The sequence below is a fragment of the Malaya genurostris genome, chromosome 2 (genome assembly GCF_030247185.1).
Source record: "Malaya genurostris strain Urasoe2022 chromosome 2, Malgen_1.1, whole genome shotgun sequence".
Classification (NCBI taxonomy): domain Eukaryota; kingdom Metazoa; phylum Arthropoda; class Insecta; order Diptera; family Culicidae; genus Malaya; species Malaya genurostris.
The window spans coordinates 309,380,970-309,499,578 of record NC_080571.1 but is presented as its reverse complement, the minus strand read 5'-3'; the positions used below and the strand labels follow the sequence as shown (position 1 = coordinate 309,499,578).

The following is a 118,609-nucleotide window of genomic DNA, read 5'->3' as shown; positions in this document are numbered from 1 at the left end:
AATTGCTCTCAGGGCGCAGGATGAAAGTAAAATATCCTTCTAAGGGGGCGCATCATTATTTATTTCCAATTTAAATAAATAACATCTTGTATAGATAATTTGGAAGAGCGCCTTGGAAATGATTCCAGGGCGCAGACTCATGGTAGGAGAATTGAAAAAGGCGCCCACATAATTGCTCTCAGGGCGCAGGATGAAAGTAATCTTGATTAAAGTAAAATATCCTTCTGAGGGCGCAAATCATTATTTATTTCCAATCTAAATAAATAACATCTTGTATAGATAATTTGGAAGGGTGCCTTGGAAATGATTCCAGGGCGCAAACTCATGGTAGGAGAATTGAAAAAGGCGCCCACATAATTTCTCTCAGGGCGCAGGATGAAAGTAATCTTGATTAAAGTAAAATATCCTTTTGAAAGCGCAAATCATTATTTATTTTCAATCTAAATAAATAACATCTTGTATAGATAATTTGGAAGGGTGCCTTGGAAATGATTCCAGGGCGCAAACTCATGGTAGGAGAATTGAAAAAGGCGCCCACATAATTTCTCTCAGGGCGCAGGATGAAAGTAATCTTGATTAAAGTAAAATATCCTTTTGAAAGCGCAAATCATTATTTATTTTCAATCTAAATAAATAACATCTTGTATGGATAATTTGGAAGGGCGCCTTGGAAATGATTCCAGGGCGCAGACTCATGGTAGGAGAATTGAAAAAGGCGCCCACATGTTCCAGGGCGCAGGATGAAAGTAATCTTGATTATATTAAAATATCTTTCTAAGAGGGCGCAGCATTATTTATTTTCAATCTAACTAAATAAAATCTTGTATGGATAATTTGGAAGGGCGCTTTGGAAATGATTCAAGGACGCAGTCTCACGGTAGGAGAATTGAAAAAGGCGCCCACATAATTGCTCTCAGGGCGCAGGATGAAAGTAATCTTGATTAAAGTAAAATATCCTTCTAAGGGGCGCATCATTATTTATTTGCAATCTAACTAAATAACATCTTGTATGGATAATTTGGAAGAACACTTTGGAAATAATTCCAGGGCGCAGACTCACGGTAGGAGAATTAAAAAAGGCGCCCACATAATTGCTCTCAGGGCGCAGGATGAAAGTAATCTTGATTAAAGTAAAATATCCTTCTGAGGGCGCAAATCATTATTTATTTCCAATCCTAATAAATAACATCTTGTATAGATAATTTGGATGCGCGCCTTGGAAATGATTCCAGGGCGCAGACTCATGGTAGGAGAATTGAAAAAGGCGCCCACATAATTTCTCTCAGGGCGCAGGATGAAAGTAATCTTGATTAAAGTAAAATATCCTTTTGAGGGCGCAAATCATTATTTATTTTCAATTTAAATCAATAACATCTTGTAAGGATAATTTGGAAGGGCGCACAAGGAATGATTTTTGGACGCAGAATCACGGTTAGAGAATTGAAAAGGGCGCCCATATAATTAATTCCCGGGCGCAGGATGAAAGTATTTTAAATACATTAAATAATCGTAAGAAGAGGGCACAAATTATTATTTATTTTCAAGCAAAAACATAACATATTGTAAGGATAATTCGGAAGGTTGCCTTAGTAATAGTTCCAGGGCGCAGGAAAATGGAAAAGGGCGACCCATACAATAGATTTCAGGGCGCAGAATGAAAGTATTTTTGAAAACAATAATTGATCCAACTGAGGGCGCAACTTATTTTCAAGCTTAATACATAACATCTTGTAAAGATAATTTGGAAGGGCACCTCAGGAATTATTCTAAGGCGCAGAATCACGATAGGGAAATGAAGGAGTGAAGGATGAAAGTATTTATAAATATATAACATAATCTTAGTGAGGGCGCAAGTGTTTATATGTTTTCACGCTAAATAAATAACATCTTGTAAAGATAATTTAGAAGGACGCTTTAGAAATGATTCCAGGGCGCAGGGTAAAAGTATTTTAAAATACATCAAATGATCCAACTGAGGGCGCAAATCACTATCTATTTTCAAGCAAAAAAAATCTTGTACGCCTAATTTGGAAGGATGCCTTAGGAATGTTTTAAGGGCGCAGAATCACGGTAGGAGAATTGAAAAGGGTGCTCTTAAAACTTATTCCGGGCGTATGGTGGAAATCTTTTTAAATACTGTATATAATTCTACTGAGGTGCAAATCATTGTTTATTTTCAAGCTAAATAAATAGCATAAGTAAGGAGTGCCTCAGGATTGACATCAGGGTGCAGAACGAATTTTTTTACCTAATACTACAAAGCTTTTGAAAGCATAAATGAAGCGCAAATTATTTCTTTGTTTGTGAGTTCTATAAATAGAATCTCGGGAGGAAGCAATGCACAAGTCAGCTTTGAGCAGTGCTGCCTTAACAACAATTTTTCTAACAGTTATTATATTCAAACATAAAATATACTAGCATTTATAACTGTTTGTAATCTTCATTAACAGCATTTAATAGTTTTAAGTTGTCTTTATTGAAAAATTGGACAATAATGAGGTTTTGAATAAGAAATGATGAATTTCAATAATTTTGTACGAGATGAATTATTATAAATACTGGCATCTTTTCTTCAAACTCGGCCTTGTATAGTGGAAGGTCGGTATAGTAGAATTAATTACCACATGAATTCAACTGATGGTACTTTTTCATTGGTATTTTCCAATTTCTTATATGCTTCTGAGATGAGACTTTATGCAATTTTATCATTTTGATTAAATACCTACTCAATACATAGTGAGGTAGTTCACCATTCGATAACATGAACAAAAGCATTAAATTCACTTGTGAAGAAGCAAATAACAGCAGACTTCTTAGACATTTTCATCACGAGGAAGACGGAAAACTTATCCTTTTTGATATATAGAAAGCTAACTAATACGGAAAGTATTATATGTTATACTTCTAATTATTCTCATCAGCATAAAATTGCAGCTTTTCAGCATATGATTTATTGAATGCATAACCTAGACCATGGAGAAAATGCGGTAAGAAACGAGAAAAAAAAACATTCTCGATATTGAAAAGCTCAATTAATATTCGGAGCAATTAATTCAAACAATTTTTAATAAAAAGAAAAACTGTTGAAAAACAAGCACTTACTACTTCAACCCAACCATCAGAAAAAATAAAAATAATTTTAATAGATTTCAGCCATGCCATGCCCAAAACAAAACTAAAAAGTTTTGATCTAGATTTGGTATTCCGTAAGAATAATACTAGGATCTACATAAGATCATAGAGATACTTTGAAAAAATCCGGATCATATAAACAAAGTGCACTTCGGAGAAATTAGATAAGGTTATCATTCCAAGTCAAAAATAGCTGAACATGCTTAGAAAATTATGAGCTTACAACGAATCACATTACAATTTTATGTTAAACATCTAACCGATGGAAACTATACGTAGCTGAAAGTTTAGGAATATATGTAAATATAAACATTCCAATCTACCATTTATTTAAATGTAACTTAGCTAAATGAGTTATCTGTAAGATGTAAAATGATTCACCTGTACTTGTACAACAGAGATAGCACCGCACTTTCCTCCCACTATTAGTATCTGTGTCTGTTACTATTTCGTGACATTAGTGGGGAATAGTTAGGAAATTTGTGATATTGTGGAAATAAATGGAATTTATTTTCTTAAAAAGCTATCCACTAAGCGCTAAAATAAACATTTTCTTCCGAATTTGATGTGATATTCGTATTTATCGGTTACTCAATTTGCTTAGTATTGGTCGCATTAAAAGTTAAAAAATCAAAATCGGAAGCAGATAAATAGTACTATAATATCGAAAAACATACTGAAATCGAAGAGAGATATGGAATTTCTCTAGTTGATAACAAAACTTATTCTCAGTTTAATTTTACTGCCAAATAATGAAAACAAAATTGAAAAGCATAATCAGTTACTGATCTGCTCTGACATTACTGAAAACACCGCGAGCAAAGGCTAAAAATAGAAAGGGTAAAATATCATCGGGAATTTACATTTTAGTGATTTTATTGACAACAACATAAAAAAATTCTATGATGGTTTTTTTATTCATGACCGGATTCGAGCTTCGATCTCCTGATTTCAGAATATCTAACACACTTTTAACGCTATAGACTATGATAGCCACTTGAAGACAATATGATTTTTTTCAATGATATGACAAGCTGTATTAATTCGAAAAGCTGTTTGCTGGTATTTTCTGTCAATGTATACTCGTTTGGGTACAAGACGCGTAGTACGAAATTGCACACATTTAGGCAATTTGACTAAAATGGAAAATAATCAATCGCCAAAATATTGATAATGAACTAGGATAGACTGGATTATAACATTGTGCCGCGTATACGTTAGCTGTACCCAGCATGTATTAAATGACATTTTTATGCATAAAGTTGTCTGTAGAAAGATTCTACCGGCATGAGCTCCATTTGTCGTTGCCATTAGGGTATGAATAGATACTGTATTTCATGGATAGTGAGACGTGCTTTTTGTTTTTCTCATTTTGAAAAGTATGCAATAATTGCATCAACCATCTTTTAAAACGAGGTTGAGTTTCATAGGGTATCTGTACCCTAGATCATCTCAGGTTTACCACTAATTTTGACATTTTAGGATCATTACTAATAATGATATCTGCCGTCTTTGATTAATACATTGCACTGTGGGGAAAAGGGATGAAGAACGCGACTTTACTCAATAATTTCATAAAAATCTTTGAAAATATTTTCAAAGTAGGTTTATCTTATGTAGAATTGACCGTAGAATCGATTGATGATAATTAGAATAGCCGCAAAATTCACTATCATGGCCGCTTTGCCCCAAATTTTCCTTTTTTCCTACCTCACTAACTGTAAAACCCTGAAAAATCAATTATGTTAAACCAAGATAGTTCGATGTTACGCACATAGCCCTACAAACTAATTAACAGGTAGTTTCCATGATCCCATGAATCGTGCAACATCGTTCTACCCCAATTTTCCTTCAAACTTAATTTTAAGTTCAATTCTGATTTACGATCCTGAAGCAGAATCAATCCGACCTTGCCATAGTGGTCCATATTACTTAGAAAACTTCAGTGATCCAAGTACAGGGTGATTTTTTAAGAGCTTGAGAACTTTTTTAAACAATAAAACGCATAAAATTTGCAAAATCTCATCGGTTCTTTATTTTAAACGTTAGATTGGTACATGACATTTACTTTTTGAAGATAATTTCATTTAAATGTTGACCGCGGCTGCGTCTTAGGTGGTCCATTCGGAAAGTCCGCTTTTTTATCGACAAATTTTGTTCAGCGATGAGGCTCATTTCTGGTTGAATGGCTACGTAAATAAGCAAAATTGCCGCATTTGGAGTGAAGAGCAACCAGAAGCCGTTCAAGAACTGCCCATGCATCCCGAAAAATGCACTGTTTGGTGTGGTTTGTACGCTGGTGGAATCATTGGACCGTATTTTTTCAAAGATGCTGTTGGACGCAACGTTACAGTGAATGGCGATCGCTATCGTTCGATGCTAACAAACTTTTTGTTGCCAAAAATGGAAGAACTGAACTTGGTTGACATGTGGTTTCAACAAGATGGCGCTACATGCCACACAGCTCGCGATTCTATGGCCATTTTGAGGGAAAACTTCGGAGAACAATTCATCTCAAGAAATGGACCGGTAAGTTGGCCACCAAGATCATGCGATTTGACGCCTTTAGACTATTTTTTGTGGGGCTACGTCAAGTCTAAAGTCTACAGAAATAAGCCAGTAACTATTCCAGCTTTGGAAGACAACATTTCCGAAGAAATTCGGGCTATTCCGGCCGAAATGCTCGAAAAAGTTCCCCAAAATTGGACTTTCCGAATGGACCACCTAAGACGCAGCCGCGGTCAACATTTAAATGAAATTATCTTCAAAAAGTAAATGTCATGTACCAATCTAACGTTTAAAATAAAGAACCGATGAGATTTTGCAAATTTTATGCGTTTTATTGTTTAAAAAAGTTCTCAAGCTCTTAAAAAATCACCCTATACATACAATGGGAATAACAATACTAGCTCGTTTAACCCGTTTCACTCCAATTAATTCCATAAATCGTACCATTAATTAAACTTTCTTTCGCATTTCAAAAGAAGGCTTACTGCGGTTGATCAAAATCGACTGATATTGTGTAGAATACCATAAAAAGTAGATAACAAATAGATTCAATGACCGCACGAATCATGTTATACCGTGTTACCACAGACTAACAGACATGACAGTATGAGTAAATTCATATAAAAATAATTTTTCGTGATGCACTAGTTCCACCTATATTGCACTGCGCGAACTATTTACTATCTGTACACCCCTTGTGTTATGTACAAGTTTTACTACTAGTTGGTTTTCCCTCGTTTGTCAACATCGATCAGCTGCTTGCAGGGATGCCTGATTTCATCAAAATATTAGAAAATGAATCGTCACAATAAATTACGTTGATAATATATTCAACTTTTTCGCGATGTTGGAAGGTAACCATTTATTTGACTCAACGTTGTTCATCTAGACTATTTTTTATTGTGTTGGTAGTTTTCACCCGAAATTAAGTGGCGGCAGACCAGAATCAAGTAAATATTGTAACAAAACGGGTTCGATTTTGTATTGCGTTGGAGGATAGGCAGAAGTAGGCACAATTATGTATATAGTTTTGGCAATATGTATTAAATCTGTATCCTGCATGAAATTCGCATGGACGTACCAATACATTACAGGTAATTCTGTATAAATGGCAACTCTGTTGGTAAATGAAAAAAATAAACACAGTCTAGATGACAGACAGGATGTTTTTGATAGGGTAACGTGGCGCCATCATGACACATGTGAGTACTGTCCCAAATAAAGAAATATTCAAAATGACCGTTAAAATGATTGAAGAATCTAATTTGAGTGTCCTGTCTGTTAGTCTGTGGTGTTACTCTAATTTATCCTATCAATATTGGTGTGAAACGGTATAACATGATTCATGCGGTCACTAAAGTTATTTGTAGTTTAATTTTTAGTTTTTTTTAGATCATCTTTTTTTTATTGATATAATTTTAATCAACCGCAATAAGCCTCCTTTCGGAATGCGATAGAAATTTTAACCAATGATACGATTTATGAAATAAATTGGTGTAAAACGGATTAAAAGGGCTAGTACTACCAATCCTATTGTATGTACTTGGATTTCTGCAGTTTCCTACGTAATGTGAACCAATATTAATAGATCGTATTGGATCTGCTTCTGGATTGTAGATTAAAAACGGTACAACGAGTTTCCTGCTGTCATTAAAACTATATGCCAATGATTTGTCAGACCTTTTTACATCAGAAACATTCTATTCGGTCTTCTGAAACTTCTTCTGTGATATGTTATATAGTTAAACTTTATTACAATCCAGTACAAAAAGGGTGGGTAATGTCAGAGACATAACTAGATGACTTGAATAGGAATTAAACTGGTACACTTCTGAATATCAGTTAGTGAATCGATTATGTGAATTGTGCAAGCTTTCCCCTTCTTTACTAGAGTTTGAAACAATGCACTGCACTCAAGTACGGATTAGTTACATCAAACGTTCTGACATACAGTTCAATATTATGAAATAATTTATATAGTTCTTCATGATAAAAAAGGATGACGTATACGTTCAACTTTTTTATTCAATACGAAAAATTTTGAAATTTATTTTAATGCAAATATAATGAACATTAAAACATCTGACACTACCAAAATCCAATTAAAAAAGCCGGGAAAAAATGCGAAAACTTTTCAATTAGAATCAATTAAACTGTAAACCTTCACTAAACTGGTTATATTCACTTCTGATTTGCATAGCTATTTCACCAGATAAGTATTTCTAATAGTTCTTTAGATAATATTTAAATCCATTAGAAGGTTTGATTTTGCGTAATGTTCCCCATCGTGTTCCACTTATTTTGTTAGAATACGAACGATAAGCAGCAGGATGACGCAATCGATCTTCTTTAATCGATTAAATACCGAACTGAATTCTTGATACCTGAAACTGAGCTGAACGAAATATATCAAGTGTTAACGTTTTATATCTACCCAGGTACGAGAAAGACGTCATGACTTTTCTTCTTTGATACCAGTTTATACCAAAAATTTCAGAACACTTTAATTTTGAATTATTTGTGATTATGTCATACAACTGAAAATGTTATCATAAATTGATGATGATATTTCTGATGGCATGTAGCAAAAATTATGTTGATACGTTAGATACAATAAGAGATATTCACGATCAAAAACTTATTACTCTCACAGAGGGGAAATTTGTAAAAGGTGCCTCATAGTAAAGTAAATCGTATTCACGGCAAAAGGGACCTTGAGGTAAAATGAACATGATAGCATTTTACACCAAAAAATGCTTTGTGGTCAGCAGTAACATGCCTCCAAAAAGTCGTAGTGTTTTTGATCCATTTTTCCCTACTGTGCATGGGTTCAAAGAATAAGAAGAAAATATATGCATTCTGCTCCGATTTTCACGTTTTCATAACAGAAGTATAGTTCGTTTTCACACTAATTTTGATTGTTAGGGCTGCATTGGCGCAGATATTGGCTCCGAATGCATCATATGTGTGCCAAAGACCGAGTAATCGGATAAATACTGTGATGTCCTGACTAATGAGACGACTATTGGTTTAACTGTCCCACATCATTTGAATTAGTCTAGATGGCAAAATGTTCATGTAGGTGTGTGTCAAAATATTTGACAAATTTTTCACAATAATTGCTTGGCTAATTTGCATAAATTTCAATTCAAACGAAAAGTATTACCAAAGTTTAACTGAAATTTCAATTGAATTTTATTTGAATCTAACGACGTATTTCGGGATAATAGAATGATAAGTGTTATATATTTCAATTTCCATGAATATTTTATTTGAAAGTGACAGTGCAAAGATACGCAAAATCAATTTGCAGGTCTTGTTAGGTCATGGCTAAATACAATTCGTTGGAACAGTTGTTGTTTTCTTTATTCTTTGGTTTCTGATAAATTGCCTTACCAAGAAGACTTCCGGATCCGGAAATATATGGTAAAGTGTGTTAAAAATTTTATACCATCACTGAAAAAGGGCCCGTAAAAAAATTTCTAAATCGACCTTAAATTTTCTCCAGTTGATAGTTTTATCAGTAGACGGTCAAACAAACCGTTTTTGGTTATTCTTTCAAGAATCGAAGAAAATTATTTTGAAGAATACTGCAGTATTATATATGATAGTATGATTGGTATGAGACAGGCATCATTACACCACTAGGTGGATTAAAACAGGTTTGATTTTATGGTTCCATAGCTTGTTATTGAATTTCATCAGGAACCGAATTTCGGAGTTACAAGGTAATATGTGAAAATTAAAGAAAAAACTAGTGGTGTAATGATGCCTTTTTAATATTACTTATATTTTCAAAAACATGACTAGAAGATTCTGTCAAGTTTCTTTTTTTCAAACTTGAATAAAATCAAAAACTTTCTTCGGTATAAACTACCATCACCTTTTCAATTTGTAAGATGCACATAAATGGAACGTCGTATTTCACACACATTTTTATTCAAAAACATGTAAAATTGTGTGATTCGGAAATTACATGACTTGAAACGAACGAAATAAAAAACAAAAGATTGTTAGCAGCAGCGCGACTTGAACAGAGAAACATAAGATCACAAGCACATCGGTTACTCGACTGAACCACAGAGCTCATATCTGTTCATTGAATAATTGATAAAATTCTATGCGAGTGGAACATTGCGTCATTTGAAAGATTAAGTATACACTTAAAATTTTTACATCTTATTAGATGCACATAAATGGAGCGTCGCAGTTCACGCAAATTTGCGTCGAAGAACATTTAATATTGTGTCTAAAACTCCATGACATGAATTCGTTGAAATAAAAAAAATAGCAACGCCGCGACTTGAACCGAGAATCATTATTGGATCGCAAGTACGTCTGTTAATCGACTGAGCCACAGAAGCATGCATCTGCTATGCTGGTAAAAGCTGCATTTAAATGCATACAGTCACACCTGCTAGTAGAATGCAAGTTACAGTCGAAACCAGTAAAATTCAAGCCAATCTAACATTATCTCATTACAAATGAAATATTCCGTCGTTTGACAGATTAAGTCTTTATGAATTAGATCTTATGAGGGATTAAGTCACCTGTAAAATTCAAATTTTTTAAGAGTGTAGTACTATATAACTTTTGTATACATAAATACGAAGATGAAGAAACAACAAACCTCGTCAAAAAAATCTAACTTCAGTCAATTGCAATGCGCCCCTGTACCACGGAAATCAAGGCGCCCTATCAACAAAGTCAACGACTAACCAATGAAACTTGAACAACTACGGCACTGATTGCACGTCTGCCTAGCGGTTTATGTTGAGCCACCAGGTCGCGGTAGCAGTTCAACACAAACTTCTATTTGTCGGGTGCCGGTTTTTTTTCATATTCAACGGTTACGGGTCGGGTTCGGAATAAAAAAATTGATTGGTTTTAGAGGTTTCGGATTTCATTTCAGGTTCGCGTCAAGTACGGGTAAATATTTTTATTATTTTATCGGGTACGAGTCAAGTTCGGGTTTGGAAAAAAATTGATCTCGGGTTCGAGTCGGGTATGGGTATAAGATTTTCTTATTTCCATCAGATACTGGTCGGGTTCGGGTTTAAGAAAATGCTTACCCGACCATCTCTAGTTTGTAGATACTTCAACTTTTGCTGGTAATACAATCAAAAGTTTTTGGGTTGACGCGATTGATGCAAATGGTGCAGAATTGTCTAACGACTGTCCGATGACAGCGCTACCAAAGATAAACTCAAGATTACAATGTCCCATACATCAAAAAATTTTGGATCAGTACCCGTGAACCAGTGAACTTGCAATGCAATTTTGTTGGCCCTTCGTTAATAAGCGTCGATAAACATTGGTAAACGACAATAAAATTCCATTCATTTTTTTAAATTATTTCCATTCATGTCTCTTAGGATAAGAATATAAAAAATTAAATAGATTTTTAGGGTGAAACCAGAGAGAAAGCGAACTCGACGCTAAGCGAAGCGATGCGAAACTTGACAGATCGCACGGAGTCGCGCGGCTTAAACTTTTCATTTTTCAGCTGAACTTGAGTGGACGGAGCTCTGCCGTGCGACCCATTTGTCAAGTTTCGCATCGCTTCGCTTCTTGTCGCTTGTCGCTTTCTCTCTGGCTTCACCCTTAGTAATAATTCTAATTGATTCTTGCTTTCCTGTTCCAAGATCCACTCGATATGCAGCAAAATACCACGATTTCTTCCATATTGCAACATTTGATTAATTCCACATAAACAAACATTGTCATAGTTACGACGCATGTAGCAACGCTTGTTGTTTTGTTTCTAATAATAATTGAACTGCAACTGACGGTGAATCGATTTCATCGAGGGGTCCTTTTTAAATGGTATATGAAAAATCATAGTCTATTCCATCTTGTTTGGCACTACCAAATTGTGCACATTCGGTCCGATAATCGAATGATGCAGCCCGACAAGATTTACTGGGAATGTTTTGGACCATGGTACTGATTCACTGGGAATGTTTGGATACTGCAGTACATTTGACATCGTGCGGTGCAACAGTGTATCCCTCTTTTTTATAGCACATGATTCTGATTTGCTCTAATGATGCTATAAAATCGATTAACATATCTGTCACTATTTTCCTTCGTCGGGTCATATGACATCAATGATCAAGTGACTGTGTAGTGGCGAGGAAAAAATCAAATATTCGCATTAAACTGTGAGTTCTCCGTCTCAATTCAACATTTAGGTGTACAGTGTTCTTTAAATATTATTAAATAAATGATTATTTGTTGGTAGATAAACAAAATGATGCGGCACACACTTGGTTACACCTTCGCAGGATCATTGGTCTCTGTGTCAACAGTGCTGATCCTGTACCATGTCCTTACGGGCAAGGGTGAGCGAGTTAGCGTTGGATGGTTCCTCGAGGAAACATCTCCATACATGTGGGCAACTCTAGGTATTGCATTTGCAGTAGCCCTATCAGTCGTGGGTGCTGCCATGGGAATTCACACGACCGGTGTCAGCATCGTTGGTGGAGGCGTCAAGGCTCCGCGAATCAAGACCAAAAATTTGATCTCGGTGATTTTCTGCGAAGCTGTTGCTATCTATGGCTTGATTACGGCAATCGTTTTGTCTGGTATGTTGGAGAGCTTTTCTTGGTCAACGATAGTTGCCAATGAAAATATCCGTAACAACAACTGGTTCTCCGGTTATGTAATGTTCGGAGCGGGATTAGCCGTTGGACTAGTTAATCTGTTTTGCGGCATTGCTGTTGGTATTGTTGGATCTGGTGCTGCTCTCGCTGACGCCGCTAACTCAACCCTGTTCGTGAAGATTTTGATTGTGGAAATTTTCGGATCCGCCATTGGCTTATTCGGCCTTATTGTGGGTATTTACATGACTTCCAAAGTTAAAATGGGAGACAAAGATTAAAGTGGTTTTAGGAAATAGGTAGGTATTTCATTCGTGTTTCTCGGTAAATATTTAAACATTTTCTTTTCAGGAAGTATTATTTGCTAGCCCAGAGTCATAATTGATACGCAAGCAAAAGTGTTGCTATATTAACTAGAGAGTGCACTAAGTGGCCATTCCAATTTCTAATGATCATAAAGGCTTTGACATCCTATGCTGCACCACGTCACCACAAACATTTTTCAGTTCTATGTAAATTTCCTTTGACTCAAACTTATAAACTAACATGTGACCTCCTTGGTCCGATTTATGTTTTCTTTTTTGTTAAAAATGATGTACAATAGCAAGGAGTATCGGTTCATTTAAAAATATGCTTTAGGTAAATCTAGACGTAAACAGTAACTTGGATTCGTGTGTAACGAACGCAAAATCATCTTATGTAAATGTAAAATACCAGAAAATGTGTATCACAATAAACGTTCCAAATATCAAATCGAAGTTCTTAGTAACATCACCATGTATGTGCGAAATGCCCTCAGTTTTGACTTGAGACATTGGAGCGTTTTGAGCATTGATGTGAATAGCGTGGGAACAATGTTGAACAAATTTCAATTTTTGGCAGAGTAACGGTTAATCAAAAGTAATATGAAGATCAAATCCTATCCACCCTTAAAATTCCATCTGGAAGATGAAATGTTTCTATTAAAGTTTGCGTTTCAGTGCGACGATGATTTTACGGGTATCATGTTTTCTGCTGGTTTACTAACAGAAGCTTTAAATTTTATCAGTAACCTAACATCTCTATAGCGGCCCTTACACGAGCATTATTTTTGTCATTTTTAATGATGACTAAGTAATGATGTATTTCAAATTTGATAGAAATCTTGTCATTGCTGACCATTACACGTTCATTAAAATAATATTATTTTTTAGTAATGACACTTTTAATGATCGTGTAAGGTCCGCTATTCGTATTCATGCCGTGCAGTTATGTCTCTGACGTTATCAACCCGCCTATTTTAATATGTCTTCAATTTCTCACATACTCCGCAACACTGCCTACGAACTTAGCAGTAACTTCTATTCTACTTACAGCCCGGACAAAGTTATCAATATAGCTGCCCTTACACGTGACAATATTATTGTCAATCCAAAGTATTGTCAATACCATCAATCCAATTGGTTTGATAACTAGAGTCCGAGTTTTTCGAGAAATTCAAGTGTTTGGTGCTTTAAATATTGCAAATGAATATTTAAATATTGAGAAAAGAGGCCATTGCACATATTTAACAGTTTCTCTCTGGAGAGAAAGTATTGTCGGATTGATGGGCAGTTTTGATTTTTTGACAATATTTTCGTCAATCCAATGAAGTTTCCATTACACGATCAAAAGTATTGTCAATACTCCTTGTATTGACAATAATATTGTCTCGTGTAAGGGCCGCTTATCAGCCAATCAGGAACTAGGACATATTTACATAAAATTGGATCAAAGGAAGCCTTCCCAGTTGTCAAGTTTTGTCTTAATACTGTCGTGCTTTTGGTCTCGAAATTAACAGCTGTATTGTCGGCTGCACTCTTATGAGTACGTGTAAGTTCTTTGGTAAGTCCCAGCCCACCTGGGTGCGATTCCGAATCTCGCACATAGGGACAGAATGTTTTTCGATAGGCCAACAAGGAGAAACCGTCACTTGCACTATGGACTATTTCGAATGTTCGTCTTCATTAGACGTAATATGTTAGAAGTAATACCGAATAATGAAAGAAGTAATTTTGTTACTGGCGTTATGAGGCGAGCTCCTCGGGCCAAACCCAAAAAAATACTACTACAACAACAAAGAAGACTTTTCTATGACCTTTCAGAAATTGTTTAAGATAAGTTTTAATCGATCTGGCATATGTTGAATATTTATATTAGAATGTTGACTAGTTTTTGTTGAAAAAACTACAAGGATCAGCCCATAGGGTTGTTCGAGCCATTGATGTGGAACAAGGCAACCAACATTTCTAATGATCTACAATCAAACAGTTAAATCAATCGTCACACTTTTGAATCCGCAATTGCACGAGAGTCTGCTTAGATAGATCTTGATTAGGAACCAACACCGAACATTGTTTGTCTTGATTTGTTTTATAGCCGACAAAATTACACTAATATCCCAAATGTATGCAATTACATCTTTGTACATACTTGCGATAGGGATTATGATATTTCTCGGTTGATTTTTCATTAGGGCGTTTAAGCAAGTGACAGTTTCTCTTTGTTTACTTTCTCTTCTATCAATTACCAAGCGGTTTCCACGTTTATCACTCAACTCTTTGCATGAAATGATACCCGAAACTTTCGACTTTCAAACAGAATAGTGATATCAAAGAAAATATTTTTAATCACATCACAATAACCGAAAGAGAGAGTGATTAAAGAGCAACTGTCACTTGCTTCTCTTCGCCAAGACTGTGTTCAAATTTTGTATGCGAGCAGTTATTTTTATAGCGTTAAGTTTCTCTACCATTCTGCGATTTCGGTTTAAGCGATAAACTTTTTCTCATTATCAATCGAGTTCATCTTATATAAATTAATCTTAAGCACTCAAAATTTACCCTAGGGTAGTTGTCAATTTCTCAGGCGAAACGACATAACATGGAATTTCATCCGAGCTTGCATGACACAAGTAAATACCAATTAAAGCTTCAAATTGTTTTATGGTGCTTTTTGTCTTGCTGTCTAGCAATAACCAACCTCTAGCATGCTACGCGTAGGACTGAAACGTTAGCTATAATTTCGCTTCTATTTATAGATTCGCGTTCTTCCAACAGTTTCACTTTTGCATCGATTGACCAATCAGAGCGATGCTTTCCCTTTGTTATATCGCTTACTCCTTCAAAACCGTCGTCTATGGCAGGGAAATCCGATATGCCGGAGATTTTTAGCAAACAAAATAGGACACTGCTCGCTACTAAACAAAATTTCAATAATTTATAATTGAAAATACGTGGCTTGATACCAGAGATGGCATTCCACTAGAGTGCTGCACCAGGGCGTAGGTTTCAATTATACACTGCGGATACATTTGCTCCGCTCCACACAAAGAAGAAAGCGCACTTCTTCTCAGTGTCCAGACAGACAGACTTTGAGTGCGTGCTTGTGTTGAAAGAAGCTGGTGCGAGAGAATAACATTCTCTTCGTGCGAATCGCTCTCACGTGCTCTAGCCTAAATACACCCAAGTGATCACTGGCGCGTGATGGTGAGCGAACACTTCTGTGAACTCCAATTAATAGAGAGTAGATCTGGCCTTGCTATGAAAAATTTGCAATGAAAACCGAAAATTTAACGATAAATTGTTTTATTTTGCTGATTTTGCGTGGCCACGCTTCTTCTAGGCAAACCATACACCAGAGTGCTCACCGGCGTGTACACCTCTGTGAAAGTATCTGCATTCACCTCAGAGAATTTATTAGCTAATGCTCTAGCACTTTGGTGCGATTCAGTGGAGGAGGTAAAAGGAAATAAACAAACGCACTGATGATGCGTGCACACTTTATACAACAGTGGTGTATATATGTGAAAGAAAAGAGCTCTCGTTGAAGTTGTCAGTGCGAGGGGAGAATTTTTTTTGCTCTTCGTCACACAGAGGAGATGGACATCTCTGCTTAATACATTCCAATCGAAACTTAAATATTTCCAATGAAATTATGAAATAATGTTGATTAATGGTTTTCTTTCTGGACCCAACTGATTTAATACAACAAAAGCAAAAGTTTCAATTTGAATTTTTGAAGCCCGTAAAAAAACCATTGATTTTACAGCATAAACAATTGATTCACAGTTAGATATATGGGTTACAATACATTTTATTGTATCTTGACAAGTTTTTTTTTCATTTCCAACGATTCAATATATAGTTCCCACGATTCTACAATTGAATTTATTGTACACGTGGTGTATCAAACAATATACAAACTGTACATTTTATTGTTTTCCAAGAAAACATGTATGAGAAAACTTTATGATTAAAATTGTTATGATACTTAACAACCTATACATTCTATTGTAAAAAGCATTTTTATAATTGATTGAATAGTGTATAACAATACATTAAAATCTTTTTCAATGGTCAAAGCAAAATTGTGGCAGGTTTTGTAACAGCAAATCGTATTGTTTTTCAACAATGTTTTTTATTCGGGTGATGAGCCGATGACGAAACATGATGAAAATGAAAATAAATGTGTGTTTTTTGACAAACCAGCCCCGAATGAATCGGAACCATACCTTTACGTTCAGAGGATTGGTATTCCGAGGATAAATTATTGTTCCGTTCCCTTTTCTCTTATTGTTTAGAAAACGATAAATCGACGATTCGGGTAATCATATTGACTATTTTCCTTGTGGTCAGGCCCGATTTTAAAATATACCGAATAGGCAGTTAAGTAACGTTACCATACAAAAATGGCAATTTTCTCGAACAATTTTTAGCAAAAACGATAATAGAAATCGTTTGTTTATAATCCATTTTAGCATAACTCTCGCTCAGTGAAACATCCCCACAGTTTCAATACCACTATATATATATATATATATATATATATATATATATATATATATATATATATATATATATATATATATATATATATATATATATATATATATATATATATATATATATATATATATATATATATATATATATATATATATATATATATATATATATATATATATATATATATATATATATATATATATATATATATATATATATATATATATATATATATATATATATATATATATATATATATATATATATATATATGAAAAATGAACGGCGGCCCTACTGAAAAATGGGTGGCCAACACGTTTCCTGATGAAAACAAAACAATATGTAAAAGCGATTCACACGCACCATCAAGCGACTATCGCCTGCATGCAACGATCACGGAACAACAACATATATATATATATATATATATATATATATATATATATATATATATATATATATATATATATATATATATATATATATATATATATATATATATATAACTAAAAAACACTTAAAATTTGCAAAATACTGAATTTATTCTTTACATTATTTATCAATCAAAAAGCACCTACCTACAACAAAAAAATGTCATTTAGTCTGAATAGATAATAATTTCCTATTTCGTGGATAGCAAATGATGAATTACTACATATTGGGATTTCTTAGAAATCTTTCAAAGTATATAGAGACTTACATTTCTTTTCCTCCAATCCGCAATCCAATTCCAAACAATTGTTTTCATCTCCACACTCTATCAATTGAAATTTCGAATTATGAAAAAGTGTTTTGCACGCTTCAGATAGTGCGCTTTGCACAAAGTTTTGAAGCAAAACAACGGTGTCTTCGTTTTCCATTTGTATGGTTTGATTGTTCTTATAAAGAATCAAGGGTAATTTTTGCTGAACTCGACGGATTGTGCAGTGCTTTGGAAGGCGCTCATAATTCCGGTCAGTCGGAACACTTTTTAAATTTCGCGTGAAATTTTCTCCCTTCGTTTTTGTGAATATGTGTTGTTTTTTTAAATCCGAAAATCCAGAATTTTAAATTAGAGTGCCTATAACCAGAGTGACGACATCTCATCCGTAATGTTGGCAACAATTCAAAACATTCCATTAGCTTTACATTGAATTGACAGGTCGTTTGCTCGTTTGGAACTGGTAGTTGTCATTCCAAACGAACAGCTGTCGCCACTCTGATTACAGTCACTCTACCCTAAATGGCAAAAAGGAACAGATTCAAACAAATATTTCCCTGTGTGCATTATGATGTGTTCGGTATTAGGCTCTCTGACAGCTCACTTACAACCACAAATGCAAATGAGATTGGTTTGTTTTCATCAGGAAACGCATGCATTAAACGCGATTCAGACGATCAATCAACTTCCGTCGACGACCAGATTATTTTTATTAATTTTTTCAGCCGAATATTGCTCACGTATCCGACGTTAAAATTTTCCGTGAACTTGACGTAGTGTCCTTTCATATGAATTGCTTACAATTATTGTTGTTGTTCCGTGATCGTTGCATGCAGGCGATAGTCGCTTGATGGTGCGTGTGAATCGCTTTTACATATTGTTTTGTTTTCATCAGGAAACGTGTTGGCCACCCATTTTTCAGTAGGGCCGCCGTTCATTTTTCACCGGGCCTAGAAACCTCAATAGCGGTACTAACATGTGATTAGGGCATATCGTGCGATGTGCCCTTTAAAAAGTTACGAAAAATAATGCTCATTACTCAAGTTTTAAACATGAAATTCAAGCATGTTGCGCACAATATCGTAGATTGGGCTTCTATCTACGAGATTATATCGATGATTGTGTAAATGAAGGTTGTAGAGCCGAGTAATGAGCATTACATTTTGTAACATTCGCAAGGGCCTATCGCGCGATATGCCCTTATCACATGTTACTACCGATATTTTAAAAGATATATGGCAGCAACGTTCCCAGGTATACCGATTTATCGCTATTTATACAGATATTGGATCTCTATCAGCGCTGCCAACTATACCGATTTTTTGACTCGGTACAGGAATACAGATATGCTCTCTCAAAATACCGATATTTCAATTTTCATACAGATAAATACCGATTTTCAGTTTTTGTGTTGGATTCCATAGGGATAAGCCAGGTCGAGCGAGTTTCCGTACTAAATCGATGTTGGATTTTTCGAGAAAGATATTGTACAGATAAATTTTTCCGCCAAATACCGATTTTTGGGAAAAACAGTTGACACCACTGATCTCTATGCCGTAATATGTAACTCCCGAAATATTGATAATTCATGGATAGATGGATAGTAGAGATAAATACCGATTTTCGTTGATAGCATGGATAGACAGGAGAAAAGGTTGCTACGAGACCTTTTTTGACGAGATTCTGATACCGATATGGTACAGATAGATTTTTGCGCCGAATACAGATTTTTGGAAAAATGACCTGGCAATGCTGGTGAATATAAAAGCTTACAAAAAGCTTTCCCTATTACTATTAACTTTAGCTTCGGCTGCTCATTTCTTCAGTCATCGACTAACCGCCAGAGTGTAAAGTAGTGAAAAATTGTAAGCGATTTTGGAAACAAACTCTAAAGAAGTGCTAAAGTGAAGCGAAGAAGACATTTAAAATTGAAAGTGAATAATCAAAATTGGAGAGAAGAGAAAATTGTCAGAACATTACGTTTGTGTTGGGTGAATATAAATTACGACGATAATCAAGGACTTGGTCTTAGTTCTCCCAGGAATTGAAAAGCAGCCAGAGCTTAACCTTACATTTACGGAACACTAGCAGAAGAGCCAAGGGTTCCGGTTCGCGGAATTGATCCTAGTTGAATGTTTTTATACTCGATTTGCTAGGTAAAACAGAACCAGGCAAAATTCAGGGAACCGGTTTAAGAATCAACGATAGTCACTCTTCTGTGATTACATCACAGCTCTAGAAAGCTGATCGTGTAGCCAGTAGCGCTAGCACTAGTGATTTGGCCCCATCGTTCATAGGGTCGACACTGCTGAACGCTTGCTTGTGAAATTGTGTGCATTATGAAATGTGACTTTCAAAATTGAACATTCAGCGGTAGAGAAAATACGAATACGCAAATAATAGACGTAAAACGGAAGGACGTACGGCCGGAAAGGATTCTGTGAAGGAAAGAACGGCCTGTAATAAAGTGGAGAGGTATATTGTGACGATAGAAAATTGTACGATAAAGTAACTTTAGTGTGTGTGTGGGCAAGTGTACTTCAACTTGACGATACACGGTAAAAAATTAGAAGCCTAATCTGACTCAGGATAAATTATGACACAGCGAGAACGAGACACATTCATTCATCTGTTCGCTGGAGGGTAAGTTGAAATACTTTTGTACCAACTGCTTTTATAACGTAAATCAGAGGGACGATTTGTAATGTTTTCAGCAAAATAGATCCTTAATTGCTCCTTAAATACATAATTTTTTTCCTGTTATATTTCTACTAACTTCATTATAATTGAATCCTCTTTTAGAATGTATTACTGAAAAGAAAACGAAACAAAACGAGATTGATTGTGCACTATTTTAATTATATTAATAATTCGCGTTTTTTACGGCTAATAAGCAACATGCGAACATTAACATTGATGACGAAAGAGAGAACTTTTCTTTTTCATTTTCTGTATAGGCTAATTCTTAACGAGTAGCCTATTCTTCAAAGTAAATGTAGACAGGTTTCCGAATACCATAAACTAGCTACATTAAATATCGTCAGACGATCAAGAGTACGGTTTGGATTATACTTGGAGTAGTTTATTGAGCTGATGGTACTTTTACATGCGGGTTGTTTATAAATCGTTATCAGAAAAACGCGATAATATCGTCTTAGATTTTCACAGTGTAAAAGTATTTTCCAACCGCAAATGAAGTGTACACATGCACGCCAAGAAACTCTGCTTCTGGTACTCACTAACACGTTTGAAGAAATACCATACCGCCCTACAGTGCTTACGTGTCGTACCTCACGTATGCCACCATCTCCCTGTTTCAGCTTCCAGTTGCAACAATCCCTAACGAAAAAAGGTATCAGTCTCGGAAGCCTTCTATTGGATCTACTTTTCTTGAACTATTTATGTACCTCCATGAGGTGCCATACCGTTATCTGAAAGCCTATTTTGTTTCTGCTCCATTCTTTGTCGTCGTGGTAAAACCTTAATGCAACAAGGATCCTGTGCAGTACTTTGTCCCGTTCACAACCGAGACTCGTCCGATTCGCTCGAAATGATACCAGCAAGCAGCTATTACTCAAAAACTGAGCTTGTCGTACGATTGTTCTCCTCGGTCAGATACCTCCATGTCGTGCGTGTGCTCGAAGGCAGTGCTATTTATAGTAACTTGTTTTGCATTTTTCAGTCATAAAGCAATGAATTTCATATTTGCTGCTGTTCAATAATCGTAACTACAGTTTGCCTATGTAATTGTATTGTGCTCTACGTTGATAGCTATGAATGTGTTCATAATTCTGCAGCGGATCCCCCAGAATCGCCTTTATTAATAACTAATTGTTTATACTTAAAAAATTTATCGCTGAGTATTTAAAGAGAAATGATTAAATTGAACCCGTCGACAAACGTTTGTTTTCTTACATCGTTTGCTACGATTTTGTTAGAACATTCCAGTCGGGACTGAGTAGAGTTCCTATTTGGATCATTATATCCAGCACAGGTAGAAAGTGATGAAGGGAGGCAACGAATAAGCAAAGTTGCGTCGCAATTTTTTGTGAGTCTAACTGACCTTGATCTTGATTTGTTTTGCCCTTGCAAAAATGTATTGGTGCCTAATTTTGTCGCAAGTTTTCCTATAGTGTTACACAAGAATTATTCTTCGTATTGATGTTGTATGAATATTCAAGGCTCAAGTTCAATAACGAGTTTAGTATCTGGGTTTGATTCAAAGAGTTCAGATTTTTCCTTATAATTGCATGTTCAACTCAAATACTTGCAACACATGCCTTGGATTATCACACGACTGTGCTAATTATTGATTAGAATTGATATTCCTGTCGCTTATTTATACTACTCTTGTCCTAGCAGTTTGCTAGAATTATGAGTACAAATCTGTAATATTTTGTCCTAATGTCAATAAATATCGGATGTGTCACATGGCATCCATCGCTCCGCGACCACATTAGATGGTTAATCAAGGTAATTAAAACTGATTCTAACCGACACGATCCGGTTGTGCTTCTGATTCTGTACAGTTATTGTCGGTAGAGATAACAACAGTGTCTATTTAAATTTTGCGTTTCTAAATAAACAATCTGAAAACATATACTACTACGAATCACTATCAATAGTAGCTTATAACTGGTGGAACGGTAGTTCTAATTGAAGTGCGATTAAGTTATAACACGTTTCCAGCGTTCAAATCTTTAAAAAGAATGCATATTTTATAAGATTGGCATCTATCATGCAGTAAGTCGTGGGTTGATATAACCTAAATCCAAGGTATAGATCCCTATATCTATATGAAGTATTCAGTCCTAAAACTTATAACTATAGTTTATACAAACCCATCGTTCGCGATTTCCTACCTGGTTCTACTGTAGTCCGCTAGTTGCTGTTGCATATCCGATACCCACAAGCCGTAAGGTTTCTTTCTGTCGGTCGATTGATAGTTGCACAGACAAGCATGATTGCGTATTTTCGCATGTCCTAAAAACTCGACATACTGCTTATCGCGACGTCCAAACGGCCTTAAGTGAAGTGATGCGTGGAATTTTCCATTCGGTTCTGATGATCGATGTACGGTTCATTGTGTTGGTGGCTTTCGTTGCATTATCAAATGTAAAGGTAACTTTCTTTTCTGCTGGGCTGTGTAAGCGTCGAGCCACAAAGGGTTGCCCAATCATCACCTCGCACTAGTCAGGCTTTGAGAACTGGCACCTAGGCGGAACAAACAAGTTTCAACGAATGGATAAATCAAAACACGCTGTTCGGTTGAGTCGAGTGGTCGTTTGCAGTGGCAGTAAGTTTAGAAAAAAAACTTGATTTGTTTAGGCTATATGGAATAAAAATGCAATCAACTTTCAAGCCGACAGGTTCTCGATAGCACTAAAAGTGAACTGCTTATAGTTAAAGCAAAAAAATGAAATTTAATGATTTATATCATTTCGCTAAATGGTTTTTCTTATCTTATTTTTTAACTTTGGAAAGGATTACTGTACAGCTAGCCCGAATGTGATCGCGTTTAGTATTGCTAACGTGACTACGTGACATTCCTCAATTAGAAATATATCGGAATGTAACGGGGTTGTTTTGATTTACTCCCGACTTCTGAGTAAGACGTAATTTTTTGTAACGTTCAGTGCATTGCCAGAGTTTCGATTTCTGAGAAAATTCTAGTAAATCAAGAAATTTCATCAACCCTGAGAAACAGAAATTTTCAGAAAGATGTTTCTTCACTCTAGCTTCCTTTTTAGCGAAAGCGAATAGCCGAGCTTCTCGTTAGACTCGTTCCAATCAGTTTTGTACAGCCTCCTTGGTCACTTTCTTCTCCGCAGTATGGCCATTTGTTTTGAACTGCTTCACACGGATAAAGCCGCTCTATTAGAGCGTGGTCACTGTTGTGAGAAAATGAAAAGACTCTGAAAATATTTTTTTATTAGATCAAACACTTGCATGCAAATACATTAATAGCAAGACCAATCCCCTTCAGCGTTAATAATGGCTTGACAACTTTGAGGCATACTTTGAGCGAGATTTTGCGCATATTCTTCTGAAAACGACCTCCAAATTTGTGAATTCGACGAACAAGCTGTTTCAAATTGTGTGGTCGGTTTTTCCCAAGCTTCATCTTCATGCAAGCCCAAACGTTCTCAATTGGATTGGCATCAGGCGACTGAGAGAGCCAATCCAAGGTCACTACACCATTTTGCTCCATTGCCCATTCAAGACGTTTTGCACATGTTTTTCACTCAACATCGGATGTTGCAAAGTACTTCGAAATTTCAAATTATTTGCTATCAAATGTCTGCGAACAGCTCCGTACGATATATTTAATCTTTTTTAATTAATTTTGAGGCACCTTCGCGTAAAGGTAATGTCGGATTCTTCAAAAAGTCTCCAATCACATTTTCGTCTTTTTCCGACAATACACCGACAGAGCCGCGATTTGGAAAGTCGTCGACATTTTTCACCTCTTTAAAATGATTCACTCACTTACTCACAACCTGTTTAGATTTTTTCGTGTATTTCGCCGCGGCAACTTGGGTCATTTTGGGACCTTTCGGATGCGAGCAAAAAAAACTGCTTCGAAGCGCGAAGCGTACGCGGTACTCATTTTGGAAAAATGCTGAAATGGAATTGTAAACAATAGTCAGCTGATTTATTCTCGCATTGCATCAAGGACATTACTGCCCTCTGTGTTAAAAAAATATCACACCATTCTACTTTACCGATCGCGAGTAATCGTGACCACGCTCTTATGTAACACACTGTACGGTTTTTATGGCTTCTGAACACACCTCTTTGAAATGAGAAGTGTGTAGGTGAACGATGAAAAAATGCGTCAATTTGAAGTTGACTAATTTTTCACGGAACCACCCGCGATCCCATTTCAACCAGAATATTAGTTGATTTTCTGAATTCGATTGGTTAAAATTTGGTACAACTAATCGATTGTTGTTTTAACTAAACTGTCATTTTTGTTTTTCGATTAGCAGAAACGATGGTTGAAACAACTAATTCAACTGTTTGAAAAAAAAAATGCTGTCAATTAGTGAGGACACATACCTTTCAATTTCAACAAATATTTTAGTTGAAATAACTGGTGTTGTTATTGAAACAAAATTCTGTTAGTTGAAAAATAAATCGGTTTTATTTGTTTGTTTGTTTTGAGATCAGTAAAGATCTAAATTCTAAAAAAATACCTAAAATGATGCCTTCAAACGGTTGAACTAAAGTTATGCACTGATAATTTTAGTCAATTTATATGAGCATGAGGTGCATCAACGGCTGGGAATTGGAATTTTGCGACGGCAATTCAAACGCGCCATTCAATCGCAGCGCGTTATGTGTGGTTGAAACCCTTCGCTCCTGTTACTTTTATAAATTAAATTCATGTCAAGAAGCGTTTTATTGCTAATGCATGAACATCATCATCGGTATCAAACAGCTGGAAGTAAAACAGTCTGCTGGAAGTAAATAATGATCGAATTTGAAGCATAAAATTTTTGCGCATACCTGAAAGATTACGAGATGATCATTCATTAACATTTTCTAATTTGTCACCAAATCTTTTTCATCTCAAACGAGGTTAACTTTATCACAACACCGCTGTTAGATAAACACTTGTTATCATAAAATTCTCAAATCGAATGAACACAATTTCACCAAATGCTTTAACCATCGATGTTGTTTTCATTGACATTTCGAAGCGACGCGAACAGATTTCAACTAAAAATGTTGTTGATTTTGCATTGCGATTATTGTTTTGCTTTCAACTGTCTCCGGCATTTGACAGCATTCAAAACAACATATTTTTCAACTACTTGAATATATGCAAATCAAAAACCATTTTGGTTAAATCAAAAAGAAATTAGTTAAATCAACTATCGCAAAAATCAAAAACTGCGAAATCGCAATTTTATGATCGAAGGGTTCTCCGTGTTGATTGTAACACACTTAAGTGAAGTTCCCGTGATTGATAAAAACTAGTTGAAACGCATCTTGAACCGAATGTACGATCATATATATCGTATAGCATACCATGCGTACAAGTTTAACTGGCTTAGTACATCAAATAGTCAATAACGTAGATGATCACGCTCATGCAGGTCTCCGTGGAAAGGAAAGGTATATTAGTTCAACCTTTCTTGCTATTAGTGACCGATGATTTCTCAGCATCACCACAACTATCACAAGACAGGATTGTGGTGGTAGAAGAATGGGAAAAACATCCGGATTCAACTTTGCGAATAATATAATCATTTTCAATAAAAACTCGCGTACGATATTCGTTAGTTGTGTTAATCTTATGTAACCGGCTATCATAAATAAATAAATGTATAAGTTAATGATACAATTTTATGAGTAGTAGTCAAATAAGATTTGAAACCAATCGAAACCTAGTGTGGCGACTGTTTTCTAATCTTTTTCTTGGACTCAAGAAATCATTGAAACTAAATAAAGGGGCTGGGGTCCACTAGGAGATTGATAGTACCTATTAGCTCTCTCCGGACAGTATCAGCTTAGATGCCGTGTGGAATCCGGCGGAAAAAAACTGAACCAAGAATAGATCCACTGGGTTCCTGCTTCCATGTCGTAAAAGGCGATAATTGCAGGAGTTTCTTTTTCCTTTCAGTTATCAGATATTTTCAATGTTTTACTTCTGATTACTCTATTTTACTAAATTATCTCTTCATTCAACCTATCAATTTCCGTCTAACTTCGAAAAAAAGTTTGGAATTTGGAATGTTTTCTTCTTCCATGTTATTGATTGTCTGTCAGGATTATAAATTGAATGATAAATAAATAAATAATCTATAACTATTGCGCAAATCCGTTGATATTACAAAGTTAATAACAGAGATAATATTGAACACGTAGTAAAAAACACTTGATATTAATATTTCAAAAAATAAATTAATATTTTTCTTGGTAGCCGGCTGCCCAGATCAACCAATATAACGAATTAATAGTTTTAATAAGTAATTAAAATAAGAAAGCGGAAATAATAAAGAATAATAAATAATCAATAAAGACGCGCGTGAAATCTGTTGACCTTTATTTGGTGATTTAAAATTATTTTATAACAACTGTTTAGAATATGTCAATGCAATGAATCAACTATTTTGTCTAAATCCTATTCACTCGTTTATTTTGTATCGCGTAATTTCTTATATAAAAATAGGGAAGTTTTCATTCTTTACGCGATAGTATTGCAATTTTTTCTTCAGTTTTCTCAAATAAGAGCTGTGAATCAAGACATGCCGGGACTTCAATATAGGATATTGTTGAAACGTTCACTCGGGAAGTCAATGAGTTTAGTGTTACATCCGAGCATCTTGAAACCGGAACACACTAAGTCGCCCGCGAATAATACCAATACTGAAATTTTTACTAACAAATATCCTTCTCCCGTGACACTTGTGGAGTGCGCAGTAGTATATACGGCCTCTAGTAAAAACACAACAAGTGTTGGACTAACATCCCTTCCCATTCCTTAGACGATCTACGTTCTGGCCTGGCCGGCGCCGGTACTGATCAATGAATTCTGGGATTACCAGAAGATGTACATTGAAGGATGATTTACCAGTCCCAGGATGGATCATCTAGAAACTCCCTGTACAATTTCAGCTAATCCCGATCAGTAACGGAGTAGCAACCAGGGGTGGTCGCTCAAGCTCAAGCTCAAGAAATCATTGAAACTAAATAAAGTTCATTGCGATCAACAGGGACAGTTTAAAAACAAGGTGCTCCATTGCTGCTATGATTCAGTTTGTTCTGATCAGAGCTTAAAATTGTCACACATTTTCAATAAATGAATGCATTCCAACAGCCTCATATTCAATATCATTTGTAAATGATCGCATTCAAAACAAACGAAGAGAGACGAAGCATTCTCATCTCTCACAACAACAAAAGAGAGTATCAATGCCAACGTTACTCATTCCCCTTCGTCAAGATGAAACCCAAATAACGTCTGCAGAGAGAATCGGTCGAATTTATTCGGTATAATAAAAATCTGCGAAGCTTGGCTATAAAGAATATCAAGAATACGATAAATCAAGGTAATTACACCCCAGAATCACTTTGGAAATCAAATCTACTATAGATACGAGCTCCCACAGGTAAAAATCGGTAAATTCTGTATAAAATGTTCAAAACGACGTATGTAACATTGAGAGATTCTCTTTGTTTACTTTCTCTTTCGATTGTTGCGAAATATTCGGTAATTTCTCCAGAGCAGATTAAAAGATGATAGCTTTAGTTATAACTATCGGTAAATAATTGGACAGAAGGATTGCTAAGAGTGCCGTAATAATCAAAAGAGAAAGTAAACAAAGAGAATCTCTCATTGTTACATACGTCGTTTTGAACATTTTATACAGAATTGTTTTCCGTTATTATCGATTCTCGGCGGATAGGTTGAATATCGATACGTTACAGTATATGGTCTTTACTGAAAAACCGAAAATGACTGAAAGGGTAAATGGAGGAAATAACACAACTTTTAAACTGCTGCTCAGCTTATATCGTTGACTGGACATCTCGTTCTCATAATTTGCAAGTGGAGTTGAGAGTGACATTGCGATAATATAGTTTTCTGATAGTTGTTCAAATTGATTTTGGCCCCTCGTTGGAGAGAATGTTTTATTCGATGGATATTTAATTTTATATGTTTGATTGTACTAGTTAATAACTAGTAGTTATGCCATTACACGCAACGAACTCTCGAATGTGAGTTTTGCCTTTCTCATATAGAAAGGTTAAGCAATCCCTTTAAAACCGACTTTTAAAACGAGGCCCGGAGGGCCTAGTGTCATATACCATTCGACTCAGTTCGTCGAGTACGCAAAATGTCTGTGTGTATGTGCGTATGTGTGTATGTAACGTTTTTTTGCACTAACTTTACTCGGAGATGGCTGAACCGATTTTCTCAAACTTAGATTCGAATGAAAGGTCTTGTGGTCCCATACAAAATTCCTGAATATTATTTGGATCCGACTTCCGGTTCCGGAATTATGGGGTAAAATGTGCAAAAAAATGTCAAAATAAGTGCACTAGGTTTTCTCAGAGATGGCTGAACCGATTTTCACAAACTTAGATTCAAATGAAAGGTCTTGAGGTCCCATATTATTTGGATCCGATTTCCGGTTCGGAAGTTATGGCATAAAATGTGAAAAAAAAGGAAAATATGTGTTCTAACTTTTCTCATAGATGGCGCGACCGATTTTCACAAACTTAGGTTCAAATGAAAGGTCTTGTGGTCCCATGCGTAATTCCTGAATTTCATGCGGATCCGACTTTCGCATCCGGAAATATAGGGTAAAGTGGGTTAAAAATTGTATACCATCAATGAAAATGGGGAAAAACCTTAAAAAAAACTAAGATTCAAATGAAAGGTCTTGTGGTCCCATACAAAATTCTTAAATGTTATTTGGATCTGACTTACGGTTCCGGAATTATATAGTAAAATGTGAACAAAATTGTGAAAATAAGTGCACTAACTTTTCTCAGAGATGGCTGATCCGATTCTCACCGATTCAAATGAAAGGTCTTGTGGTCCCATACAAAATTCCTGAATATCATTTGGATCCGACTTCCGGTTCCGGAGTTATGGGGTAAAATGTTCTAACTTTTCTCATAGATGGCGCGACCGATTTTCACAAACTTAGGTTCAAATGAAAGGTTCTGTGGTCCCATACGTAATTCCTGAATTTCATCCGGATTCTACTTCCGGATCCGGAATATAGGGTAAAATGTGTTAAAAATTTTATACCATCACTGAAAAGGGCGAAAAACCGTAAAAAGTTTTATAAATCGACCTTAAATCTTCTCCAATTGATAGTTTTTATCAGTAGACGGTCAAACAAACCGATTTCGGTTATTCTTTTAAGAATCTATGAAAATTATTTTGAATAATACCACAGTATTACATATGATAGTATGATTGATATGAGAAAGGCATCATTACAACACTAGGTGGATTAAAACAGGTTTTTTTTCTGTTGTTTTTATCAAAAGAAAATAAAGGAGAGCATGTAGCATATATCTGACGTTCGGTCTAGACTGATAACACAGCTTACATTTTATCATCCGCAAAGACTACGGCGTAAGACGGACTTCGAATATTGCCTGGTTGTGTCAATCACAACACATTTCATTCCATATCTCATCAGCGATAGAATTTAATTGTATTTACATTTGAAACGGTAAGCTCAAATCAAAAGTCCAGCAAGATAACACGCACTCCGTTATCTGCTAGACCATAAGTCACTTTTTTCCCGGACCCCCGAAAACCAACCAGTCACACAACGCGTGATAGGTGAGAAGTTTAAAAATAGAATCTACGAGATGCATTCATTTGGCCAGACACTGGACTGATCATGCTGTCACGTAACCAGATTGCAGATGTGAAAGGTCCTGCTTTATTAGAGATTCTACTGGTTACTTGATAAGACCATCAAACCAACCGGTTTACTGCTCTGTAATCCAACAGTCAGACGTTCAGAACTAGTAAGGAATAACCGAGTACAATTGAAAGGCATCACTGGCGGGCTGATTTGCGATGACCTTCGCTTTATCAGCTAATTTGATGGGTGCATTTTATTTTCTATTTCTGCATCGAATTACAGTACTAATGTTGGCAGATAGGCAATTCGAGTTTGTATTGTCAACATGTTTTTGTATGGGAGAAATGAGGCGCAGTGACATATTTATATCGGTTGGGTTTCTTTTTTTTTCTTCTGAATTATAAACCAACAACAGGCTTTAAAACGTAAACAAGAATTGCCCAATGAAAAATGCCTTCGAATGACATTCCAAATGTGGAAGGAACATGCAAGGACAAATATTTGTGTGTGTTGACAGTAAAATAATATCGACAAAACATTTCTGATGATGCAATTTCGTGTTTTTCGCGAAATAAACACGACAACGCTCGAGGGGTTCTCCGGTGAGTTCTGATGATGCTTCAAACTAGTAAAATTTTGATCGGGAAACTACATGCATTAGAACAAGTCTTAAATAACTGTCAAATCGTGATGGACTCGTTTGTCTCGTTTCGTAAGAAAAGATGAATATTCATAGATCATTGACCAGCTTTCCGTGGGTACCTTGGCCATCCTTGGGTACAATAACAATAGCCATCCGGGCGCTTTATTGCTATTTGTATCGATCAAATAGTGAGATGAACCAAATGAAATTTCTCTAGCGCTTTTGTACTTGTGTGCGTGTGTATGTAAGAGAAAAACAGTGTGCATCGATGAAATTTTCTATAAATTTTGCTCAATCACCCGAGACCGGTGGTGCTAACTTGATGATCTCATGATTTGTCTTTTTTTTGTAAATAATGTAGGTTTTTTTTACCATGCAACCTTCAAGATTAGAGTGAAATGTGATAAAAAGCACTCCTCGAGTGCATGGCTATACTGCGCATTAAGTGGCAGCAATCTCGCTGCTGTCACTCAAGAAACCGCATGGGACAAATTTATTATGGCGTAAGTTTTGATAAGATATCAATCGCCAAAAGGTTAGTTTTTTTTTTGTCAACCTACCAGGAAGTTTCTTATCTTGAGCATTGTTCGTTCAAATCTCCTTTAATTAAACCACGATTAGTCGCCGCCGTAGAAATCCGGTTTGATCCAACACTTTTAATTGACACACCGGTGAGAGATGAGTCAAGCTATTTACGGCACCTCAATTTTCGGTGGTTGTTTTTAGCAACGATCACGATGATGGACTTTGTATCTGGGAGAAAATTGAAAACCGTTGCACTGTGATTTTTTTGTTTTGACGGAAACCAGGTAAGCGGAAAGGCGCCTCGATTCATTTATTTGTGCAGTGCGTCACACACCAGAAGGTTGTTGTTTTATAATTGGATTTATCACTCATCATTCACGCCTGTCTCATTTGTGCCAAGAATGTTTCCGGTCAAGGAATAGTCAACTAGACAGTAGACAGTGCATTAAAATATTTCGTTTTATGCTTTTAGAATTGGCGAGGTTAGGGAGAAGGTGCTGTATTATAGTTTTTTTTTAAAGATTCTTTCAATTATTTGGCTCAGCGAATGGCGCGAGCTGTACAGAGTTGGCATATAATTAAATAAAGTATGATATTTTCAAGAAAAAAGAGACTAAAAATTTGTAAAACCTTTTCTTTTAATTGGGGATTTTCGGATCTTGGCTCACGAAACGTATTCAACTAGGGCACGTAAACAAATAAATAACTCAAAAATGTTCAACAGAAAAAGTCGACTCAGTTGAACCGAGATAAGATACTGGTTTCTTAATTGAATTGTGTTGTTCACATGTCGCACAGAGACGAACAAATCCCTTTAGAAGTTGTTTGCATCGGAATGAGCAAAACACGTGCGAAATTCTCAGGTTAATGCAAATTAAAACTGCTTCTAATACACAGTTATGGAAATTTTTACGAGCAGTGCTACTTGTGACACAAGATAGCGGTCGAGGTAGATGTAATCGTTATAAAAATATACAACCAATTAGAACGTTTTCACTACTATGTGGCGTCTTGGTCGAATTGGTCCAACCAATAATAGATCACATGAATTTGTCAGCTTAGGATTCCGAGCAGGTTTGTAGTCGTATAGAATGGCAATGCAATCACTGTGCAAACCTCAGTACGTTGTTGTGTGTTTGAGTGACAAATCATGTGATATCATTTTCCCGAAGATGCTTGAATCGGTTTCAACAAAATTAGATTAAAGTGAATGGTTAAACCGACTCATAAAAAGCTCTGAAATATCATCCGGAACCTACTTCCACTTTTTCGGAATGACAGTAATTGCTTCTTCTTATTTTTCAGGACTTGAAAATTGATATAATAGTTTTCTATTTCCGATTCTGGAGGCACCAGCAGCAGTGATCAAAAAATATGTTCGGAATGGAACTCACATCGATTTCTCAAAGATGGCTGATCCGATTTCGACATATGCCGATTCAAATTAAAAACTCCTTTTGTGGAATTTGACTTTCTGCTTCAAAAGAATTCGGTGCTGACTATCGACGTACAGAAATCGTTGCATTACTAACTAGTTCTTGGAACTTACTGACACTAAGAATCCTTCCAGACTGAGGATTGCTCATACGACAACTGGCTTGTAAGATCATCACTTTATGGTTTGTACCGCTAATAGCTCTGCTGACTGCTATGGAATTTCATCTGGATCCGATTTCGGAAATAATTGATTCAAACCACCATATAACACGAAAACAGAGGCCCAACCAACTCACTTCGGTTATGTCGGTCCTCCGTTTCCGGCTCCGGAAGTAGTAGTAAAAAACTCCAAAATAGCAAATACATCGATTTATCATAGAAATGTCAATGTGAAAAGCATCGCTACAGCACTAGATGGATTGAAACAGTTGTTTTTATTCTGTTCAACTCAACGAATTATAAAAAGTTTCCGTGCGCTCGTGACAATTTGTGAATGGTTTAGGCAAACAAACAGAAAATATCGTTTCCATCACTACGAATTATAAAAAGTTTCCGTGCGCTCGTGACAATTTGTGAATGGTTAAGGCAAACAAACGTTTCCATCACTACGATATAGCAAACGGCTTTTTCGAATTTTCAATCTACGATCGTTTCAATACAAAGATGCTAATGAAATACCCAGCGAGATAGAAGTGGCGCACTTAAACACGTACCGGACCGGCCCGAACCGGATTAGTCACTCCACGGGGCTGACCCATGGATTGCGCGGTTGCTCGAGCGCGTTGATAACGGGGTAGGCTTGGTACGCGGGAACCACCGAGGAGGCTTGTTTTTCTGGCGTGATCCAATGAACCTCTCATTGCGCGATAGTACGACGGTTTCGAAATCATTCATACTTGTATGGGGGGGCATAACAGAACGTTTAATCTAGGGGCGGGGGTCAAAGTGTGGAGACCCGTAATTTTCCGAAAATCACTTCCAATTCGCTACGGCGTAAAATCAGAGTTGGCTACGTTCGAATATGCATGCGTTATCAAATCGAAGAAGACGGCAGAAATCAATCAATTAGACCCCTGCAAATTGAAGATACAATTTATCCACTCATCCCGCAGAACCGGTTAAATGGTGAACTTTCAGTGCGGCGTGAAATTTCACATGATGTTGGCAATGTAACGAACAAACAAGCCTTATCCGTTACTGCATGAACCTTGCTAATTGGCCGTAACGTTGACAAAGTACAAAAAAAAGTTGAGCACGAGTTTGCAAACATTTCTTACATGATCGATCGAAGTCACAAAGAAAAAAGTCTTTCCGCCGATACGCAAAAGATAAACGAATGAACTACACCTGCATAGTTCAATTGAAAGTTCCAGAATCGCTCAAGCGAACATCGTAATCACTGAAACCCAGATCTGGTGTAGCTATTTTTACAGTACAGTTATCGCAATGTTGTCCATTAAAAGACTGAAACAACGCAAAAAGACGAAACCCATCAATTATTCCGGTACGAACTGAGCGTATCGCCAGGGCCCTGGTGACCCATGACTGTACGGTTGATTTCTGTAAACCCTTGATAAGACTCCTAAACTGAACAAACAACCATGGCTCCTATTTGCTACAACAACAACGGATAATGATGGCACTCGTGGAGGCTTGATTTTTTGGCCGCCAGTTTTTTTGTTTTAATTCCTCGAATCGGCCGAGATAGTGTGATTGTGTGAAGTATTCACGGGATCACACGACTTTAATGAGCCAAATACAACATGGTTGTAATCTGCGGGTGTTTTTCGGATCAAACCAGACGACCCATGCGAATGGATGTGTCTTCCTTATCGTATTTACAACAGTTGAACGATGGAGTATCACCGATCCATTGACGTCATGGCTGTTATGAAATCATTTCGCTATGGAAAGTTACCGATTGATTTTCATGTGTCTGAAGGGAAACAAAATGAGATCGTAATTTCCGGTATGTTAGAATTAGATTATTGAACCGCAGAATTTTGAAACTGCGCATTTGGAGGAGCTGACCCTACACATTGTAGTGTAATCCTAATAGATGATAAGATGTTCGAAGTTCTAGAATGTTTCTAGTTGGTCTCACAAGTTGGTAACAAATGTGACATTTAGTAGTGCAGTTCAAACATTCGTCTTATCGTGTTGGTTAAGCCTTTGGGTTCATATCGAAGTGACTTGCAGCCATGATCATATCATATCATCTGTGTGACTGATAAATTAGATGTAATACACATAGGTACGGTTATGATTTTACAAGTGGATAAAATGACTCATAATTTTGAAATTATTGTGTAATTGAAATCCATGAACAAAGGTCATGATATCATGAACTATTGCGTTATTCTTTGTATTAATCTATAAGTAACGCATCTTAAACTAATATGTTCAATGTAAGGTAATTTCCGTCGTGTTTCGAGAATGGTTAACGATGTTCTCTGTATTTTGATATTTCGTTTGTTTGATCCCGGTTTTAACCTCAATTCAAACGCTATTCAAGGCGCATATGCGGTATTGGTTCTAATATTAATGCGTAAAATGTAAATTTCTGATGAATATATATCGTTTGACTGTTTCATGGGTTCTTGGCACGGATGACAGTGGTTCGCCAGCAAGGATTTGAACGAGAATCAGTAACATCGTGCAAAAAAAGCGCTGATGCTTCATTTCAAGTGGAATTTGAACACATCGATGCCGTGAATCACAATGTTTCGTACGGAGGACCATGAAATCATCCAAGGTACAAGGTTCTGGATTTTCTAAAGCGAACACCCACAGAGTGTGTTTTAAAACTAACACTCAGAAAATCATACGAAGCTGGTACCGAAATATTGGTGTAAAGGTATTGATGAAGAGACCTACATTGAAGCGGATTTTAAGCAGTTGCCAGGTGTGAGAACGAATTTACTGGAGATAATCATTCTTTCACACGGTAGATGCTGTCGAAATTTTTTTCGGAGTACCTGATTTGGCAGGGTCATGACAACCGCCCAACGGTAAACGGTGAGATTTCCTAAACTGAGTACCTGCAAAGACGGCATTTGTCGTTTTTATGACAGTCCGATTTGGATGCATGTCGCAATTTCAAACCAATGCCAAAGTGATTTGTGGCTAATGCTGTGAATTTTGTGCCGAAAAATTTGATCTTATTGAATTGTTCTGAATTTGTTCTGATTGAAAATTATTGTACCACGTTTGCAAACTGCGGAAGACAAACGAACTGGTGAAGGACGAAAAAAAGAAACGATGTGGAAGTATGAAAACATTGAGAAAAACTCATTCTGAAATTTGACTAATATTTGTAATCTGAAATGAATGCCAATACTGACTCGCCCTTTCGGGGCCAAAAAACCAGAGTATATCAGGACAAAACAAATTATTTTGTGATAGTATTTCAATGGTCTTTATGCTTAATCATTCGAGCTCGAATTATAGATTTTGCATGTCGTCACTCAATTCGGAAGATTCAGAGAAATATCCGTAACGTAACGGTTTTTCTGGTTGAAACACTAACGTAACATTCCACCGTGAAACTTGACCTTCTGTTTTAAGGAGCAAGCCTCTTTGCAAGCGTATGAGTAATGTCAACAATGTGTGCGTAAAAACAAAATCCGACGCTTCTTTTCCTGATTTTAATCAATAAATCATCCATATGGTTGAAAAACAAACCAGTCAGTTCATTCTGCTTAAAATTGCAATTCAAGAAAAGTGAAAATTGTAGTCTAAAACTTCCGTTCTCCTTAAAACTGCTCGAGAAAAACTATTTCAGTTTCAGCTTACCTCCACAGATACATTTATTTAGCAACAAACACATTCCTATATGGATTTCCTCTTGCAGACATTATTGTGATATAAAGATTTACGTACCTTCTATAAGTAAATCCGCAAAATAGAAACCTTAATTTTAACACGCGTAAGACAATGTATATGGAATGTTGTCATAAAACTATTTATTTTTCCGGAAAACTGTTTTTGTAACAGAAAATATTTAGTTTTGTTTATTTTGTGAAGCGCAATCTAATGCAAATGCATTGAAGCAGTGTTGCTATCTTTTTTATTAGGGAATTAAAATCTACATTCATAAAATGTAAGCAATTTTCCATCAAACGTTGGTGAAAATGGATCAAAACTGGTATTTCATCCGAAAAGTCAGGCTTAACATTAATTTGAGAATAAATTATTGTTGAAAAAGATTGTTTGAAACTCAATCGTGCAAGTCACTTTGATAAACTCGTTGCATTGCATATATGAATACATAGATCTATGACATACGTAGTAAATAAACCGCAACTGACTTGTAAGTGTACATGGCTATTGTATACCCAGTGCTACAGCCTTACTGACACTAAGAATCCTTCCAAATCTGGTCTCGAACATACGGCATCTGGTTTGTTAGATTAGTGCCTTATACTCTGAACCGGGCTCGGACTCATTAACCAAATACAGTGTTATGACTAATACTCATGTCAGTCATTTTGTTACTGAAAAGAAAAACCATAGACATGTTTTCGTAAAACGACAAAATAATTAGTTTCTTTCCTTTAAAATAACGATAACAAGAAAAAAAGTTTTGATCAGAAGTAGATTAAACCCTTCGAATGAATTATGAAGCATTTTTCCTGAGATATAAATTTATTTTTGGTGTAGAAATATTTGTATCTCTCCATCGATGGAGTTCCATTGTATGGAATTATTTTACAATTGGTGATTCATCACACTGCGGTTTGTTTTGAAATGAAATATATAGGTCGTAGAACAAATATCACTAAAGGCCAAAGAAAAAAATAATTGTATATTTCTCACATCTTTGCTCACTTAAATCGTTAAAAATGTCATATCAAAACGGAACTGCGTTGCAGACAGAGTAATGTCATTTCTCCTAAATTAGACGGGGTCTGCCCACTTCTTCTGAGTGTAGATTGATAAATGGTTTATCAAAAGCGCAATATATTAACATGAGCTCTGCTCGTGCATTTTCGAACGTTCCCAAAAAAAAAGATAAAAAATGTACCAGTTTTCATGACAACACACAACAAAAAATTCTTAAAATAACTTAAAATCACAAATTTTACTTGGCCTATGAGGAAATAAACAAACATTAATAGAGAATACAATGTCTTTGTGATTTTGCGAAATTCCGAATTCTTTCGCAGACCTTCTGAAGCGTGGCGATAAAAACACGCAAATGCTACCATAATTTAAAGCTGCACACACGCACCGAACACAAAAAAAAGAACGATGATCTAACGTTACCTCATTACTAGATAAAATTCAACAATTTATTTCGCTTTGCTTTCAAAGCAAGTGTACAGTTCGGATTCCGGCTTTAATGCAGAAACATTTTCGGCTGCTGAAAAATGGCAAACCTTTCACTATTGGAGCACCGTCGTTGGCTCTTCGCTCGGACGGGGCGCGATGTTTATTCGCGATATCTGTGAGATGTGGCTGGGCAAAGTCCGTAGATCTCGATCGCAAAAACTTAAAACGTCCTGCATGTGATCGAAGCGTGATCGGCACACTCAGTGTCGATCGCGAGTCTCTTGATATCGCGAAGAAAAAGAAATACTGAAACAAACACTAAAAGATGCATCACGACGGTTCGTGTGCGTGTTTACATTGAACTCGGATCGTCACACACGGGTTGCTGTCCCTGATGTATCGGTGAAGTAGTTGCAGATCCGCTGTTTTTAATAAATGAAACAATAACGGGTAGTAGAGATTTAACACATTTTAGGTGTCATTTGAGTTTGACTGTCATATCTTCGCTATCTGCCTATATTTTGACAAACGAACGAGCATTTTACTGGCGTCATGATACAGAAGTTTGCAATGATAACGTGAAAACGTAAATAAAAATGAATTTATTCATTTGCTGCAGAACCACACACTGAAGGTATAAAAGCGAATGATTCTAGCATCTGCGTTGTGTGATGGTCAGAACTTGATTGATTGAGCAGGTCCATTTTTGCCAACCCACCGAAATAGAATCTTAAAGCATACAGTTTCTAATTGCTCCTAATTCCTAATGACTTAATAATTTGAATACGATTTTTTACGTTTCCTTTTCGATTTACTAGTGTTATAGCATTTCATATTGAATTGCTGGTGTCCTTAACAGTCCTTCACTTTGATTGTCGCAATTTCAACTCAGTGCACGACTTCAAGCAGGTGTCACGCAGAATTCGAGACATTTGGCGGCTTCTGTCCATCGAATATACGCAAAAATATGGTTTAAAGTATGGCCTGATGGTGGGACTATTGTCAAAAATTGTGGCGAGATATACGAAGATAAGTCTATATTTGCGCCGTAGCCCTCCGTCGGTTTATGTAACGAAGATAAGGGAAGATTTGATGGACCGAAGATATCTTAGACTGTAAAAAAAAATTGCGCACACTACATCTTGACACACAATGCAATGAGCGTTTATTAGTCTTAGGTAACTAAATGTTCAGAATGCAATGGTCACAATTTTATCTGTAACAAGTGCTGTAAAGTCCTGGATAAGGAATTTTTTCCTTGATAAATTTCTTATCACGAAAATGTCTCGATAGCTTTTTTGAAAAAAAAAACTAAACTCCCGTCATCGGTTCAAGGCTCTAGTTATGTGAAGTTCTTGCGATAAAGTTGACAATAATATGGAATCTCACTCTGCATTTCAGCTAAACCGATAAGAACTAGCTGGAATTGAATCTGAATCTGGATACTTCTGGTTCGAGTTACTGGGAATTGTATCGTACTCGTGCGGTTATTTATAGTTCATATTTTGTTCCTGACGCACACGGTCATTTCGATACGCTTACTGACAGTCTGTCGACCTAATGACGGCATGTGGCAGACACTTTCACTTGCGTTTATTTTTGTTATAATATCAGGATAACAGCAGCAGCTGGTTCCCATATTTTATCTTTTTCAGCGATATTGAGCACCGCATTCAAACATACATTTGAAATTTTTCTTGCGTAATATGTCATGTTCTTTGTTAATATTCTTTAACTACATTTTTAGTGACCTGCTAGGAGTAAGAATACAAAAAGATCTTGGCTTTTGCACGCTTAGAGAAGCAATACCTTCCCAAATCTAATCCAGCTCTTTTCGGTTCTCCATTTCAGTATCGCAGGTACTGCCGGCGCCGTTGTAACATGTCCACTGGAAGTGGTCAAGACACGTCTGCAAAGCTCGTCCGCCTCGTTCATCCATAGTATACCGAGCCGCATCACGGTGGAATCCGGTAAACTGACCTCTGGGAACGAGCACCATTCCCGACGACGAGTATGTGCCAGCACGATTCTTAACAGGCGGCGTCCATCGGTGAGTACTCGCGATCAGGACATCTACCGGCATCATCCGTCTGTGCTTCACGCTTTAGTCTCATGCATTCCAGTAGCACGTAATCATCGTGGTTAGGTGTTTGTTTTAGTAATAGATTTAATTTCGGTAGGTTGATAAGCACCTCGGACGTCAATTGTTTCGGTAAACATTGGATGCTCGGGAACCGGTAGAGAGTCAATTCAAATTAATGCATTATTTGCTAGTTCAGTCGAGAACCGGATGAATCTCTGTTTGTGAGTTTGATGCTTAATCAGCTCTCTGGAAACGTTTCTTCATTTAAATGAGAATAATCGATGTGCGCATCATATAATCCCGCATAAGTCATACTGTTTACCGGACTCGATGCGGCCTTTTGCTTGATAAGGAACGGATTTTTCAAATAGAATATTACTGTTGTACCTAACGACAATAGCCTAGGCTTATACTGCACGCGTTGCTGTCTATATGTTGAAACGGTGATAACCTTTCTGTGCCTGACTGTTCTCGATCTGTCCACGAGAACCGGTTCAATCATGGATCGAACTGGATCGAGAGATGGTCTGTTTTGTTTCTTGGCAACGTCCAGCGCCAGTAAGGTTGTAGCGTTGTAAATTGGACTAATTACAAAACTGATAGCAGTATGTGCGTCAATCCGGTTTTTTTTGTACGTAATGTCAAATCTGATGACCTGTGAAAATGCAAGTCAGCCACAGAAGGTTTGAGAGATTACCAAAAGGGCAGTCAGCAGTTGAAATTGTTATTGTGCTAGACAAATTTCTCAAGCTTAATTTTATTAGAAACATTATTCTTTCATTTGCTTATTCGGCTGTTTTCTGTACATTGTTATTTTGTTTGTTTGTTTAATTAGCGGTTTTAGCCATTTATTGTCATTCTGATACCATTTCATGCCTCGTGTACATATTCAACTTCACAATAGACTGATTAGTTTTCTTTTCCCACTTTTGGACTTCTTTCTCTGAAATGTCAGGTCCTTGCTATCCCACAGTGCGGTATCTCAACGTCGGTCCAGTCGATCTCAATCTGGCAATGCCTGAAGCACATTGTTCAAACCGAAGGATCACGGGCTCTATTCAAGGGGCTCGGACCGAACATCGTCGGTGTCGCTCCATCGCGTGCGATCTACTTCTGTGCATACTCGAAAGCCAAAAACGCTCTGAATGCTCATGGGTAAGTTATCGACCGGCTGTCTGCAGTGTCCGAGCTGGACAAAACCTGATCATCACTGATGTGTTTGTTCTTTGAATTGTTCAACAGCATCATACCAGCGAATTCGCCATTGGTGCACATTATGAGTGCCTCATGTGCCGGTTTTGTGTCTGCCTCCCTCACCAATCCCATCTGGTTTGTCAAAACGCGTCTGCAGCTGGACTACAACGCCGACGGCAAAATGACCGTGTCGGACTGTGTGAAGCGAATTTATGCCACTCAGGGACTACGAGGTTTCTACAAAGGCATCACCGCAAGCTACTTCGGAATCTCGGAAACGGTGATCCATTTCGTCATATACGAGGCGTTGAAAAAGAAACTGGTATGTATCCTCTGAGCACTTCTGCATATTTTAACCGATATCTTTTATTTATAGTTGTATGTGTTCGCTCCTTTGCTAATCCTAACATTATGCATTGTGTGCGTCTGTGTTGTCACAATCACATTCACATACAAATATGATCATCTCATCTTGAATAAACGGGTGCTTGATGAGAGATCTGGGTTTTGACCGAAAAAGCAATTTCTGAACGAGCTCTGTGCCGTGGAACTGTTTTTTCCTTGAAAATTGGTTTCCTGTGCCGACAAACGTGCCACCGTGCGATTGGTCGTAAAGGAATCAGTCGTAAGAGAGGATGGTAATTTGCTCAACATAAGATTTCGTATACAGTCATAGTTTTGTAGGTCTCATGCATGCCCCCCTGCCGTCTGCCCGCCGATTAGCTTCGCGAGTGGAGTGTGGAGCAACTGAACCATGGGAGACACTGAGGAAGCAGCTGTACACCGTGGGTGTGTGTCCGTGTCTAGCCGAACTTGCGTACCCTGTCTATGTGTGTATATGTTGGGTCTGTCGGAATCCTGTTGGAATCCCGCAAGTCGTCTAACTCAATAGCGCCAAACGAACTAAAAAGAACATGACATGTGGCTCGAGCTTGGGCAGGCGAACTCTGCTAAGTGAGACATTCGACCTGGTTGGAGGTAACGTGCGCGTGTTCAAATTGATCCTTTTCCTTTGAGATTGTTAGCTTACATAACCTTGTATGGGAAAAGTGATCCCATAGTATTCAAAATTGCATATCACTTGAGTTAAGGTAGTTGTTCATTGAAGTATCGTTTTTCAAAGGAAAAAGGTCAAACACACACACGTTACAGTACCCTCTGATAACCCAACTCGCAATAGCACATGTCCAATTTGTACCGCTAAATTTCTCGTCTGTGTATTTTTTCGTATTTTTTAGTCCGTTAACACACGTATATTCACGAAACCGTCATCGCTCGCTACTCGACCTTCATCTGTGTGTCGGGAGAGTTGTGTGAAAACCCAAACGAATCCGAATCTAGTATGAGTTTACATTTATCTATGTTTACTAAAACCATTCACCAAATCAGGCATTCGTGGTTACCGTAGGCCTTCTCGCAAGGAACAAACGTTTCGGTCGTTTGTTCCTTCCAGTTGCCGCTTACTTTCGAAGGTTTCGCCAAGATCGTTGGAACGTACTAATCCACCACCTTTGGTTTTCCTCGCTTTCTGCGCCTGCTCTTTAGACCGAACTGCGCCACTCACGTCCTGGCGATGATAAAACCTCCAGAGATTTCCTCGAGTTTATGGCTGCCGGTGCAACATCCAAAACGATAGCGTCCATCGTCGCCTATCCGCACGAGGTTGCCCGCACCCGATTGCGCGAGGAGGGCAGCAAGTATCGCAGTTTCTGGCAGACAATCTTCACCGTGTGGAAGGAGGAAGGAAAGGCAGGACTGTATCGGTGAGTTGTTTATTTCAAAGAATGATAAATTTAGATAGACAATAACCCTACTATTTCAGTGGCCTTGGGACGCAACTTGTGCGCCAAATCCCGAACACTGCCATCATGATGGCAACATACGAGGCTGTTGTTTATGTGCTATCTAACCAGTTGAACCCGAGTAGCCTAATTGTCGGCAACTGAGAGCAGGAGTTAAGCCGGGCGGAAAGTAGTAGCGGTGGTGCAACTCACCCTTTTCCAGCCGTGGCGGCACTGCTGTTTCGTGATAGTGGTGGACACGAAGTGGGAGCTTGCGGAGCGTTGGAGGAGCTCGAATCTGCATTCGTTGTACATTGCATATGTGATTTCTTCGTAGATCTCTAAGGTCTACCCGAAAGGGGAACAAAGAGAGAATGATAGTCAGAAAATTGAATTATGGTTCTGTTTACTGTATCGTTGTTTGTATACACCAAGTTGAGAATATTTATAAAAGATTAATTATATTTTGAAAAACGAACAAATTTAGGTTTAAGAAAAGGCAAAGGAAGCACTGCAGATTGCTTGAATAAGCGTGTTGAACTAAATTATTGCTTAACAATTTCCTAGTGTAGTAGCGAGAGAAGAAGAAAAGATTATAAATCTTGATTGACTGAGAGACTGACTGTGTATCTGTTTTAGCAATCGTTTCTATTGCCTTTTGTTTCAATTATATTTTCGGTTTTACGAAAAATCGCTTTGTTTGTTAGTTCGTTTTATAAGTCTATTTTTAATGGCGCACCCATAAATCAGCTCCGCTGACACGAATAGTGCAATGTAGGATTTATACATCCTTCTGCCTCCCTTTAGGTTATCCATGAATACGAAAATATGAAGTTGGTAAGAAATTATATTAATTTTTTATTTTAACTTCAAAATGCTTTTGACGAAATTCTAGTACAAAGCTAGGTGTAGTTTATGCGGGAGCTGATTTAACTGAAAGCCAAATTTCAGAAATCACAAGGAAATCATTTGTCACTTGAAGCTGCTAGCATTATTTGCTATAGCCTTATAAGTGCTTGTTATTCATGATTCAGCACTTACAGGGTTTCGATACGATTGAGCACAAACGTTAATTATATCAATCCTCTACAAAACAACCCAAAGATTAAATAGAAACCGTTTCATTATCTTTCGTTTGGTTTCATTATCCTTGTGAATAAATTGTACGCTAGATAGATAACTTGATCGGAAAACAAATTTTTCAGTGAAAGTGATTTAGTCGCAAAAATAACAGTTTTTTCAAGTTGTCAAAGCATTCCGAGTGATGTCTCGAAAAAGCATTTATCTACTTGACAAGATCCCACTAGTAGGAAATCAATAGTGAATATTACGACTTAATCATATCGTGCTTTGTACCACTTTATCGAGCTCATGGTAGGAATTGTTAAAAAAAAACTTTATACCTTTTGGCGACTAGAATACTTTTATAGTTACTGTGATTTACATTAATCATTAGAATAACTTGTACTGATCAGAAAGAAACAGTGGGTAAGAATTATAAGAATTAAGCAAATCAGTAGCAAGCTAATGTTTTCATTGTAATTAGCTTCAACAAGCTCAAATGATTACTACACGAATCTAGTGCACAATTATTCAACGCCAGTGTAAATAATTAAAGCGTTAAATTATTAGTACATATAAAAATTATGAAGTACAACGACTCAAATGCAACATTAAAACGTTCGAGCAACAAGTATCGAAACACCGTTAAATTGTGCCAAGAAACGGTTATTGTTGTGTATGTCCCAAAATCACAGAAAAAATGACTACAAAACGAGAGCTAACGTCTGATTTATCTAAATTTTGATGGCCCAATTTTTGTCACCTTCAATTTCAAGTGCAAACTCAATTGTTCGGAAATGTTGATCGCATGCCAAAAGCAGAATGTCGATGGCCTTTCGTACTTGTTGCCAAACGTTGGCGAGCAACAACAAATATTGCAGGTAATACAATTGTAAGAAAATTTACCCAAACCTTGAATAAATTCTTTGACGCGTTACGTAAACGATCAAGTGTAGCGTAGGATATGTAGTATTAAAGGATTTGGAAAGAAAGTTTATTACTAATTTACCACTGGGCTCGACAGAGTATTTCGATTTGTGAAACCCCATTGAATCTGTTTATTCTGATCGAAGAGTTGAATAGAAATCATAACCTCTATAATTGAAACAAAAATCTACCCACTAATGTGTTGTATCAATTATAGTGCATAGAAGATTGTATTATACAAAACAATTGAAAAACAACACAATTTTGCATCCTTAATGAACCTAAACGCTATTAAAATATACTATCCATAGAAGATACGAGAATATTGTATTGGAAATATTTTAAAATGGATATAAGAATAAAAAAAATTACATAATAAAATTGCTTTAGTTTTTTTTTGTTTAATCTACATTGATGACCGAGCGGTTGTTGTGAGTTCCATTCGATGGCGCCCTTATCGTCAATTTGGTTTCAAACGTATGCCGACCGAGTGACGTCAATCGAGAGAGATCACCACTCCCCCATGGAAAAGAGTATCAAAAGACCCAGCAAAAAAGCTCCCTCCAATTGGTTGGTGGCCTTTGACATTTTTAACCATTGCCATCTTCAGAACATTCTGTCATTTGAGCGCTATTTGTTTTGTTTATAGTGAGTTAAAAATTTTACCTCAGCAACAAAATGGAATTGAATCGTGAACATCTGCGTGCAATGGTTTATCACAATTTTCGTCGTGTATTATCAAGTTCAATCAACTTAGTTCGACTTTGGCAATGTAGTACCATCCTAATGCGACTGTAAAAAAACTACACTGAAAATAATTTGCACGCTAGCATCATGTGCAAAGCATTTGATCTATCACTGCTTGTTTGTAGAACACATGAAACTATGAAAATATACACTTAACTCATAAAATGAGTTTAAAAACTGTTGATATTTAGTGGAAATCATGCTTCGTTTATATGAAATGCACATAAGAAGGATAAGATATATCGTTACCTCTAGATTCTATATGTATTTCATGTGAAGGTCACATTGTTTTCCACATAGATTTCAATTGAAACTGAGTTGACCGATTCAAGTGTTTTTCACATACATTTGTGCTGTACTTATTTCCACTAGAAAATGAAATGTTTAAAACATGTAGTTCGATTCAATAGCAAAACACATCACATCCAAAGGTAAAACATATCAAAGCTAAGTGAAAAATAATCCAATTTCGCATCTTAGTGAATTTGCACATGAAATCTTGAAACAAATCGCTTTGGTTATGTATTGAAATGAAAAAGCATATTAAATTGAAGTGGTGTTTACATATGAATCGATCGTGTAAATTTTTATCAGTGTAGTAGACCGAATTAAATTGTGGTCGTAGTTCGCTTTTCGATGAATTCAAAGAAGGTCGTCCAAAATCAGTTGTTTGGCCAGAAAACATCGATGCAGTGAAAAATCTGATAACGGAGGATCGCCATGTGACGTACCGTGAAATGGAGGCAGCTTTGGGCATTAGTGTGAAAAGCTTATATCGACGTTAACATTTCAAAAAGGCCTAAACACAATTGACAGATTCTCTTTGTTTACTTTCTCTTTCGTCTATATCTGCGTTATTATACAAATGTTCGTTACATAATAGGTATTGTTAGAAACATGGGAATATTGTCTTCCATTCTATACGAATCTTTTGTAAGTACACGTGAAAATGAAGAATCTATTTACAAAGTAAACAATGAGAAACTTTCATTGGTTTATGTGACGTTATGAAATGTTGACGTCGAATATGTTATTTTGAATAAACATTTAGTCGTAAAAAAATTGTTCACGTTGGGTCTCACTTAATTTGGCAATCACTCAGAAAAAACAGACTCGTGACGATTGGTGCAAACAAATGCTGAAAAAATTCAATCGTGGTGCTTCAAATTTGGTGTATACCATTTACACAGGTGACGTAACACGGATTCACCGACGACACGACCAGACACTCCGAAGCAAAATCGGAATAAATAGTGTTCGTGAGCGATTTACCGCCAGTTATCGAATATTGAAAAACCCCTAGGTAATAATAAAAATATATTTTACAAGCATCACTGCTGTGGTTGCTACGAAATAGTCGCCATGCACGGCATAATAAACAAACAGGTAATACTTTAAAAGATGTATTATAAGTAAAACAGATTAACATATATCAAGTTAGGCTAAAATATATTCATTGTAGGAATGTGCCAGTTATTATGGAAATAACAATATGAGGATGTGATGGTGATCTAGTAAAATAGAACATATCCGCCTATATTCACCACTGAATTTGTCGCTTCCTTTCTACGTATCTATCAACAATATTTGAATGATAGGATAATGTCAAGAGTTTTGGGGTTTAGGTTTTTTCCTTAACGTGCATAACCACGATTTTGCATTTCAATCTTATAATCTAAATACCCTGTCAAGCCGCCCACTGATTGTCTCGGCTTCTACTGGCGTTTAAAAAGAGTTTCATTATAAGAATCTTTCCACGGAAACCACCATCTGCCTAATGATAATCGGTAGAAAAACAAATTATCTCACGACCAACAAAGCACGCTCAAGAACTATTTACTTACAAAACGACTTGCAGTAATACGAGCACAACAAATACAGATTTCATCAATCTACATTTTTATTTATTCCAGACTTTTGAAATATGATTTACTAATAAACCGGTAAGAGTTAGCGCAGATTGTAATCACAGCATGTTTCACCGGTACCCTAATCATTTATTTATTATTGCATTTTTATATAATTTAAATATTGGTGAAGTCATTTGAAATTCGTGAAATCTGATTAAAAATGTACAAAAATTTGGATCGAAAAACATAAATAATTAAAGCTGTTCTAGTACATTTGCATTAAAAGTAAAAAAATAACGGCAGTCACGATCGGGACTTTTCACCGAATTTCAAAATTGCAGCACATCACCAACATTCGGGGCCATACACGTTCATCTGAGTGCTTCAATGGGTTGCAGACCATTCTGGTCTCACGATGAAATTTTCTTCACTCTTTGAACATAACACCGTACATAAATGCCAGAGCGGTTGGTATTTAGTTTCGGGTTCGTACGAACTTTGAAGAGATGCTAAGCGTAATACATCTACAAGAATACATACTATTAATGAACAGAATATATAGTTAAAAACAAGCCATGAAAACTCTTAATTCCTAAGTAGTTCCGCAGTCGACGTTGAGAGCTTTCGAGTTGCTCTAGATTGAGCTGGTGCAAAAAAGAAACCGAGAACGGTTACTTTAGGCACTATGTCTTGGCCAAGAACTTAGACTTAAGCATAAAAGCTGGCAGTCCGCTAGCTGTGAAAAGATAAACAATGGTAACTAGGGTTACTGTAACTGTTATTTCGAAAACAACGATTTCGCAGACCGCGTTGCCAATTTCAAACATTTTTCATAAGATATTTTTTTGACATTATCAGTTACTGAGGAGTAGCTCGATCGACGACACGACCTGCCACTCGTCTATTAAAACTGTATCGCAAATCTGACTACCCCTCAGTAACTCGAAATGTCAGAACGAAATTATTTGAAAATTTGTTAAAACTGGCAACTCGATTTGATAAATTATCCCAGTAAATCCGAACATCGGACGCATCGTGCACGAAAGCTTTTGATTGCGTTTCGAGCTTACATAGTGTATCGGTAGAACAAAAGAGTGAAGATATACCAAAGCAGAGAGCGGATGTCTGATACTCGGGGGATGGAATATATCGGGGTTGGATTTCAAACCCCGAATTTAGGGCCAGAGTTTTTCTGGGCAGAACAGGCGAATTACCTTAAGGTTAAAGCCTCTATGATCGATACAAATGTTTAACAATCTTTCTCACCCTATCGGGAAGACGTCGGCTCGAAAATATCTTGTTTGATATTTCTTCGCTCTGTTTCTCTAGCGATACATAATGTAAACATAAAGCTTTTTTAGATCGACGCGGTTGATGCAAATGGTGCAGAATTGTCCGATGACGGGCCGATCGAAGCGCTACGATCGGCCCCATATCGTGCTCAATCGGACCGATAATCGGGCCGATGATCGGACCGATGCGGGTCGACAAAATCCACCGGGATTGATTTCGAATAACAGATACCTTGGATACTGTTATTCTAAAACAAGTTTATGTAGATAAACAAAACTAACTCCGAATCGATATATACCAGTCGCGCATTTTACTACTTTGCCTAAAAACAAGAATCGGCCCTTAAAAGTTATGTGAAACGCTATGTTTTTGCGATACGGATAAGTTATATTATTTTGTTTGCACCACCAGTAATTTTATGCACCGGAAATTTGATATCAAAGCAGTTACCAATCAACTAAATCATCATCTCACACCATTAGAAAAATTCAATAATGAATTGAAACTTTTGCATAGTTTTCATAAAATCTTTAAATTATGCGACTAAGAATTTCTCCTAAGATCGTATCATCAGCATTACTATTTTTTCGCGCCATTGAGACAAACTTTTGTTTTATGACTTTTGCTAACCCTAGAATAGTTTTAGTATGACATCTGGATAATTCCTGGAAAATTCTCTTGAGAAGACTTGAAACGCATCTCCAATAAAGATCTTCATGGAAAACAATCAAGCTTTCTAGCATGATTTAGCAGAGAAATAACATAAATGAATGCATTTTATTGTTACTGACTCAATGTATAAAGGATATTTGAAAATAGCTTAAATTTAATACAGGTGTTTCAAATCGATATCACAGAACGCAGCAATTTCATTATCGTTCTTTTCCCATTGATTTAAACTTCTGTAAGGGTTCTTCTAGTGTTACGAAATAATGTTTTTGGTCTCAATTGAATGCTTAATAAACGAAATAAACATCCTGCTCCACGTTTTTTTTGAGTTTTAGAAACAGTAATTTTTCTTGATTATTAGCAAATACACATTATAATAAATTCAGTTTCGTCTTGTGTCCATTTTATTGCAACAGATTTGGAAATATGTGGCTGCACACAAGAGAATAGATCGCTTTATTCCGAAATTAATCCTTTTTTTCTTGCATTTTCGTGGCTACTGACAATGGAACGGGATAGTTTTCCATTTTGTTTGTTTATTTCTATATATGCGGTTCCTTGACAAATAACGCATAGCAACCAGAACAGTGTTGCCTAAAAAGAATAATTTTATCATTATCAAGGGGCCGCTATATTTGTGGTAACTGACGGAAAATCACTCACAGACACTTTTTATTTCGATTTTTCTTCGGAGTGCCTGGTCGTGTCGTCGGCTCGATTTACGATACAGTTTTAAAAGCGAGTGGCAGGTCGTGTCGTCGGATTCACTCATACGAGCCCGAAACTAAACAGCAGTCGACTGTATGGGTGTTCCAAGAAGAACTAAATCCAACAAAAGTAGTTCGCGCTCGAAGTACTTCAAAGAAAATGATCACGTTTTTTTTTTCAATATGAACGGACATAACGCTACCGTTGCTCTTGTGGATTGTAAGGCCGCCAATTCTAATTGGCCATTTGTTTGCCAGAAGTTTTTCGTGAAATAAGGAAAACAAACGCAAGACGCAAAATCATTCTTCATTACGATAATGCAAGCTCTCACTCATCGGCTTAAACAACCGAATATGTTAGCACCCAAAACGTCAAATTGATAAGCCACCCGCCGTATAGTCTTGACTTAGCACCTAACGACTTCCGTTTGTTCCCCTCCGTGAAGGATAAACTGCGTGGAGAGTGATTCGATACTCCTGAAGAACCCGCACGGCCTTTTGGCTACCTGGACAGCCATGGCCACCAGGTGGCTACAAAAATTGATTCAGTGACGGTTGGCGAATCCAATTTGGCAAAACAAAGTCGCCTGTATCTGAGTTAGCCGAGCGTTTTCATCTTTTCACCTTCGCTGAAAATGTCAAAGATTTCAATATGGAAAAATCCTGGTGGATACGGTTGTATAGTTTGAGTTGTATATCTGGCAGCGGCGAGGCAGTCGGTCACCAGAAGGTCTGCCAGCCATATTTTTCCCGCTGGCAGCGTTTAGTCAGCCATCTGGCAGCCATGCGTATGCGGGAAGCTGTTGAAGCATTCAAAAACCATGTTTTGGGGGTTTCTCAAGAAGAGTGGAAAAAATGTTATGAAAATTGGTTCAAGTGTATGCAAAAGTGTATTGATGATCTAGGTAGATATTTTGAAAAACAATAAAACCACTTCCGATCAAATATAATACTGTTTTCATTTTTAGGCTAAATACATAAGTAACAATCCTCGTATTATCATCAAATTCCTATGCACTCTTCATTGAATTGATGTAATTTTTGTATTAGTTATGTCGTTTTCGCTTGATGCTAAACCTACTTCAGTTTCCAACCTAACTGCTGTCAAAACGTTTGTTTGAAGCTAGTATCGAAAAATCGGGTCAGTTTCGAACCTGGTATTTATATCAGGTTTGCGTTGCTAAGTGCAGTTTCGTGAAGCGAAAACGACATTAGTAAGTTAGTTTAAGAGTTTCTTTCCATTACCCCGATTCTGAATTTCGTTCAAATCGGATTATGTCGATCAGATGCAAAATTTTGCATTTGCATTCGATCGAGTTCGAATTTTGCATACAAAATCATTACTCTATCGAATTACAGAATGCAAATTTTGACATCGAAGTAATCCGATTCGATCGAAATACAGAATAGGGGTGATCACACATTCTAAGTAGGTTTACAATTTTCCCTACAAAAACTGAACACTCAACATAAATTTGAATTTAAGTCATCTTACAACAAAAAGACATACTAACAAGAATGGTCAAATTTCATAAAAAGTTCGTATTAGCCAGACACTGTAATATGCGAACAGCATGGATTGCTTAGAATGAATATTAATCTGCGAATGAATATTTTTCTCGCCGCGTATCACAAGGAATGTTCGGATGGAAATATTAATGATGGAATTAGTCGGGTTTAAAGATGTTCGTTTTATTATTGCTATGTTGTTTTTGCTGATATGATTTATCATCGTTCCGGGATGTAAGTTAATGGGAGTGAACTTTGTATCTGTCAAAGATCTTCCTAACGAATTATTTCTTTAGAACGTAAGGTCGCCTATATAGATCGTCTTCGCGCCAATGATGATTACGTAGATGATTCTAGTAGTACTGTTGTATTCTGTGTATCTAAAACTTTACACTATCAGTGTTCAATGTTATTGTTGTTGTTGGGAAAGATTTGAAATACGGAATAGCCCTTTTGCCTTTATTTGAACATGATTTGGGATATCTTTACTTACCCTATTTCGTTTAATGTGAAGCTCGCAGTACATTTCTTTCTGCTATGAATTATTGTATTTTAAGTGACTTATTTTGCCGTTTTCTCTATGAGCAGTAATGGAAAAATTCAACCTGCATCCTAGTTCAAGAGGTGAGTTTCATTCTGGGAAACGGTTACTGTTACGATTCTAAAATGGGCAATTCGATTTGACAGTTGACGTTTGGGAACATATTAATCTTTGTTGCTTGTTTGGACCCAATAATAAATGTATCTGTAGACCTAGCACGATTCTGGGATATTTATCGTCTTATTGAGTTAGATTACAATCCGGTACTGCTTTGAATATGATAAAATTTTTAAAATTGCGCTGGCATCAATTTGGTTTGGTTCGTTTATGTCAACTTTTTCACTATAAATTGATCTGGAAAAATGTCTGTGCCGTCTAGTGGTTATCTGAGCGTTAGATTATCTTAAGCTAGTGGAAAACGCTATTTTCTCAAATAATCATCAAGCAATTTATATGCAAATAGGTTTAATACCATTTAATATAAAACAGTAAATTTGGAATTTAATTAAGGGATACATTAAGGGCACATATAGTAATTGATCTCACTGGGACGGCATTAGGTCTATCTTTTCTATTCAAGCTATCTTTTATTTAACAATAAGAGGCTAGTATGCTCTGAAGGGAAATAAGCTGCTTACACGGAAGAAAGTTAACCACTTTGCGCAATGTTTGGAATCGTGGATAAACTTGCCAGACAATTTTTACACAAACAAATACATCAATCAGGTGTTTTAGAATCAAAAGATTGATTTTATTTCTCATTAACCAAATTTACTGGCATATCTGTTGCCAGTTCGTATTAGCATAATATTTTGACTAAAACTGCAGTTCCCTTAGCAGACATCTTGACTTGTGTTTAGCGATAGACTTAGAAAAGTATAACAATCGACATATGCGAGCAATAATCATTCTCTCTGTCTAACATAGGAAGTTCTTCCTCAGCCCTGGTAATTATGAACTATGTCTATGCCTAGATACGATCACTGGACATTTGTTCGGAAACTGTAACAACTATAAAGATTTCCATTTAATGCTGCAGCCTTACGCTATATAGATCGCTCTTTTTGTTTTATCATTTATTTTATTGTATGAATACTGATTACAGTAGTTGATTGACATTCGTGTTGGATGTGATTATTTGTTACTACTAATAACTCGAAGAGTTCGCTTCAAAATAACTTCTTCTCAATTACGTTCAATTAGACTTGTACTTGGTATGTATATTTGAAGATTTTTCTGCTATTCAAGAGATTATTCAAACAAGTTATATAGTATGGAAGTGACTGTAAAATTGAGCTACCATATCATGCATGAACTTTTCAGTTGGTTGAAGTATGTCGCTATTAGGATTTGGAGAATATTTTGCTATATTTTCCTAAAAAAAACCTGTATTTTGTCGTGACCATTGTTCTCTTGACATCCGGGTACACACGGAAAGGTAACTTTTCATAAACACTTCGTTAGCTTAAATTAGATTACGTCTCTTTATTTTCGTCCTAAACTAGTACTTCATATTGAACCGAGCTAAAATCTGTAGAAAAATAGTTTACATAACTATTATATTATCACAACATTTGTTCCGACTCAGTAGGTGAGATGGGCGACAGTTCCATGCCTTCGAGAAGAGGCGTTTTCTCTTCGTTTCCACTGCCAAAGCCTCCGTCACTTCCAGCATTGTCATCCAGATATTTACGAACTTCGGTCGCACTGCTACTGCTGTGACTTCGTTGTTGTACTGGAGACCTAAGTAAGGAATCTGTTATACTGCTACTGTCCTGGTCACTACCGTCATCGGCAGATGAATTCTCCAGTTTCCGTGCTTCGATCTCAGTAGTCCGGTCATCCGATGAGTAACTTTTCGTTGAACTGTTCGATATACTGCCAGCAGTGTGCTTCCTTTCTTCTTCGGAGAAGTCTTCTAGTGATATACTATCCAGGATCGTACTGTGTTTGAATTTGGCCAAACTGAATAAAGCTTGTCGATCGGTTCGAGACCGACGAGGGTTCATCACTACCGGCTCCGGGGTCAAGATAAAGCGTTCCGTTTCCGTTCGGTTGGTTGACGTAGGGAGTTCATTGGTGGAACTACCGTGACCCAGCAGTCGATCAATTTCACTTTGAGTAGATGACGAGGAAGTCGCATTGAATGACGTTTCGAACAGATATTCATTTGATTTAACCAATTTATTTCGCCATTGACAAGTTTTATCTCCGGCAGAAGAAATGCTATGAAGATTCTGAAACGACGCATTCTTTTTCTTTGCTATCTGATTGTGCTGACTGGAGTTTGCTGGTTGTTTTGGAGACGTTGGCGTCAACGTGGGTGGTAGCGATATCTGATGTTGTAGTTGAGTAGTTGATTGTTGGCGCGGTTTCGTTTGTTGTCGCTGTTGGTTCATACGGTTACTGATGCTGGAGCTATCGATCGGCATAAAAGCCGAATCAATTCGGCGTTCTTCTTCGAATGAACGGAATATCTTCCGGCTGCTATTTTTTATCGATTTGTTGGCCATACGAGAAGTATAGGACATGTCTTCAAACGAGGATACCCTATATTTTTGCGAGAATACTTCGGTTGTGGCACATTTGCGGAGTGGGGATGAAGTGTAACACAGAGAACTGCTAGTCACCGAGAAGGAATGATTGTTTATAACTAGCTTGGGTGGTTCGAGGAAGCGAGATGTATGATTCGGTGAAATGTCACGTGATGGACCAGGTTGAGTATCCCGGGGCGACAGAGAGGCATATTGATCGTGGCATGGTGAGGAACCAGCTGAATCGATATATTTTAGTCCCGCCATTGTGGTCGCGATTGTTTCTGAACCACCTTCAGCAAGCAAATCTTCGACTCCTTCATCGATAGGTGAGTTCATTGAAGCGAAGCTACTGAGCTTAAAGCTGGACGCTCGGGACGACTCGCCGTCGGTCATCGAGCCAAAGGCGGAGTCTTGCGAAGGGTTGCTGAGACCGAGTATCATTCCGCGACGGCTGTACTCCATGCGGCGTGATTTGAGATTTTTGTACGCTGACGATGGATTCAACTGCTGCAGCTGTATCGAGCCAGTGGACGACGACGTCGATCCTTGGGACTCGATCGAATCTATACGAATGATTGTGTTACTATTGCTGTTATCGTCCGAGTGAACGTTATTGTCACAGTAATGTATCGGCGAGCTGAGTGGGTCGTAATGGGCAGGATCATCGATACGGGCTGACGCTATAACTATTTCATCTAACAGATCTTCGGAATCACTACTAGACAGATCGGAGGATTCTACGTCACTATGGTTATGATGTTGTTGATTGTTTGGATTATTTGCAACAAACGATGAACCAGAGTAAAAGAAAAGAGACAAGAGAAACACAACATAAGCTGATATTATTTCACTCGACGATGAGCCAGTAGAGCTCATCAGAATGGTTTCGTTCTATTGCTACATCGCTCCAGTGGGTGGCGCTACTTGGATTCGGTACTAGTGGAAGCGTATTTAGACTATATATGATAATTGGGACTGACTCGTTCTACTGACAACTTATCAGAAAGCTACACAACTATTTTTGTTATACATGTTACAAAGAGACATATCTAGATGAAATAACATGGCATGAAGAATGGCATAGTGATAAAATGAACAACATTAAGGCAGAGAAGTAAGCGTCAGCATCGCAAATAAATAATGATGTTGTATTGATGTTTGTTACTAAAGCTTGATTCATTTAATATCTGGATACACCATTTATGTTACTGTGATGATTCTAGTTTTGAATAGATTCCCAGATATAGTGTCTGAAAGAGTACTCTTCCGTGCGTAAAGGCTCACAGTTAACCTGCTTTGGAAACCTCACGCTGCCTTCAATTCTACCGCTCAATTTAGAAGTGTTGAGTAATTGTGAAATGGGACTTGAAGAGGTGCGGAAAATGCGCCAAAGATGAAGAGATGGTGAAATAAGATGGACGCTCTTTCCTTCAAAGGGCAGTAAATGACTTTCCGTCTGAAGATTCAAACTAAATATTTTTTCAATATGATTCCGAGATAAATCTGTTTTCTTTTGCGTCATGATATAAAACGACTCAAGATTTAAAAATCGATTTCATGTTGTTCGTTAATGATAAATAACGCGCGTTCCAGTATGACTTCAGAGATGCAAAATATATAATAAATAATAATACAAAATTTTGGGCAATAACAAAGATCATTATAACAATTAATATGAGCAGTGCGCGATACAAACGAAAACAGTGTACATGAACAGGAGTAGCCAAAACATAAAAAACAATTCTTCCTAGAGTTGGCATTTACTGGTAATCGTTGCTGTCATTTCTCGGAGGACATTTGTCAGCACTACTAGTCAGGTTAAGGCTTTAAACATGAGAAAAAAATTATTTCATGTGATTATTTCATTCTCCACGTTAACAGGCCAAACACCTTATAATCAATTGATTATTCCTGGAGTTCAAAGAATTCGATACACGTAGCAAGTAGTACAAAATGTTTGAAGTCTCATGTGTGTGTGCTTACTCTAGCTAGTACTGTTTTATGCATGGTCACAAATATTTCATAGCCATCGTTTGGCATCCCTGAACTCTAGCATACAGGTTATTTCGAGTTGACTTTATCGAATCTTACCTATTTGAATGTGTTTTTTTTTATTTTTCGAATTAGTTACTTTCTGTTCAAACAAAAATTAAATCATTCCAAAGTACAGTTTGTTGTAAATTTTTAGGCTTGTCCAAAATCAAATTCATCATAGCATTTCTGCGGATAGTTTCTGAGAAAAAGTAATTTAAATTGAAAAGAAATACGATTAGAATATGTGAAGCTAATTAATGAATGACGATTACATGATTATCTGTCAAATTGCGAATAGTAAAAACATATCAGTGTTGATTCTAACGAAATATTGAGTATGTGACGAATGACTTTTTCTCTATTCAATAATATTAGTGCTAATACAATAAATGATCACTATTACTAATAAACGGTATCACACTAACTTGGGTTAGACACACTGATTAGGATAATATAATATAGATATTTTTGGTGAGTAAACGACGTATGAAGGCGTAATATGTCTTTATCAATCGAATGTTATGCACTTCGGAACTCGTTTTGTGAATGGACTATTGCCTGGGGTGGATGTACCAATAATTGCATATTCAAGAAATACCTTCTGAGAACTCCTAGACAGTACGTAGGAAGTATGATAAGTTAAATATATTATCGAGTTTTTCATTTTTTCATCATGAGAATATTCAACGACAAAGCTCGTTGAAGTTACATGTATTTCAACAACTTTAGTGCTAATAGTGTTTGATTGTTTAACCACATGCCACCACAAAACTCTAACGGGATTGAAATTCACTAACGCGACTCTCTCAGCTTGAACAACCTAATGTCTTCAGGTGAAATAAAGTCCCAAATAAAGTGCATAACCATTGCATGATTGGTGCTACGATTCTACTGACATTACGAATCCAATGTTACAAGGGCTCAAATTAATTCAAATTGAATTGTCTTTACAAACCGAACAACATGTCAAAAAACCTCATTTGGTAGGCTATCAGCACCTCTCGAACGCGAGCTTACTCTGTGCAATCTGGTAGAGTTTTTCCGACGATTGCTGTCAATGTCGATTAAACCTAGATCCATTATAACACGCCCGAAAATAGTCCGTCAATAGACTGGAACCGACACGAGTTTTTCGAAGCAGCCTAGAGAGGCAGAATGAGTTGGAAAGGTCGTGGTGTCGGTTTTCTGGGATTGTCATGGATACGCTATTGTTCCACCAGTCACTGGGGACGAAGAGTTGATTTATTATGACGACAAATGCTATACCAATCCGGTACCCAAATTGAAATAATCACGTAAATCCGGTTCACTACTCTGCTCCTAATTCTATCTGATGACCTGATGCCAACTATAAGACAACACACGATATTTATAGAACCAGTTTTGAATCATTTTGACGTTTAAAAATTTTTGGGTCGTTTTCGTTACCACGTACCCGAAACGAAATCCTGGGTACGGGCCTGACTGTAGAGTTAATTTAGTAAAGTTGACAACAAAACAAAAAAGGAATTGTTTTTATTTAGGCATTAGCCCTTCTAAAAACAAAATGCAGAGCCAGAGATGCCATTTATACAGATTTATCTGTATTGTATAGATTTTTGCGTTGATTTAAATCAGAGTACATGTTTTATACAGATTTCCTAACTGTAATACAGATTTGTACAGGTTCATAAAAAGTGAGAAGTAAAAACTTAGACTTTTCTCTGTGAGTATCTACTACTATTTGATTGCAGTAATTTTCTGAAAGTTCATTAATCAACGGACAAATCGCATGTTAAAATGGAAATCTTCGCAGATATGAAGAATTATCTTTTTTTTTCAAATATGCTTGTTTCTCACTATAGTTTGCTGTGATTCAGTGTCTCCGCTTGGTTTACTTGATTTATGATAGTAGTTATGATATATGCTGAGAACGGACATTTTTTGGAAAGATCACTTTGATCTTGACCAATTACCTGAGCACAAGTTTTTCTTAGTGATTTTTAATGTCGTTTTCGCTTGATGCGAAATCTAACCCAGTTTCCACGCTAACTGCTGTCAAACTGTTTGTTTGAAGCTAATTTCGAACCTAGTTTCGAATATAATTTTTTTTATTAGGTTTGCTCAATCCATCGTTGCTAAGTACGAATCCAACACAGTTTTGTGAAAAGTGTTTGTTTGATGAAACTGCCCTGGGTCAGTTTCAGTTTTCTCAAACGAAGGCGACATAAAAGAGCGCAACCTTTAACAATAAGTTTCTGTTTAGGGCGAGCGATCGTATTTCGATTTTATTTTACCAAAATTTGGAAGAATATATATATTTTTTGCCGTTCGGTCGCTGCTTTTCTGCAATTTCAGATTCGGTCATCTGTGCAATCTCAGCTTCTATCGATCAGTGATGGAATGGTAATTAGAGATAATCGCTCTTAACCTAACTCAGGGTTGAATTATGGACTGAGCAAATGATATTTTTTCATGTTATATCCAAATCTGGAGAACTTCAGTTTTAAGAAAGTAGATGACGAGTATTATAGTAAAGTTCACGAAGATTAACATTAAAACTGAGTTGATCAAATCTTGAAGTATGACAAAATTGAATGTATTGAAAAAATGATTGTATCAAATCGATAACTTTTATTTGTGTAAATGTTCTCCGATTCTCTAGTCGCAATTGACAAAGGCACATTGATCAAGCTGTATTGAAAGTTTTATCTTCAAACCATCAAAAATAAAAGCAATACAAACATGAAATGGTCATCGTGTGAAAGCCAAATAAAGCGATTCCCTTCAAAATTCATTGTGAGCTGTCTTTCGAATAATGAAACCTTCCATACAAGCGTTATATAAGTACAAACTGATAAAGGATCATTGCTCGAAATACTAACTACCGGAAAAATTGCAAGGCAATTATAGATAAATTGAAAAATAAAAGGATAAGACGAACGATTTTGCTATTTGAGGAAAACTCTACTTACTGTTTTGTATCAATTTCTTGCTAAATATTCATTTATTTATGTTTAGTTAAATTATTAAGTGGAGATAAGTATGTGCTTCCTATATTATTGACAACTTCTTAACTAGACTATCGGACCATCATGGATCCTAATTTTTTCTTAATAATTTGGCAATAGCAATCAAAACTGTGCACACTAAACTGATCTGATCTGCATGTTACTCAACGATCAAAACCTCCATTGCATCCATACTTCTAATTCATATTTCCGATAGCGTGTGAAAATCTACACTACATTAAACAAACGATGCAGTCGCAATGTGGATCGTTATGTGTTTGCTTCGCAATCGTTTAACTTTCGGTTTGCCCTTTTCGACTACAACTTTACGCAGAGTGGCAAATGCGGTCGACGGTGGATGCTAGTATGTCTTTTGCTTGCTTTGGTTGTGGTGTTTTTGGTTCACCGCGGTAGAGTCACCAACAGTGCGAAAGTTGGCATAACATCAGATGATAAAGACGGGTTCGTTTTGTTGAGATGTGGTAGAAAGAAATGAAGAGGTAGAAAGTCAGTATACAGATTGGGAGTATCATTACAAAAGGGTTTATTTGCCAAAGGCACACGATTTGATGATAATGAAATTATATTGCTATGGCTCATACCGAAGCTACCATTGAACGAACTCAATTAAACGCCGGAAAAATAATACAAATGAGAACATTAGAACCATACATAGGATAAAATGAATGTGATTTTGAAAAACAATGACTCTGCGAGTGCGGTATGTTGTTTCGTTGGTAGTTATTGTCTTTCCCAAGTAGATGTAAGAATGCAAGCAGGCGGACCTAAAAAAAATCTACACACCCAGTTTTCCGCTCGCGTGGCGTCGACGGTGGCGTACATGGCGAGCTACCTTCACTGTATGAACCACTTAAAATCGCACCCTGTCGTCTTCGTACGGCATTCAGCAGGCTCAATGTGGAGCTACTCAAACCATGTTTAAAGGACTGCACACCCAGGAGTTATGTTCGGCCATGCAAAAAGAGAAGAAAATAAATTACATATAGTGGCAACTTACTTTAATTGGTCAGGGAACTGTCGCCATGAACGCGTATCCATCATATACTAGATCCTTCGGTTATATACTTCAATCGTTATTGATTAAAAATAGATAATACAGGCAAATCTACGTATGAGAGGATATAAGTATATCTTTGGGTAGGTTGACTTTCTATAGCATTAAATATATATTTTTACGATCTAAGCTATGAATACCCTTTCATGGAACCATGATGATTACTGCTTACGCACACTCTTCTAAACACCACAATTAGAATTAATTCTCTTTCAATAGTTAACACTTACAGGCACACATGTTCCTCGCAGTTCTCTTAAATCGATATTGCGGAATATATCACAAAGGACTAGCTCTTCGACCGTTGGATAGCGACCATCTGGTGATTCGAATATCATCTGCAGTACGTCGATAACCTGCAAAGAATCAAAGTTTGAGACTACTGACCGAAAGCGAAGGATCAAAATGTTGTAATCTATTATTTTTTCCCACTATGAGATATGCGAAGGAAAGACATTTCCTTGTTTGCCGATAATAGCCCTGCCACCGAAACTACCTACTCCTGTTTGACGGCACAGGATGTAATCGGTCATGACAGTGACACTGACAACACCGTATACGGACGGAAACGATAGACTAAGCAATCATTATCAAACTGACGAGGGCGTGGAAAGTATTATACAACCTGTGGGTAGCGCTCGAGATCAAGTTGGTAGTGTCCCGGAGTCGGCTGTGGCGAGGACAGTTCATAGCCGGCACACATCTCAAACAACAAGTGGCCGAAGCAGATTATGTCGATGTTGTCAATGTCCGGCGTGTTGTGAGCCCACACCACCGCGTTGACGCGGGAGTTCAGTCCGAGTAGACCGTTTTCCAGGCCGGATAATCTAAAGGGAACAATAAATTGATGAGTTTTTAATCGAGAAATCATCAGGTTCATGATACATGCAATTGTATGTCAAGAAATGTTGCATTATATGTGGTTGTCGGTAATAAGCGTAGATAACATAACACAATTTTTCTATATATACTGCGCTTTTGTTGAAAATCATTATTTATTGACGAATATAACCATTAAAGCTTTAAATTATTCAGAGCTTTTCATTTGCAAAATTTAAATTCAAACATTGCACATTATTCATCGGTTTTTCACATCAAAACTGTCCAATATTCAGTCGTAGAATAAATGCAACATTCCATTTAATATCCACAATCTGTACGGTCAGTCTCGGGTTAGCGGTCTAATACATATGGTGCTGGTCTTATAGGCCCAATTGTCATATTTCCGAACCCTGACCTAGAAGTATTCGTAGTGTTAATGATGTCGTAGTACAATGCACAGTGGGGTAAAAATGATAATAAACGCGACTTTGCTCAATAATTTTACAAAAACATGAGAAAATATTTTCAAAATTAGTATTTCTTATGCAAATTTTTCTGTAGAAAGAAGATCCGCAAAATTCACTATCATGCCCGTTTTGCTCCAATTCCTCTTTTTTCTGAATTTACTTTGAAAACTAACTGTGAAACACAGGAAAAAATTCAATTCCACCAATCGGAAGGTATTCCTGACATAAGTTAGATAAATGGATTGTTTTTAATAAGATTGACCAGTCATCTTCTTCCGTGAATTTACAGAAAAAAATTTTGGTCAAACAAGACAGTTCTATGTTTCGCATATAACCTCAAATAATAATTTACAGATAGTGTTCATGATCGCATGCTTCGTGCTACATCGATTTACCCCAATTTTCTGACAAATAAAATTTTATGTTGAATTCAGATTTACAATCCCGAAGCAGATCCAACATGACCTACCAATATTGATTCATATTACGTGCAAAACATCTGTGATCCAATTAAACACAATGAGAATGACAATACTAACCTGTTTAACCCGTTTTACCCCAATTTAATTCTTAAGTTGTATTTCTGGTTAAACTTTCTTTCACATACCGAAAGCAGGCTGATTGCGGTTGATGAAGATCGATTGATATTACGAAGAAAGACCTGAAAATTGGATTACAAATGAATTCAATGTGGAGCAAAATCTTAAGACTCAGTTAAAAGATAAATCGGTAAAACGGTATAACAAGATTCGTGCGATCATTGAATTCATTTGTAATCCTATTTTCAGGCCTTTCTTCGTAATATCAATCGATTTTCATCAACCGCAATCAGTCTGCTTTCGGTATGCGAAACAAAGTTTAACCAGAAATACGGCTTATGAAATAAATTGGGGTAAAACGGTATAGCAAGATTCGTGCGGTCATTGGATTCATTTGTAATCCTATATTAAGGTCTTTCTTTGTAATATCAATCTATTTTCATCAACCACAATCAGCTTGCTTTCGGTATGCGAAAGAAAGTTTAACCAGGAATACGGCTTATGAAATAAATTGGGGTAAAACGGTATAACAAGATTCGTGCGGTCATAGAATTTATTTGTAGTCCTATTTTCAGGTCTTTCTTCGTAATATCAATCGATTTTCATCAACCGCAATCAGCCTGTATTCGGTATGCGAGGGAAAGTTTAACCAGAAATACGACTTTTGATATAAATTGGGGTAAAACAGGTTAAACAGGTTAAACAGGCTAGTACTGTCATTCCCATTGTGTTTAGTTGGATCATAGATGTTTTGCAAGTATTATGAATCATTATTGATAGATCGCATTGGATCTGCTTTTGGATTGTAGATCATATTTCAACTGAATATTATAACTAGAAAAGAAATGGGGTAAAACGGTGCAACGAGTTTTCTGCTGTCAATAAAACTACATGCAATCGATTTGTTAGACTTTTTTACATCGATTTTACTGACCATTTTACACCAAAAATGTGCTTTGTGGTCAGCTGTATCATGCCTCCAAAAAAATCGTCGCGTTTTTGGTCCATTTTTCCCCACTGTGCAATGGTTCTGAATTCCACAAAATGAATGTGATGCCAAGATTTTGTTTTGCTTTATACGGTACGTTACACTTTGGTACAATGAGAAATGTGCCGCTTACGAAAAAGTTGAACTGTACGCTTAGCTGTTTGTGTTAAATTGTTCAGCCGTACTAGCACGTAGCATTTCATTCGAGACGGTTAACACAATACACCGCTTTCGGCCGAAACGACAGCAACAAAAAACAATATATTATTGTGAGCATTTAAAGGATATCGAAAAGAGTAAGGGTTAAGCCAAAGAGAAAGCGTCACGGGACGCGAAGCCATGCGAAATTTGACAGATTGTGGGACAGAGCTCCGTTCATTTAAGTTCAACAGAAGATTGACATGAATGTCAGGTTGCTGTCAGAGTGAACGCGATTTGCGATGCGAGGCAAAGCGTTTTGATGCGATGTACTGTTTCGTAACTAGCTTTCACGCGCGTCTAGACGCTTCGCGTTCCGCGCTAACTCGCGCTAACCTCAGGTTGCTATCAGAGTGAAAGCGTCACGCGAAGCGTCTGGACGCGCGTGTGAGCTAGTTACATTTGATCAAAGCAAACCTATCAGAGTAAATGCGATGCGAAAACAGTACATCGAATTGAATCGCTACGCTTCGCTTCGCTTTCCGCGCTCACTCTGATACCCAGTGAAATTTGTAGACCCGCATAAGTCCGATCATCGGTCCGATTATCGGACCGATTGAGCACGATATAGGGCCGATCGTAGCGCTTCAATCGGCCCGTCATCGGACAATTCTGCACCATTTGCATCAACCGCGTCGACATAAAAAAAGCTTTATGTTTACATTATGCATCGCTAGAGAAACAGAGCGAAGGAATATCAAACAAGGCATTTTCGAGCCGACATCTTCCCGATAGGGTGTGAAAGAGTGTTAAACATTCTTTTGTTTCGATCATAGAGGCTTTAACCTTTAGGTCATTCGCCTCTTAGGGTCAGAAAAACTCTGACCCTATGTTCGAGGTTGGAAATCCAACCCCGATATATCTCATCACCTGAGTAATCAGACATCCGCTCTCTGCTTTGGTATATCTTCACTCTTTTGTTCTACCGATACACTATGCAAACTCGAAACGCAATCAAAAGTTTTCTTGCACGATGCGTCCGATGTTCGGATTTACTGGGTAGCAACCTCAGAGAGAACTCGATGCGTTGCGAAGTGATTAGTGACTGATCGCATCGCGCTCGCTCTGACATTCATGTCATTATTCTGTTGAACTTAAATGAACGGAGCTCTGTCGCGCGACTCCTTGCGATCTGTCAAGTTTCGCATCGTTGCGCTTCCTCTCTAGTTTTACCCTAAACCTAGCAAACGAAAAACAATGGGGTGACAAAATACAATCTGCGTTGACTTCGCTTGATGTTGCTCAAGATGCAAATGCGTCTTGATATGAAGCCAGTGCATTTGCTTCAAGTAAAAAAGACTAATAGGATATTGAAGATTTTTTAGCAGCGCTTTTATCACAACTAAAGAGCGAATATTATAACCAAACAATAGATATGATGCTACCAATAAACTTCTTTAAGATGAGCGGTGTGTAGGGTTTTTGTTCATTGTGGTAAGCTGAAATTGACCAATTTTAGAACGTACTTAGAAGTACAGCGAGGAAGGTGGGTAGATTAAGAAGAAAGTGATTTAAACAGTATTAAAGCTTCATTCAATTAATAGCTGTATAAACTGATTATTTTACTGTAACGTTCTTAGTTGTCGGAGCTCTTTACAACTATTGGTCGATGTGATGTCCCTAGCAAGGTCAAATTCGTTTTTGCCGTTTAATTCGCAAGATAGCTAATTATCTGACAAGGTATTTGCAGCTGCAGTGAAACCAGGTTTTCGTGACAAACAGGATTGCGGATTCTTAAACGTATAAGTAGCGGTGCCTAAAAAGCGCAATTTTCGATGTATAAAAGCTGACAATGGATCTGTAAAATTTTTGTTTGGTTTGGCAAGCTGTTACTAGTTACAACGGAGAAGTGCTTCAATGGTATCGAGCCAACAGGCTGGTTTTTTTTTTCGATAAGGACATTAATCCACCCAACTGTGATTCGGCCTAATCACGAAGTACTGTGCAATTGTTAAATAGAAGATAAAGAAAAGTAAAAAGATCACTTGGGATGCGACAGAGATAAGGAGATGGCTGCTCAAGTTAGCCAACAGAATATCCAAAATATGATGAGTGGAAAGAATTCGCCCGGATTGGCGGTTCAATGGGCGCTGGACTTGCAACCCAGTTGTTATATGTTCGAACCCCGACCTGGGCGGATTTTTAGTGTCAGTAGGATCGTAGAATCGGCTGCGGAGTCTGTTGAAACAGAACGGTCAAGTTCAACGGAAGGAATGTAATACCTCGACTGCTTTTTCATCTTTTTCGAGATTTCATCAACACCGCACCTGAAATTTTTTTGATTTTTTTTCCTCTAAAGTGCAATGAATGACCTTTTTTTGAGTACTCAATTTTGTAATTTCATTGATATAGTTCCAAAAAACACCAGTTTTTTCTGCGTTCAGGTATTGAATAACTTAAGCTAAATACCTTAGGAGCAGTCTTGAATCAGGTGAAGATCAACCATGTACCGAGTAATTTGATTTTCATTTGAAGACGAAGTGCATTTCAAGCAAATAAGTGTCCATTTCAATCAAATCCCTGGTGGATTTTTCTTTCGTGTTAGGCAGTCTGCCAGTTTCCTTTTTACTTGTCAAAACAATTTAAAAAAAGCTGTACATCAAGTAGATTGGTTTCTACAAGTACCTACTGCAACGTACCTGCCATCCATCAAGTTCCATTGTGACATAATGAATATTTGACTGGATTTGGCCAGCTGCCATTAGATACAAACAGTAGTAGATAAAATTACATAGCAGCGCGAATTCTGTGTCGTTTGATAGAGAAGTTGTTAGAAAACTCTTGCAATGATCGAGGGCTTCAAATAACTATATCGATTCGATGTTTTCATAGGTTAGAGGTCGAATCTTCTATCATTGCATTACTTTAGCTATAATCGAGCTATGAAAAGTGTGACCAATAAAAGACTCATTATTTTATGTTCCTTATAACAATATTGAGTTCGTGAGGTTTATAGATTTTTGTATAAATTAGGTTGAATGTGATCAGACAAAACACGCACCAGTTTGTTATGTTCAGTGTTGGCTTGTAGGACTTGAACTGATGGTAATTACCAAGTGTCCCAATGGATTATAATAATGTTTCGTAAATAGTAAATGTCAGCACGTGCAACATTTCCGCTACCAACAGGTTTAATTTCTATGTATTTTCTTACCTGGCCACACCGTTCTGGAGTATAACGTTTCCGCTGTGCAAATGGCCATGTGATGCTATTCCGCGCTCCTTTAAGAATAATAATGCTTCTAAAATTTGACGTCCCAATCGTTGTACCTGTGATAGTGGCAGGCAGGTGGATTTTCGCGTATATTTACGGCTCCATGGTTCGTTCCATTGGGACTGGGGCATGTAATGTGTGACAAAAGAGGCGAAGAAAAAAGGGAGAATTGAATCCAACGTAATTGCAATGATTTTCAATCTTGTTGAAGCACTACGTGTGCGTTAGGATGGAAATTGAATTTTAAATTACGGTCTCATTCATTAACGGAGTGTGTTTTGCCATCTCTTGATGTTTAATTAAATTATGCTTTGAATGATACGACATTCATTTCCGTTAGGACTACGAGGAGCTGGTAGATGATAACTGACTCTTCATGAACATTACGGCTGGAATTAAATTTTCTATGCTTACCTTATAAATGAGATCTTTTAGACTTCCGCGTTGATTGAATGGCATCACGAGACACGCGTAGTGATTGGTTTCGGTAGGAAAGAAGCCTAAGTCTAGAACTGGATAGATGTATGGATGCTGAAGCGAACCAAGCAACTCCATGAGAACGCCTTGCGGACATTCGGACGGAGGTAACTCTTCTAAGGCAATGCAATCAGGAGGTAATGGGAGCAGTGTCATCAGACGGTCCGTGCGTACCTGGAAATGGTGATGTTTGTGAGAATCAATCGATTCTTTGTCTATTATGAACAATGGCTCGACGATCAGGTCGATGAAATTAATAATGTTAATTTGACTGAAAGTTATAAAACCACGAAACAGGACTGGAGACCGTAAAAGGGTGAGAGACAAGAGAATCAATAGCTGCATGTGGGAAACCGAAAGGGAAGGTTAATTTGCCTCAAAATTTCAAAGATTCAATACACGTTTTTGCATTTGCAAAGTTACATCCTGAAGGTAAAGGCAGGAGCAAAAGCATGCATAAATATAAGGCTCCGCGCTTCCCAGATCGGGATCAACGGCAGTAACTGTGGCCAACACTCTACATGGAGATATTGATCAGATACAATTGATGTGTTATGGATGATGAAACATACGTTAGAGCTGAAAGAACTAAATTGAGAAATTCGCATTGAAGTACCTTATTTTTTTCAGAATATCAGAACCTGTGCAAAGCGAAGTTAAATTTAAAAAGTTTTATGCGAATTTGATGAAATACGTTTTTAGCGAATTTAGCTTCGTACCACTATATCAAAAGAGTGCGGTACTGGTATGAGGTTAAATCAGTGTATTTTACTACCAAGAACATGAATCCATCGAACTGTTCTGAACTACATCCAAATGACCCTTATCGGGCGATTATGAAGCGAAAAATCAAGGAAAAAAATCGGTCGCAATGCAATGATTAGGAAGTATTTTATCCACTAGACCTAGACTTTTTTCTAACAACATGCAGTAATTGACCCAATATAAGTAAATATTCGATAAAAATTTGATTTTTTTTGTAAACTAGCGGCGTTGCTCAGAAATGTTTCGTTAAAGCTTACACAATTATTACCAACGTGTGAACAGAAAATAAATTCTGCAACACCTTTTGCTGGATATTCAGACGAAATATACAAGCCCCGAGAAAACATGTTTGATTCTTATTATGTTGATTGCGCGGATACTGTCGATACAGGCGTTCGATTTTCAATGCGAATGAGTTTTGCTGATTACTATTGTTCCAACACGGCTTGAAATTAGCGAATTACATGAGCAGATTTAAATTAAATCAAATTTCATTCATTTCATCAGATTCAAATCCGAGATTTCATCAGTCAAAAGAAATGCTTCATTTCAGCACCGAGCACCAGAAAACTGAAAATGTTTGCTCAAGATTAGGGTCTCACTTTATGGCCACAGTAATAAAACCTTTCCGTTCCACTTGAGAAAGGGATCAGCATATGCGCACAGGCAGGATCACTTTCACAGAGCTGCGCGCTAGGGCCTTATAGACGATTCAATGTAGGAGGTAAACAAATGCCGGCTATAAGAACCAGGCAAAGAATTATGTAAACCAGATGCGCGCGTATGCATGAGCTAGGGAAGCGGGTAAACCGCCAGGACTTGATACAGGACGGAAAGAGAAAACAGTAATATGTTGCGCGACATTCTAATTTTATGCAACACTTCTTTTCATTATAAATAGTTTTAAGAAATTGTTAATAAATCAGTATACCACTAGTGACCACCGTGTGTGTATCCTCGCGTGTAGTGATTATCACATTTAGTTCTTCAAGTTCGACACTGTCGCAAGTTGTGCTTTGGCTCTAGTCTGGAGCAAATCAAGACTTGCTGATTTTAGTGTTGTATGAACTTGCATCAAAACGCATTTTCCAACCTCTGCCCACTGAAATAGGTTGGGTTTAGGTCAAAGCCATTTTCCACGTTTGGTTGGACTCTGGCCGGAAACCGTGGCGATTCAAGTTTATACTGCCTACAATCGGCTAAAACGCGCCCCCTCTCATAATCTCCTGTCACAAGTTGGCATTAGTGGAGAGGCTGGTAGCACTAGTCAAGATTTCGCTACAGCTGATTCGAAGAGGCCTCTTCTGTCAGTTCCGAACTGTCAACTAAATCACAAGCTGAGCTAATCTGCCAACAGTTAGAGCTTGGCGAGCTAAATTAGCACGCCAAGATATAACTGCTGGACTGAAGGGTTACGCCTCAGCGAACAACTATTGATTTATGCGTATGTCGTGTTACTGTTTGGGAGGAGCATTGAAATCTGTAGATTTTTTTTTCATTGCAACGCAACTGTGGAAGGGTGGTACTCAATTTCTTTGTATAAATGAAATTTAGTGGTACAGGGAGCTTCCCAGAACTTCCTTGTTTGGCAGGCGATATGTAGATGTGGCCGCAGAAATAAAGAAAAAAGTTAGTTAACGGGATGCTTTGTATGAAAAACCTTAATATTTCTATTTAGAATGATAATTGGAAGGTATCACTATATCCCTTTAAAGAAAATGCAATTCCACTATTGGATTTCATTACTATCTCATCATTATCGTCACGAAATAGTATCAGACACAGTTAATATTATATCGGACCGCATTTTCTGCCTTTATTAGTGTATCAGTTTTAAGCATGTTGGAAGGAATTCGCGGTGCTGTTTGTTTTGTAATAGTTCTGACAGCTCATTTTGTTGAGTTACTGTATTAATAAAGAAAGGTTAACGACTCCAGCAGTCATCTCAGCTCCAGTAGTCATCTAATATATGAAAACCATTAGTTAGAGTGAGATCTGCTCTCTCTGTTCGATAGATTGATTTTAGAGGAAAGATAGAAATAGGTGCATCCACTTCGAGTTTTCGCGTCACTAGAACAATTTTCGAACTATTTTTTCTGTGGTATCAATTCTTAGTAACGAAGCAAAGATATTGCATCCGATTTTATCACAAATCCCTTAATGAAAGTTTAGTAATCAATGACAATTGATACAATCAGGACCGTACCCAGGATTTCGTTTCGGGAGGGGCTCACAAATAAGAAATAATGCGTCTAACTGATGATTCTTGTGTCTTTGGTATTTTTTGTTTTTTTTTTAAAGAGTGACTGCAAGTAATTAGCAATTTAAGTAAATATGTACTCATATATTTTGGATTGGACAATGAGGGATTGAAGCAAGAAGTTATATGTGTCAAAGGAAAGGGATCGATTTTTTACATTTCTTTTATCATGTAGTCTTATAGTTCGGCTTCGACTCTGGTTTCGGAAAAATTGAGTGATGAGTATCAAAACCTTCAATTTTAAGGGTGCGGAGCAAATATTTTGAAACTATTCAAGCTCTTCTAGTTTGCAAAATTTGTTGATTATTTGTCGAACAGATGGTCGAGCAAATTTTAATAAATTTATGTTCAAATGAAGTGCCTTATAATCCCTCATGATCCTATTTAGTTTCATCGATTCATCTTCCGTGTCTGGATCAGAGATGCCAGATCTGCAGGTTTGTTTGTAAATCAGCAGATTTATAAAACAAGCTGCAGATATGTTTCATTTGCAGACTTTTTTGTAGGCTTTTGAAAATCACGTTTTTTGTAGACGTTTGTAAACATTTACAGACTTTTGAAACTGCCGCAGTCTTTTGTTTTGTTCACTATACCAATTCCTTACATCATTATTTGAAGAAAACTTGGTGTCCGCAGACTTTTTTTTTTCGAGTTTACAGACTTCTTCAACCCAGCATGAATATATTTAAAATTTTTACTTTGCATATCTGGTGTGGTTATACAGGGTGATGAGTATAAAAATTTAAATTCGTCATTGGCAATGACGATGCAACAACAGAAAAATCTTCTTAGTACTTAGTACTTCCATAATGCCAAAATGGAACTCACATAAATTTCTCAGAGGACTAGGACGTTTTACACAAATGTAAGAATGGATTCTAATGAAAGGTCTTATGGATTCATAGACTTGTATGCTATTTTATCCGAATCCGGCTTCCGGCTTCGGAACAGGTCCGGAAGAAGCTTGTGTATCTTGTTCGAGGTAGTCCACGAAAAGCATACCGAGACAAACCAAAAGAACCGACTTCATAGCCATTCCGCCCAATTTAACCTACCTATGCCGCTTCGGAGCACTCGTGCCGATTTCAGTCTATTGTCGGTTAATCATTCTGTGCTCTGGTGTATAATAATGGATCTAGACTTTGTCAACAGTAACTAACCGACACCATCATCATCAGCTTAGGCAGACATGTTTCCGAAGTGTGCTCGCGTTCATCGTTTTAATTATGAGTGTAAAGTGCGGCATACGGCGGCAGGACATCGTTTTCATTCGCACAATCTTGCTAAAGCTATGATTATTTTGCACAGTACTAATCCTCATGGCACTTTCTGGTTCTCCAATACCATTTCCTTTAATTTTGACATTGATTGTAATCACTGTGAAAACTGACTTTTGAGCTTCGGAAAAAATCGATTGTCAAAAGAAGTGGGTTGGTAAAATCTTCTAATTAACAGATCTTGTTAGTTGATGGCCAAAAAACTAATTTCTGTTCATGATTCCGGAAATAGTGCTTAAAAATCCTAAAATGGAAAATACTTTACTCCGAATTCGGGTGAGGCCAGGGCCCCTTGGGCCCCCCCTCTGGGTACGTTCCTGGATACAATAGCCCAAGCTCGTACGATGAATTACTTATAGGCGCTAACTTGAATTCAAATTATTATTTCAGCTACGTTGGAAATTTTTCTTAAAATTTTCGTAGTCCTACTAGAGTTTTCAATTGATAGTTCTTACCAAATTCGGAAGATTTTTTGCTTCGTCGCTTTAAACGACGGTTTGAAGTTTTAAACACAATTCATTTAGTGATTCTGGAACCGGAAGTCGGGACCGAAGACATTGAATTTATATTGATTTTAATGAACTATGGCTTCAACCTTAAACCTAAAACCTAAACCGAATTTAAATTTGTTAAAATCGGTTAAGTTATTTCTGAAAAAACTACAAGGATCAGCCAAATGGGGTTGTTCGAGCCGTTGATGTGGAACAAGGCAACCAAAATTTCAAATGATCTACAATCAAAAAGTTCAATCAATCCGAACCAACACCGAACATCATTTGTCTTGATTTGCATTTGTTTTATGACCGACGAAATTACACCATTATCCCAAATATATGCAATTATATCTTCGCCAAGCTTGTGTTCAAGTTTTTTATGCAAGCAGTTTTTTAGCGTTAAGTTTCTCTACCATTCTGCGATTTCGGTTGAAGCGATAAACTATTTCTCATTATCAATCGAGTTCATCTAATATAAATTAGAAATTAATCTCAAGCACTCAAAATTTATCCAGAGGTAGTTGTCAATTTCTCATGGGGAAACGACATAACATGGAATTCCGAGCTTGCATAACACAAGATCAGAGTATATCATGAGGGCTTTGTTTTAGGGCGTTTTTTTTTGTTTTTTTTTTATTTTCACGTTTCAAATCTGATTTTCTCAGAAACGGTGACGAATATCAAAAAACCCAACAGACAATCTCTTAGAAATTTAGTTTAGATTATTCTGTGAAAATTTCACAATGATTGTTTGACTTTAGCGGTCGGGAAAGTCTTTTTTCTGAAGGAAGAGTTGCATAGCTTTCAACTTGTTCATTGAATATCTCGCCTTCAAAAGCATGGATCAAAAATCTATTCTGACAATGTCCTGATAATTTAGTTTAGATGCGATTAGTGCATAAAAACATATATGTTGTCGCGATAAAAATTAAGTGAATGTTATTCTTTTAATGGTAAGTACGTTTCTATGGCGGCACCATTTTTTCTGCTCTTGTATGCTGATAACGTAACGAAACATGAGAGAGAAATAAAATCGGCTCATCAAGGCTGCCAAACAAGCGGTAGCTTTATTGGATTTTATGTGATGTAGTCAAACTTGTAACCGAAAATATCAAAACTTTCTTGGCCACCCGGTCACATCGAGAGTCATTTTACACATTTACGAGAGAGCATGAAGAGAAATGTAATACGCACAGCGAGCGACACGGTTTTACGCTAACAACTGGCATCAGCCCTTAAAGCTTCAAATCGTTTTATGGCACGTTTTTGTCTTGCTGTCTAGCAACAACCTACCTCTAACATAGCATGCTAGGAATAGGACTGAAACGTTAGCTTTAATTTCGCTTCTATTTATAGATTCGCGTGCTTCCAACAGCTTCGCTTTTGCATCGATTGACCAATCAGAGCGATGCTCTCTCTTTGATACATCGCTTACTCCTTCAAAACCGTCGTCTATGGCAAGGAAATCCGGTATGCTGGATTTTTTGCAGACAAAATAGGACACTGCTAGCTATTAATCAACATTTCAATGATATACAATTCAAAATACATGGCTATGAACATTCAAATCAATATGTAGAAATATTTCCTATCAAATGATGAAATAATATTAATAATTGATACAAAACAGACTGAGCTGTAAGTGTTTAAAACCTGACCACATTTCTACGTGTAGTTTTTCTTGAGTTTCTGATTTGCACCCCTAATAAAGATGTGTTCCATATCAAAAAAAGAATCTGGGGATCGATAAATCAGAAGTCTTCAGGTATGAATATCAATTAAAAATACCAACAACAAGTACGTTCTACCTTTTTATTTAGGATCTAAAATTGGGATCCAAATAAAATTAAAGATCTGAGAGTGGGTCTGTCAAACCTTCATTTAAATCTCGAAAATCGGTTTAGCCATCTCTGGGAAAATGTGTAAAATCCTAGTAAATTTTTCGTGCAATTGCATAACCTTTCTATATGAGCAAGACAAAAACACATGCATCATGGAGTATCGCCGGAGTCAGACACTGGCATTGAAATTCGATATGCGAGGGTAAGGTAATTCGTGTTTTTCTTGTTCTTCGAATTGGGTCGCTTCATTTTTATTTCAGAAACTTGATGATATGGTTTCGAAGTCGTTGAACAGTTACTACTATTTTAATTGTTGCTATCGATGATAGATTGACATGATTGAGGTTAAACTCCTTTACATCAGTTCGCTTTCACATCTTATCCAAGTCAGTCGATAAACCAAAACCGCTTACGTTGGGGACAGAAGAAATCAAGTACAGTATTGTGTAGTGAACAATAGACCTCGAAAATGAGTGAACCAAACGAACAAAAGCTACCGCCGACACGAAAGAATACAATTATTGTTGACTTCAAGCAGTGCAAAATTCGACCTTCGATACGAGAACTTGAAGGTTTGCTTAAGGAGCAAATGCGTCTTGACATTAAACGTGTGCATTTACTTCAATGCAATAAGATCAATAATGTTGTTTATATACAGTTCTATGAAGAGTTGGATGCAATTTAATTCGCTAAAGACAATAATAATGTGCATTATGTGGAGCATGAAAATATCAAGTACAACATTCCAGTATATATGGAAGATAGTGCTATAGAAGTGCGTGTGCCTGATCTTCCCTCAAGCGTCATCGATCCTTATATTCGCAAAACTATGTCCCAATACGGAGAGATTCTTTATATCGAAAAAGAAAAGTGGAAGAATTTATTCCCTGGTATTCTAAATGGCGTACGTTTGTTACGCATGCGCTTGAGGAGGCCTATACCTTTTTATGTGTCATTCGGTCAGGATACAAGAATCCCGTGCAAATCACTTGTTACCTATGATAATCAGATGGCCACATGTCAATATTGCCAAAAAGCTGTTCACTACGGTAAGCCATGTGATAAACTGGACAAGGAGACAACTACACCGAAGGACAACGGTGCTTCCTTCACACCAACCCCAAGCAACCCCAGTACACCTGTGACAGTCACCAACAACAGTGAAGCATCCCCTTCAACGAAACCATCCAACGTATCCCCTATAGAACAAAGTACACCAGCTGCAGTTAACAATTTACCATCCAACCAACCAGCAACTGCAAACAATGTACAACAAGATGCATCTACAGCAACTAGCAACAAAATCAACAACAATACAAATAGGAGGGAAATGGAAGCTCCTCTCCCCCTAGAAAAAGGGTGACAACGAGATCCAATACAAAAAATTTTTTATCTAAAAACTCAGCTCAATCGGCCACGTAAAGCTTGTACGCAAATAGGCCTGAATGAAATATCTTTTAAATAAAAAACTCCTTTACATTGCATGAGTGTATGTATATTGATTGCCATTCTTTTCCAACATCCGAAGGTAAGCGCACTCAAGCATTCATCATTCTAAAGGCCTGGGAAGTGTGGTATAATTTATTGACAGAAAAAGTTTTCTGTCACAATCGCTTGCTATTTAATCTTCCAAAATTCCGAAACAGTTCGGATTATTCATAATCAAATTAATTTCTATGCAGACTAAAATAGTTTCTTCGAACAACCCGAAGCAACCAAAGCCATTCATAATTAGATTTGTTATTGCGATTCCGCTCGAAAACATACCGTGCAGTCATTCAGCAAAAACCAGTGCTTGTTTGGTCGTGAGCCGATGTCATCTAAGTGCGCTATCGATTCGTATCGTCCTCCTGTGTGCTGGAGCCAATCTTGGCACGCAGTGAACGCACGATCCCGCGCCGCTCGTCCCCTGGGATTTCGGTCCGGGGCTCCGATGCCACTGTCCAGGGCGGTGTACTGATAACGCACATTGTGTCTGTAAATAGATGAATAAAGCAAAACTTAATTTATCAAAGCGGTTGATAATAAGCTCTGGGCAGTCCTGGGATACGCAATAAACCCAAATGTAGCAAACAAATTCTAAATAACTCGCTAGAACAAACATCCAGCATCTAGCAGCTTTCTACGTACCTAGCACCATCGGGAAGTTGACAGGCTTTGAACGATTGTAATTAGAAAGTAAATTGCTTTCGGCTCTCTTGGAAAACAATTCAGCTTATCTGTAAATTTAAGTAAAAACGAACTTTTTCTTTGGTGATGAAAATCTGATATTGACTTTATTGTTTTATTATTATTCACCCTCGTCCAGATTCACGGGATAACGTAACGAGTGCCGTGGTATTGAAAGAAAGTTAAAAGCAGTAAAAACTTTGTATATAAAAATATCTTGAATTCATCGGAATTCATAGTGATTAATTTTTACAGCACAAATCGTCGAGATAACGCTATCGTAAAGTCGGTAATTGAGAAAACGAACATCCCAACAAAAAGTGATCCAGAAAGGGGTCACGTGAGGATGTTTGTTTCTACTCCCTCCTCAAAGGATTAAGGAAAAACCAAGAAACTAAATCCTGCTATCCTGCTCTCACTTCCGATCCAATTAATAGTGCTGTAAAACTGAAGATCAAATACAAAGTGTGAGACAGAAAGATTTTTTCATTCATTCGGCTGATCAGCTGAGCATTACTTAAACTAGCTTCATGATACGAAGGATGAATTGTAAATGTGCCATCATCATTGACAGTATCCGTGCTTCGAGACTGTGCACGAGTGAGAGCGAAAAACGGATAACGAAAGTATGCGGAAGGGAAAATTGGTGTCACACAGCTTCGGGTGACCTAATTCCACATTCCGGGGAAATCGTCTGCAATGTGAGTCTATTGACCGAGCTCGATGTCATCGGGTATGGCGGGTGTAACTAATTTTCCGAGTTTAGTTTGAGCTTGGATTGTGCGGTCTCGTGATTTGTGGCGTTTAAAAGCCTAGCGAATAGTAAATATTGACGCACAAACTTATCTTTCGTTTGTTGTTGAAATAATATTAATTGTGTTGCAGTGTCTCAATTCTGCTTGAATTTGTATACGCAATTTTAAAAACCGCACCAGTATAGGTTCTTTATTTCGAATGCATTTACCTAATGCTATTTGTTATTCCGTGGTTTTGTCAGAATCGTTGCTTGAAAATTGCACAGATTTTTTTGCGGAATACTTTGAGCTCGGAATGTACGTCTGCTTTGGCACGAATTCAAACTTATTGCATAGAATCTATTGTGTCGTAGCTTTCTTCATTCATTAATTTCATGGAAACTCACTCGTAAAGAATCCTTGCATACTTTTTGTCCATCGAATTTGGCTGCAAGAGTCTGTTTCGTGATATTTGCTGGCACGGTGAGACTGGTGAAACTATGGTAAACGCATGGTTTGATAATTGGAATCGTATTTACTGAAATTTTTCCGGATCAAAATACTGGAATTTATGCTTTGCTCTCGGTTTCTGTTTTTTTTTTGGAAAATCTGTCAATACTGAGTCATTGCAGATTTTAAGAGTGAATGTGCATAGTTATTTTGTGATTTTGAGTCTATTTTATGCTGTAACGCAAGAGTTTTTGATAATCTCAGGAGTGTAAAAGCTTTGCTTTCAGCAGGATTTAAGCCACCAGTGTTTAAGGTGCATTGGTGTTGTCCAGACTTAATTTTTGCCTGACTTGACGCGTGTTTCAAACAATTGAAATAATTTACAACATCTTCCAATAAGTAAAGTGCTATACGTCTGCTTAGCGGTCCTTGCTGAACTGCTGTGGAGCACTAGTAGTCCAGTATGACACGCTTTGCACTGACGTGTTGAAGATGAAGTGCAAAAAAATCAAAATATTTACGATTGCGTGTCGCTCAGTTTTTATTTATTAATAAGAATTAGACTTCATTTGTTAATTAGGAATGACTGAACAATGAAGTAGTGACAGCGAAAAACACTCCATAAATAGGACTCGAACCTACGACCATCTTCAATAAGTTAATTTCAACTACTCCAGATATGACCTAACTCAATTCTAAAGGCTACCCCATTAGTCCGTTACATTTTTAGGTTTTGCACGCTGATGTGGTAGTATTTCAAGTCTACCGCAAACCGCAAGAAAGGACAAATAAGTCGTAGAATCGCTAAATTTAATCTTCTTTCTATCCTCGGCTGGCTAGTGATATGTGAGATTCAATTGTGTCTCTTTGTTCACTTGGATTGGAGAAGGTAGTGGTCGATGGGGTAATATTATATATTCCAGTTATGTTTTACGTTTCGTCTTTGACTCAGTTTATGTTGAACTAATAATGCCACCTCTGGATTTAACGTATACCGCTAGGTCGACACAAAATAAATGTATTTTGAAAATCACTGTTGATAGCTTTATGTATTGTTAGCTGTTTATGTTAATCTGCGTGTTGGATAAACAGTTCATAGCATAAATTGCTAATGCGTTGACGTGTCGAAGACGAAGTGTACAACAAAATGAAAATAGTCATGTGCGCTTTACACAACCCGGAACCCTTGAGGTACTACAACCCCTAAATGGCCTATGCTTTATTTTTAGTTAAAATACGAGTCTTTCGTTTAACTTCTCCAAGCCTCTTTGGTCACTTAGCTCACCGCGGAACGCTAGTTCATCCTGAAATTGAGTGTGACCCAATATTTTTCTATTGAACAGGTCAACAGGCTAAACAAAATGCTTGCGAAGCGTTTCTAAAGCCTAGAAAGGGATCTCCTTGGAGCTTACAATTTTGTGGTATTAATGCTAGAATTTTCAATGACACTGGTCGTGTAACAATAATGCTCCTGTGCATAAGAAATTACTGTCACACCAATGCGCAAGAAAGTAATTCATCCACATAGGACTTGAACGGCTATGTTTATTCAATTATGCAATCTATCAGCGAAAAATCGTTTCAGAAACAGTCTGTAAGTATACGACAAATTTACTAATTGCAACCAAGATAGTCGTCGCATAGTCATAGATATTATCGAGTAAATTCAAAGAAATTGAACAAACTGCATACTTCGCCTTAACTTAACTGTTACATTTGTAATACCCTGGGGTTTAAATCAGAATATACACCGAATGAATTTTCATGGAAGCAACTCGGTTTAGACTCTAAAACAGTTTGCCAAATTTATCACGGTTCTTGGAACGAGTACCCAGCAACAAGTACGTTTAAGTAAATGATTTTATTCAATATACGCCCACAAATTTAGTCTACGTGGTTCAATTTAGATTTTCTACGGGATATGCGATTCTGAAGACACATCATTCCGCGTACCATGCACCAGATAAGAGCAGTTTTTCATCTTTCGTATCCTGCGTAACAAGCAACAGGAGACACCAACTCGTAGGCTGAAGATGACCTGAATAGTATCTGGGCTGTTTATAGACTCATTCATGTTAATAGAGCGGAAATTGCGATGAAAAGATTGGGTAATGTCCCAGTTGATGGTTGATGATATGCCGCTGTGACGGAGATCTGTTTGTCGGTTAGCAGAACTAAGGAGTAGGTGGTTAAATTTCATAATTGAATTTCTTTCTTGGTGTCAGAAGGAAATGCTTTAAAATGCAAGAAAAAGTTCTTCAGCTAAGATAGACTGATGCAGTTTTGATACTTTAACTTAGTATTGTTATAAGGACTAGAGTATGTTAAGAGAAATATTTTGTTATGTTAGTTACTTTATTTGAAATTCTAAACAAATTTGCTGCAACTAAATAACATCCGCAGAAGAAATCAAAAAACGATTGGTATTTCAAATTATTATTTTTGTTTCTGTGGATGGAATAAATCAATTCGAAATGAATTGATTGTATTTGATTTGCGTGTTAGTGCGGAATTGAGTATGGGACTAATCCAAATTGTTTCCTTCTTCGACATAAAACGGCGAATCACATACAAAATATGAGTTCTCTTCTGTTCAGTCGGTGTTGAACAATCGTCATATCGTCCGTTAATTGAGTCAGTACCTAAATTGCGACTGCCAATAATACCGAGTCCGAGAAAACTAAGGGGATGATGATCGTAAAGCGTACAATTTATACTCGCAAATCCTAATAAATTCTGTTCAGCTGGTAGGATCATGTTTCCAAACTCATTGAATATTAATGAAGGTAGTTTACCAATGAACCCAATACACCCTTGGCCTGACTTGAACAAAGTGGGAACAACGTAGATTGTTGTACACAGAGAATACAGTCCCATATGCAAAATTGATAAAATTTTGATAAGAAAATCTCGTGCCTAAGAACAGTGTTCAGCTTTATCTAGCTGCTTAGAGAGTGGTTCCAAACCGCAATCGAGTTTAAACAGGAAATTGCTGTCCTGCGAATAATTTACAAATTTAATAGAAACTTCATTATCTGCCAGTGTGACTGAACCTTCAGTGGTAACAACGAAACAACATTCACATTTACACTCACGACAGCAAACTTTCACGGGTGCATGGAGTAATCAGATCAATGGTCACAATAGAAGACAAAAAGAAAAAAGTTTCACAGTAGTAATAACGAGGGGAAGAGAAACATATAGGATATCTGTAGCAGTGTACAAGGATGTTTGAAATTCACGGGATTGTTGCATAGTACAGGTGCTGACATCTGTTTAATTTCGTTTGCATATTATGGTTACAGATATCAAAAGGGCAGGTTTTTGGTTCTATTAAGAGACGATTTTAGAATGACGACTGAATTACGCCATTCGGTTAATATGAGCGAAGGAGGTGGCAATTAACACGATATGACTGTATATGGAATCATTTAAAACTCAAACAGTTTCTAGAGAAGAAGATAAACATAGCTGTAAAACATAATATAAAATATAATAAACCAGAGCTACACTTTGGTTGAGTAATATACAAACTTAGAAGGTTTTAGGGAGCTTTGTAGGAACTGCACTCCATTTTCGAAATGTTTCGCTTATTGTATAGTCTTACGTGTATGGCTTATAATTGGAATGATACATGTTACATTCGTATACATTGCGTAACTTATCAATAAATCACAATTTTGATTAGCAGATTCTTTATTTTTTATCGTAAACATAATACAGTAATTTCGTCCTTATCAATAAAGCGTTATCGTTATTGTTGATTAATTTTTGTTTGCTTTCAATTATGGAGTGAATTTTCCTGCCAATAGGATAGGTAATCATTGAAAAAAAATGAAAATCAGGAATAAAAGTTTATAATGTATCACTGAAACTAATCATCTACAACTAGATTTATATTTATCATTTCAGAACGCAACAAACTCGACGAGCAGAGCATTGAGATGCATCGGAGGAGTGATTGCTCGAAGCTTTATTTACAGTGCAGAAAATACGAGCAGACTAACTCGAGCATCCTTCTGAGCAGGCAGTTGTTTGTTGAATGCTTGTTCTCTTCCAATTAGCGTAAAAACAAATACTTGACCTGATTTCACTGGTGCTTTGCTATGGAGTAAAGGTCGAGCGAAGCGGTGCGATGTTTTGTCTTGATATAAAAATCTGAAGGCTGTTTCCACAAGTTTACCAATTTCATAATTTCATGGTTGGTTTTACTGAAACAAATATAATTTTCTAATTGGACATGTGCTCTACATTGTAAGCTATCATGCCAAACCAAGAATATAGTTTTTCTTGAAAATCTGTTTTTGGTGGAACTTACAATTATGATGAGACAACAGTAACTTATACTTGCTAGGCTTAAACATTTGTGTTTTATGATTTTAAGAAGAGATATTGAGGAAAATATTGTAGTTTTTTATGCGACTTTTTGAGCAAACAGCAAAGGAAAGATTATCAATAATATTAATCACCAAGGAAAGAGTATTTCTAGATCATTCGTAAAGATCCCAAATGCGAATGAATAAACATCCATTAATAATAACGATCTACAATTTTATACGAGCTATCGCGCCAGAAGATTCCAGGAACCGCTTTATTCAGGGGTAAACCATTTTTTCTGTACTGGGAACATCACCGTTTTATTCGTTTTATCTTGCGTTTCGTCTCCAACTCGTCAGAGCATAACAGTTGTTGAATTGATATGCCCTAAGTTGTGCAAAATTTAAAATTGTTTTGATAGTTCAATTTCAGCTGTTATGACTAATGAGTCAAAAACGAGACGTACAGATAACTAAAATGGTTACGTTCTCTAAGTACAAAAGAATAGGTAAACTTCTAGATCACTATATTTCAAAGCAAGAATGAGTAGAGGGATGTGTTACCTATAAGCATCTGGGATGCCCTCGAGTCTTTTTGGAACTCTCTAATGACTACGACAAGGTGATGGATTCTCATGTATCTTATTTAATATTGCTTCGGAAGGTATGATTCAAATAGCGATTAATTGAACAAATAGTTCTATCTTTCTGTACAGCTTTTCGATTTCTCTGACGGCAGAGATGTAGGATCATGTAACATTGAGATGATGAAGGAAATATACATCGGAATAAAAATCAGATCTGTGCGGATCGGAATAGATATAAATTCGTCGAAAACAAAATGCATGAGAGGCAGAGGTTCTAGAGAAGAAGTAACACATCTGCCATCACGAATATTGAAAGATAGAGATTGATAGTAAAGTGGTTGACGAATTCGTGTATTTTGACTCGCTGAAGGCTGGTGACAATTATACTAGTATAGAAAAACAGAAGCGAAATCTTTTGTACTCAATAACACCCCTAAAATTATTATTTATTATCATGGTCCTGAGACAAATCACGTCTAGATATTAAATGACTCAAGCATTACGTTGGCAGAGGATTCACTTTCTCTAGTGTTTTTGATAGCATGGTGCTGCGAGCCGTATATGTTGGAGTTTAGATAGAAGATGGAACGTGGGTATGGTGTTTGAAAACTCAAGAATAATTTTTAGAAAGGGTAAATGTGCTTTTTTGCGTTTGCTTCAATTAAAAATAAAGGCGAGTTTTGCAACATTTTTATGTTAAAGTTTACAGACAGGCGCGGAACAGACTAAACTCGGTATCCCGTAGAAAAAAGCGCCAACAGGAAGACCGAGATCCCGAAGCGATGGAACAGCTGTTCCATGCTAATGACACAAGGAAGTTCTACGAGAAGGTGAACCGTTCGCGCAGAAGCCATGTGCCACAGGCCGATATGTGCAAGGACACCAACGGGGATCTTCTCACGAACGACTGTGAGGTGATCGAGAGGTGGCGGCAGTATTTCGACGAGCACCTCAATAGCGATGTGGCGAAATACGAAAGTGCCGGCGCGGTAACGAACTTGGGAACGCGTGCGGAGGACGATAGACTGCCGGTCCCAGACCTCCAAGAAGTGGAAGAGGTGGTAAGCCGGTTGAAAAATAATAAGGCCGCTGGCGTTGACCAACCAAAAAGCGAGCTACTAAAACACGGTGGTAATGCACTAGTGAAAGAACTGCACTGGGTCGTTACCAAGATCTGGGAGGACGAGATTTTACCGGAGGAATGAATGGAAGGAATCGTGTGTACCATCTACAAAAAGGGCGATAAGCTGGATTGCTGCAATTACCGCGCGATAACTCTGCTGAACGCCGCTTACAAGGTACTCTCCCAAATCTTATGCCGTCGACTTTCACCGATTGCAAACGAATTCGTGGGACAATATTAGGCGAACGCGCTACCACGGAGCAAGTGTTCGCCATCCGCCAGGTGTTGCGAAAGTGCCGCGAATACAATGTGCCCACACATCACTTATTCATCGATTTCAAATCAGCCTACGACACAATCGATCGAGAACAGCTATGGAAAATCATGCACGACTACGGATTCCCGGAGAAACTGATACGATTGGTCAAGGCTACGATGGATCGAGTGATGTGCGTTGTTCGAGTATCGGGGATAAACTCGAGTCCCTTCGAAACTCGCAAAGGGCTACGGCAACGGCCTTTCGTGTCTGCTATTCAACAATGCTTCGGAGGGTGTGATAAGAAGAGCGAGGATAGACACGAGTGGCACGATTTTCTTAAAGTCCGCCCAGCTACTTGGTTTCGCTGATGATATTGATATTATAGCACGCAATACGTACATCGGACTAAAAGCTGAGGCCAAGCGGATCGGACTAGACATCAATGTGTCAAAGACAAAGTACATGAAAGGCAGGGGCTCGAGAGAAGATAACGTCAGCCATCCATTACGAGTTCTGATTGGTGGTGATGAAATCGAAATGGTCGACGAGTTCGTGTACTTGGACTCACTGGTGACTGCCGATAATGACACCAGCAGAGAAATTCAGAGACGCATATTGTCAGGAAATCGTGCTTACTTTGGACTGCGCAGGACGCTTCGATCGAGCAAAATTCGTCGTCGTACGAAGTTAACTATCTACAAAACGCTGATTAGACCGGTTATCATCTACGGGCACGAGTCCTGGACAATGCTGACCATCTTCGGCGGAGTGCGGATGGAAACGGTTGCTGGGAGGACCAACCCTCGTCCAAACGGCCAAGGTCGGGCGGTTACGGTGGACCGGGCATGTTGTTAGAATGTCGGAGAACAACCCGGTTAAAATGATTCTTGATAATGATCCGACCGGTATAAGAAGAAAAGGCGCGCAGCGGGCAAGATGGATCGATCAAATTGAGGACGACCTGCGGACCCTTCGCAACTACCGAGGCTGGCGGCGAACAGTCATGAACCGAGTTGAATGGAGACGCCTCCTCTATACAGCAGAGGCCCGCGTGGTCTACGACTGAAAGAGTAAGAGTAAGTTATGTTAAAGTTGTTATAAAAAGCTACATTGATTTGTGTTTTGTAAAAATCGTGAAGTACATTTGCAAAACTTCGAGTTTTGGATGAAAAATAGTCATCAAACAATAGAACATGATTCTATAGATAAAAAATTATCAATTTGCTCATAGTGACTTTTCCCTTAGACTACATTTAGGAAAAAATGTTACTATAAGCCAATTTAGGTATGAATTTTCAGAACTCCGATTTTTATTAATTTGCACCGTTTTCCTTCAAATTGTTTTAATTCGGAAGATGTGAATTGTATAAAAATTGAGACCAAGAGGAAGTCGCAGGAAATCATTTGGACACTTAAAAGAAAATAGCAGCCATTCTCGAGATATTTTTCCATGAAATTCAAAGAGTTTAAATTGTTGTTTTCAATGCCTATTTGATTTCCTACAACTTTTCACAATTAACGATTTGGAGAAAGTTCATGTAAAAATATATCAGACATTTCAAAAATGAGTCTTGTCCCGAATCGGTATCTCCATTTTTTTTAAAAACAAATGTATTGCTGAGGACGTGTGTATAGTTTCATCAAAATCGGAGTGAAAACATCACCTATTTATTCAATTTGGATTGCGGCAAACGGCACGGGCTCAATTTGAGCAACAGCAAACTACGCACAACTACGGGTTATTTGATAAATATTATGCGCGACATTCTAGGGATTTCGAGCGCTATCAGGAATATGAAGAATTATCATGTACATGTACGGGCTGACATTGTTCAACTGGGTTGCTTTTGAGAGTCGGTAATTCTTTTAACATCCGACATTCGCGAATTGAATAAGGTTTGCAGGTTCAAGCATTTCTTTTTTTACAAATTTTGTATTCGCTATATAATTAACATATCGCTTTTTATTCGTTTCTATTTAGTATGGATAAAAGGGTTCATCTTGACTGGTTTTGAGTGATTTTCGTCACAAAACATTCAACTCCACACAACAACTTACAATCTGGAAAGGGAAGATACTAACGATAACGGTATGGATGCAACTTGATCTAAACTCCTTAAGATTATTCTCAATGCTCCGTTCTCGATACTATATTGATTTGTTTATTTGTAATTGGCATCTAATTCCTAGCATATAACAAAAACTAAGTGAAATTCCGCATTGTTTTGATTCTAATAAGTGAGAGCAAACAGCTAACTGTTAAGATGAAAAGTTGAAGAACTTCTATGTCAAATTTTTTAACTATAAAACACAACATAAGAGGATGGTTTAAATAAAAGTAATAAGAGAAAAAAGATTTTTTTTGTAGTTATATATATAAAGTGTATATATGTGTGAATTACATTCAAATGCAGCTTGTACAAGACATTAACCAACAATAATGAAAACTTTTATAAAGGTACACTACGAATCGTATACGTATATACGGAAGAGCAATGCGAGAGAAAGAAATATTGATATGAGTTTGCATAGAAACCTTGTCGGTGAATCACTGTCTTTGGCAGAGCTGGTCCCATCATGATGAATGTTTCGACTGAAGAGCAATTTGGCCAGCGAATCTAGTTTGGCACTGACCAGAGGAGAACGTTCGGAGTGTTCCGTTTCCGAGTAGTTGTCGTGATCCGAACTTACTGAGCGACCTCTAAGAAATCAGAGAAAAATTCGTTTAAGTTTTTTATCAATCATTTCTCGGTTCTATCGAATATGGTAGTCATTTAACGTATTTGAAATTTCTTTCGTAACTTTGTTACCTGAATAACATTCGTTTGCTGGCAGCAGTGGGTGCAACTTCCGTACGATTTTCGATAAACTCTGCAGCTGACTGAGCACGCCTCATTTTTCGTTTCTTCCGACGATAGCTCGTCCTGAAAAATACACACATGAAACATCAATGTACAGTCGTTTGTGAACCGAGTTGATTGTTTATCGCGTTGAATTGATTCTAATTTTTTCTTAAGCAAATTAGTAAGCAAAAGAGTGCCTCATTAGAATATCGTACTTGTAGTTGCTATTAAAATTGGTGCATCTGGCTTTTTTTTTTCTCATACCAGAACACCGACAATCACCAACCACCAAGGAAAACGAGAAGCTATTTGTATGCTAAACAACAAAAACAACGGATGAAAGGCGTTGCTAACAGAACTGGTCGTTTCGTAAAAGCTAATGTGCATGGCTTGCGTTCTAGATCACATTATCCATTCGTGTCCTGGTTTTTGCTTTATTTTTTTGGCGTTGAAAAATTCTGAAAGCGGTTTATTTCCGAAAGAATGGGAAAGACCTGTCGAAAGAAATCTAAGTGATTTCATGGAGTTCTGTTAATTCCGCAGGCAAGTACATTTAACAGGATGTTTTTCAGTGAACTTTTATTCAATTTGTCAAAGTATAACTTATATAAACACGTCGAATGAAATGTCACGTTTAATTTTTTCCAAAGATTCTACTATTTTCTCAAATTTCTGACCAACAAGATCCATTTTGATGGAATTGATGGACAGTCTTGTTACATAAAAAAGAGATTAATCAACGTTATTTTCTACAATACGTACGGATAGCTTACGCAAATCTACATACGACAGACGACATACGACATAATTCAAATGAACGTAATTCATGAAATGACTGAATTTTACGAGAATGACTTAAATCTGTGTATGGTACAACAACTTAAAGTGTTGAGTTTTAATACAGAAAATAAAACGACAATGACACAATCCAAACATGCCGTGTATTCTTGTATGTTGACAGAATATTACATCTTTTAACATGTAAAATAAAATTTTGTATCTATTTCGATGTTAAATTTAGCTAAATGAGCTAAAAATTTTATGACATATAATATCGTTACAGTTTTAGATTGTAAGTTCAAGTAATATGCATCTATTGAGACACAAATTGACATATTTTTTTGCGCACTGTGTATTTTTTTGCAGTTGCATGACAAGAAATTACATGACGTGCTTCTTCTGGTGGATTATACTGAAATCTGATCACTTGATCTCTTGTTTAATAATTGAAATTTTTCTAAATAGGAAACATTGACTTCTTCAATTGTAGGAATAGCTAAACTATATGTTGCACCATACTGCATAAAATCAGTAAATTTACAGGTGACGCTAGAACATGTTGGTCTCGGAAGTCGTAAATTTACACATTTTTTTTAGCTGTGAAAATTATTAAAGCAATAGTCATGAATTGGGTTACTAATAACACATAACTGCATTCACGACTCTGAAGTAGTCGAAAATATCCTTGGCCATTAACAAATCAGACTTCAATGGTTCAATTCTGGATTGTTTTTGTTCTTATTTCAACAGATCTACGACGGTTGCGACAAGATCGTACAAACGCAACTTTCTCTGTTAACGGTTTTAAATTATCTCAATTATTAAACTGTTCATACTAATATGAATATTTGGGGAACATTTGAACACATTGAAAAGATCAGTTTAAAAACTGTAACTAGACGACCGAAAATTTTTCTTGAAAGATTCATCAGTTATTTTGATAGCAGTAACTCAGCAGATGTCTGATTGTTTCACTATACTAAATCTGATTATAATTTCATGGTTATGGAAAATTTGACAAGAAAATAAACCTTTGTAAACCACAAAACAATTCTACTTTTGCAGAAGAAGTTATCAAACGAAGCCCGATTACTTGAACGGAGTACTTAAACATGAAAAATTGTTTGTGTTACAAGCCGATCGTTACGAAAGCTAAGTTCTATGAATTGAAATTCGTATTGCTTCCACGAGATGAAATTCGAATTGCTAGAATACATTGATCAATTAAATCGAAGTTTGTAAAAAAGTGTTGTTTTCTTTGTCAGACCAACTTGTTATTTAGCATCACTGCTGCTAGCGTTCGTAATATCGTTTAACATGTGTTTCTTTTATTGTAGTATAATGGTTAACCAGAGTTGTTTGATGTCTTAAAAAGAGTTCCATGAAGATTATTTTTCAATGAAAAATCATGTTCCAAAAACCACGGCAAAGACGCAGGAAAATTCACGAATAGCTTTTTCTGAAATAATGCAGATAAATTTAAATTCAATAACTTTTCTACCTCGCATAGTTTCGAGTATATTGACGATCAAATTTTATCGCATGAAAAAACATAAATTTTCAAATTTACCTCCAATCCTCTTTTATTTGTTTATCATTCTTCGTTGTGAAACAAATCTTTCTGTCGAACATGATGTGTTATTTCAAATTTGTCGTGTGTCATTTCAAATGTTTCGCGTAAAAAAAGTTTTTTTTTTCTATTCCATTCGATTTTAGTGTAAATACCACAACAGCATATAGGACCATCTGAATATATTCTGAGACAACGGAAATCCGCAAGAGATATTCCAAGATCCAAGAACTACTTGGAATAATGACCTTAGAGACTACACTGTGCCACAGCAAGAAGTACAACGGCTAAACACTATTATTTTGTTTACTGTTCAAAGTTTTAGAGTAACACATTGCCAACCTGTTCTTTTTTATAGCTGTTTCAGGTATGTTCTCAGTACTTTAAAAACAGATCTTAAGATCTATACGAGCAATCAGCAGTTTAGGAATAATTTTTCAATGCTGTTCATAGTCGTGGAGCTACATATTTCTATTCTTCTGCTTTTCTGTTTTGATCTGATTCAGGAACGTTCATAGTTATTCAAGGTCTTCAGTCAGTCGCGAGTATTGAGCGGAAAAATTAAGTTTTTCAATCCACTGTGTTATTCTGGTAGATTTTATGGTCTTAACGTCAGGTATTTTTTGGATGGCGTAGTTCATTCACAATAGGCCTATTAATTGCATGTGCTATTACGAGTATGTACCGAGGACAAAAAGTTCATGCACGCAGTTTCTTGTGCTGCTAGATCTTAATCTTTATGGGTAACCCAGAGCATCTACAATAAACTTCTTAATTGTAAGTGGAATCACGAGTATAGACCGTGAACAATAAGTTCGTTATTGTAGTTCGTTACACTGGTAGATCTTAAGGCCTGGACTCCAAGTAGTTTTTGGATGAACAAGCACTACCAAATAATTCAATCCAATTAATTGAATGTAATACCACGAGTATGGACAACAAAACATACACTCACTAATGTCATCGGTTTCGTTGGTGGATCTTAAGGCCTGTATTCCAAGGAGGCTTTGGGTGGACAAGAACTTCCACAGACATTATTACCACAGAATATCAATTTGTTGAATATAGTACTACCAGGACATAAGGAGTGTATCGAAAATAAGCTATCCACATAAATTTGTGTTGTACGCATGTATTTGTGATGGTTTTTTAAGCTCAGATCACAGCATGCTGTGCGTTTGGCTGTCAGCTTTCGTTTGTTTACTTGTTTGTGCGTTTTCAAAATGTCGCGTATTGAGAAGGAAGTGAAAATTAAGGTTCTGGACACATGGCTAAGTGAGAAGGGTATTACTATGCGAAAATCGGCGAAGCGGTTTGGATTTCATCATGCTAGTGTTAAAACCATCATTAATAAGTTTGGGAAACATTATTCTTTGAATGAGGTACCAGGAGGAGGTAGAAAAGCCGGCTCTTCTAACCCGAAACTGAACCTGAAAATGGTATCTCTTATCATGAAAAACAAATCAATGTCAATACGTGATTTGACCAGAAAGCATGAACGAGTGTCGGAATGATCCAGCGTATCAAGAGGCGAAATCACCTGAGGACCTACAAGAAGGAGAAAATCTTGAAACAAAGTGTAGAACAGAAGTATTCGCGTCTTCTGCAGTGTCCGGATGCATGCGTTTTGATGGACGATGAGACTTATGTAAAGGAGGACTCAAAAACCCTTCCAGGTCCACAATACTTTACTGTCGTCGTTGGGGAGGATGTGAGCGATGCGAACAGGTTGATTCAAGTGGAGAAATTCGGTCGAAAGGTACTGGTATGGCAAGTAATATGTTCCTGCGGTTTGATGTCAACCATTTTTTACACTTCCGAAACTATAAATGCTGAAATCTATCGATCTGAGTGTCTCCAGAAGAGATTGTTGACTTTATATAAGAAGCATAGTACACCTTCACTGTTTTGGCTGGATTTAGCGTCAGCTCACTATGCCAAAACCATGCCCTCAATTGGCTTGGGGAAAAGGGTATAAATTTCGTTGAGAAAAATATCAATCCACCAAATTGCCCTCAGTTTCGACCCATCGAAAGTTTTTGGTTAATCTGGGAACATGCAGGAATTCAAACAAATTTGGGCTCAAGCGGTAAAAAAATGGATGCAACACTTGTCCGGAACTTGATGAAGAGCGTTCGATCAAAAGTTCGAAAATTCGTGAAGGAATAACCTAAATTAAATCCTGTTTTCATTATGCTCAAGTTTAACCTCGTACAATAAAGGATCAGTTTTTAGTTTGAATAAAATATCGTTTTTTGTCATAATTTGAAAGAAAAATTTCGATACACTCCTTATCGCACTCCAAAGTTATACAATAGCCACCAGTCTCGCGTTCATATACTGATTTATTTTTGTCCAGAGAATTCGTGGATGCCCCCGATCTAAACTACATTCTATGAAACCAATCAATTCTATTGTGGTGACCATATCGGGGGCTTATCTTGTGGGGTTTTATTTCGCCAATGGAGTGCTGGGAAAATCATCATCGTGATAGTTATCAGTATCGATCACACGTGGTCAGTTGATCGATGATCCCTGAGTCGTATTGATATAAATCGTTACTGATTTTGATTACACAGAAACGGTTTTAATTTGAGTTATTGATAATCTTGATTCCATTATCATCAATCAGGAAATGATTTGATTTGCTCAGGTAACCAGTTAGTACTAGTGATGTCCGATACCGAGTCGATACTTTGAGGTATCGAAACTTTCTTTCAAGAATCGAGTATTTTTGGTATCGATATCGTATCAGGTCGATACTGTTAGTATCGATACTTTTGGTCTCGATACTTACAGTATCGCAACGGATTAAAATCAACTCCCATTACAACGGATTTTTATTTTGTTTCAGTTTTAGAGGCTTTAACCTTAAGATCATTCGCCTCTTCGGGCCAGAAAAACTTTCTAAGGCTATGTGCGGAGTTGGGAATCGAACCCAGGTAGTCTATATCCGTCTCCAATGGAACTTTTTTTTTCTTCGGTTTCGACGAAGCGCCGGGATCGTGCATGGATTAGTATGACGTGGACTAGCAGTCGTTGAAACTCGTTCTCGACAATCTTTCTTCATCCCACAAATGCAATGAAAGAGAGAGTGAAATGAGCGAAGACCATCAACAAAACACGCACTTAAAGGCCATACTGTACGAATTTTAACGACGACTAGCCCACGTCATACCAATACATGCGCGAGCCTGGTGCTTCCGCTCTGTTCGTCCCTGGTCCCGTCGTAATAGCAAAAGGAATTGTCTCTATTTCTTCGCGTTTTGCCTTCGGCTCATCAGTGCTTAAAGCAGTTAAAATTGAACTGCCATCTTGCGCTTAGTAGTTCAATTTAAACCGCAAGCTTAGCTCTGATGAGCCGAAGAAATAGAAACATAGTATGTGCTTTATGCACAAACCAACAAAACTCCTAAATGTTCAATAGGAATTGGCTTTTAGTGTAATATCCGTGTATCGACATAGAGGTTATGACATGAAAATTTTTGAGAAAATAAGCGAAATGTGAAATCTCCATGGCTCCAACAAAAAGTGGCTTGCTTAAATTCTTTGGCGTGGACCGAAAGTCACGAAAACGAAGTGCAATGTGTGTCAAGAAATATGCGTATACTAGTGGCACAACAAATTTATGGAAAAACCTTTCTGTACATCATAAAATAATGCCACAGTCGACAATTTAATTTATTTCGAAATGATTGCTGAGCAAGTATCAATTGATACTTACAGGTATCGATACTTTATTACCTTTTGATACCTTGTATCGATACTCAAAATTGGTATCCCGATACCCTAGGTATCGATACTTTACCTTCCGAGTACCATCCCTAGTTAGTACTAATAATGACAGTAGAATATCCTTTTATGAGCACCAAAAGCTCTATATGTGCCATCTGAAAGCTCATTTTTTGTCTATCAATCAAAGTTCATGTCTCAAAATGTTTGTTTTATAATATTGTTTTGTCGGTTGGTTATCTAATTTTTGAAAAAAGCATATAGATTTTTTTAAAGTATATTGACTTGGTCAACATTTTTATACATTTAGCAATATCCGTATTACAATGATTTAAAGAAAGTGCATGCAAAAAAAACATCCACTCGTTCTAAACATCTGTCTCGATTCGAATTGATCTCCCATCCGTGCAGTTCGCCATACTGAGTTTTCGCGAATTGTTCATAATTTTTCTTTCAGAATAGTTCAAACGAGAAAAGCTAAGAACGATAGTTTTGGTTGTTTGTTTGCGAGATATGTGAGAATTAAACCAGGACACGTCAGATACGCTGCACATAGCTTTCGTAATTGAGATTCCAGGATAAATGATAGCTTGCCTTACGAATAATAAATAAATGAATATACCAAGTTTCTACAAGATAACCAACAAAAAAAAGTTCTACGAATAGAAGTAGTATTCAAAATACACCTACCTCGAGGGGCGCTCCTGGCAGAACCGGTCATGGCCGGTGGTTTCTATTTCGCGAGCCTCCTTCTCCTCAGCGGTATTCCGCTTGTTCATCGTTGAGTAAAGATTGAACATTTTCAGCTTTGTTTTCACATTGGTCACTTCACACACGCGTACGATTATTTTGCGACCGCTTTTGATAACGGTATTGATTGTCTTGTACAGTGAAAATGGCACCGGTTGACCACTTGTTGGATACGGCCCTGTGGTCACTCCCTCGGTTCGGCCGGTCTCCCGTGGCAGTTTCCCCGGGGGCAGAGGCGGAAGTGCAACCAGCGGTACGGTGGCTGTCTGATGACCGTTGGATAGCAATTGGTCAGCAGTAGGACAGACGACCACTGGCAATTGGTTTCCTTTTCCAATTGCCACCGGAATGGTTGTTGTAATAGTGGACTGCTGCGGTCGTGGCTGATGGACTCGTTTCTGCCTCGCGAGCTGTAGCTCCGAATGAACTTGTTCCGACTGGGATGATTGATGGTGTTTATTCGTTGTATCCTGAATGTGGTCGAGATATAGGTATTATGCAAAACAACATCATTGCTTTTAATACACTGTCTTCATTAGGGAAGTTCAACTCGTGGTCCGAGTTCCGACAGGTGGCAATTAATGGGGCAGTCTCATGGACGTTTGTGTCGTGATCACAGGATTGAGGTTAATTCTGAGGTAAATCCAGTGCTAGACACTTCATCAATCAATTTTCAAACCTTGTGAAATTATTATGAATTTAAAACGTCATGGTAAAAACTGTTGTTCGTTCAGCAACGACTTACTTAGAAGTAAAATTATGTAGAAAAGACTAATAACTCAAATTATTCTGATAGTCGTATTCGACAATTAAGAATGATTCGGTATCAGGAAAATTCAATAAATCAATTCATTATGGATTAAAGTTCATTTTTGGAATTTTTAATACTGTTTTTATGTTTGGTAGAAATCTTGAGTCACCCAAACTCGGAAAATTCGGTTACTGGTTTTGGTGTTCGTATATTTACTCCAAACTCTAGTCTCGCCCAACCAACGTACCGTGAACCACCGGGAAACTTGTATACGGCTGTTTTCAATGCACGATTGTCTGCTGGTTCGCTCATTCAGTTACTGTTCCTGGTGTGCCATGTGTTATGTGTGATTGTCCTATTTGCACTGCTAGGCAAACTGCGGAATCATTTTCATAGCAATTGTGGCAATGTGACGGATGACAAAAATCAATAACTTATTCATTTATTTAACATTTCACCATTACTGCAGCGGAAGAGAGATTTGCGGTTTGCTACAAAAGATTCATGTTCCATGTAATTGTATTTCTACAGTTATTCTTTCACTTAGTATATTAATTTATGCATGATATACTTTCAGTAACTCCGGCTGTATCTAGTACACTGGCGAAGAACATTGTTATACAAATTCACAACATCGTATTTCAGTAATCACTAAACCCAATTCAAATAAATTTTCCGCTTACATCAATAACACTAGCAGGTCTCACACTAAATTGTTTGTGATCGTTAAAATCGTTTCTTTTCATAGGCTACGCATACCGTTTTACAAAATTAACAAGAATGCTAACTATTTGGAAAATAATTATCGTTTAACACGCCGAATAGCACCCGATGCTCGCTAACGTTGTCGACCGAATGAGCTTTGCGTTGAAAGTATGAACGAGTAACGACCATCCGTGGCTTCTCTCTCGACTTTCGCACTGAATATGGCAGTAGACTGTTTTCCTGTCTTTGGTGCATATAATTCTACGCTTTCACTCTACCTACAACGCTTCGAAAAATGTACATAAGAATGAGAGTACAGTAGTTGCTGTTGGGTATTCATTCTGTAGGTGTTTTATGTGAATTACACGTTGGCAGTTAGAGCAACGATCATCCGATATAGTGGAACTGTGATATTCTTCTGTCGAAAATCGCACATACAGTGGAAATCGTAGAAGCCATCTAAGTTCATTCATTCGAATTCGCAGAGTCTAGCAACCGTTGCTAGAGTTGGATAGAGTTTATAAATCAATACTGTTCTGTATCAATTGGAATTTCGTTGACTAACATCGTTTTCGTTTGAATCCAAAACTAACCAAGTTCCTGCCCGAATCCATACATGTGGCAACGGTTGGGGAAACTTGGTTGGTTTTGCTTCAAGCGAAAAAAATGAAAATGACTTCTGACGTAAACCCATGAATGCCGTGTTTTCTTAGGTGATGACAGAATATTACATCTATTAACATAAACAATTAAATGTTGTATCTGTTTCGATATCAAACTCTGTTAAATTAGCTGTAATATTATTGAAAAATAATTTTTACATACTTTGGGTGGTAATTTTAGGTAAATTGTGACGTTATTTTAATGTACATCTATCGAGACTGTGACGTTCAAATACTATAGAAGGGGCATCAATGAAGGAATACTCTCAACATGTACGATATGCAAAACTACGATACATTGTAAACTGAGGTAGAATCCTAAGAAATTTTAGAACTATGATATTTTATTGAGCAAAACATGAGTCCACCCAATTGTTGAGATTTTCGACCATTCGAAAATTTTTGGGTCATTGTCAAGCGTAAATTGATGAAAAAAGGAAATCAATCAAACACCGTCTGACCTGAAGAAAACTGTTGAAAAAGACGGCTGATAAGATTGACAGTTCAACTGTGCAAAAATGATGGGAGGTACTCGTCGCAAAGCTCGTTAATTTACCCAAAAAGGTGACCAAATTTTTTTTTATTTTTCTTTTAAAGCTAAGTAAAACCCCTTCCAAATGATACCCTTGGTGATTTGTATGTTGCTTACTGTAGGAAAAAATATCCAAATTTGAGCGGAAAAAATTTGAAGTGGAGTTTTTTGTAGTGCATAAAGTATCATTTTTGAATCTGTATTGAAATGCAATTTTTACGGAAGTAGCATTCTTTTGACGATCGGTAAAATCAAGCATAGTTCCTCTCTAAGGCCAGCTAGCTAGTAGCTGGAATTTTTGCTGTCCTGTGAAATTACTCGTTTTAAGTTTTTCAGCGCCTTTCCCATGCGTTTCGATCATTCTAGAGTCGATGTTCAACCATTGGTAGCATTCTTTTGTCCTGACTCGATATGTTTTTATGCCTTCGAATTATCTATTACAATCCTCATCACAAATGCTATGTCCAATGGTGGTCTTTTTATTTTGCCCGACACTGTGATTAACAGGAACCTAGCTAATCATGTCGTTCATCTTATGAATACATATATGTATTTGTATTCGAAATTGGAATAATTCATCCTTCCATAACGAACATAAAATGTAAAACTGTTTAAAAGGAAACGAAGAACCGCAATTCATATTGAAACTGTAATGAAATCATTATGCGAAGCGTGTGGGCCAACATATTCTCCTGCTTGGTTGACGGAAAAGCGTGGGAATGAAGCTTACCTTGGGTACAGTTTTCGTTAACTTTCTACCGCAAATTACCGCCTCTTTACCAAAAGGCTTTCATCAAATACCGCTACATAAAGTGTGGGACGTCTAAATTCTGGCAGATAGCTGACATTTTGGCTGTGGTAAATGTCAGACAGGTATTTTACTTTGTGTAGGCAGTATGATTTCATTAATATTTCAACGAAACAATACACAGTGTTCATTAACGTGGCTTTATTCGAGTACCTTAGAAATCTCGTGGAATCCCATATCTTTAACGTTTGGAAAGTTGTAATGCTATACTTTTTGGTAACGAGTTTGCGAGGCAACTTTGGGGGTTTCAACAATGATTTATACGCTTCTATCACTCAACTGCTTAAACAACCTTCCTCTTGCAACCTTCAGTGATCCTTTACAACCAGGATCTCAATGATACATTACCCAGAATCATTATCTCGCACTTACTGATAGTCTCAGCACTACCAAAGCTCTTCGATCAGTGTGAACTGCTAGCATTCATATCATCCCTAAACTTTTATATCATCCCTAAACTTTATGTTGAAGACAAAAATAAGAATATGGAGAAAATGTAAGTGAACTGAGCTGTTCATAAATAACGTTCTTATGTGGGCAATGGGCCGCAAAGTGGAAAACTCCAGTGCTTGAACGCTCTTCAGAAACACTTCTCTTGCACTGATTACTGCTGGTGGCTGAAACTCTGAAGGGTTGAAATCAACTCACCAGTGCGAATATTCTGACTTGAGATTGTTCGAGTGAATATCCGTCGGAATACCAAAGCAAAGGAAATGAATAGAAAAGTTGATGATCTCACATGAGACTTTTAATTACTTGTATGCCGGTAATGACTAATTGGTTTGGTATCTTATACTGATGAAATATTGTATTTTAGTTGGAATTCAATAAGGAATTATTTTATTTGCATAAATAAGCAACCCCAGAGCCGGGTTAGGTTGGCCGAATTTGAAACAATATGTGGATCACATCAAATGTAGGGGAAGATGTTCGGTTGCCGGCACCCCACCGTAACTCTCGACAGAAAGCAGATAGCGTCATTCCGACAAATATCATGTGTGTAATGTTCGTTTTGTGCCGAATGCCAAAGCAAACAGACGCTTGTACTTTTTGGCGATCTCAAAACAAATTTTTATTGCGTGAAAATCTACACAAAAGTTTTTATTTATAGTATAATAAATTGAAAAGCATCAATCGAAAAGGTAAGTGGATTGAATATTTATGAGGTGAAATCGATCTACTTCGTGATTTAATACCAGATGCTATCAAAATTTTCGCAACCAAAGTTATTGTTCGCCTTTTTTACCCCATTTTTTTCGACATATCACGAAAAATTGGCAGTGATATGCAGAGATGCCAAGTCTGCAAATTTGTCTGTAAATTATGGAATTTCTTAGTTAACATGTAAACCTATTTTGGTCTAAACACTTTTTACAGACTTTTGAAACTTCGATTGTTTGCAGACATTCGTCAGTCTACAAACTTTTGAAAATTGGCGCGACCTTTTCGTTTTTGCTAGCTAAACTTATTGTATTACCTGGCATCTCTGGTGATATGCAACACGTGGACAACTTGACGGCTTCACTACATCTGTCATATAAGTAAAAACTTTGGTCCTCTGGTTCTGTTAGCCATGGTGACTTCAAACGTCAATCGTCCAAGTCAAGGAAAATGAACTTTAATGCACTGATTAATGCCATTGAATGTTGTTAGTGGATAAGAAGCCAATAAATTCGACTGCAGTAACGTATTCAATGCCGCGAAGCTGGTAGAAGATCGGCCAAATCAACACCAAAGGCGCCACCATCCAAATCATCGGCCAAGAGAGCCAAGTCCATCTGGCAATGAAGACCTTTGTCCCAAACGCCTCCAAAAAGAATAAATTCCGTTTTTTCTTTGAATAATTGCAGTCTTTACTTATATTTTATCATTTTAAGCGAAATTTCTTGGGGTGCCGGTAACCGAACACCTTTTTTGAAATGGCCAAAATTTATCACATTACTAAATTGATAATAAAGTTTGTTCAATCGATTGAATCAACTTAGTTTCTTAGTCAGTTGTTAGCTAAGGACTTTAGCTTTCCATTAATGTATATTAATGGATGTGCACGCATAATGTGCACTTAGTCAGAAGTTAAAAGCTTAAAAAAGGGTGCCGGTAACCGAACACTCTCCCCTATCAATAAACGTTTTCAATAGTTAAAAAAAGTTTATTTGCATGATTGTTTCAGCTTCACTCCCACTTTTTCCTACCCCAGCGATTTTATTTTTCTACTCCTCCAATGTTTTTATTGGAGGTCTGACATTTTCCGGATAGCTTACATCTGCAGCAGGTTCTTTACTGATGGACAAGTTTTGTTCGAGGTTGGGTCTATCTGCAACAAATCCTATCGGGAACTCTAAATGTTAAAAGTTTTGATGGCATTTGACTCGTAAAATATTGAAATCATATTTTCTATCGACAATTTCCAACTTTTTATGATTCTGATCACTTATTTCTATTTGTCAATAATTTAAATTTATTCCCATTACTCATTTCTCATGTATATTTTTCCTTCTAATCATCAATATAAGCATAATATCCAATTCGGTTCAAAAAAAGATTAACAATCCACGAATATCCAAGTGCACTTTGCTCTAAGCTAAACTTACTACTCGGCCAACCTGCCCTAATGAATGATTTCGAAACAATCACGATTAACAAAAATAAAAATAAGGTTAAACTGGAAACCGAAAAGCCATTTTGTAAAGTTTTGAATCCCTTTCCAATGGTACCACGTTTTAGGAAATCGAATATAAATTGATCCACGCTATACGTATTACTTTATGAAAACAGAAATTTACTCACCAGTGCCGAAAAAAGAAAAACCGTCCTCCTGCACAAAAGTCAACACAAAAACACCTGAAATTACGTCGGAAGGTGGGTGACCCAATGTTCCACCAAAATCATTATAATTGTCTGTCGTTAATTTAGAACATATTTTTGCATACCTATAGAACTCAACTATTTAATATTCGCGAATATGAAATTTACTTCTTTGGTTATTTCTTAGTCAAAATTATTTTTAGGTTTACTTGTGGACTTCCCTCTTTGCTCGAAGTATTCTAGCAGTCTAGTAAACAGTCTTGACGGCTAGAAGATACACTCCGATGTCATGTTTCGACTCTCGGGTATTACAATTTTTTTTTTGAGGATGCAATAAGGCAGAAATTTTCAAGTGCTGTATTTATTGAAATTTTTGAAATGTTACCCCAAAAGTTGTTAAACGTCTCTCAGATCATTTTGAACTTATATTTACATTGGCTATGTGAGGGAGCCTTAGAGATTTTTTTTTGCGAAATTTTTTAGACTCAATTTTTTATAAAAATTTATTTTCGATTCTGGAAGTTTCGAAAGTTTCGGAAGTTTAATTTTGATTTTTCAAGTAACGCAGAAGCTTACAAATTGCGTATTCGCTTAAGAATTTTTGTGATTACTTTTATTGGCTAACAGGTTATAGTGCGCGAGTGTTGTAGCATAGCTTAAATAGAGTGTCTCTAAGTAAAGTGTAAAATAGATCACTGGTTTAAACTGTTTCGATATGAAAAATTCTAAAATTAATTACAGTGGCTTCAATCATAAGCTTATTGAGCTTTCCTCACCCAATTATCAGTAAAAATCTGACAGTCGACTAGTTATGCACTTTTGTTTGGCAAGCAATTTGTGAGTGTAGTATGCTTATTCATTTGTGACATCAGATACGATGACAGCGGATGTCATATCAAGGCAGCGGTCTCATTAAATCTTTTAAAAAGATTGGAAAATTGTAACTAAAAGCATTGGTCAACAGTGTGTGCTGAAGTTAACGAGCAGCGTAAGATCGAAAGCCCACTCCTTGGCATATAATTGAATGGATCTCATTTTGAACTTATATTTACATTGGCTATGTGAGGGAGCCTTAGAGATTTTTTTTTGCGAAATTTTTTAGACTCAATTTTTTATAAAAATTTATTTTCGATTCTGGAAGTTTCGAAAGTTTCGGAAGTTTAATTTTGATTTTTCAAGTAACGCAGAAGCTTACAAATTGCGTATTCGCTTAAGAATTTTTGTGATTACTTTTATTGGCTAACAGGTTATAGTGCGCGAGTGTTGTAGCATAGCTTAAATAGAGTGTCTCTAAGTAAAGTGTAAAATAGATCACTGGTTTAAACTGTTTCGATTTGAAAAATTCTAAAATTAATTACAGTGGCTTCAGTCATAAGCTTATTGAGCTTTCCTCACCCAATTATCAGTAAAAACCTGACAGTCGACTAGTTATGCACTTTTGTTTGGCAAGCAATTTGTGAGTGTAGTATGCTTATTCATTTGTGACATCAGATACGATGACAGCGGATGTCATATCAAGGCAGCGGTCTCATTAAATCTTTAAAAAAGATTGGAAAATTGTAACTAAAAGCATTGGTCAACAGTGTGTGCTGAAGTTAACGAGCAGCGTAAGATCGAAAGCCCACTCCTTGGCATATAATTGAATGGATCTCAGAAATGTCATGTTGAACTGTAGATACGCGAGTATGGCAGCTAATAAATTATATATATGTCGGAGTTTTCGAATTACTTGATTATTCAACAATCGATTATAATTTTTCAAACTAATCGATTAAACTTTATTCGATTTTCATGGTTCTTAATCGATTATTCGAGTACCGATTATCTAATATCGGTTTTTAGAATTATGCGATCGAATAATCGAATATAATTTTCAAACTAATCGAATAAATTTCAATCGATTATCTGGGTTTTTATTCGATACATCCATTATCCGACATCCTTATCCGATGGTGGAAACTTAGACGTTTCATCGAAATCGTGGGAAAGTTTATATCACCAACAAAATCGTTGAGCTCGAAAAGTGAGAAAATCACCCGCATAAAAGATGCCTCAATGGATTACAATGTTATACCGATAACAGCACAAAATGTGTCTACAAAGAACACATTCCTAAGGTATCAAGCAACGAAGAATGTTGTGATGAATACATTTATACATGGAGCCCCAACTGTTCTTATTGCGTGGGGCGTAAATAGAGGCGTTTTTCGCCAGTGGCGGTTTCCTGTTACCGGATACGTAAATGAAAAGGAAAATTGAGCAGCGAACTTTCACCTTTCGTTTCCGGTACTGCAGGGCCAATGTTTAAGCAGAAGAACACTCCCACTCGCATCATTACAATTTTTCTGGTATTTCATTATTTCGTTCGACTCGGTAGCTGAACCTGTTTTGGGCTTAGAGTAACAACACAGCAAACCCATTACTTTTCAGCTTTGAATAGCGCAAGGAACAGCTCAAGTATTATTGCATACTACCTAAGAGATTCAATTCGACACTACACCAGACAGACAAGGTCCAAGGACTTTGAACTGCTCTGAACTAACGAGTTTAAGACGAAACATAAAGAAAAGTAATTGTCTTTTCACCAAAACGATTTGGTCTTGCACTCGATGAGTATGATTGACCAGGCGTTACACATGATTTTTTGCATATCGAATTCTCTAAATCAGAGCTTAAAATTGTCACGTATTCTCAATGAAAGAAATTTTACTGTCTCATTCGTAAATAACCGACACCAGAATAAACGAAGAGAGACGAAACATTTTCGTTTCTCATTGAGAAAATGAGAGAGTTTTATTGCTAACGTCACTCTTTCCTCTATGACAATACGAAACCAAACTAACGTCTGCAGGGAGCATCAGCAGAATTTCAATTCTCATTCTTTCATCGATGTATTGAAAATCTTTGACGCTTGGCTATAAAGAACAAATCGAAGTAATTACATTTCAGGACCTCTTTGGAAACCAAAACTACTACAAATTCGAGCACCAACAGGTAAAAGTCATTGTGAAACCTTTTTCTGTCATTTTCGATTCACAAAGCTTCGGTTGAATACAGACACTGCATACTATGGGATTTTCACTGAAAACAGTAAATGACTGAAAAGGCAAACGAAAGAAAGAACACAATTTTGAAACTACTGTTCCGCTTGTGTCATTGACTGGACATGAATTTCGTTCGCATAGTTTGCAAGCGAAGCTAAGAGTGACATAAATTTCTCTTCATTTTTGTCTATTTAGAATCAATGAAAATGACTTTTATTAGCTCTGCTCAAAATACATTCTCTTTTGTCTGTTATAAACCGTTTCAAAAGATCTTTCGTTCGTGATGTGGAAAAAGTATTTCGCACTTCCATATATCGCACTATCCATATTCGTTCAGTTTGTCTGGAACTCATTTACCAACCTTTTTAGTGTGTCCCATGGCTCTCAGGCGATTGATAATTGTGGTATCAGTTTATTATCTCCATTAATGATTGTAGTTCGTCCTGTCCCGGGTTTGCGGTTTTTTGCATAGGGCACTGGTCAAGTATGCTTTGAATCGGCTACGAAGTCTGATGAACCAGAAGGTCAAATTCCACAAAAGGAATGTAATATCAAGACTTTGCTTTTGCGTCATGTTCCAACTTTTTCGGTTGATTTTCGCGCGCCTGATATCTTATAGCGTCATAGAGGTACACGCCATAAAAAGTAACGTTATTGAATTATTCTATTTCTTTCGTTATGGTTAAAATTTATCATCAAATTTAATAAACGTAACTTGATTTAATTATCCATTTAAATCTGATTTTTGCGGATAAGATGCAAAAACAGAAATCATGCTGCATGAAGAAATAGGTTTTTAAATAGCTTATGCATGCAAAGGAAGGTTCTTATCCTTGCAAAGTTCTTTTCAACATCTGAGAATATGTTTTCAGAGATCCTAGAGCATCTTCTGAGCAGTACGTAGAATGTGCTGAATGTTTAATATTCATGACATTTCTAATCGATACTGCACAGAGCATTATCTAACTTGTCTTAGTGAAACAACAGTCACAATCGAGACCGTTAACTAATGAGTCTATCTCTCAAGAAAGAACAGTCATGGTTTAGCTTGGGGTGGAGACGAATCAAAGTGTTTGCTTGCCTTTCATCCCTTACTTTCCGTCATCGATTTTTGCTTCGAGACAACTTGGTTTGAATCCAGAACAGTGAGATACTTCTTCCTCGTTTGTCGATTTATTAGCCATTAAATTTCTTTTGATTTTAGTGTGCTTTGATACCAGTCAGTGAGTTTGTTCATGCCATTATTAACAATGGACTAGAGGTTACAGAAAGCATGAGATCACTAGGACGATGTGGATGCAACGAGAGTGCAGAAAAACTGATAAGTAATGGCTCAATGATGTGAAAATATTTCTTCTGTTCGGCCATGCCGATTGTGCAATGATAGAGCGAAGAAGTCCCACCCTCTTAATATTTTGAAACAGCATCTATAGCATTATTAGATTTGTGGCTCTCAACACTAGTTTGGTGACTAGTTAACATTGGCAAATTCAGGTATTTTTTGCAATACATGCTCCCACTTTGAATTCGCATGTTTTAAGAAACGTATTTTGTGTTGTAATCTTCTACTGAAATTTCTAAAGACATTGGAAGATTTAATATACTTAATGTTTGTAGACCTTGGTAAGAGCACTTCCGAAATTCCAATTGATAACAGCATTCGGGTTCTTAATTTTTGCTTCTTCAATTTGTACCCACAATTCACTGAAGTACTAAGTCCATTATACACTAACGTTACTGACAGACATCGAATCAAGTATGAATGAGTATTCATCCTTGTTGTAGGTAAACACAAAATTGTACAATGAACTAAGGTACTGTACTGAATTATTCATAAATTGGTCCAACTTTTTTTTTGCACTGGGAAAGCTTATTTCTGTCGCTGCTTTTCACGGGCAGCTTCGTCGAAACGGGATTGTACTTGTAAGTGCACGTGTATGTCGCATGTGTCTCGTGTATCTTCATTTGCAACAATGGCGTTGTCAAGTGAATGAAATATTTGTCGCCCAAGTGTAACATGTCCAAAGGCGCGAAAATTTATAACGGTTTCTAGTGGATCTAGCTGAAACGCTGACACAATTTTCAGTCCTCACTTGGTAGTCGCACCATCAGTAAACAAGCTGAGTGCACTGGTTTGGCAATGACGTGAGGTAGAATATGAATGGGATGCAATAAACCGAATAATCGCCGTTTTCAGTTTTCTTGAACAACGGGCGAGCAGATCTTGCTTCATTATGTCAACGACGAATGGAGTGGGTGCTTTACATAATGTGTATGCAAATTGTAGATGGTTTCCTTGTTTTTAAATAGAAATCTGATTAGGGTGATATTCTACTTAATGCGATTTTGCTTGTAGTGCCGCGTCGGGACTCAGGGCTTATTTAAATCAATAATACGGGAGTAAATACTGTCAAGCTAAAGCGTTTGAACTGTATGTCAGTATGCGTATTTGCTAGCCGTGATTCAATGAATCGTCGCTGTATAGAGTTTGAAATTATTATCGATGCCGATTTTAAATTGGATTACAGTGTACAAATTAAATAGCCTTTTTTCTGTTTGAAGGAGACTAACTAGTGAACTTGAAGATCAGCTCCGTTCGATACAGTTATTATCATGGTTAGTACGATAGAAACAATGATCAAAATAGTATTGTTTTTAATAATACAATGTAAAGATGAATTTAATTTAATTTAATGAACAAAAGGCATCGAAAATGACGCTTCTCTGGTCTAATTGATTCATCGTTATTGATTTCAATCGTTGCCGAGTCCAACCTACACCTCAGTGTAATGAAGGTGCTCTCCTCTAGTACCTTGCCCAGCACGAAATAGAAGCAGTTAGACTCACTACTGAAAACACTAATATACAGAGGAAACGGGTGTAGCATGGTGGGTTAGTCGATGCCTTTCATGCAGCCCACCTGGGTTCGATTCCCATCCCCTCACATAGGGTCAGATAGTTTTTCTGGCCCGAAGAGGCGAATACCATTATGGTTAAAACCTCTCAAATCGAAACAAAAAAAAAATGATGTGCAGAGTGTGAAAACAAAAAAAAATCCCGTACATAATTTTCAAAATTTTATTAGATTGTGCCGGAGAAAAGAGAGTACACGATCATTCTTTCAACACTGATGGATTTTATGCTCGTCGATTAGGCATATTGCAAACGACGAGATTCTTTCCACCGCAAAGGAAGCACCGGCGATTCCACGAAAATGAAAGTAGAATTGAGAATGCAAATGCGAAGCGCTTTGAGATTGTCTTTCTGTGAACTCATGCAAAAGGACCAAAATTATAGAATTCTGCGGCAATTGTTGAAAAGTCAAAAAGGTTTATTTAGAAGGGAGTGAAAAGTTCAAAAGACACAAGGAATGTAGAAGATTTTCTCGAACCTGCGAAAGAGATTAGAGTTGACGTTTAAAAAAAACTGTACTATGCCCTTTTTTAAAGACTAGGTTAAACTTGCCTGAAGTGAAACTCGCGTCAGCCTCATGCTACATATATAAGAAGCCAATCTGCAAAGCCGTCCTACAAACTCGTAACATTTGCTTAGCGCAACGCTTAAGTAGGATGGAGACGAGTGTCTTGAATAAAGCAACTTTTTGATAGTTGGTCAGAAGGAAGCGTGTCTGGTTGAGAGACAGTAACGCCAAATAAATTATATATCAATCACTTTAACGAATCCAATACAAATCGAAAAAGACATCACAGTAACATCATCTCGTGACGAAAAAGGCTATTAGTTCAGTCATGTTTAACAGTTTGCGTTTAGCGTGCATCCAGTAGTGTAATGTCAAAAATAATCGAGCATGATGCCCACATAGAGGTGTGAACTTTTTTTTATATTTTAGTGTGTTTTTTTCTGACGATAGTAATTATCGCCTATAAAGAATATAGAATCATGTTTTTTTAGACCTATCGACTTCACTTTCGGGACCGGATTGGTGGTTCAATGCATAGGACGCTGGTCTTACAAGCCAGTTGTCGTATGTTCGAGCCCCGACCTGGAAGGATTCTTAGTGTCAGTAGGATCCATAGTACTAGTCATGCAATGATTCTGTACACTAAGAATCGGTTGCGAAGTCTGTTGAAGCAGAAAGGCCAAATTCCACAAAAGGAATGTAATTCCAAGACTTTGCTTGACTTCACTTTCAAGAGTTATAAAGTAGTATTCAACTTTGCTCATGAATGTTATGAATAGTGCTGATACGCTTATCTTCACGAAACCTGCGAGGGCGATTTTTGGCAGATCACTTCTGATATATAGAATATATCAACAAAATTAAAATGAAATGAACGGTAGATTACAAGTTACTTTGGTTGCGATATTTTAGTCATTGCGTTCATGGCATTGCATTTAAATTGACTGCACAATAACTTTTTTCTCAGGGAAAGTTAAAATTTAAAAGAAAATTGTCATTTTTATAAATTGTCTATGAATTAAAAGTGCATATACTAAGTGATCTGCGCCTTGCTATGAACTGTTTTGCGAATAATTTAAACTTTTAGTCAAAACTTGAAATTTTGATATTTATTTTCTAAAAAGTAGTTGAGTTTCACTTAACAGACAAACCATTCCAAAATTCGACAAATAGAAAATTTGTTTAGTACTGAAAAAAATGTTATTGAATAGTACGATAAGTGCAATACAGCAAGCATAAGAAATTATTTGTTTTTATTACTTATTACTTTTACTTCAATTCATAGCTCTCGTTGAGGCGAATTACAAGTTGCGGTTTATTTATATACTAAATTGTTTTGTTTTGAAACATTCATTTATTTATTAAACAACCTGATATTGTGTATTTATATCACTGGAACCGTAATCATTATCACAGGAAACATTAATACAAATGAATTAATTTTTAAAATCAAGAAATTGATATACTAAATTCGGAAAAAATGGTAAAGTTCGAAAATTAGCATTAAGATTAATTTGTTTAGTTCTACGTTTACATTTCACACACATTTATATAAAAAGAAATTTTTCTATAACAATGTGCTCTCTTCCGAGTTAGTATCAGATTGCAATTCTAAGCCATATTTACAGCTTATTTTTTCGTGCAGTGTATATCGAGAAATATTCCATATATTTGGGGCTGTTCGGTTCAGTGTACTAATTGGGAAACCGGCCATATGTGCATTTAAAAAAAAAGTTTCTGTGAAAAGCAGTATTATCACGCTTTCAGTCACTGATAGTTCGAAATGATTTCTATACTTAATCCGCGGAAATTCATTATTACGGTTGAAAATGGTCTTACAAGCCAGTTGACATACGTTTGAGCCATGACCTGGAAGGATTCATAGTGTCAGTACAATCGTATTACCTGCCATGATAAGGTTCGGTATGCTGTGAATCGGCTGCGAAGTCTGTTGAAACAGAAAGGCCAAATTCCACAATTCCATTGTAATGCCAAGACTTTACTTATAAAACAAAATCGATCAGTTGTATTAATTATTCATGAATATCGTCGTGCTAGTGCTTTGACCATCGATATAATTGGATGTAGAGGTAATTTGTGTTACTCGGAATAATTGGAAAAAAATGGTTTGTAAAACTTTGTTTAGTTTGTTAACTTTGTGAGTCTGCACAACATACAGAAAACGGAACAATAGACCATTTGTGTTGAAAATTTTAACAAAACGGCAATTTTACAGAAGATTGTTCTATTGTATTGAGAATTGAGAAAATGTAATTTTAGTTCAGAAAGTTCCACCATTATTATTCCGCGGTCAAGTTGTATGGCTGCTGGAGGTTGGATCTCCTACACACTTAGAAAATTTCGCAGAATTCGGTGTTTGTTTACCGAATTTTCAACAGCTGAACGTTCGGTAATTATTTCGGTAATTAAATAGATAACCGATCGTTCGGTAATTGCTGAACTGTCAAACAACTACCGTAAACTGTAAACCAAATGAATCTAACTGATTGTTCGGTAATTTTTTGTTTGTTTGTTTTCGTTTGGTTAAAATTCTGAATTTTGGGATTTAAAAATAACTAAACAAATTCACAAAAACGAATGAAGTAAATTCCAACCTGTTGTGGCTATTGTTTTATTCCACGAAAAAAGGTTCAAATGTTCCGGCTGATCGGAATTATGAGCGCCTTCCAAACAGTGATGTCCGAGCTCAGCACAAGAGCTGCTCTATACCTGCAGTGTGTGTCTATTAAACTCGTGTGCTGTGCTTTTCAAACCAGACTCATGAGCGTGTGCTATTTGTGTAGTCCACCTACTGACAATAGACTATACAAGGGCGGACACTGTGTGCTTAAAAATTATATTATATTATTAAACTAGCTGAATGACCCGGCGTTGCTCGGAAATGTTTCGGGAAGAAAAGGCCGAACAAAATTGCCGAAGTTGTCCTACTTAGTGTAATACTCTGAGCAGTTTTATGTTGCTATTCAATCAATTTTACCTTACACTTCCCATGTTTGGGGCACTTGCTGCACTCCCTCTCCCTTAAAATAACTTTTTAATCTACATTGACATAAAAGAAGTATCTGTATTTGTCAAAATGCATCGTTTCTAATAGAATAAATTTTATATTGAACTCACCTTTTATTAGTGAACTTACTACAGCTCTCCTACATGATAACCCTTATGACCACCTCTTAGTAGTGTACGAAGTACTTGTGCTCTTCAAAAAGTATAGATTAATTCATTGAAATTAACAAAAGCAGTACTACTTAATTCAAATTAACGATAGCGATACTATCTAGCACAATCTTGACATTCTTGCCCCTCTCTTATTTTATAAAAAATTCAAGATGGAAATAAATTTTCAAGATCCCCTTCTCCTAGTCTGAATCGCCCCCCTATCTTGTTTGACGACGAATAAGAAAATGTTACATTAAACCTTTGTCATGAATATCTAAGCTTGTCGTGACCACCCCTGAATAGTAAAAAGTACCTGTGCCAAGTTTGACGATAATTTACTGAGTTGTTATGGAATTTTGCCCCTTTTTAAAGGTACATCCAACCCCCATATAATCATACCTACGGAATGTTTCTATGGTTTTCAAAAAGTATCGATTCTCGTCAAATTAGATACATTTTTTCATGACCCCCCTTGTTAAGGACACTTGCTACACTCCCTCCCCCACAAAAATACCCTTATGACCATCTCTTAAGAGCAATAAGTATCTGCACCAAGTTTGATAGCATTCCGTAAATTAGTTTCGGAGTTATTCCATTACAAACATTACATCCCCCCTTTTTAAACTACACTTGCTACATCCACCACCCATATAATCATATCTAATATATGCAAACTGTTTCTATGGTCTAAAAAAAGTATCGATTCTCGTCAAATTAGACAATTTTTTTCATGACCCCCCCTGTTAAGGACACTCCCCCCATTAAAGTACCCTTATGACCTTCTCAGAAGAGCAAGAAGTATCTATGCCAAGTTTGATGGCAATCCGTTCAATAGTTTCGGAATTGTACCGCTTCAAACATTATACCCCCCTTTTTAAAGTTACTTGCTACATCCACCCCCGTAAAGTTATATCTAATGTATGCAAAATGTTTCTATGGTCTTCAAAACGTATCGATTCTTGTCAAGTTATATGATTTTTTTCATGACCCCCTCCTGTTAATTACACTTGCTACGCTTCCTCCCCTATAAAAATGCTCCCTAAACCATCTCTGAAATGCAAGAAAAACTTGTGCCAAGTTTAGTGGTAATCCGTTCAGTAGTTTCGAAGTTATGGCGTTACAAACATACAAACTTACATCCATTTTTATATATATAGATTAAAAAAAAACGGACACTCAACTCAGCTCACGAGCTAGCTCCCCATTCCAGCTGATGAGCCAGCATCGCGAGCTGGTTCTTCGCTGGCAGCAACTGGACAAGCGATACAAAAAAATTTTTCCTGCCTGTAAGTAAACAAAAAGCTTTTAGTGGTTCAAATGTTTTAAAATTTTTAGCATCTGTACCTCAATCCATACGATGAACTCTTCAAGATTTTTTTCGTTTCGTTTTCACTTACTGAAAAATTTTAATAACTATTTGACAGTTAGTTTCACGACAATCAGTTTTCACAGAAGGTCGGTTATTGGAAGATAATTTTACCATACGGACGGTATGGTTTTTACCGTACTCGGCGACTATTCAGATTTACCGTATGAATTTTATATCTATTTACATAATTCTGAAATGAAAACTTGCGTAAAACTGATCGTCCGGTAAAAATTTGCATAACTGATGTAAAATGAAGTTCATGTACCGAAATATCGGTAATTTCTATAGATTACCGAATGTTTTCGTCAAAAAAATTACCGTACAACGGAATCGAATCTTAGTGTGTAGAGTTACTGTCGAACACTGCAACAAATTACTAAATTATCCTTGTCTCAAACAGTTATAAAAAATGCCCTTGGCATCGTAGAACTAATGTAAGTACCTTAATAAACATATATTTAAAGAAAATAAAGTTGTATGGTAAAATAAGTTACATGGAGTTAAACTGAGGAACTTAATTTTGTAAGATTTTTATTGTCGTTAAAGATTTCCAAAACCGAGCTAATTTTTTTTACAAGTTTTGAAAATCTCTTCATCTTGCAATGTTGCCATACATTCTCATTTATCTAAGATACCAAGCTGTAAAGGGATCTCAAACGTCTTCATCGGATGAACGATAGTAAACAAAATACGGCTTTCTCGAAGAGTGGTTCTATTGATAGTCGATAGTTTGTATGCTCGAATTTTGCCTCAATGACAGGGTTTGGAATGAATATATAGTTTCCATTGCATTGTGAACGAACAATTCCACCGCTAACAAAGAGGATGCCTTGCCAGCCAAAAAGAACCACACAAACAAAACGCTAGTGGAAGCAATTATATTCCACATATACACAGATGGTACAGTGTGTATTCATGAAGCACAGAAACCGTGAATATAAATTTCTCTCTCGTAGTCTAAACGTCGTTCTTTTCACAAAAAAAACGTAGCAAGCAAACTATCTTCACGGGGCTAGAAAGTGATGAAGATTATATATATTCAGTTTTCGCTAACAAACTGATGACTGGTTCTCCGAATGCGAACGGCTGTTAATGATGATTTTATGCCATGAAAACTGTTGCATATCACTTTATTAATTCGTGTCAAGTAAATAGAGGGTAATAATTCTTAGTTATACTTGAATATTATAAACAGAAGTAGCAGAAGCGCAGCGTTAGCAATGGCAATCTGGTGATCTCAGCAAATACTGTAAACAAACCAACACTTTGTTTGCTGGCTGCTAGAGAGAAACTAGCTCCTGCACTCTTTTTACTTATGTGAATCAAATTCCTGCTAAATAGCTTTCAATTGGGTTCAATCGAAATTGTGCATGATAGTTAATCAACCAAAAAGTCTTTTAATCAGTATTCCGCATTGAACAATTTTTAAATTGAATTTTCATTGCGTGAGCTATGAGAGTTGTGAAAAACACATGTCCCCATTACAGCAAAACCTTTATTCTAATAAAAGCTCTAGCGATGGCAGTGCACATAAAATGAATTCTGTATAAACAAATATGAAGCGTGTTCGGACATCGAAGAAACATTCGACAATTAAGAACCAGTCATCGGTCTGTTAGTGAAAACTGAATATATAGTCTTCATCACTTTCTAGCCCCATGAAGATAGTTTGCTTGCTATGAATTATGGGGTTAGACATTCTCTCTTACCGAGAGAAGGAGAAACAGTAGTAGGGATGATTATTGTTCGCTCTCTTCCATTCTCGTGCATGTACAGCCATTCCAATAAAACAACAAGGCTCACGCTTCCTCAAAAGCGACATGATTCATAAATCAGATATATTCATGAATACCATACACCGTGAAGCATGTATACTCATCTTCACTGCTTCGTTCATCCAAACCCTGCTCAATGATGTATATTTGGACAATTTTTACTTTCGATATTTCAATCATTCATCTTTCCCGGATCCGTTTTCCGTTGAGTAGAGCTAAGCTGATGATAGTTTCACATCATAACAAAAAATAAAGTAAAATCTGGAAGGGTTGGCTGAATTCCTAAGTTTAACAATTTAATAAAAGAAATTATGAGACTTAGTAGACTTCGAAAAATCCCAGAAATTTCGGTAGTTTTGAGTCAACTCACAATGCGGATACATTCCAGAAAACTAACTTTTTAATAAATCATTATGACAAGACTTCTACCAGCAAAAATGAATATTATAGAAAAAGCCACCCCCACAACTTCCGACAAAAGCAAACAATAACGAATACTTGATAAATGAAAATTCCATCAGCAAACCGATTAGCATTTAACCCTAGCTGCATCTCGTCAAAAAATAGGATTGTAGATATGAAAACGGAATAGAAACACTACCTTGTAATGTTATAAATCAAACGAAAAACGATTAGCTGGCCCTGCTCAGCCTGAATGATCAAATGAAAGGAAAAATCGTAAAAATAAAAAGGACAAAAATTCATGTAACAAATACTTACAAACAATACAACAACGCAATACATCGCATTTTGTATGTGGACCAAACATACATGAGGTGAATAACAGTCTGGCTTGGAACAAGTTCATATCGATAGAAAAATACTAAATATAACTCGCCAGCTTGATTACCTTTCACTGGTTTTATCTCCGATTAAAATAGTATGTACGTAAACAACCATTCTGGCATAATTAGCTAATCGAAAGTGAATTCCACCCCAGATAGTTACATTGTAATAATCACTGGATGTTTATTTTCAAGCCTTATGTGTAAACGGAAGCAATATGTTTAAATTGTAGCGTAATTGAGAGATTTATAATCACGAAAGTTATTGATGAACTGTTACACGAACTGCTCCTGTCTGTTTTTTTAACTTTTTCTTTCTCTCGGTTTACGTATATTGTATATGGAATATACAATTTTCAAGATCTGATCATTATATACACAAAGACAGGATACGCCTTGGCTGGAACAGTATTAGCGCGAAAGTGAAAGTTAGCACAAGAGGGGTTATTTCGTGGCAATTTTGTTGACATTCATTATTTGTATTTCTATCTCAAGTAGACTTAAGAAGAATCTCTGAATCTAGTGTAAATTTACCGGTACTTCAGTCCCAAATCAGCCCTATCATTGCATACATATCATGGTCATCACCAAAACACATATTATCACAATCTGCACTGCGCTAAAAATAGAAGCAATCTACTGAATTAGTCAAAGCAAATTACACGGTGGAAAAACACATACAAACACGCAGTGCTACTTCTGTGTCGAGCTGCTTGAAATCCGTCTGCATTGTGGCTGTAAAAAGCTAGACAATTTGCCATGGGTTATACTTTACCTGCATCGTTTTATCCAACATGAAATTACAGCCACTGCTCCGAATATGATGACACCAAACGTACACCAGAGTGCACCCTGAAAATAAGGAGAGTATATGCTTATTTATGCTGAAAGTGGTGCATGAAATATAGAAAGGTATTAGAATTGCTGAAAAAGGTATTAGAATTGCTGAAAAAACCGACTTTCGAACGGAGCATCGGAGATCCATAGTGTTATATACCATTCGACTTAGTTCGACGAGATCGGAAAATGTGTGTGTGTGTGTGTGTGTGTGTGTGTGTGTGTGTGTGTGTGTGTGTGTGTGTGTGTGTGTGTGTGTGTGTGTGTGTGTGTGTGTGTGTGTGTGTGTGTGTGTGTGTGTGTGTGCACTTTTCGAAGAATTTTATACGCGCTCAATTTTCTCAGAGATGGATAAACTGATTTTAACAAACTAAGGCTCCTTTGAAAGCTACTATTGGACCATTGATCAAGTTCAAAGATCAAATGGCTGTGACTTCTGGTTCCGGAGATATGATGGTATAAGTGACGTAACCGACAAAACACGTTGTTTTTTACCGCTCTAATGCCAATATTTTAGGATCACCTCAAGGGAGAGTCGCTTAACACAAACTATAGTGTGCCTCTAAAAAAAACACGTGATATACTGTGAGTCTAAGTGTGCCACGCTGATCCCATGAAACAGCTACTTGTCAAAACTGAGCCCTTTGTGTGCCGCAACGGTATGAAAACGAAAGTGCCAATATTGATAAATGCGCCAACGCATTGTGTTAATGTGTGATTGGCACATTGTTCTAAGCGTCCTTCCCTTGGATCACCTCTAATTTCGTTAAGCGCTATTGCTCAAAAGTTTCATCACCTCGTTAAAAGTCTCCATGCAAAATTTGAGCTAAATCGGACATAGGTAAGGGGAGCTACCCGGCGGTTAATGTTCGATCTTGACAAATTACCATAGGGGGAGTACATGAGATTTCCGAAATTGAAAATTTTTATCTGATGTCAAACGTCTTAGAATAGCATAAAACGTCAAGATTGAGTGTCATCTCAAAAAAATTTTTTTTGGAAAAATCGACTTTTTGGGACTTAGAATTTTGAATCCCAGAAAATCGATTCTTCGAAAAAAATTTTTTTCAAGATGACACTAAGTCTCGAACGTTTCATGAAATTCTAAATATTTTTTCGCTGTCGGAAATTTCATGTACCACTCCCCCTCTCCCCTATGGTGATTTTTCAAGATCTATGAAAATTCAACCTGAATCAATTGGTGTCAAAAATGAGCCCAAATTAGTGTCACAAATTATTTCATAAAAAGATAAAAAATGTTTCTATGAGACTGTTTTGAAGAAAGAGAAAGGCAGGGTGGATTAAGGAGGGTTTTTTTTTTTAGATTAGCATCACTCTTCTCAAAGTCAAAAATCAAAATCAAAAATGAGCCCAAATTAGTGTCAGAAATTATTTTATAAAAAGATAAAAGAATCGTGGGACTATTTTGAAGAAAGAGAAAGATATTATCACCCCACTAGGTAGGGTTTTTTTTACATATTTTTGTCTTGAAAACCATAATCAGACTTCTTGAACAGTTAAATTGGTTGATAAAGTTGATAAAGTGTAAATTTCTGCCGGCATTCTGGTCAAAACAAATGACGTAAAACTGATATTTTGAAAGTTTTATATGGTTACCAATCGTCGGATCAATAGCTCATTTATAGATGAGACTCGATGTCAGTCTGTAGAGATATTATGTCTTCTACCATAATTTTGGAAAAATTGTTTCCATAATCTTTGAAAAAATTAACCCCTAAATGATTTTTGGCAACATACTAGTTTTTGCGAAATAAAACCTCAAACTAATAAACTAGTCTAACAATTTTTTTCTCTTGGTGTTGTTATCATTTTGGTCGATGTGTAGAGTATCATTTTTTTTTGTATATGAAGATTTTTTATATATATTTTGCTTATTTGAGTGAGTGTTATCTGAAGTGTCATTTTTTATCATATGGTGAAACCAGATATACCGAATTTCGAGTAAAATAATTATAAAAGTTATAAGCTGAAACAAAAAATGTTATACTTACAACTCATAATGTTCACAATTGGCAAGAAACCAATTTCATACGAATTTGAAGAATTTAGCCAAAATTGTGGTCTTTCAATCATCGTTTCTACTTTTTGAAAGCTCAATTTAATTCAAAAATTATTTTTTATAGGAATATAACAAATCATGCATTTGAGGGTATATAACAAATCATGCATTTGCATTTTAGCAACGTCATGCTCATCGAATCAATGAATTGTGAGATAAGCGTTATATTGCTAGGGCTGAAAAATCGTGTAATTTGATTGAAAAAATAAACCGAGAGTGTTAATTGAAGCCTTTCGAAACTATGAGTTGAATTTCCATTCTATTTTCGCATCAAAACATTACGGTCTTCTAGGTGCTCCGTCGCGTGCCGCGGTCGCTCGAAATATTATGGAGTCGTGCCAGCTAAAAGTACAGCTCATTGTTCATTGCATTTAGCTCTCTTGAAGCGCTACACAACAACAACAACGGCCAATCAGCAAAGTGTACGGCGCTTAGCATCGCAAACCTATGACGACTGTTATGGTTTGTGAGGACGGTGATGACAACTGCGGTTATTTGGTTGCTGTGTGATAGAATTGAGTCCTTTGCTGCATCCACTCATAGAGTTACATTCACAGCGCTGAGGTACAGATGAAAACTGCATTCTGATTTATATAATCATGCAAATGGATAAAAACGCAGCCAGAAGACCCAATAAAAAAGTTCTCCAAGCGCAATGCAATATTAGTGTAGCCAACTCAAGTTCACTACTTGGGTAAAGCGCACGTGTTTCAAGGTTTACCAAATAGAATTCATACTACACGTTATAATTTTCCTAGAAATTTTTTGTTCCGAAAGAGTTTTTTCTGGTTACTGGTCCTCATTTATTCTGCTTTTAAGCTTAACAGTGTTATGTTGAAACTTTTGCTTACATCTGTAGGATTTTGTGGCAGAATTTTATGATTGTCAATTTTTTTTTCATATAGAAAGATCTTTGATAGTAATTATAGTTAATTTTGTCATATTTTCAAACAAAATGATTTTGAAAAAGATATTTTGCGAATGCACAAGCATGCGCAATCATAAAAGTTTTTTTTTCGTGTGTTTGTTTCCACAAATTAGTCATTACATCGTTATCAATAAAGAATTCTACGATTATGCAATGTCGAATGCATGTCAGAATGTATGAATCTTCGAAACATAAATTGAAAATCTTATCTCCATATGTTGTCATACTAAATAAAATGTAACTAAAGAAAGTCAAGTCGTTATATTGCATTCCGATTACAATTAGTATAATATTTACGCTGTCATACTTACAATCCAGAAATGTGGCGACGAGGTGTTGTTACTATTTTGGTGTAAGTCAACTTTCATTTCCTCACAGAAGCGCAAAGTCACGGTGACCTGTAATGAAGAAAAGTTGGGTTTGAATTTTAGTATTCGGGTTTAGACGAAATGTGTATATTTCATAAACTAAATATTACATTCAATGGTAGTCAAATTCCAAGCTGGCAGCTACATAGCTTGTATTAAATCGAAGGAAAGATGGAAAAAGAAACAACGACAACGGAACTGCTTCCCCAACCTGCACCGGTACTTTTGAGACGGTGTTTAATAACTACAAACCACTCTCAATACTACAAATGATGCCTCGTTTGCTGATTTATCTCGAAATCAGGTTATCGCGATATATGGTAAGTTTCTCTTTCAATTGTTGCGATGCATAGGACATTTTACGATACTTACTCCACTTACATTTTCAGCTTTCAAAAATGACAAATGCTCAAATCCAAATCGGTTCAGTCATAAGTAATAATCTACGTATAATATTGAAATAAAAAATAAAACGTATCGAATATTTTCGAGTTCCTAATCGAAAAAAATTGTAAGATGGAAAAAAAAGTTTGGTGGCTGATTTTGTGTTGGAATGCCCAATAAATATTAATAATAAATGCTATTTATTGATTCGCAGATTTTTAAAAATTTCAATTATAAAATGACAAACGAACATTCACAAAATTTCATTTTTGCTCGCTACAAACAATGTTTTCCACTGCCATTGAAGCAGTTTGACTGCAAACCCTGTCTGTGAATTTTACCTGGCATCTCTGATGGAAACGACAAAAATCCTGTCAAAACTAATAGCGCTAGAGTTCTAAAATTTACAGCATTCGCAATTATCAAAAATTATTTTTTTATTTGCGGTTTCTACCAACCATAACTTTTTTGAAACAAAGCGAATCTATGTCATTTTTCAATTCTTCGTATTAAGTGAACCGTCATGTCATGCGTCAATGGCTAGTACA

The 118,609-nt window shown here is 36.8% G+C and overlaps 3 protein-coding genes across 9 annotated transcripts; 2 read left to right on the top strand and 1 right to left on the bottom strand.

Annotated features, from left to right (window-relative positions):
* Positions 1-11,709: 11,709 nt before the first annotated feature.
* On the top strand, positions 11,710-12,995 carry LOC131431060 (V-type proton ATPase 21 kDa proteolipid subunit c''). Its single transcript, XM_058596519.1, has 3 exons — positions 11,710-11,804; positions 11,885-12,541; positions 12,594-12,995. The coding sequence occupies exon 2, from the start codon at positions 11,894-11,896 to the stop codon at positions 12,521-12,523; it is 630 nt and encodes a 209-aa protein (XP_058452502.1). The 5' UTR covers positions 11,710-11,804; positions 11,885-11,893; the 3' UTR covers positions 12,524-12,541; positions 12,594-12,995.
* A 6,567-nt stretch (positions 12,996-19,562) lies between these two features.
* Positions 19,563-43,722, top strand: LOC131431059 (mitochondrial carrier protein Rim2). 5 transcript variants are annotated; one of them, XR_009229632.1, is made up of 6 exons: positions 19,563-20,390; positions 39,825-40,023; positions 41,012-41,211; positions 41,299-41,572; positions 41,627-41,875; positions 41,935-42,860. XR_009229632.1 is itself a non-coding variant. In XM_058596517.1 (6 exons), exons 1-6 carry the CDS (start codon positions 20,344-20,346, stop codon positions 43,194-43,196), a joined length of 1,062 nt encoding a protein of 353 aa, XP_058452500.1. In that variant the 5' UTR covers positions 19,563-20,343; the 3' UTR covers positions 43,197-43,722. The 5 variants fall into 5 exon arrangements, 2 of the variants coding, with proteins under 2 accessions (XP_058452500.1, XP_058452501.1); XR_009229634.1 differs by having other exon boundaries at positions 41,627-42,228; positions 42,489-42,860; XR_009229633.1 differs by having other exon boundaries at positions 41,627-42,590; positions 42,796-42,814.
* Positions 43,723-51,953: 8,231 nt separating this feature from the next.
* Positions 51,954-117,683, bottom strand: LOC131431058 (uncharacterized). Of its 3 annotated transcripts, XM_058596515.1 has the most exons (12): positions 117,621-117,683; positions 114,240-114,316; positions 93,568-94,097; positions 86,763-86,876; positions 86,489-86,653; positions 76,082-76,289; positions 67,615-67,851; positions 67,141-67,322; positions 61,598-61,799; positions 61,203-61,328; positions 60,702-60,844; positions 51,954-55,618 (listed from the first exon to the last, which is right to left on the bottom strand). In XM_058596515.1, the coding sequence occupies exons 2-12, from the start codon at positions 114,258-114,260 to the stop codon at positions 53,902-53,904; spliced, it is 3,645 nt and encodes a 1,214-aa protein (XP_058452498.1). In that variant the 5' UTR covers positions 114,261-114,316; positions 117,621-117,683; the 3' UTR covers positions 51,954-53,901. The 3 variants fall into 3 exon arrangements, with proteins under 3 accessions (XP_058452498.1, XP_058452496.1, XP_058452497.1); XM_058596513.1 differs by lacking the exons at positions 114,240-114,316; positions 117,621-117,683 and adding an exon at positions 94,595-101,685; XM_058596514.1 differs by lacking the exons at positions 114,240-114,316; positions 117,621-117,683 and adding an exon at positions 95,062-101,682.
* Between the last annotated feature and the right edge of the window lie 926 nt (positions 117,684-118,609).

Coding starts and splice junctions, on each gene's coding strand:
- LOC131431059 (XM_058596517.1), top strand. CDS start 20,344: ATGACACAGCGAGAACGAGACACATTCATTCATCTGTTCGCTGGAGG. Junction 20,391..39,824: donor ATTCATCTGTTCGCTGGAGG/GTAAGTTGAAAT, acceptor TCTCCATTTCAG/TATCGCAGGTACTGCCGGCG. Junction 41,573..42,795: donor AGGCGTTGAAAAAGAAACTG/GTATGTATCCTC, acceptor CCTGCTCTTTAG/ACCGAACTGCGCCACTCACG.
- LOC131431060 (XM_058596519.1), top strand. CDS start 11,894: ATGATGCGGCACACACTTGGTTACACCTTCGCAGGATCATTGGTCTCT.
- LOC131431058 (XM_058596513.1), bottom strand. CDS start 94,690: ATGAGCGAACCAGCAGACAATCGTGCATTGAAAACAGCCGTATACAAG. Junction 86,877..93,567: donor TGCCAGGAGCGCCCCTCGAG/GTAGGTGTATTT, acceptor TGTATTTTTCAG/GACGAGCTATCGTCGGAAGA. Junction 67,852..76,081: donor TTTTGCTGAATGACTGCACG/GTATGTTTTCGA, acceptor CACCATTTCCAG/GTACGCACGGACCGTCTGAT.